At 38.2% G+C, this 140,158-nt stretch overlaps 4 protein-coding genes across 5 annotated transcripts in view; 2 read left to right on the forward strand and 2 right to left on the reverse strand.

The window, feature by feature from the left end:
* The window catches only part of LOC121386552 (transmembrane protein 145-like), a 39,296-nt gene extending 29,543 nt beyond the window's left edge, over nt 1–9,753 (forward strand). The window contains exons 10-13 of the mRNA XM_041517493.1: nt 975–1,095; nt 4,977–5,036; nt 5,824–5,988; nt 8,549–9,753. Coding sequence (XP_041373427.1) covers nt 975–1,095; nt 4,977–5,036; nt 5,824–5,988; nt 8,549–8,704 — 502 coding nt within the window. The 3' untranslated portion in view covers nt 8,705–9,753. The remainder of the gene's footprint in view (nt 1–974; nt 1,096–4,976; nt 5,037–5,823; nt 5,989–8,548) is intronic.
* Nucleotides 9,754–17,050: 7,297 nt separating this feature from the next.
* On the reverse strand, nt 17,051–75,357 carry LOC121386930 (transmembrane protein 145-like). Of its 2 annotated transcripts, none has more exons than XM_041517982.1 (13): nt 75,030–75,357; nt 69,832–69,906; nt 51,813–51,887; nt 45,983–46,198; nt 35,590–35,680; nt 33,897–33,968; nt 31,860–32,009; nt 29,438–29,610; nt 27,818–27,990; nt 26,115–26,235; nt 24,092–24,151; nt 21,440–21,625; nt 17,051–18,524 (listed from the first exon to the last, which is right to left on the reverse strand). In XM_041517982.1, exons 1-13 carry the CDS (start codon nt 75,129–75,131, stop codon nt 18,324–18,326), a joined length of 1,695 nt encoding a protein of 564 aa, XP_041373916.1. In that variant the 5' UTR covers nt 75,132–75,357; the 3' UTR covers nt 17,051–18,323. The 2 variants fall into 2 exon arrangements, with proteins under 2 accessions (XP_041373916.1, XP_041373915.1); XM_041517981.1 differs by lacking the exon at nt 45,983–46,198 and adding an exon at nt 45,661–45,888 and having other exon boundaries at nt 75,030–75,356.
* Nucleotides 75,358–81,313: 5,956 nt separating this feature from the next.
* LOC121386829 (40S ribosomal protein S25-like) lies at nt 81,314–90,143 on the reverse strand. The gene is made up of 4 exons (XM_041517844.1): nt 90,124–90,143; nt 89,186–89,281; nt 83,475–83,658; nt 81,314–81,421 (listed from the first exon to the last, which is right to left on the reverse strand). The coding sequence occupies exons 1-4, from the start codon at nt 90,124–90,126 to the stop codon at nt 81,348–81,350; spliced, it is 357 nt and encodes a 118-aa protein (XP_041373778.1). The 5' UTR covers nt 90,127–90,143; the 3' UTR covers nt 81,314–81,347.
* A 267-nt stretch (nt 90,144–90,410) lies between these two features.
* On the forward strand, nt 90,411–108,628 carry LOC121386444 (etoposide-induced protein 2.4 homolog). The gene is made up of 10 exons (XM_041517344.1): nt 90,411–90,526; nt 92,036–92,302; nt 93,300–93,360; nt 95,139–95,205; nt 97,877–98,001; nt 100,520–100,636; nt 101,947–102,058; nt 104,219–104,330; nt 105,273–105,347; nt 108,165–108,628. The coding sequence occupies exons 2-10, from the start codon at nt 92,106–92,108 to the stop codon at nt 108,421–108,423; spliced, it is 1,125 nt and encodes a 374-aa protein (XP_041373278.1). The 5' UTR covers nt 90,411–90,526; nt 92,036–92,105; the 3' UTR covers nt 108,424–108,628.
* Nucleotides 108,629–140,158: the final 31,530 nt, after the last annotated feature.

Consider the following 140,158-nt stretch of genomic DNA (forward strand, 5'->3'; position numbering starts at 1 on the left):
GTGCCTGTTGTGTTTAGTTGGGTGTTGTAGAGGACATATCATATTGCTTCAGCAGCTGTAGTACTCTGAGAGTGCCTGTTGTGTTTAGTTGGGTGTTGTAGAGGACGTATGATATTGCTTCAGCAGCTGTAGTACACTGAGATTGCCTGTTGTGTTTTGTGGGTGTCGTAGAGGACGTATGATATTGCTTCAGCAGCTGTAGTACTCTGAGAGTGCCTGTTGTGTTTAGTTGGGTGTTGTAGAGGACGTATGATATTGCTTCAGCAGCTGTAGTACACTGAGAGTGCCTGTTGTGTTTTGTGGGTGTCGTAGAGGACGTATGATATTGCTTCAGCAGCTGCAGTACTCTGAGAGTGCCTGTTGTGTTTTGTGGGTGTCGTAGAGGACGTATGATATTGCTTCAGCAGCTGTAGTACTCTGAGAGTGCCTGTTGTGTTTAGTTGGTGTTGTAGAGGACGTATAATATTGCTTCAGCAGCTGCAGTACTCTGAGAGTGCCTGTTGTGTTTTGTGTCGGCAGGTTCTACTTGACCCCTGTGATGATATTGATCTCCAATTGTTGTGTTTGTGTCTGCAGGTTCTACTTGCCCCTGTGATGATATTGATCTCCAATTGTTTTGTTTTGTGTCGACAGGTTCTACTTGACCCCTGTGATGATATTGATCTCCAGTTGTTGTGTTTTGCGTCGGCAGGTTCTACTTGACCCCTGTGATGATATTGATCTCCAATTGTTGTGTTTGTGTCTGCAGGTTCTACTTGACCCCTGTGATGATATTGATCTCCATTTGTGTTTTGTGTCGGCAGGTTCTACTTGACCCCTGTGATGATATTGATCTCCAGTTGTTGTGTTTTGCGTCGGCAGGTTCTACTTGACCCCTGTGATGATATTGATCTCCAGTTGTTGTGTTTTGCATTGGCAGGTTCTACTTGACCCCTGTGATGATATTGATATCCAGTTGTGTTTTGTGTCGGCAGGTTCTACTTGACCCCTGTGATGATATTGATCTCCAACCTGGCCCTCCCGCTGTGGATGAGAGAGAAAACCGTCAACGGCATCGAGCTCTTTATCGGCGCCATCGGACACGTCTTCTTCCTGGTCAGTATGTTAGACACTGAGTGTATACAATTAAAGGTGCACACCCATCAGACATGTCTTCTTCCTGGTCAGTATGTTAGACACTGAGTATATACAATTAAAGGCACACACCCATCGGACACGTCTTCTTCCTGGTCAGTATGTTAGACACTGAATGTATACAATTAAAGGCGCACACCCATCGGACACGTCTTCTTCCTGGTCAGTATGTTAGACACTGAGTATATACAATTAAAGGCGCACACCCATCGGACACATCTTCTTCCTGGCCAGTATGTTAGACACTGAGTGTATACAATTAAAGGTGCACGCCCTGTAGTTTTAACCCGTAAAAATGGACACTGTGTTTGGTTAATCTACAAACCTGTAACACGTACATCTCGATAAAGTCACAATACAGTGAAACCAGAAACTGTGTTGTTGAAACATGGAAATAGAGGATAATAAACAAGTTACCAGTTATTATAAAATTTATGTCCCGAGTGAAATACTTTTCACGATTGACATAAATTTGATAACCGGTAACATCGTTTTATATTCATTTGATGCCTTGTTTTATTGAGCATTATTGTTTATGCATAAAACATTATTTAAAATAAAATATGAACTTTTAATGTTATTATTAGTATGTTTCAAATTTAATTATAAGGATCGTTTGTTATTTCTTTTACTTTTATCTGGATATGAACAAAAAAATCATTCGCAAACTTATATGAGAACATTTTCAGTAAGTATGTTTAAATTTAATTATAAGTATTGTTTGTTATTTCTTTTACATTCATCTGCATATGAAAAAAAAAATCAATCACAAACTTATGTGAGAACGGCTTCGCCGATTCACACAATTTGTGAATGATTTTTTTTTTTCATACCCCGATGAATGTAAAAGAATTAAATAACAGACCTCACCTAATAATCGTGACGCATCATAACATTTTGTATCCAAATGAGGTCTTTTAATGATAAACTTGAAGTCATTAAATTTACCTTGCCAATATAGAAAATGTGAAGAAAAGCGTTTAGGGTACCAAGGTAAATAAGTGACATCATGTTAATGAGAATGGATCAAGCAGGTGAGAAGATCATAACCCCCGCCCCCACCCACCCAACAAATACTCCCCCCCCCCCCCAAAAAAAAACTAAACAAAAAAAACCCCACCTTTTCTGTTCAATCCATGCTTTTCTTAAAAAATAAGAAAGAAAGAAAAAACTATGTTTTTAATTTGAGAACTTTGATTTGACAAGACATTCTGTCTATCTATCTACATTGTGTATCTATCTTTCTATCTATCTACTGTAAAACGGGTATTATTCGCGGCAGTAAATTTTCGCGATATCAAAAATGCAGGCAGTTCGCGGTTTTTAATTTTCGCGGTGTCATGGTTTTTGTTTTTTTGTTTGTTTGTTTTTTAAATTACTAACACGTACAAAACTATACTTTGGTACATAACATTAAATCGATACTAGAGTGGTCAACAGAGGTATACGTAATATTATTCCTTTCTAAGCGACTCCGCTAAGTGCTGCAGCCACATGTGCAGCGGCGACCACACTGTGTATACAATTAATGAAATTAATCCAGGATGTGGTTCAATCAAATCTCCAGAAAGTGTGAAATAAAGACAAACACTTGTACTAGTAATCTTGTTTTAATGTTTAAACACCGGTTGTTAAAAACGTCTCCCTCTTTTGTTTTTGTCACTTGTCGATGACGTTTTTCTGGAAGTTTATAAAACCATTTGTGTCCCTTATTTTATTTGGCCAATTAAAAATGGCTCATTATACTAATTTCGAAATGTTTATTCATAGCTTAACAATACCAGTAAGAATGTCTGTTCCAAAAATCAACTACATTTAGCGTTATGGCAGGTTCAGTTTTGCAGTGGTTAAAAAAGCGCTGACAAACCTGAAACCGTTGGTTTACCTGACCCTTCAACATGTTTAACGATCGAAGAAGTTCAATCGACACAGACCGCCAATGATGCCGTTCATAAATTAAACACTTCTACAAATCGTAAACAAAAACACGGTGAATATAGACTGTATGATGCAGAACAGCATGCCAAAATTGCTAAACTGTTTGTTGTTGTGTTTTTTTGCTCATTTTTTTTGGTTCTAATGGATTTTATTATTTGCGTAAGTGTAATTTTCGCGGCTAAATTAAAAATGCGAAAATTACACATTCGCGAATAATACCCATTTTACAGTATCTCTCTCTCTCTGTCTCTCTGTCTGTCTCTTTCGCTCTGTCTGTCTCTCTCTCTGTCTGCATCTCTCTCTCTCTCTCTCTGCATCTCTCTCTCTCTCTCTCTCTCTCTCTCTCTCTCTCTGTCTCTCTCTCTCTGCATCTCTCTCTCTGCATCTCTCTGTCGCTGTCTCTGTCTCTGTCTCTCTCTCTCTCTCTCTGTCTCTCTGTCTCTCTCTCTGTCTCTCTCTCTCTCTCTCTCTCTCTCTCTCTCTCTCTCTCTCTCTCTCTCTCTCTCTCTCTCTCTCTCTCTCTCTCTCTCTCTCTCTCTCTCTCTCTCTCTAACTTATTTTTATCCAATAAAGGTCCACTGAGCAAAATCCCACCCCAGCTATATATTTTTTTTTTTGAGGGGTAGGTCCTCAGGGATTACAATTGAGTTAATTAAAGTCACAAACCCTAGTTTCAATCCATGAAAATGGACACTATAAATTTGGTTTGGATAAAGTTAAAATAGAATGTTGAAACTGGAAAATATATATACCCTTAAAAATATTGTAGAGCTCATCTCCATAACCATTACTTGTCAGAGGTACATGCATTTTTAAAATGTATTTCATATTGGTATTAGAAACACCAAAATGATCAGAAACACGTTGGATGTATGGAAATGGATATTCTAAATGATAAAACCTTAGTAATGTCTAACTTCAATTACGAAAAATGGCTGTATAGTATACTGATGGAAAAACGGCTGTATAGTATACTGATGGAAAATCGGCTGTATAGTATACTGATGGAAAAACGCCTGTATAGTATACTGATGGAAAAACGGCTGTATAGTATACTGATGGAAAAATGGCTGTATAGTATACTGATGGAAAAACGCCTGTATAGTATACTGATGGAAAAACGGCTGTATAGTATACTGATGGAAAAATGGCTGTATAGTATAAAGATGGAAAAATGGCTGTATAGTATACTGATGGAAAGAAATAAAGGATCACACAGACAGCAACAAGAAATAACGACTGCATCAGAAATCAATTCATATTATCAGAACTTGACCAGGAACATGTAGGCAGCACATTCAACACTACAGATATTCAATCCCACATTACAACTTGGTATGAAATGCAGACATTACTACGCTAGTTGTGAATTAAATTTGGTCTACAATTCGATGTGTTCCCTTATTTCTTTCCATCAATATATTTATAAAACATACAAAATGTACGGCGTGTTGCTTAAAAACTCGGATATTCCAGAAAATATGATTGAGAGGAGGAGCCAGGATGTAGCCCAGTGGTAAAGCGCTCGCTTGATGCACGGTCGGTTTAAAATTTATTTCTCGTTCCAGCCAATGCACCATGACTGGTATATCAAAGGCCATGGTACATAATGGAGAAATGTAGCAGGTTTCCTCTCTAAGACTGTCAACATTACCAAACGTTTTACATCCAGTAGCCGATGATGAATAAATCAATGTGCTCTAGTAGTGTTGTTAAACAAAACAAACTTTCATTTTGATTTTTCCGGAACAGAAAACCAATCACATGGGGCAAGATTCGAATATTATGGAAGGTATAATGTTGTTTTTTTCTCTCTGTCTTGGTGCTGTGTGGTTGAAATGTTTGTTGTGTGTTGCAGGTAAATCGATATGTTTTTCTAAGAAAGTTTTCTTGGTGTTTTGTAGGTGTTGACGAATCCAAACGTAGCTAACAGAAACTTTCCATTTCATGTGAAAACTAGTCAGGTGAGAAAGCTAACCAGTGATGGATTCTGTCTTTCTGTCTGTCTGTCTGTCTCACTGTCTGTCTATCTCACTGTCTGTCTGTCCATGTTTGTCTGTCTGTGTCTGTCTGTCTGTCTGTCTGTGTCTGTCCATGTCTGTCTGTCTGTCCATGTCTGTCTGTCTGTCTGTGTCTGTCTGTCCATGTCTGTCTGTCTGTCTATCTTTCCGTCTGGCCATGTCTGCCTGTGATGATTGACGGGGGGGGTATTTAGCTCAGTTGGTTGAGTACTCGCCTGAGGTATTTGCGTCGCAGGATCGAACCACCTCGGTGGATCCATTCAACTGACTGGTTTTTTGTTGTTGTTCCAACCAGTGCTCCACAACTGGACAAAGGCTATGGTTTGTGCTTTCCTGTCTGTGGGAAAGTGCATATAAAAAGAGATCCCTTGCTGCATTAGGAAAAATGTAGCGGGTTTCCTCTGATTGAATCAATGTGCTCTAGTGGTGTCATTAAACAAAACAAGCTCTCTCTCATTCATTTTTTCATTTGTTCGTTGTTCTGTGATTTGTTCTCAGATTTGTTTTTTGGAGAGCCCTGTGGTTCGTACGTTCGTTTGTTTGTTTGTTTGTTCGTTCATTCGTTCTGTGATTTGTTCTCAGATTTGTTTTCTGGAGAGCCCTGTGGTTCGTTCGTTCATTTGTTTGTTCATTTATTCTCAGATTTGTTTTCTGGAGAGCCCTGTGGTTCATTCATTCATTCGTTTGTTTGTTAATTCATTCGTTCATTTGTTCAGTGATTTGTTCTCAGATTGGTTTTCTCGTGACCCCGCCGGAACATGAGCAGCTGGGTGAGATCAAGTACAAGGTCGACCGCGGTCCCGACTTCACAGCTCTCTTCACCGTCTCACAGACTCACACCAAGCGCGCGGACAAACCTGTCGTCGTGGCGGACGTACCACCCACAGTTAAACAGGTATGCCTTGTTTTCTGTCTATTTATAACAGGGTTTGTAGCGGTCTTCTATTTCTCGTTCCAGCCAGTGCTCCACAACTGGTGTAACGAAGGCCGTGGTATGTGCTACCCTGTCATCCAGTAGCCAAAGGGGCGAGACATAGCCCAGTGGTAAAGCGGTCGCTTGATGCACGGTCGGTTTGGGATCGATCCCCGTTGGTGGGCCCATTGGCTATTTCTCGCTCCAGCTAGTGCACCACGACTGGTACATCAAAGGCCGTGGTATATGCTATCCTGTTTATGGGATGGTGCATATAAAAGATCTCTAGCTGCTGATCGAAAACAGTAGCCCATGAAGTGGCGACAGCGGGTTTCCTCTCTCAGTATCTGTGTGGTCCTTAACCATATCTCCGACGCCATATAACCGTAAATAAAATGGGTTGAGTGCGTCGTTAAATAAAACATTTCCTTCCTTCGTAGCGGTCTTTAAATTCTTTGAAAGTCTTTGAATTTGAAAATATAATTTTTAGGTCTTTAAAAGTCTTTGAATTGTAATAAAAGTCTTTAGATGTCTTTAAATTCTCACAAATCATAGCCAAAGCAATGATGCTATCTTTTACAATTGCATGCATTTGACAAAAAAATTCCAGTTACAAGCTAGGTTTAATCTAATCATGATGCATGTAAAAAAGCTCAATTTGCTGCCATGAACAGCAACGTAAACAAACTGATTTTGATATTTTTATGGCATTCTATTGTCTTTGACTGCTGTGTAAAAGTCTTTGAAAGTCTTTGAAATAGCAGGTAAAGGTCTTTGAAATTCTTTAAATTTGTTTCGTCTTTAAGGCTATGAACCCTGTCTAATATTCATACCTCTAGAATAGATCATTCAAAACACCAGTACATATTAAACAACCTTCCATTTCCTTTCATGTTTATGTCCCGAGTGAAATAATGTTCAGTTGTCATAAGCTTTAGCGAGTGACAATGAAAATTATTTCACGAGGGACATAAACATGATATGAAATGGTAGCGGGTTTAATATCCTATTTATTACCCATAATCATTGTTAATTTATATCACTCAACTCATTTGGTTGATGTTCCTGTGAGGTTGTATTGCGCTAATCAGTGACGTCACGCAGTGTTACATCTCACTAGAATGACAAGTACCAAGTTATTTTCAGTCATATGGATAATAAAATATATTTATCATACAATAGCTAACATATCCAGTGTAACCAGAGGCTCGCATAATACAATTTTTACTACTAATATATGATATTGACAACACCAAAACATATCCTGGTAATAACCTCAGTCGAAAAATGGAACATGTTAAAATGTAATTGAATTCACAAACGTTTTTAATTCCAATGAACTTCTTCAGGTGGACAATTTTTTTAAATAATCATAATGACATCATACTGGTACTTATTAAAAAAAATATATATATATATATATATATAGTTATTACCCTCATGTGTTTCGGTATTGTCAATATCAGGGTTTCTGCCAGAGGGTAAAACGGGTATGGCGCCATACCCAAAATATTTTGCAGATTTTTTTAACCTTTTGACAAAATTAGTAACTCTTGTCATTACTAAACTAACACAATTACATTCTGGAGGAGGCCCTCCATACCCCCTGTTGACTGTGGTTGCATTCATTTCCATAGCACTATACCCAAACAATTATTTCTGGTAGAAACACTGAATATCATATATTAGGAATAAAACTTGAATATATTATTTTTATTCCTAATATATGATATTGACAATACATGTGTGTGTGTGTGTGTGTGTGTGTGTGTGTGTGTGTGTGTGTGTGTGTGTATATTATATGAATTGTATGAATAATATATATATATATATATATATATATATAATTATTATAAATTTGGTTTCTTTGACGTTTAAACTTTACACACAAAAAAACATGCATTAGACCACATAAAAAAAACTGACCTGAGAAATGCCCCCAATCTCCAAATATATGTTATTTAAAAAAAACACCACTTCAAATAAAGTGTAAAACTCTCAAATTAACGTTTTCCCACCTATTATAGTTATTGCACAATCACCGACGAACTTCATCATGACGTCAATTTTCTATAGGACAAAGGATATACCACTTGCGCCTGTGTATTAACATCAACGCCATTTGTTTTGTTTTCTGTTCAATCATTATCATATAAATACAACAATCATGCAATGGAGTGAGTGAATAGCTTAAAGCATGCATTTGTCTGTCTATAAATAGCGGTAACAATTCGTTACATATCTTCTTCCAGCACTCCGCCATTCTACATAAAAAAATAAAAAATGAAAATAAAAATAAAAACCTCCATCCCTACCTGGAAAAATTTAAATGGGTGGATGCTAAACAAGTTTATTTTTATGTGGCCTTATTTGTTTGTTTGTTTGTTTGTTTTTTCCAGCCAACTGTGTTTATGTGGCCTTATTTGTTTGTTTTTTCCAGTGAACTGTGTTTATGTGGCCTTATTTGTTTGTTTGTTTGTTTTTTCCAGCCAACTGTGTTTATGTGGCCTTATTTGTTTGTTTGTTTGTTTGTTTTTTCCAGCCAGCTGTGTTAGATGGGGAACAAAGTGGCGATAGTTTGTCATGTGAAAACCGAGCTCGCGACAACACGAGTGAGTCTCACAGGCAGGAAAATGAGCCACGCACGCCCAATTACGCAGCCATGTTTCAAGTGACGGGCCGATCAAGAAACACATAAAACGAAAACCATAGACTGAATTCAACTTTAACTAATGATAGCGTTGCAGCAGACATAATATATTGAGTCCGTTTGTGGAAAAAAGAAAACTGATGAATTAGGATATAACCAAATTAAAAATGCTTAAAAACGTATATATATATATATATATATTACATACAGTGAAACATGTTTTAAACTGGATCGTCAGGGACCTAATATTCCCCACCACCTTCTCTCTCTCTCTCTCCACTCCCCCCCCCCTCCACCCCCCACCCTCTAATATTTATACGATTTAGACCGTTGTTTAGAGGGTCGCATTTTAGAATTTAAAAAATTCGGGACCATGAAAGATGGCCAGTTTTGACAAGATTCCAGATTGTTCAGGATGTGGTTTAGACAGGTTTAAACAGTATTAATTCAGTTTTAAAACCATACCAAATCTCATAACTAAAAAAAAACCAAACCCCCATCTTTCTTTCTATTTTTTTTTTTTTTTTTTTTTTTTTACATATTTCTTTATTACATAACTTGAACAAAATTGCCATCTGTTCTTTTTACAATGCCAAAAGCTTTCTGCTTTTTTTTTTTTTGTATGTACACAGAAGAAGAAAAATTGCCTAATTTCATATTTAATATTCCTTAAAATTTATTTTTATTTTAAACCATTTTGGTTTATTATGCATTTACGATTGTTTAGTCTCAGAATCTGGTTACACCAAAACGTTGGGCAACTGCACCCAGCATAAAGCATCCCAACTGCTCTTTTTTTTCTTCAGATTTAATATTTATTTTAAACCATTTTGGTTTATTATGCATTTACACTTGACTTACATGTACTTATTTACTTTTATTTACATTTTATTAGATTTTATTCTAATTTATATTGATATATTACCTCAGCATATAGCCATATACATTTTGTAACTACCAGTACTTTGGAAACCAGGCCCAGTGGTAGAGCGCTCGCTCGATGCACGGTCAGTGTGGGATCGATCCCCGTTGGTGGGCCCATTGAGCTATTTCTCGTTCCTGCCTGTGCACCACGACTGGTATATCAAAGGTTGTGGTGTGTACTACCCTGTCTGTCCCTTGTTGCTAATCGAAAAAAGTAGCCCATGAAGTGGCGATAGCGGGTTTCTCTCTCAATGTCTGTGTGGTCCTTAACCATATGTCCGACGCCATATAACCGTGGATACAATGTGTTGAGTGTGTCCGTTAATTGAAACATTTCCTTTCTTCCTGGAAAACCAGTTGTAAAACCTGTAGTGCCAATGTAAATAGTTTGTTTTGATACATATAATTGTATAACTGAAAGTTTCCATTCTTGTTACTTCGTTTTTCAAAGGGTGGGACGTAGCCCAGTGGTAAAGTGCTCGCTTGATGCGCGGTCGGTTTGGGATCGATCCCCGTCAGTGGGCCCATTGAGCTATTTCTCGTTCCTGCCAGTGTAACCACAACTGGTATCTCAAAAGCTGTGGTATGTCTGGGATGGTGCCAATGTATATAGTGATTACAAGATAACATCAGAGAAATGACAAAACCTCGTAACTACGGTACTTTTCAAAATTTTACAGGTGAGCAAAAAACCTGAATATTTTTCGTAAAATACGTTATTTTGTTATAGTCGTTGTTATGTGAACATATTAACATTAGTTAATAGTGATAACTACTTAATAGTGGGTGTACCATATGTGTCAGATCTACAAATGTACTTACATCTGAAATGTCGTTGAAAATATCAGTTAAGAGATTTTGATCTAGAATTTAACACAGGTTGAAGGAATGAGGCAAGATCTATACATGGATTAAATACACATACAATCAGGTGTAATTAACTGGTTGTATTTACATGTAATCCATGTAATGTGTGAACAAAATGCAATGCTGAGCGTCATGTCCACACTCTAGCTTCCCGCTTTGTAGATACGACGTTTTGTCATTTTGTTTCTTGGACCAGTTATAATACGACTATTTGTCACGTGACAGTCAACCACTTTCTAATAGGCCGATAGTTACGATCTTTTGACAAAAGCAGAATGTGAACATTCTAACTCTGGAAATTCCAAAAAGTGATTTTTCGCCAAAAGCGTAGTTTCGACCTTTTGTCATTTCAACGACGATAAATGTATACAATGTTATTCAACCAAAATATCATGACAGTGAACCAGTTTGTTTTTGAATTTTTTAGAAATTTATAATCCAAGGTTAGAAGGCGAGAGTAATATTTTTTATATAGAACACGGCATTAATATGAACTGTGTCCAGCCACCAGCACAATACACATGTACATGTATTGGAAGATAAATGAATGTAACTTCCATGTTGCATTGGGGAAAACACAATAGGTACTGTACTAAAATTCATTTCTGGAATTTGTGATTATTTTCCCGTTTTCATCCAGATATTGCAGGGACTTGTTTCATTTCCCTTATTTTATTATACATTTTTAACTGTTTCTACTGTTAATCTTGTTTTTAAAAAAGAAAAGAAAAAAAAAAGTATTAGTGTTTTATGCAATCAATTTGATGACCCCAATAAAGATTTATTTAACATGTATTTTGTTGGCTTGTTATATTAGATCTACTGGTAGACCAGTAGAGCTAATTTTAATCAGATTAGGTATAGACTAAGACAGCAAGCACCGTCTCGTTTTTGGGTTCATACAGGTTTGAAAAGTGCTTGAATTTGAGTGGTCAGAATAAAAAGCCCTGGAATTTTTAGAGTGACTGCGATTTTAAAGAGACATACCCTAGTTTTTAAACATGAAGGCACATTTTTTACTATTAGAGCAGTTTTTGATAACTGAAATCATACTTTATTTAGATTTTATTGTTTAGATTATCCATTTCCGTACATTCGAAGTGTTTTTGGTCATCCTAGTGTTTGCATTTCTCATATTTTTAAAAACGCACATGCATCTGAGAAGTAACAGATATGGAGTCGAATTTTAGTCTATTTTTAGAGGATATTTCACCATTTCAAAGTCACAGACTCATGTTTCATTCAGTTGTAACTTTATCCAAATGCGTTACAGGTTTGTAGATTAACTAAACTTAGTGTTAATTTTCACAGGTTGAAACTAGAGTATGTCCCTTTAACATATAGTACATATTATAAAGGAAAAAAAATATTTTGCCCAAGGTATCCCCCCTCCCCAGTTCGGTAGACATGGAGTGCAACATAATTTTATTTTTATCTACATTAAAGAAGAATAACCAAATAATGCATATATAAGTTATTTAATATAAAGATGTGCATACATACACACGTATATACAGTAATATAAAAATATGGACGGAAATTACAAAACATTTAAAGATGTGGTCTTGATTTTTTTTAAATAAATAACAGCAGGAAAGAAAAGAAAATGATTATCCTTCAGTTACAATATTAAAATTATAATTACAACTTTTACAGTATTTGATTGCTGGTAAGGTGTTAAAAACCTGAGTCAGTTATCAGGGTTTCAAACGAGAAAATACGGCCAGCTTTTTCTTTTATTTTAAAATAAATAGTAGGCCCTATGTTTAAGGCTTGTAAAAACGTCAATAACTTAAGATATACATGTATGTATATAAAAAAAAAAATCTTGTAACTTTGTAATTAAATTTAAAATAATGATTACACATTAAAAGATAGACATGCTCTAGTTTAAACAACGGTACATTAGATTAATATAAAACGTGGATACACAAACAATCATATGTTTCTTATACCTGTATTACCAGCAAATAACACTTCAGGGTCCCATTTTACGACATGATCTTAGCACTACAATCACCTTAAGTGCATAACTACATAATACACTTCACATGATCTTAGCATAAAGATTGCTTCGTAAAACAGTGCCATCCAAATACTGAGTACATTAACAATCGTACATTTTTTATAATGCCAGCAGATTAAACTTCGTATCACATACTAAGTACATAAACGATCATACACTTCTTATTATTACCAGCAAATAAAACTGCATATCAAATACTGTGTACATATTAAACAATCAAACATTTTGTAAACCGTCGGCAAATAAAAATTAATTTGTATAAAATATACAAATTGGTCAGAATTATATGACAGTACAGTACTTAAGGGATCATTCACAATTATCAAAATTTTCACAAAAGTACTCCCTTCCCCTCCTTGAAAAAAACCCCCAACAACCCCAAAACAATATTTTTTTTAAAATGTCAATAAAAATCTTGATTTTGCCTGGAATCATTTTAAAAACAGGTTTATTAAGTGTACAATATAAATAACTCACGACAACATCCCTACCCAGTGAACAGTCTATATATGTTCTTATAAAAAAAAAAATTATTAAAAATAAAATTGTGTGTGTGTTATTTCCTTGGAGAGGGAAAAACTCTATGGAGAGACAAAAAGGGGCATAAAAAATGTTTGTCAAAATATCGGTAATTGTGAATGTTCCTTTCATCACAAACATAAATGAAATATTTCTGGGGTACTATGTACAGAATCACATTGTATAACTTAGCACTAAGCAAAAGCCAAAAAAGTCAAATAAATGCATAAGAAGCAAGGGGCCATTCAACAATTATACAATCTTCTGGTATTGCAGAATTATTATTATTATTATTTAAAATTTTTTAAACTAGGCCATGTATAGTGTTTTGATGATGAGTGGAAGGGCTTTGACAACCGTGTTATGCAATAATAAAGGGAGGGGAGGAGTGCCAGATTTAAGGTGGGTGGAGGCATGCAGGGGCTTGGACCCCCACAAATTTAATAATTTTTTCACATTTAGATTACACAATCAGAGGAATCCCTTTGGGAACGCCATTGCCCCCCTCCCCCAATTGATTTTCTGGATCTGCCACCGAGGAGCAGCGGCAGATTTAAGGGGGGGGGGGGGACATGCAGGGACCTGGGCCCTCATAAACTTAGTAATTTTTTCACGTGTACATTACAGAATCTGAAGAATCAATTTGGAAACGTCATTGCCCCCCCCCCCCCCCCCCCCAAATTGATTTTCTGGATCTGCCACTGAGGGGTCATAGCAATGTTATAAAATGTTACATGGGGAGATGGGGTAAAAAGAAGCACCCTGATTTTGTATTATACATGTATAATTGCTGAATGACTCCCAGTTAACGATCAGGGGCCTAATTCACTAAACTCGCAACTTTGCGATCTCATAGTGCAATGCTAAAAGACTATCAAAGAGAATGCTTTGTTGTCTAGCAGAGCCTAAGTGACCTTTGTGAATTAGGCCCCAGATACTGAGTACCAACACAAGTTGAATTAAGTTCGTTAGAATATGATACATATTGTATATTGTGTAAAATAAATCGGAATAATAATAACTGAAGTAATAAGACGCTAGTAACCTATACCCTGTCCCAGTTTCCACTAAATAAAATAAAATAATACTAATGTTAAACAAAATATTAATGTTAAAGGCTGTTCATAATTGGGGGGGGGGGGGGGGGGACATTCATGAGTTAATTCCCTTTACATTTTTATTTTTCATAAATGTTGAGCATTCCAATTCCTGTTTTGAACGAAACTCTCTGGCAAACTTGAAAGTCAAAGGTTGTACCCACCACAGGCATGCTTGAACAGTTGTCTGATAGAATCATACTAAACCATTTACCATCCCATACCCATTTTAAATTTTAAAATATCAAACGAGCCTTTTTCAATGATTAATTCTAAAACTACCCTTATAAAATACTCTGAAAATGTATAATTAATTTTAAAAATTAATAAAATATGCCTGTTTTATATTTTACAATTAATTTATTAAAGCAAGTACATTAATTACATTTATTTTATTCCAATTAACTATTTTCGTTTTGTTTTAGCCCTGAAAATTACCAGTTAAAGAACCAGTCAAAATAGCAAAAAAATGGCTTACTGAACTTAGGGCTGGCCATGCCCAATTGCCTGGTTTAAATAAATACATTATTTTGTGGATTGTGGATATATAAAAATTGCACCCACCCACCCCACTGCGATAATAAATTCTGGAACCACCCTGCAGTGACATGAGCAAAATCATATTTGTGTTACAGCAGGTTATAACCACATGTAAATAAAATAATACTATACGATAAGGCGCATTGGAAATAGATATAAAAAATATACATTTGATATCAGTCTTTCGTTGAGGTGAAAGAGTCTTTGTGCTGTTATCACAGTAGTGCGATTTAGATGGTTCTTATAATCTTTCAGCAATGGTTTATTTATATTCTTCTAAAAACGTAGGGGAACCTGAAATATTAATGTTAATATCAACTATTAGACCGAACATACGTTTTGACCACAGGCATCCTAGTAAAGAACGTTCAGGTCTGTTTATCAACACACCGAAACACATTCCATAGTTTGCATGTGCATCACACAGTTGCCCCGTACACGAGCGTGGGGTGTCATTCTCGATTTTGACAATTTCCAGGAAGGTCAATTAATCATTGTCGAACATTATTTCTATCAATCTTTTTCATTCTGTTGATCATACAGTTGTTATTTTTTTGTTTTTAGTCATTTTTATTGTTTCAATTTGCGATTTACTGATAAAAAAACATCAACTTTCAAATTTCACTTCCGACACCAATCTTCCTTCAATATCTTTGGTGGTCATAAAACCTACTGTAATACTGAACTACCCATTGTAATGTTTACCCAGTTAATTCACTATTATCATATAACCATTCCCCACAGCTAATATACCTTACAATTTTGGCAATTGTAAATTCTTATTAGAGTTCCCCTACTTTTTTGGAAGAGTATATTTTGAGTCAGGGGAGATAATTGAACAACATTATTTATTTACAAGACAGGGGAGATAACTTATCACATTTCAGTCATCTCAAGTAAAATTGGAGATTCACTAACCACTAACTAACCCACTGTCCTGGACACACAACCCAGATAGCTGAGGTGTGTGCCCAGGACAGCGTGCTTGAACCTTAATTGGATATATGCATGAAAATAAGTTGAAATAAAATGAAAATTGGAGATAACTGAGCAATATATTATTTACAAGTCAGGGGAGATAACTTGTCACATTTCAGTCATCTCAAGTTAAATGGGAGAATACTGAGCAATATGTTATTTATTTACAAATTAGGGGAGATAACTTCCACATTTTTAAACATCTCAGGTAAAACAGGCATCAAAATAAGTATAGTGTGCGGTAATTAACATATGTACAGGATATCACAAAATATGGACCATATACATGTAACCCTTAGGTTACGACATACATATAAAAATTTATAATTAATTAATAATAATATAATAAATTTGATCATTTGCATAGCGATAAAACTCCACGCTCGTGTATGCTTGGAGCGCATTACATATCTATCAATGGATGATTAAAACAACACACAATATATAGAGAATAACTGGTTACTGTCTTAAGATATCGGCTTTATGCTGGTTATCAAGACAATCTCTAGTTATCTGTAGACGATATTACCCCATTTAAACATATGACGTCATATTAATGTGAGGTGGTGACGTGAGGTCATTAGACAAAGTTTTAAATTAATATATTGTTATTAAAACCTTCATTTTAAAAGCTATCACAGATCAAAATTTTCACCACCTCGGGTGTACTTTTTCTATCATACATGACCGCATATGATGCAGTCTTATAATAACATTTTATTATCAAGTTTGGACAGAAAACGTAGAGCTGTACACGCAAACTCTTTAACTCTCTGAAAAAATAAAAAAATATTTTTTCCCTGTTATGAGAGACCTCTGGGGAAATGAATATTTAATTTATAGAAATTATTAAATGAGCTTGTGTGTCGTACTGATTTTACGAAACAAGTGTCACAAATACATGAATCCTGACAGGAGTTTCGTAAAATCAGTACGACTCGCACGCACGTGTAATAATTTCTTTATTATCCATATTATTATTGATGTTTTCTTTATGAATAACAAGACCCAACTACCATTCTCCAAAACTAAATAACTCCTAAGCAATATAATTGTTTATCCAAGCTATATCATATATCGGAGTATTTATGACTTGTGGGTTCTTATTTTATATTACACAGTATTGCATATTATATCTGATTTCACAAATTACATACCCTATATAATACATTTATAACTCGACAGAAGTATGGTACATATTTTATATTATATTGCATATTATTGACATCTCAGTATTTCTAGTTATCTCTTTCTCTCTCTCTCTCTTTTTCTGTCCATCTGTCTCTCCCTCTCCTCACCCCCTTCTCTCTCTCCCTCTCCTCTCCCCACCCCTTCTCTCTCTCCCCACCCCCTCTCTCCCTCCCCACCCCCTTCTCTCTCTCTCTCCTCTCCCCACCCCCTTCTCTCTCTCTTCCCACCCCCTTCTCTCTCCCTCCTCTCCCCACCCCCTTCTCTCTCTCTCCATCTCTCTCTATCCATCTCTCTCTCTCTCTCTCTCTCTCTGTGTAGTGCTGCAGATTATAGGGTTCAGTTAGGGGCGTCACGATACACTGATGCATCACGATACTACTGTTGATGATACGATAGCCTTGCTTGTGTATCGATTCCTATTTTAATTCTGTATTCAGTTACCAACAACAATTTGTACTTTTATGTACTTACTGGCAAGTTATTTCCTTCACAAAAACCAACAGTGGACAGAGAATATGCCTGAACTGTGTTTAATCGGCTTGCTTATGTCAGTGATGTGGTATTTCTACATTAAAACTGTTTAATCAGTGGTTCACTTTTATCAAGTTTATTTCTTATTTTTAAATCACTTCACATAAGCTCCAACTTCTTATTTTACAGGAAAACATTATGAATCTGGTATTGTGATATGTATTGTATCATGAGCTATGTATCGCAACGCGTATCATATAGTGAGATAGGTGTATCGTGACACCACTAAAACTCTTGTCACAAATTAAAACTGTTAACACATTCAATTTAATTAAAAGTCTGAGGGACAAAATCTACAAACCGTGCTTCTGTCTGACGTGTGTTTAACTACATACATTTACAATGATTAAATACCTCTGCTTACAAGCTACTTTGTTCGGTTAACATTGCAAGTCACAGGATTTCAAACTTCATGGGAAACAGTTTATATTATTTATGTTGAAGAGTTATACTCGATATAATAATCCTGGGATTTTTTTTTTTCGGTTCCGTGATTTTACTGACATGGTAGGATTGTTACCGTGACATCCAGAGGCCTTCATGTTTGTTTACACTAAAATTAATTCAAGTGACATAACTCACGTAATTAAAATCTGGATGTGTTTTAAATCAACCAGTTTTGAAAATGTCCTACATTGAAACATATTCAAGGGACATAACTCATGTCATAACTTACACTGTTATTTCAGTCGGGAGGGTTTTAAATCAACTGGTTTTAGCTTTTGTAGACAAACAATGTATATTTCCTACACTGAAACATATTCAAGGGACATAACTCATGACATAACTTAAACTGTTAATTCAAGCAAACCATTCAATTTAATTAAAAGTTGGGACATTTTCAAATCAACCGGTTTTAGCTTTTGTAAACAAATAATGCATATTTTCTACACTGAAACATATTCAAGGTACATAACTCATGTTATAATTTAAACAGTTAATTCAGGCAAACCATTCAATTTAATTATTCTCGATGTTTTCAAATCCACTGGTTTTAGCTTCTTTTAGAATTACTCGTGGCTTGGAACAAAGCATCATAACTCGGAGGCACGGAGAGTTCCGACAATTCTTCTGCGACAGGTGGCGCTGTAGCAGTAATCGGCGGAAGTCTGCTGGGAACTCTGTTGGCCTCGTCAGGAATAAACTGTCTGGTGGCGCCACCTACAGGTGGAAGAAACCCATTGGAAATTGGAGTCTGAAAAATAAGCACAAGTTAATGTTACACTTTGTTTCATTTTAATGGAAGGAAGGAACCGTTTCATTTAACGACACACTCAACACATTTTATTTACAGTTATATGGCATCAGACATATAGTTAAGGACCACACAGATATTGAGAGAGGAAACCCGCTGTCGCCACTTCATGGACTACTCTTTTCGATTAGCAGCAAGAGATCTTTTATATGCACCATCCCACAGACAGGACTGTACATACCACAGTCTTTGTTACACCAGTTATGGAGCACTGGCTGGAACGAGAAATAGCCCAATGGGCCCACTGACATGGATCGAACCTAGATCGATCGCTCATCAGGCGTGTGCTGTACCACTGTTTCATTTTAACACACCACTAGAGCATATCGATTAATTGTCAGATAGTGGATGTCAAAAATATGACAATTCTGACACGTAGTCTAGCTATTTTTGCACAGATGACACCACTAGAGCACATTTATTAATTGTTGGCTATTGGGTTATTTAAATCTCTGTTATTTTCATCTCTCCTAAGTTCAAAGGCCATAACTGTGAAAATTAAATCTCTGTTATTTTCATCTCTCCTAACTTCAAACGGCCATAACTGTGAAAATTAAATGTCTGTTATTTTCATCTCTCCTAACTTCAAATGGCCATAACTGTGAAAATTAAATCTCTGTTATTTTCATCTCTCCTAACTTCAAACGGCCATAACTGTGAAAATTAAATCTCTGTTATTTTCATCTCTCCTAACTTCAAACGGCCATAACTGTGAAAATTAAATCTCTGTTATTTTCATCTCTCCTAACTTCAAACGGCCATAACTGTGAAAATTAAATCTCTGTTATTTTCATCTCTCCTAACTTCAAACGGCCATAACTGTGAAAATTAAATCTCTGTTATTTTCATCTCTCCTAACTTCAAATGGCCATAACTGTGAAAATTAAATCTGTCATTTTCATCTCTCCTAACTTCAAAGGCCATACTGTGAAAATTAAATATTTGTTATTTCATCTCTCCTAAGTTCAAAGGCCATAACTGTGGGGGAAAAAAACCCATACATAAAAATACATTTAAATCATTACATGCATACCAGTTCATTAAATGTTACCTAAAAATACAGTCATAAACAAGCATTGTTAATTTTGACATACAGCCTTAGAGAGGAAACCCGTTACATTTTTCCATTAGTAGCAAGAAATCTTTTATATGCACAGCCAGGACAGCACATACCATGGCCTTTGATATACCAGTCATGGTGCACTGTCTAGAATGAAAAATAGCCCAATGGGCCCACTGACGAGGATCAATCCTAGATCGACCGCGTATCAAACGGGCACTTTATCTCTGGACTACATCCCGCACTCGTGTACAGAAAAACCCCAGGTACTAAATAGTTATTAAAAGTTCAAATCAGCAATTTGTAGTGTCTATCTCTATCCCGGTGAACTAGACAATAGGTGCATGATTCAGGGCTTCTAGATTATGGTAGCCCCACTCCCGTGGCTTGTGATATTCAACGTTGCGCTAGTAAATAACTACTATTGCCATGCCCGATGGCTAGTGCTTTTTTTGGGGGGGGGTGTCAAATGCTGCATTTCAGTGTATTTTGTAAATGTGAATATCCTGCCCATTCCTTCCCTCAAATCTAAGGGTTTTTAAGCTCTAGCTATCTCCATTAGATGACAGATCCATCTACATCTATTCTTATTAGTAAAATTGTATTTACCTAAAGTAGGGCTAGTGAATTTTTAATCATGGCCAGTACATTTTTAAAATCACTGATCCCATGGCTAGTGGATTTTTGTAACAATTTTAGCAGCCCTGCATGATTCTTACAATCCATTTCATTCTTATATTCATATATTTCTAACTGATTGTGTAATTGGCAGTTGATCAGTTATAACTCATAGTTGATGAATATTCATATATTTCTAACTGATTGTGTATTTGGCAGTTGATCAGTTATAACTCATAGTTGATGAATATTCATATATTTCTAACTGATTGTGTAATTGGCAGTTGATTGGTTATAACTCATAGTTGATGAATATTCATATAATTCTAACCGATTGTGTAATTGGCAGCGGATCGGTTATAACTCATAGTTGATGAATATTCATATAATTCTAACCGATTGTGTAATTGGCAGTTGATCAGTTATAACTCATAGTTGATGAATATTCATATAATTTTAACCGATTGTGTAATTGGCAGCGGATCGGTTATAACTCATAGTTGATGAATATTCATATAATTCTAACCGACTGTATAACCACAGGTTCATCGGTTATAACTGATACCTGTAGTTTTAAACAATTCTCAACACTTATATTAACAGCTATTACAGTGGAGATATCATGGAGGTTTCACGATTGACCACATCATTCCTGTTACGGGTAGTGATATGTCACCACTTTTAATAAACAACTACTTCGGAGAATACAGCCATCTTGTAGTCACGGACTGTGTCGATCTGCGAAACTAGCTAAACGATTAGCGCTGTTGCCGAATGTTATTAATGTGCCCAATTTATGAAGCCTGTGTGTTATAAACGTGGGTGTTTAAGCATTGAAAACTGTGGTAGTTACATGCATGTAAGACATAAAGAGGCTTTGTAAATTCAGCTCATTACGCTTATTCGTAATAGTAATGGTGTGGTTTGTGCAATAACTCTATTAAACTACTCACGTCTACGTATTTTGGTGGTGGAGTGTTGCTGTTAATGAAAATATTAAACTACTGACGTCTACGTATTTTGGTGGTGGAGTGTTGCTGTTAATGAAAATATTAAACTACTGACGTCTACGTATTTTGGTGGTGGAGTGTTGCTGTTAATGAAAATATTAAACTACTGACGTCTACGTATTTTGGTGGTGGAGTGTTGCTGTTAATGAAAATATTAAACTACTCACGTCTACGTATTTTGGTGGTGGAGTGTTGTTGTTAAAGCCGTTACTGGTTTGTGATCTGGACTGGTCAGAGTATGTGTGTGACACCAGAAACAGATGAGAGAAGTCCGGTGCCGTCCCCGGGGAATACGAGTTTGACATATCGACCGGGTCGGCGGTATCAGCCTCTGTACCGTCCAGTGATCCAATCTGTAAGAAAAGGAAAAGAGATGATAAATTACTTTATTATCCACGTAGTTCAAGATATTCAGGGATATATAACCAGTATGACCCACATGTGTCATAATGTTTTTACATGCACAACAAATAACGTAATTTTGTGAAGCGATGTCATAACTTAATGCGGCTTCCCCAGTGTAAACGCTTATCAAAATGATGTCATTTCGGGAAATAATATTGTTTCATCGTCTCTTTTTAGTTACCTTTGAAACGTTTTGACATGGACCTAGCTTGTTATTCATGAAAATAATATTTTGGATAATGTGAATAATAAAGAAATTATTACACTTGCGTGTGAATTATACTGATTTTACGAAACTAGTGTCAGGATTCATATATTCATATATACAAAAAAATCCTGACACTTGTATCATAAAATCAGTATGACACATGAGCTTGTATAATAATCTCTATGTCCACTGGATCAGTGTTATTGGCCTCTGTATCGTCCAGTGATTCAATCTGTCCAAGAGGATAAGTTACTTTATTATCCACATGGTTCAACATAACCGAGTTAATAATAATCATACGAAGCACACGTGTAATAACAAGTGTTATTATCCACGTGGTTCAACATAACCGAGTTAATAATAATCATACGAAGCACACGTGTAATAACAAGTGTTATTATCCACGTGGTTCAACATAACCGAGTTAATAATAATCATACGAAGCACACGTGTAATAACAAGTGTTATATCCACGTGGTTCAACATAACCGAGTTAATAATAATCATACGAAGCACACGTGTAATAACAAGTGTTATTATCCACGTGGTTCAACATAACCGACACGTTAATAATAATCATACGAAGCACACGTGTAATAACAAGTGTTATTATCCACGTGGTTCAACATAACCGAGTTAATAATAATCATACGAAGCACACGTGTAATAACAAGTGTTATTATCCACGTGGTTCAACATAACCGAGTTAATAATAATCATACGAAGCACACGTGTAATAACAAGTGTTATTATCCACGTGGTTCAACATAACCGAGTTAATAATAATCATACGAAGCACACGTGTAATAACAAGTGTTATTATCCACGTGGTTCAACATAACTGAGATAATAATAATCATACGAAGCACACGTGTAATAACAAGTGTTATTATCCACGTGGTTCAACATAACCGAGTTAATAATAATCATACGAAGCACACGTGTAATAACAAGTGTTATTATCCACGTGGTTCAACATAACCGAGTTAATAATAATCATATGAAGCACACTTGTAATAACAAGTGTAATGACATCATTTTGGGAAGCGACGTAATGTTATGACGTTGCGTCTCCAGTCCTAGCTCCAACTGTGCATGTGAAATATGACCTCGTCTCCTTTTAGTTATGGTCAAAAGATTTTGAGACGACTCTTATTATTCATAAATAAAAAAAATAATAATATGAATAATAAAGAAATTATTACACTTGCGTATGAGTCATATTGATTTTACAACATGAGTGTCTTGCTCGCTCTCACTCAGGTAATATACCAAAATCCCGACACTCATTTCGTAAAATAAGTACAACACACAGGCTTGTTTAACAAACTAAAAATACCGGTAATATACAGATGAAAACCGTAAGGGAAGACAAAAATAGTAACAGTAAATATTAGTGATGTCCCAGACTACTGTTAATTTGATATTTGAATATTAAACAAAAACAATTTAATTATATGGAAAATTAATATTTTAAATTAATATTAAACCCAAATCAGAATCTGGGAAAAATTAATATTTAAAAATAAAACCCAACCCAGAATGCTGAAAAATTAATATTTAATATTAAACAAACTGAGAATATAGGAGAATTAATATTTTAATATTAAACCCAATACAGAATATTGGAAAATTAATATTTAAAAATTAAACCCAACCCAGAATGCTGGAAAATTAATATTTACTAGTAAACAAACTGAGAATACAGGAAAATTAATATTTAATATTAAACAAACCGAGAATACAGGAGAATTAATATTTAATATTAAACAAACCGAGAATACAGGAGAATTAATATTTAATATTAAACAAACCGAGAATACAGGGGCCCATTCACTAAACATCATAAATTTATGTCTGCTATTAGTAGCAGCTATAACGATAGTGTGTTTACACGTGTTTGGCCTCTACGTGTATTTCACACAGAAAATTGCATCATTACGGAAGATGAAGCATTTTAAGAACAAAAGAAAATGATATATGTGTACTTCTAACTATATTTGTTAAACAATAATAGTAATAAGAATTGTGGTTTAGTCGTAGATTTACGTTTACGTGCAAAACTAGGCTTACGATGTTTTGTGAAATTGGGCCTAGGACAATTAATATTTTAACATTAAACCCGACCCAAAATAATCGTACATTAACATTTTAGCATGACACAAACCGAGAGAAGGTGAGACGAAGATAAAATGTAAGTTTTCACCTGTGTTGTTCTAACGTGGTACGGGAAGTTGGTGTTCGCTGCTGCTGGCCTAGTCAGAACCTGAAAGAAAAAGATTTTAAAAATGTATAATTAAAGGGACAGACCCTAGTTTTTAAACACTAAGGCATATTTTTACTATTAGAGCCGTTTATGATCACTGAAATCAAACATTACTTATATTTTATTATTTAAATGATCCATTTCCATATAGAACCGAAGTGTTTCTGGTCATCCTGTTTTATTTAATATCACAAAATGCATATTTCATATTTTTAAAAACACACATGCGTCTGAGAAGTAGCGGTTATTAATTATAGTTCAAGTCTATATTTTAAGGATATTTTCCGGTTTTAACGTCACGGACTCTTGTTTCACTCTGTTGTAACTTTATCCAAGTGTGTTACAGGTTTGTAGATTAACTAAAACTTAGTGTCCATTTTCACAAGTTGAAACTTGGGTCATAACTAAAACTTAGTGTCCATTTTTACGAGTTGGAACTAGGATCTGCACCTTTAAACCTGTGATATCATAGTACCTAATATTTCAAGGCTAGTTCTGGATCAGCAGAAAATTTTGCCAAATTACATTTTAAACTTCCAAATTTTATAGATACCCAGTTATTATGTAACAAAATATCAATTAATACTAGAAATTCTTTTTCGCCAAATTAAAATACAATTCACCAATTGTTTTTCAAAATTCGCCAATATGGCGAGTGTCAGAGCTAGACCGGTATTTAACAACTTTCTATTGATAATTCTATTTCAGTTCACATCATTCAGGGTCCGTGTTTATAAAACGTTAGTCTAGACTACAATCTTTACAGGCACGGCAGAAGCAAGTAGACATGGGGGCGGGGGGCTGACAGATTGGGGGGCTGACTGAGATTGAGGGCACAAAGAAAAGTTGTTACGGTGGTTCGGGGGTATGCTCCCCTGTAAATTTATAAAAACTAGATGATCTGAAATGCAATTTCCTGCATTCTGCAAGTTAAATTTATCTCTGCCTTAAGATATATGCCAATAATATTTTTTATTCAGAATTATTGGGGGGGGGGGGGGGGGAGGCTAGAGCTCTTCGGAAAAGCTCCTCAATAATGGTAAAATGTTTACATTTGGTGTACATGCATTAGCTGCCAGTATATAAAGCTCTCAAAGTAAGTAGACATGGGGGGGGCTGACTGAGATTGAGGGCCTGACTGAGACTGAGGGCGCAAAGCAAAGTTTTTAAGGGGTTTCAGGGGTATGCGCCCCTGTAAATTAAAAATATATATAGATGTAACCAGTGTTGCGTGTTCGGTTAATAGCGGACAAAATCGCACAAACATTTTTCAGAATAGTCTGATGAATGTCTCTTTAAATTTAACGTCATAAAATATGTATGGTCTCACTAAACATTTTTCAGAATAGTCTTGTTGTATGTCTCTTTAAATTTAATGTCATAAAATATGTATGGTCTCACTAAACATTTTTCAGAATAATCTTGTTGTATGTCTCTTTAAATTTAACATCATAAAATATGTATGGTCTCACTAAACATTTTTCAGAATAGTCTTGTATGTCTCTTTAAATTTAACGTCATAAAATATGTATAGTCTCACTAAACATTTTTCAGAATAGTCTTGTTGTATGTCTCTTTAAATTTAACATCATAAAATATGTATGGTCTCACTAAACATTTTTTGCTCGCTAACATTTCCTTATTTACAATATATCACTGCTACAATGTCTGTAATGCTTGAAACTGAAAGCAACAAAGGAAGGAAATGTTTTATTTAACGACGCACTCAACATATTTTATTTATGGTTATATGGTGTCGGACATATATGGTTAAGGACCACACAGATAGTGAGAGAGGAAACCTGCTGTCGCCACTTCATATAGACTACTCTTTTTGATTAGCAGCAAGGGATCTTTTATATGCACCATCCCATAGACAGGACAGCACATACCACGGCCCTTGAGGTACCAGTCGTGGTGCACTGGCTTGAGCGAGAAATGAAACGAAAAGGAGGAAACTCACAAGGAAGAAGACATGTCCGGCGAGACCGATGAACAACTCGACACCGTTCACCGTCTTTTCACGCATCCACTGCGGCAGTGCGAGGTTCGATATCAAAATTATTAGAGGTGTCGCAAAAAACCTGAAAAACACACACACACACAAAAATATACATTAAATCATCAAATGCATACCAGTTCATGAAATACAATCTGTCTAAAGAGATGGAAAATTAAAATAAAACCCAGATAGAAGGCAAGACGTCTAGGAGACGGACACTCCAAAATCAAACCAACCCACTGGACAGAATGGACTCATCAGCCCTGTAAAGCAACCTAAGAGAAGGGACTCTGAAATCAAACCAACCCACTGGACAGAATGGACTCATCAGCCCTGTAAAGCAACCTAAGAGAAGGGACTCCAAAATCAAACCAACCCACTGGACAGAATGGACTCATCAGCCCTGTAAAGCAACCTAAGAGAAGGGACTCTGAAATCAAACCAACCCACTGGACAGAATGGACTCATCAGCTCTGTAAAGCAACCTAAGAGAAGGGACTCTGAAATCAAATCAATGCTGACTTGCAGGATGGCTCTAAGGGTCAAAGGCTAAGAGAGATAACTCTACAAAAATCACAGCTGAAGTCGGAATGCCCTAGCCGAAGTGGCGCGAACTAGAAATAGGAGGCTTACGCAACAACCTTCAAATGATGATCACAGAAGAAGATTACATGCATACCAGTGCATTAAATGTTACCTAAAAATACAGTTAAGAACAAGCATTCTGATAGTACTACCGGGCCCAACAAATTTTCATATCTGCTAAATTCAGGGGCCATAACTCTGGGACAAATGGGTAAATCGCCATGAAAGTCAAATATAATCTGTAACAGTACTTGATAAAGCTACATGTACACACAAAATTTCAGCTCAATATATGTGTATCTCAAGGCACATCTCAAAACAAATCCGGAAAACAAATTTCCGTATCTCAAGGGCCATAACTCTGTGAAAAGTGGGTAAATCATCATGAAAGTTAAACTTGATCTGTAACAGAACATGATAAAGCTATTCACAAAATGTCAGCTCAATATCTTGTGGTACTGTAAAAAAACAAAACATCTGGAAAACTATATGTGGGACAGACGGATGGACAGACACAGACAGAAGGACGGAGATGAAACCTATAGTCTCTCCAGTTAGACCTGTAGGGGACTAATAATACTGGGATATTATTATATGCTAAACTATAGGCATAATAATCACTGCACATAATATTCTGTACACCACATCAGCCCTCAAATAAATGAAAATTAAATGGGCAATGACAAACAATTTTGCGGAACCCCTTTTTGGTCTTGTAAATCACATCTTAAATTTAATGCATAAAAGGAAAACGATAATGGAAAACTAGACATGCACCATAATCTTTGATATACTGATCTAAGGGCAATGATTGGGACAGAAAAACAGCCTATATATGGGACTTATTAGAGGCTGTTAAATAATGCTGCTGTTTTAAAGCCTAGAATGACAGACAAGTTTTCATTAGTATGAGATTTCTGTACACGCTGATATTTAATTGTATTTTCTTCAAAACAAATTTTTATGACATTATTTTGTGCATTGGCTGACCCCTCTTCTCATGATGGTATTTAGAGACTTGAAATCTCGGCTAATACACATCGATATATGTGATAAAAATATTAAATTACAATACTTACCATATAGTATAGAAAATGGTAAACGGGATGTAGAATTTTGCTTTTGATGGGTACTTCTTGAGGGTGAAAAACACCGCCAGCAGGAACCACAGCCAGCCAAAGAGATGGAGGGCAATTAAACCATAGCCTGCGGGACTCTGGTAAATGTACAACACTTGACCCGGATCAAACAGCTGAAATATATCAGAATATACTGTTTGGTAGGGGTTGGGGTAGAGGGAGAGGGAGAGGGAGAGAGAGCGGGAGGGGGAGGGGGAGAGGGAGGGGGAGAGGAGAGGGAGGGGGAGAGGGAGAGGGATGGGGATTGGGGGTTGGAAGGGAGAAAAGAGAGACCAAAACAGAGAGAGAGAGAAGGAGGGGATGGGGAGAGACGGAGAGAGAGAGATGGAGAAAAGGGAGAAAGAGAAGAGAAGAGGAGACAGGAGAGAGTGAAATGAGGGGGGGAAACGGGGAGAGAGAGAGAGAGAGGAGAGAGGGAGAGAGAGAGAGAGAGAGAGAGAGGGATAGGGAGAGGATGAGGATGGAGAGAGAGAGGGATGGCGGAGGGAGAGAGAGATGGAGGAGAGAACGGAGGGAGAGACAGAAACAGAAAAGATTGAAGAGAGAGAGAAGACAGTGAGAGAGACAGAAAGACATAGATCAGAGAGACCGAGGGGGGGGGCTGAAACAGAGAAGATCGAGAGAGAAACAGACACACAGAAAACTGACATAAGGAGACAAAAATATATATATAGAGACAGCGACAGAGAGAGAGAGAGAGAGAAAAAGAGAAGATCGATCGAAACGAGAGAGAGAGAGAGAGAGAAGAGAGAGAGAGAGAGAGAGAGAGAGGACACACAGAGACATTAAGAGATGGAGGAGAGAGAGGAGAGACAGAAACAGAAAAGATTGACAGAGAGAGACAGTGAGAGAGACAGAAAGACAGAGACAGAGACTGAAACAGAGAAGATCGAGAGAGAAACAGACACACAGAAACTGACATAAGGAGACAATATATATATATATATATATATATATAGAGAGAGAGAGAGAGAGAGAGAGAGAGAGAGAGAGAGAGAGAGAGAGAGAGAGAGAGAAGATCGACGAGAGAGAGAGAAGATCGAGAGAATATCGGAGAGAGAGAGAGAGAGAGAGAGAGAGAGGAGAGAGAGAGAGAGAGAGAGAGAGAGAGATGGAGGAGAGAGAGGAGAGACAGAAACAGAAAAGATTGACAGAGAGACAGTGAGAGAGACAGAAAGACAGAGACAGAGACTGAAACAGAGAAGATCGAGAGAGAAACAGACACACAGAAACTGACATAAGGAGACAATATATATATATATATATATATATATACAGACAGAGAGAGAGAGAGAGAGAGAGAGAGAGAGAGAGAGAGAGAGAGAGAGAGAGAGAGAGAGAGAAACAGAGAAGATCGAGAGAGAGAGAGAGAGAGAGAGAGAGAGAGAGAGAGAGAGAGAGAGAGAGAGAGAGAGAGAGAGAGAAAACAAGACACACAGAAACTGACATACGGAGACAATATTTTCGACATAATATATGCTAGTAAAGACGGCTATACTGTCGTGATATGGTAATATGGACATTGAGCCGTGCCGACCAAGTCGTGTAATGTAAACTGACCACAGCCTCCCAGATGAGGAGGACGATGTAGACGATGGTGTAGATGCAGGTGAACACTGTGAAGATGACAGTCTCCAGCGACTTGAGTTTGCCGCGCGTGATCGTGTAGCCACTCCCCATCAGGATGAGCATCAGCTGGAAGATCAGGTCCGCAGCCGACGAGAACACGCGAGCTGATCGGAGGAAAATAAAATAATTTAATAATTAAAAAATATATAAGAAATTTAACAATTAAAAATATAAGAAATTTAATAATTAAACAGACTGTTTAGAGTTTGTCGTGCGTGATCGTGAACCTGCTCCCCATCAGGATGAGCATCAGCTGGAAGATCAGGTCTGCAGCCGACAAGGTAAGAGTTCCTTATTTTCCCCATAACAATTTGAAAAAAATATTTGTTAGAATTATTTTAAGGTTAGGGTTTGAGTTTGCGATAGTTGTATACAATACCTTTTAAAACAATTTGTTCTATAAAACCAACATAATGTTTATATTTCGTAATTCAGTATTGCTATATGTTTTGCCTTTGAAAAATTAGACATTTTGACTATTCTGTGTAAAATTTCCTCCATAAGGTTGCTTTTGATGGTGCTTTTGGAAGAAATATAGCACAGAAGACAGAATGAGGCATTATGGGACTAAAATCTTCATTTTATTTCGTAGATGTTCGGTTCATTCCATCAAAATACACCCTATGAGATTTATAAGTATTAAGATACAGTCTCACTTGTTTATCCACTGCATGGTCGAGTGGTTGGAGTGCTCGACTACAGTCCCAATGGTCTGGAGTTCGAATCCAGGCCTAGCACTATATCGTTTGTAGTGTTTAATGCAATACCCAGTTAATATGGCTAATTCAATACTCTAAATGTGGGGGAAATACGAAACTCTTTCCCAAACGCATAACTCATCCCGAGCTGTTGTATTTCCAGCAGGCCATATTTTTTTCTTCCACGTTACTTTTGGCCTGTTAAGCCCCGGTCACACTGTCAAGGATCAGAACGCCTGGTTAGCCACGCATATGATCCGGCATCATTCTTGACAATCCGTAGACGTCTGTAGTTGTCCGTATTAAATTCCTGATCAATCGTAGTAGTACTTTTATGTCCGTGAAAATGTTTAACATGTCCAAAAAGTCATCACGGATCGAACAACCATAGTACATCCTTAATGATCCATAGAAGAACATAATACTAGTAAATCCGTTCTAATCCATAATAAACCATACTTAAACAGTACTTATCCGTACTTAATCGTAGTAATCCTCAGGCTCAATCCCCGTTCACACTATCAAGGATCAGGATGCCGGGTTAGCCACGGATATGATCCAGCATCATTCGTGACAATCCGTTGTGGTCCGTACTAAACTGTAGCGATCCGTAGCGACCCATAGCACTCCCCGTTGTCAACTAACCCCTGTCCTTAATAATCCTTGGTTTATCCATCGAAAACTGTAATTAAACCGTGGTGCATCTGTAGGGGACCGTAGATAGACTACTATCCAGGGTCATCCGTGAGGTTTTCATCCGTCGTGGATCCGGCCAGACGATTCTTGGCAGTGTGACCGAGGCTTTATGTTAAAACAAATTTACATCTGGGCATATTTTACTTCCTATTCAAGCCCTGTATTGTAAAAACATTAAATACTATGGTCGACAACAGTCACTCTTCGCACCCTTGTTTTGGCTTCGTACACAATTAATCAAACATATCCAATGGTAATTTTTTTGATATGATATATCTGACAAAAAAATGCTTTTTATTTCTTTCATCTTTTAAAACTGAAAATTAATACTTTGTCCAGAATTATGAAAAATGAAACCATACAGACAGTGCTGTAAACAAATATGAACTTTATTATAAAACATTTAAGGTTAACGTGTAATTTTGGTTGTTAAAAAGGCTCATCTAGTCACAAAACTTTTACAACTGGCAGCAAACTCTGAACAGTCCTCTTAAAATCTGTATAGTTGTATATTTCTTTCAACACTGTAGAATCTGCCCATAACTTTAAAAAGTTAGTTATTTGTTTAATAACATCACTAGAGCACAACAATTTATTAATCATCGGTTACTGGATGTCAAATATTTGGTAATTTTGACATATAGTTTTAGAGAGGAAACCCGCTACATTTTTCCATTAGTAGCAAGGGATCTTTTATATGCACCATCCCACAGACAGGATAGCACATACCACGGCCTTTGATATACCAGTCATGGTGCACTGGCTGGAACGAGAAATAGCCCAATGGGCCCACCGACGGGAATCGATCCCAAACCGACTGCGCATGAAGCGAGCACTCTACCACTGGGCTACATCCTGTCCTCAATCTGCCCATAATGTCCATCGTTGAATTTTCATTTCAAAAGCTGAGTTATTATTAGGAAAGGAAATGAAGATTAATTTGACAAGTCAACACATACCTGCTACTTTCGTCCGCCGCTCTGACCTTCCTGTCTGTGAGTATTTGCCGAATGCGACACACAAGAGAAAGATGTGGAACGTCCACAGTGTCACTGTCGTCAGATACATCTTGTATGTTGTGTGGAACAACTGGCGATCACGCAGAGCAGCTGAAATTTAAAAAAAAAAGGTGACCTTGACGTGTATATAACAAACACAAGACATCAGCATTAAGCCTCACGTGATTTACTTTATTATATTTATTCTCTATTATTAGTTAAAAATAACACTGCTATTTGTAATTATAATTAAAAATTACACTGCTGCACTAATAATATCCTCGCGGGACGGGTTTTGAAGCAAATAAGCAACGATCTCGCATAGTGTAGAAACAACAATGTTTTTCTGGTTATTATTGACAGAGACATATAACCTAATGTATATATATAATAATAATATATCATTAAAATATAAACATTAAATTCATTGATGATGATGATCACAGAGCTTGGTGCATGTACATTTAAGTTTCAAGCACACTGTCCTGGGCACACACCTCAGCTATCTGGGCTGCCTGTCCAGGACAGTGGGTTATTTGTTAGTTGGTTAGTGGTTCCCTTTGAGAAGATGGTGTAGTGGCCTTGCACCTACCCATTGAGCCTTTAAGAACTCGCTCTGGGTTGGAGCCGGTACCAGGCTGTGAATCCAGTACCTACCAGCCTGTAGTCCGATGGCTTAACCACTGCGCCATCGAGGCCGGTGTGCATGTACAGACATTTCCTTTTGGTTTCCACGCTAATGCTGATGCATAGCTTCTATACTCTTCAGTGGACTTGGTTTGAGTTTGGAGTTTTCCTTCTCCTAGGAGTGTTTCCTTACTAGGATTCTGAGCCTCTCCAGCCCAGTTTTGATTTTGGAGTTTGCTTCTCTTAGACAGTTGTCTTTCTTGAGTCACGTCCTCTGTCTGTCCGGTCCATATTAGTCTAGTCGCTACCCTTTGACCAGTCCAGCTTGGGTGACCCTACCAGGAGCTGATGCTCCAGCTGGCATAGCTCTCCGAGTCATTGAGACATGCAAGCTACCTCACCATGTCAAGGAATGTACCATGAGATAGATTACATTCAATATATAGTGAGATTTTTAGTTTTAGTTTTAGTTTACTTGTGTATACTGTAATATTCTAACCTTTTTGATGCGGTATATATTTTGAAGCGGAACATCCAGATAACTTCTGAATGACCAGTATATATAACACAAGATTGGCAAACTGAGGTCAAAATTAAGCATTAGCTCCTCCCTTTCTCTTTTGATGAACCGTTCCAAAATGCATCAAAATTAAATGCAAGAAATTGCACAATCTTTTACTTTTTGACTTAATCCTACAGGACATTAAACATTCATCAGGACCAGAAATGCTGCATTAATGATACATTAAAAAAAATGAAATACTTTTAGAAATTCATAAACATTTAAATTATTTTTCTACCAAAACTTATTTAAAGGTAATAACCCAAACAAAAATTGCAAGCTTAATAAATAGCTGGTAACAACCTTGCGGCAAGGTAGTAACTACCGCGTTTCGAGCTAGTATTTGGAACCTTTTTACAACCTTGTAATTGTTTAATAAATAGTGCTCACAAAAAGTAGGGGATACAGATTTTAAAACCGATTTATATAAACTGCAAGAGAGGGTACAATAATATTTATTAAATATTGTTTAACATATTTTGATCGACTATTGCATGTCAAACATATTATAATTTTGAGATAGTCTTAGAGAGGAAACAAGCTACATTTTTTCATTAGTAGCAAGGGATCTTATATATATGCACCATCCCATAGAGAAGATAGCACATACCACAGCCTTTGATATACCAGTCGTAGTGTATTGACTGGAACGAGAAATAGCCCAATATGGGCCCACTAACGGGGATGATCCCACACTGACGGCAATCGATCCAAGACAGACCGTGCATCAAGCGAGTGCTTTACCACTGGGCTACATTGTACCCCCGTAACATATTTTATTCAATAATGTAAACTTGTGTTAACTGTACCTGCACATACAATGGTCAGGCCAAAGATTATGAGATGTATCAGCAAGAAGGTGATATCGGTTGGCAAAATATCTGAAATACAAAATATAGTTACAGGTATTAATAAAGGAGAGGAAGGACATGGGTTTTTTAACGACGCACTCAACACATTTTATTTACGGTTATGTTGCGTCGGACATATGGTTAAGGACCACACAGATATTGAGAGAGGAAACCCGCTGTCACCACTTTCTAGGCTACTCTTTTCAATTAGCAGCAAGGGATCTTTTATATGCACCATACCACAGACAGGATAGTACATACCACGGCCCATGTTACACCAGTTGTGGAGCACTGGCTGGAACAAGAAATAGCCCAATGGGTCCACCGATGGGGATCGACCTTAGACCAACTGCGCATCAAGCGAACGTTTTACCACTGGGCTACGTCCCGCCCCCACACACAGGATAGCACATACCACAGCATTTGATATACCAGTTGTGGTGCACTGGCTAGAACGAGAAATAGCCCAATGGAAATACAAAATATGATTACATGTATTAATTAGACAGAAATAATGCAACCTGCTTTAGTAACACAGGACTTTTATATGCACCATCCCACAGACAGGATAGCACATACCACTGCCTTTGATATACCAGTTGTGGTGCACTGGCTAGAACGAGAAATAGCCCAATGGAAATACAAAATATACATTACAGTAGCAAGGAATCTTTTATATATGCACCATCTCACATCATCATTCTATATCAACTTCCGTTTTTACTTCATGAATGAGGAAGGTTATATGGAGTCAGACATATTGTTACGGACCACACAGATATTGAGAGAAGAATCCCACTGTCGCCACTTCATGGGCTACTCTTTTTGATTAGCAGCAAGGGATCTTTTATATGCACCATCCCACAGACAGGAAAACACATACCATGGCCTTTGATATACCAATCGTGGTACACTGGTTGGGCGAGAAATAACACAATGGGCCCACTGACGGGGATTGATCCCAGACCGACCGCACATCAAGTGAGCGCTGTACCATTGGGATACGATATTCCTCTCTCTTCGAACTGTTAAGTTTATAAGTACCAAAACATTCTTGTCTCTTCGAACTGTTAAGTTTATAAGTACCAAAAGATTCTTGTCTCTTCGAACTGTTAAGTTTATAAGTACCAAAACATTCTTGTCTCTTCGAACTGTTAAGTTTATAAGTACCAAAACATTCTTGTCTCTTCGAACTGTTAAGTTTATAAGTACCAAAACATTCTTGTCTCTTCGAACTGTTAAGTTTATAAGTACCAAAACATTCTTGTCTCTTCGAACTGTTACGTTTTTATAAGTACCAAAACATTCTTGTCTCTTCGAACTGTTAAGTTTATAAGTACCAAAACATTCTTGTCTCTTCGAACTGTTACGTTTTTATAAGTACCAAAACATTCTTGTCTCTTCGAACTGTTAAGTTTATAAGTACCAAAACATTCTTGCCTCTTCGAACTGTTAAGTTTATAAGTACCAAAACATTCTTGCCTCTTCGAACTGTTAAGTTTATAAGTACCAAAACATTCTTGTCTCTTCGAACTGTTTAGAAACATGTTCTCTGCACCAAAACAAGAGTTTTGAATACACACTGGGTGTCAAAAGTTTATAAGTACCAAGTTGGAGCAAGTTATATGACACAGATCGAATAAATACTTACAGAATTCGTCCGCTGAAAACTCGTGATAGAGCATATCGCCCGCTGGACCATTTGTCATGTGCATAGAATAGTGCAGCTTCATCCCTTGTGGCTGAAAAAAAGACAAACACTTCTATTGTTAACTTTTAAAAAGTTTGTTTTTGTTTAACGACTATTGGATGCCAAACATTTGGTAATTCTGACACTTAGTCATCAGAGGAAACCTGCTACATTTTTCTTAATGCAGCAAGGGATCTTTTATATGCACTTTCCAAACAGACAGGAAAGCATATACCACGGCCTTTGATAAGCTGAATGCATGGATGCACCGAGGTATTTCGGTCCTGCGACACAAACACTTCAAGTGAACACTCAATCCACTGAACTAAATCCCACCCCCTGACTGGAAACAAGACAAACACTTCAATTAATAACTTTAAATCACATACATGTTTATCAAAAGTAATTCAAGAGGAGCAGAGCTAATGCTGGCACTCACCAAGTTTTCCAATTGTGAATTTTCAAAACAAAAACTTTTATTTTCATTTGGAAAATAAATTTCATGTAACATAATTAATTGTTATTTTATTGGAAAATAACTTGGTTTTTGACACTTTTGAAGCTTAGATAGATGATTTGACAACTTTTCTTTAAAGCCATTTAAGATATTCGACATTTTACCAGCCTTCATGGTACAGCGGTTAATTAAGTCATTGTGCCTCCATTTTTACTAGGTAGTAGTTATTTAATTATTAGAGGGTGGGATGTAGCCCAGTGGGAAAATGCTCGCTTGATGCATAGTCGGTCTAGGATCGATCCCCGTCAGTGGGCCTATTGGGCTATTTCTCGCTCTAGCCAGTGCACCACGACTGGTATATCAAAGGCCGAGGTATGTGCTATCCTGTCTGTGGGATGGTGCATATAAAAGATCCCTTGCTTCTAATGGTAAAAAAGTAGCGGGTTTCATCTCTATGACTGTGTCAAAATGACCAAATGTTTGACATCCAATAGCCGATGATTAATTAATCAATGTGTTCTAGTGGTGTTGTTAAACAAAACAAACTTTTTATTTTTTTATTTAATAATTACTACTCTTCATTGAAAACGCACCAATCAATTTTCAATGCTCATTGGTGGATCTAAGGAGGGTTCCCAGGGGCTCGGCCCCCTTCCCCTAAATTATGTTTTTCACTTTTTAAAATGTTTAAGTTTGAGAATCGGAGAAATCCATTCAGGATTCACCACTCATGCTATTGCATGTTGTGGTTGCTGTGAAAACCACAATAACCCTAACATTTGTATACAACCTTTGGGTTATTAAAGTTTTATTATATTTTTGTTTAACGACACCACTAGAGCACATTAGCTCTTGGATGTCAACCATTTGGTAATTCTGACATATACATGTACATGTAGTCTTAGAGAGGAAACCAGCTATATGCTTATATTTAAATTAATCTTCTGCACATATTAAACTGTAGCATGCATGCATCCAAATCAACTTTATCATGAAAATACACATGTAATTGTTAAAGTCACAGACTATAGTTTTTAACCCATGAAATTGGACACTATAAGTTTAATTAATGTACAAATCTAGCCGTAACACATCTATATAAAGTTACAATGAAAAAGGATTTCCCTACGGGACGGACGAGTGTCCATTTTTACGGGTTAAAACTAGGATCGTTATGTAATAACAACAAACTCAATATACTGCAGAAATTACAACATATCAGAACAACTACATTTACAATGTTTCACAGACAATATGGCAGGCCATTACAGTCATGTGAAAATTACAGTATACAAGACTTATACATTATTACATTACACACATCAGACATCTGAACATTTTGGCCAGAATAAGAGTTAATGGTTTTTATTATATAACATGCAGTGAAATATCTTAAAATATCAGTAATATAAAAGTGTTATCAGTTACTCAGTGACGATAACACATTTTAGAGTGAAAATTTCACTATTTCACTCTAAAATGTGTTATCGTCACTGTAGAAAGTGTTATCTTCACTGTAAGAAAGCCGGAACTATTTTGCTGCTGGCATTTTAAAAATAAAGGTAAATTGCATAAAGTTATATAATAAATAGAAAATTTCATGGGTTTTTTTAACATCTTGTGACATCTGATTGCAAACTTCACTCAATGAGATATAAATCCTATTTGAAAAAACCATGAAATATCCTCGATGTAGTTACAGATTAGGTAGTCATAGGTGACCACAAGCATTTAAATTCATCTTCTGCACCTATTCATTGAACTACCAATGGCCGTGGTATGTGCTATCCTGTCTGTGGGATGGGGCATATAAAAGATCCCTTGCTGCTAATTAAAAGAGTGTAGTGCGGGACGTAGCCCAGTGGTGAAGTGTTCGCTTAATGCGCCGTCAGTCTGGGATCGACCCCCGTCGGTGGACTCATTTAGCTATATCTCGTTCCAGCCAGTGCTCCACAACTGGTGTAACTAAAGGCCATTGATCTATTTCTTGCTCTAGCCAGTTCACCAAAGACTGTGGTATGCGCTATCCTGTCTGTGGGATGGTGCATATAAAAGATCCCTTGCTGCTAATCGAAAATAGTAGCCCATGCAGTGGCAAGCACTGTACCACTGGACTACGTCCTGCATCTATACTATATACTAATTTAGTGTTCTGTTACATCTATCTGTTTGTATTGTGGATCCATCTCTATACGGACTGTATTTACAATACCTGTGTCTGTCTTACACATGCAGGGACCGGCCTCGGTGGCGTCGTGGTTAGGCCATCGGTCTACAGGCTGGTAGTCGAGGCATGGGATTTTTAATCCAGATACCGACTCCAAACCCTGAGTGAGTGCTCCACAAGGCTCAATGGGTAGGCGTAAACCACTTGCACCGACCAGTGATCCATAACTGGTTCAACAAATTCCATGGTTTGTGCTATCCTGCCTGTGGGAAGCGCAAATAAAAGATCCCTTGCTGCCTGTCGTAAAAGAGTAGCCTATGTGGCGACAGCGGATTTCCTCGAAAAAACAGTGTCAGAATGACCATATGTTTGACGTCCAATAGCCGATGATAAGATAAAAAATCAATGTGCTCTAGTGGCGTCGTTAAATAAAACAAACTTTTCTTTATACATGCAGGTATAAAGAAATCGTGTACAGAAAATCAGGCTTTGATTGACGTCTGTAAAGCATGACTGATTTCAAATGGATTTATTTCTGTCAATATCATGAGATGTCTATTTGATCAATATCTTTCCATGGTTTACTGACTCCCAACAATTAATTATTTCACAGTTCTACAGGAAGATGCATAAGGTCACTACACACCAACGTGTCTCTCACTATACATCTTGAAAAAAGTTAAGTAAGCAACACTGGCTACGTTGGCCATATGGTTTAAAAACGTGTGCTGGCCCCATATCGATGACATAAAAACCGGGCTACAAGCCTATGCCTAGGCCCTATTGGCAACCTAGGGAGACACCACAGAATCGTAGAGGTCTAAAATTAACAAGCTACTCTCGATTCACTAATATCAAAACTGCTCCATTCAAATTCCATAGCACCACCACCACCCCCACCCCTCCCCCCACCTTTCCTGTCATGGACGACAGGCGTGCGCTACAACAGCTTGTTCTGAATGTGCACGTAAAACCCTATGACCTGACCTGACCATATCTATGACATAAAAACCAGGCTACAAGCAGGGGCCTAATTCACAAATATCTCTTAGGCTCTGCTAGACAACAAAGTATCCTCTTTGGAAGTCTTTTAGCATTGCACTGCGATATCGCAAAGTTGCGAGAGTTTAGTGAATTAGGCCCCTGGTGCTTATAAAACTTTCTAATAAGAGTATGAGACACTAATGTCATGACAACACCATATAAATTGTACCTGTGTGTGACGTCATTAGAGATTGTAAGGAAGGAAGGAAGGAAGGAAATGTTTTATTTAACGATGCACTCAACACATTTTAATTATGGTTATAATATGGCATCAGACATATGGTTAAGGGCCACACAGATATTGAGAGGAAACCCGCTGTCGCCACTTCATGGTCTACTCTTTTCGATTAGCAGCACGGGATCTTTTATATGCACCATCCCATAGACAGGATAGCACATACCACGGCCTTTGATGTACCAGTCGTGGTGCACTGGCTAGAGCGTGAAATAGTGCAATGGGCCCACCGATGGGGATCGATCCCAAACTGACCCTTCATTATAAGCACGCAGGCTCACATTCTCACAGTCTAAAGTTTGCTTTGTTTAACTACACCACTAGAACACACTGAATTATTAATCATCGGCTATTAGATGTCAAACGTTTTGGTGATTTTCTACATATAGCCTTAAAGAGGAAACCTGCTACATTTTTCCATTAGTTAAAGTTTGTTTTGTTTAATGATACCACTAGAGCACATTGATCAATCAATTATCAGCTACTGGAAGTCAAACGTGTGGTGATTTTGACATATACTCTTAATTAGAGAGGAAACCCGCTACATTTTCCATTAGTAGTAAGGATATCTTTTATATGCACCATCCCACAGACAGAATAGCACTTACCACGGCCTTTGACATTTCCAGTCTTAATGCAATGGCTGGAACAAGAAATAGCCCAATAGGCCCATCGATGGGGATCGATCCCAGACCGACCGCACATGAAGCGAGCACCCTTCCACTGGGCTACATCCCGCCTCTCTGCATATTAACAAGTTGTGGGTGACCAATTTCTCTTATACACGCTTTGAGTGTCAGAACCACAAGTAAACATTCACTTCTAACCATGTACATATATATACATATATATATATATATATATACAATGTATATATCTGTTTGTGGCATTACTAAAATATTACTGATTACATTCGGTCACGGTCACATGACAGCGAGTATAACTTTTTATCACATAGTGCTTTAACTTTTTTCAAGGTGTATATAACGATCCATTAATTAACACCTGCCTTGAGAGACAGCGAAGAGAGCTAATTAATTAAGGTTTGCTTATCAATCACTAACAACCAACCATTAACCCCTGTTCTTAGACAGCACAGATAGCTCATTATAAGACCAAAAACACACAAAAGTTGGGTCTGGAGTATGGGTGGGTGGGTGTCTGGGTCTGGGTCTGGGTCTGGGTCTGGGTGGGTGCCTGGGTCTGGGTCTGGGTGGGTGTCTGGGTCTGGGTGGGTGTCTGGGTCTGAGTCTGGGTCTGGGTGGGTGTCTGGGTCTGGGTCTGGGTCTGGGTGGGTGTCTGGATCTGGGTGGGTGTCTGGGTCTGGGTGGGTGTCTGGGTCTGGGTGGGTGTCTGGGTCTGGGTCTGGGTCTGGGTGGGTGTCTGGGTCTGGGTGGGTGTCTGGGTCTGGGTGGGTGTTTGGGTCTGGGTCTGGGTCTGGGTGGGTGTCTGGGTCTGGGTCTGGGTCTGGGTCTGGGTGGGTGTCTGGGTATGGGTCTGGGTCTGGGTGGGTGTCTGGGTCTGAGTCTGGGTCTGGGTGGGTGCCTGGGTGGGTGTCTGGGTCTGGGTGGGTGTCTGGGTGGGTGTCTGGGTCTGGGTCTGGGTGGGTGTCTGGGTCTGGGTCTGGGTCTGGGTGGGTGTCTGGGTCTGGGTGGGTGTCTGGGTCTGGGTCTGGGTGGGTGTTTGGGTCTGGGTCTGGGTCTGGGTGGGTGTCTGGGTGGGTGTCTGGGTCTGGGTGGGTGTCTGGGTCTGGGTCTGGGTCTGGGTGGGGGTCTGGGTCTGGGTCTGGGTCTGGGTCTGGGTCTGGGTGGGTGTCTGGGTATGGGTCTGGGTCTGGGTGGGTGTCTGGGTCTGAGTCTGGGTCTGGGTGGGTGCCTGGGTGGGTGTCTGGGTCTGGGTGGGTGTCTGGGTCTGGGTGGGTGTCTGGGTCTGGGTCTGGGTGGGTGTCTGGGTCTGGGTGGGTGTCTGGGTCTGGGTCTGGGTCTGGGTGGGTGTCTGGGTCTGGGTGGGTGTCTGGGTCTGGGTCTGGGTGGGTGTTTGGGTCTGGGTCTGGGTCTGGGTCTGGGTCTGGGTGGGTGTCTGGGTGAGTGTCTGGGTCTGGGTGGGTGTCTGGGTCTGGGTCTGGGTCTGGGCCTGGGTCTGGGTCTGGGTCTGGGTGGGGGTCTGGGTCTGGGTCTGGGTCTGGGTGGGTGTCTGGGCCTGAGTCTGGGTCTGGGGGTCTGGGTCTGGGTCTGGGGGTCTGGGTCTGGGTCTGGGCCTGGGTCTGGGTGGGTGTCTGGGCCTGGGTCTGGGTCTGGGTGGGTGTCTGGGTGGGTGTCTGGGTCTGGGTGGGTGTCTGGGTCTGGGTCTGGGTCTGGGCCTGGGTCTGGGCCTGGGTCTGGGTCTGGGTCTGGGTCTGGGTCTGGGTCTGGGTGGGTGTCTGGGCCTGAGTCTGGGTCTGGGGGTCTGGGTCTGGGTCTGGGGGTCTGGGTCTGGGTCTGGGTGGGGGTCTGGGTCTGGGTCTGGGTCTGGGTCTGGGTGGGTGTCTGGGCCTGGGTCTGGATCTGGGGGTCTGGGTCTGGGCCTGGGTCTGGGTGGGTGTCTGGGTCTGGGTCTGGGTCTGGGTGGGTGTCTGGGTCTGGGTCTGGGTCTGGGTCTGGGCCTGGGCCTGGGTCTGGATCTGTGTCTGGGTCTGGGTCTGGGTGGGTGTCTGGGTCTGGGTGGGTGTCTGGGTCTGGGTCTGGGTCTGGGTGGGTGTCTGGGTCTGGGTGGGTGTCTGGGTCTGGGTCTGGGTCTGGGTCTGGGTCTGGGTGGGTGTCTGGGTCTGGGTCTGGGTCTGGGGTCTGGGTCTGGGTCTGGGTGGGTGTCTGGGTCTGGGTCTGGGTGGGTGTCTGGGTCTGGGTCTGGGTGGGGGTCTGGGTCTGGGTCTGGGTGGGGGTCTGGGTCTGGGGTCTGAGTCTGGGTCTGGGTATGGGTCTGGGACTGGGGGTCTGGGTGGGTGTCTGGGTCTGGGTCTGGGTCTGGGTCTGGGACTGAGGGTCTGGGGTCTGGGGTCTGGGTCTGGGGTCTGGGTCTGGGTCTGGGTCTGGGTCTGGGTCTGGGTCTGGGTCTGGGTCTGGGGGTCTGGGGTCTGGGTCTGGGACTGGGTTTGGGGTCTGGGGGTCTGGGGTCTGGGTCTGGGGGTCTGAGGTCTTTGGTCTGGGGTCTGGGGTCTGGGATCTGGGGGTCTGGGGTCTGGGGATCTGGGGATCTGGGGATCTGGGGGTCTGGGGTCTGGGTCTGGGGTCTGGGGTCTGAGGGTCTGGGTCCTGGGGTCTAGGTCTGGGTCCTGGGGTCTAGGTCTGGGTGTGGGTCCGAGACCCAGACCCAGACCCTCAGACACCCGGACCCACCCAAACCCAGACCCCGGATCAGAACCCGGACCCGGACCCGGACCCAGCTTTGGTGTGTTATGGGCCAAAGGTGATCACCAACAACCAACTATTAACCAGTGTCCTGAATAGACAGCACAGATAGTAAGATGCACCCACAACAGCATGATTAAATTTTAATTGGATATAAGAATCAAAATTAAATGAATTAATGAAACAAGTTAATTTTAGTAGCATGTGTTAGGTATGTTTATATGTCAAAAGGAAAAGCAATGAATTTGCGTGTAACTATATAACAAAAATAATGTTACAACTCATAACAACTCATGAAATAGTCAAGATAAAACTATTGTTGCACATGCAATTCAGCCTTACATGTAAGTCTCATGTATTTAGGAGATAACCATATGGAGTTTTTGGAGTGTTATTGTCAATTTGATCAAATAGACAATAATTACACCTGCAAATCTAAAAACTTAATACGGTTATGTCCATTGTAAACGGAATAATTTTTCTATAGAACTAACTGTATATTTGGTATTTCTTGAAAAAAATACCTGGCTACAATCTAACTGTAGACCCTTGAACCGTCAACTTTGCCTGTTCCAATTGCTAATGAAGTCACTTTCTAATGACATGATTAGTTTTCAGGGTGTTATTTTCATTTGATCCCGGAAAAAGAATGTAATTAACAAATCACAATACAGAACACACTCGCCATCAGTTTACAATACAGTTATTAGTAACAATTAATTCAGGTGAAACTGCATACCATGGCTGTTACAACCTTTAGTCTTTACCCCTGTATCATAAATAACATTTACTCTATACAATTTGTTCAACTGATTGTTTGTTTTCCTCATTTCAACCAGTGCACAACAACTAGTCAACTAGTCAAAGGCTGTGGCATGTGATTTCCTGTCTGCATATTAAAGATCCCTTGCCCTAATTGAAAAATGTAGCGGGTTTCCTCTGATGACTACAAGTCAGAATTACCAAATGTTTGACATCCAATAGCTAATGATTAATTAATCAATGTGCTCTAGTGGTGTAGTAATATATCAAGAAACATTTCTTTTATGGACACAGAAATGTTTTGTAAAACAATGTTATGAGAGTTGGCATATGATTTTATACAAGTTCAGCATTATTTGATGTGTATAGAGGTTATTACCAGAGTGTTTTTCAGTATCGTCAATATCATATATTAGGAATAAAAATTGTATTAGTTAATACATTATTTTATTCCTAATATTAATTAAAAGTCACTCTTGAATCTGATCATGTTTTCTCGTTCCAACCCGTGCACCACAACTGGTATATCAAAGGCATATGTATGTGCTTTCCTGTCTGTGGGAAAGTGCATATAAAAGATCCCTTGCTGCATTAGGAAAAATGGAGCGGGCTTCCTCTGATGATTATGAGTCAGAATTATCAAATGTTTGACATCCAACAGCCGATGATTAATTCATCAATGTGCTCTAGTGGTGTCGTTAAACAAAAACAAACTTTAACTGATCAGAAAGCATATTGTGATTTGTCAGTGGTAATTTGTTCCGTGTTAATTTCGAGCCATGCATGTTAAATTATTGTTCTGATATGCGTGCCCAGATATCAGCAAAAAACTTGGTCTGTATTTTGCTTTACGGGTTTCACAATGGGCAAGTTTTGTTTGGTTTGCTTATCGACACCACTAGAGCACACTGATTAATCACAGACTACTGGATGTCAAACATTTGGCAATTCTGACAGGCGTAGAGGAAAACCTACATTTTTTTCATTACCAACAAGCAGGACAGCAATACCACAGCCTCTGATATACCTGTCATGGGGTACTGATTGGGACGGGAAAAACCCTCAGAGAATGGGTCCACAGAGGTGGTTCGATCCTGTGACTCAGGAACTTCAGGTAATTTGTGCTCTATACTGACTATAAGCTAGATTTTATGGCTCAACTTTTTTTTTCAAAGCAAGAACTGAATTTTATTTTTTGTTGTTGAAATATTAAGTTTCACCCCTCCCCAAAGCACCCTTGGTCTCATAGGAACAGCACTGTTAGTGTCTATATTTGCTATATACCAAGATGTTTTTTCAAAGCAAGAGCTGTAAACCAATTTTTATCACAGGTCAAAGGGAATTCAGTTCCCCCACCCCCCACCCCACCCCGCAAAAAAACAAAAAAACCCACCCACTCTGTTAAGTGACTATATTCACTATATCCCAAGATTTGTTTTTTTAAAACAACAGCTGTAAACTAAAAACATTTATATGCCAAACACTGTTAGTGTCTTCAGTTTCACCCCCACCCCGAAACTACCCCTGGTCTCATAGGAACAGCACGGTTAGTGTCTACATTCACCATATCCCAAGATTTTGTCTTTAAAGCAATAGTTTTAAACCAATTTTTTTTTAAATGTAAAAAAGGAATTCAGTTTCACCACCACCACCACCCCCAAACCACCCCTGGTCTCATAGGAAGAGCATGGTTAGTGTCTACATTCACTATACACAAAGACAGGAAAGTAGAAATCAGAATGTCAGTCAGTTAATATGCAGTTACGTACAAGCAATATATACCACACAAAAGTGGGAGCACCAAATACCAAGAACCGAATTTACAAAGCCTGTTTTAGACTCACACACGTGTAACTACAAACATTTACAATGCTTAAACACCTGTGATAAAGATAAACAGGCTTCGTACGTAAAATTCGGCCCTGAAATTTTAAGCCAGTACAGTCACAGACAGGAAGGAGGATATTAGAAGAGCGAGGAATACCGTTAGTGGGTAACATCTTGACGCCGCAATAAACCACCAGCGTTCCCGCGACGACCTAAATGTCCGACTGCCCGTGCAGTTCCAGAACAGTTCTCCCTTTCCCGTCGAGTCGGTCTTGTTAAACGTACGACAGCCGGAGTAACGGGACGAGGGGTAACTTTTGCTATCATTGAGGGAGATCACCTGATGGTTATTAATATTTAGTACGGCGTATTTCTCACCACACGACTGGAAAAGAAAAGTAAAAAAAAAAAAAAAAAAAAAAAAAAATCGTTACTGGTTAGTATGAGAAGAGTTGAGCGTACAATAACAACAAACAAACCTGGGTCGGTAGTGAGCTGCATCTGGATACTGCGATGTACCACCATCGTTCACGCATCGAGCGGAATGAGCGGGCTTCGGTACAGTTGTATACCGACTCCCCGTTAAGCACCCCTATCTTACAGCCCGAGTACATTGAGGGGCGTGTATAACTTGTGTTTAGCGAGATCACTTGGTTTTTCTGAATACTCAACACGGAAAACTTTTCCAAGCAACTCTGAAAGTAATGATAAAGTTAGCAAAGAGAACACAGTATACAAACAAACGACAGAGATATATAGACGTGTGTAACTCGTGTTTAGCGAGATCACTTGGTTTTTCTGAATACTCAACACGGAAAACTTTTCCAAGCAACTCTGAAAGTAATGATAAAGTTAGCAAAGAGAACACAGTATACAAACAAACGACAGAGATATATAGACGTGTGTAACTCGTGTTTAGCGAGATCACTTGGTTTTTCTGAATACTCAACACGGAAAACTTTTCCAAGCAACTCTGAAAGTAATGATAAAGTTAGCAAAGAGAACACAGTATACAACAAACGACAGAGATATATAGACGTGTGTAACTCGTGTTTAGCGAGATCACTTGGTTTTTCTGAATACTCAACACGGAAAACTTTTCCAAGCAACTCTGAAAGTAATGATAAAGTTAGCAAAGAGAACACAGTATACAAACAATTAAAAGACAAAGTAAATTGGACGTATAAACTGGCTGGTAATTTGTGTTTGATAAACTGGATGTAAACTGGGTGCTGTTTTACGAAGCGATCTTAGCGCTAAGATCGCCGTAACTGCGTAAGGTAATTATGCACTTAAGGTCACCTTAGCGCTAAGATCGCCGTAACTGCGTAAGGTAGTTATGCACTTAAGGTCACCTTAGCGCTAAGATCGCCGTAACTACGTACGGTAGTTATGCACTTAAGGTCACCTTAGCGCTAAGATCGCCGTAACTGCGTAAGGTAGTTATGCACTTAAGGTCACCTTAGCGCTAAGATCGCCGTAACTGCGTAAGGTAGTTATGCACTTAAGGTCACCTTAGCGCTAAGATCACCGTAACTGCGTACGGTAGTTATGCACTTAAGGTCACCTTAGCGCTACGATCGTCGTAACTGCGTACGGTAGTTATGCACTTAAGGTCACCTTAGCGCTAAGGTCGCCGTAACTGCGTACGGTAGTTATGCACTTAAGGTCACCTTAGCGCTAAGATCGCCGTAACTGCGTAAGGTAGTTATGCACTTAAGGTCACCTTAGCGCTAAGATCGCCGTAACTGCGTACGGTAGTTATGCACTTAAGGTCACCTTAGCGTACGGTAGTTATGCACTTAAGGTCACCTTAGCGCTAAGATCGCCGTAACTGCGTACGGTAGTTATGCACTTACGGTTACCTTAGCGCTAAGATCGCTTCGTAAAACGGGGCCCAGGTTAATAATTTGTGTTTGATAATTTCACTTGTTTTTTCTGAATACTCAGCACAGAATTCCAAGCAGCTCTGAAAGTAATATGATACGGTTAGCAAACAGAAACAAGTACGTAAACGACTGAAAACGACGACGGACGACTGAAAAAAAAAGGGTTAAACGCAGACACTGAAGATCACTTTGGGTTTTTTAATACTCAACATGGGAAAATGTTTCCAAGCAGCTCTGAAAGTAACAATGAGGTTAGCAAACAGAATATAATATACAAACAAACGACAGAGATATATAGACATGTGTAACTCATGTTTAGCGACATTACTTGGCTTTTCTGAATACTCAAAAGCTAGGGGAAAACTTTTCCAAGCAACTCTGAAAGTAACGATGAGGTTAGCAAATAGAATATAGAACTGACATAAATGACAAGTTCAAATAGGCAACAACTGGGAATTTGTGAATCATGATATTGCTCGGTTTTTCTGTAAACTGAAAACCTTTCTGAGCAACTCTGAAAGTAACGATGAGGTTAGCATTTAGCCAGCCATATATTCCTAGTTGATGTCCAATTGACTTTGTCATTTGTACCGGCCTCGGTGGTGTCATGGTTAGGCCATCGGTCTACAGGCTGGTAGGTACTGGGTTCGGATCCCAGTCGAGGCATGGGATTTTTAATCCAGATACCAACTCCAAACCCTTAGTAAGTGCTCCGCAAGGCTCAATGGGTAGGTGTAAGCCACTTGCACTGACCAGTGATCCATAACTGGTTCAACAAAGGCCATGGTTTGTGCTATCCTGCCTGTGGGAAGCGCAAATAAAAGATCCCTTGCTGCCTGTCGTAAAAGAGTAACCTATGTGGTGACAGCGGGTTTCCGCAAAAAAAAAAAGTGTCAGAATGACCATATGTTTGACGTCCAATAGCCGATGATAAGACAAAAAATCAATGTGCTCTAGTGGCGTCGTTAAATAAAACAAACTTTACTTTTTGTCATTTGTTTGCAATCGTATCATTACTTTCAGAGTTGCTCCCAAATGTTTTTCATATTGAGTATTAAAAAAAAACCCAAGTGATATCACTAAACAAAAGTTACATGTGGCCATCGGGAAACATTTTGTTTCCAAAATCTTCATTAGCAATATCTGTAGTCAAAATTGAAAATTTAGTTGTAACTACAGTTTAATGTTTTAAAATTGTGTAGCAATATCTAAAACTTGCGTAACAAATCGCGACGCGATACTGAACAAGAAGTTCCCTGGCTATATATATATATATATATGTCCAGTTTACTTTATTGCTTGTTTGCTTACTTTTTTCTATTTACTAACTTTATCATTACTTTCAGGGTGCAGGACTTAACCCAGGGGTAAAGCTAGTGCATGCCTGATGTGCAGTCAGTCTAGGATCAATCCCCATCGGTGGACCCATTGGACTATTTCTGTACATGAGACATTGTGTTAGATGACATCATAATTACTTGCTTTTTCTGTGAACTCTGCATGTGAAAACATTTTTAAGCAACCCTGAAAGTAACAATAAGGTTGGCAAATAGAACAAGAGTACCGGTGAGGTACATGATACGCCCATCAGGAGTTAGATCGAAAACCATATCTATATTCTTACATGTGAGGTTTGACGGTCCTGTATGCAAGATATGATCTGGATTTACTGTTATGTGCAGCAGACCGTGAAAAGTAGGTCACAGTGACCTAGTAATAGCATGCAACACACCACCATCTCAAGCTGTTCCTACATGTGAGGTCTGATGGTCCTGTATACATCTATCTGTATGCAAGATATAGTCCGGACAAGGATTTACTGTTATGTGCAGTAGACCGTGAAAAGTAGGTCACAGTCACCTAGTAATAGTATGCAACACACCACAATCCCAAGTTGTTCCTACATGTGAGGTTTGATGGTCCTGTATGCATGTCTATGCAAGACATGGTCTGGACAAGGATTTACTGTTATGTGCAGTAGACCGTAAAAAGTAGGTCACATTGACCTAGTAATAGTACACCACCATCCGAAGTTGTTCCCACAAGCGAGGTTTGATGGTCCTGTATGCATCTGTATGCAAGATATGGTCTGGACATGGATTTACTGTTATGTGCAGTAGACTGTGAAAGGTAGGTCACAGTGACCTAGTAACAGTGTATGCGACACACCGTCATCCCAAGTTGTTCCTACATGTGAGGTTTGATAGTCCTGTATGCATCTGTATGCAAGATATGGTCCGGACAAGAAAAAGTTAACAGACGGACGGACGGACGGATGGATGGATGGACGGACGGACAACACCATACCATAATTACTATGATAATACGACCCATAGAATATATGCAGTACACAAATAATATAGTAAACTAGGCATATATATATATAGCTGACTAGTAATTTGTTTTTCATAATATCATGTCATTTTTCTGTATACTGAAAACGTTTTCGGAGCAAACTCTGAAAGTAAAGATACGGTTAGCAAATGGAACACTGTATGCAAACAAAGGACAAGTCATAAAGGCATCAACTGGAAATTTATGACTAGCTGGTAATTTGTGATTGATGATCATATCTCACTTGATTTTTCTGAATACTGAAAACAGAAACATTTTCGAGCAACCCTGAAAGTAATGATAATGAAGGTTAGCAAATAGAATACGGTACGCAAACAAACATTAATGTCAACTGGACATCATAACTGGTCTCAATGGCACAGTGGTTAAGCCATCGGACTACACAGTGTTCGAGATTAACGGTATCCCGATGTCTCGGGGATACCAAAATTTAATTTTCGATACCAGACTTCAAGAACCCAGTATCCCACTGGGATGCCATATAATACTAAATTCTCAGGTGGGATACCAGATTTTGAAATGTTAGTATCCATTTGGGATACTGGCCAAGAAATTTAATCTCAAACACTGCTACAGACTGGTAGGTACAGGGTTCGCAGCCTGGTACCAGCTCCAATTCAGAGCGAGTTCTTAAGGGTTCAATGGTTAGGTGTAAGACCACTACACCCTCTTCTCTCTCACTAACCACTAACAACTAACCCACTGTCCTTGACAGACAGCCCAGATGGCTGAGGTGTGTGCCTAGGACAGCGTGCTTGAACATTAATTGGGTATAAGCACGAAGATAAGTTGAAATGAATGAAATGGACATCATATGTAGCTGGCTGGTAATAATTTGTGATTGATGATATTACACGTTTTTTCTGTTAACTCTGCAATGAAAACATCTCGGAGCAGCATAAAAATAACAATATGGTTCTAAGCATAGTGTGCAAACTCTGAAAGTAATGATATTTACAGTTATCATCCACTAAAAGCGTTTGTAGGAGATAGCGCTGACACTATAATTTGTGATATCTCCTGCTATATTCTCCGCAGGAGATATTGCTTCTTATAATATTGATTGGTCAAATTTTAATCACAAGACATTGTTTTGTTATGCCACTGTGTATGTTTCAGGGCTAAACCTATCATTAGTGACGTCACGCCACTGTCATTCTGCTAGTTAACGAGTCTACCGCTGCCAAATATAGTGACATTCAACCCACACTACTTTCATTGTTTACAACTGTCGTAAATCAAAAGAATGATAATGGATGATAAAAAGAATACCCCCCTCATGTCTTGTGATATCATAATTTATCAGCACTCGTTAATAAAAGTATAAAATCCTCGGCAAGCCTCGGTTTTCATACTTTTGTCAACTCGTGCTGATAAATTATGATATCACAAGACACTCTATTTATTTAGAAAAAATTATATGACTTGGTTTTTCTCAACACTGAAAATGTCTAAAACAACTCTGAAAGTAATGAGATTAGCAAAAACTATATATATATAAACAAAATTACATATTACTTGTGGAAAGTATATTGATAAACAAAATTATATCAACTGGTTTTTCTATATATTATTGACACAAAAAACGTGGAAAGTATATTGATAAACAATTATATCAACTGGTTTTTCTATATATTATTGACACAAAAAATGTGGAAAGTGCACATGTATATTGATAAACAAAATTATATCAATTGGTTTTTTTATATATTATTGACACAAAAAATGTGGAAAGTATATTGATAAACAAAATTATATCAACTGGTTTTTCTATATATTATTGATACAAAAAACGTGGAAAGTATATTGATAAACAAAATTATATCAATTGGTTTTTCTACCTATACTGTTAAAAATAAGTAGGGGATATTCCATTTCAAATATCAATGATTAAAGAATGAAATGAAGATATAAAACTCAAAATAAATGCATAATGTGTGTTAATGTTGCTTGTAAGAAACTGCATTTCAGGACATCTATTTTTCAAAAATGTTACGGATGAGCATACCCCCGAAGTCCCTTGTTAATGACTTATAAAAAGACTCAGTCTATATAGGATATTTACCTTGGTTGAGGGATACACCGATGGCCACTGACTGTCTGTGTCATAATACAATAGTATGTCCTGTGTACTGTACGCCTGAAATAACAAAAATAATACATCACAGGTTATAGTAATATATCTCATATATACCCAGGCCTGTGTACTGTACGTCTGAAATAACAAATATATATCACTGGTTATAGTAATAATATATCATACATGTATATACCCAGACCCGTGTACTGGATGCCTGAAATAACAAAAATAATACATCACTGGTTATAGTAATATAACTCATATATACCCAGGCCTGTGTACTATACATCTGAAATAACAAATATATATCACTGGTTATAGTAAATAATATATCACATATGCCCAGACCTGTATATTCCGTAGCATGTATAAGTATGAAATAACAAATATATATCACTGGTTGTAGCAATAATATATCATATATACCCAGACCTGTATATTCTATACCATGTATATATGTGAAATTATTTTCAAATAACAGAAATATCACTGATTATAGAAATATATCTCATAAATTGAGACCTGTATATTCTGTACCACATATAAACCTGAAATAACAGAAATTTATCATGATTATAATAATATATAATCACACAAATTAAGACGTGTATATTCTGTACCATGTGTAAGTGTGAAATAACAGAAATATCACTGGTTACAGTAATATATAATCACATAAATCCACACCTGTGTATTCCATTCAATGTCATGTGCAAACATAAGCATATGAGACAAGGGGAGTGTTGGAGCAAAACCTCAAATTCTGACAAAAACGAGAGATAGTCGGGCAATAATGACAGAGATATTCGAGCAATAATGATGACACAGATATTTGGGCAATAATGACAGAGATATTCCTGCAATAATGAGAGAGATATGTGAGCAAAAATGACAGAGATATTTGGGCAATAATGACTGAGATATTCGGGCAAAATGGACAGATATTTGGGCAATGATAAGAAAGATATTCAGGCAATAATGAGAGATATTCTGGCAATAATGAGATAGATATTCGGGCCAAATGTGCTAACCTGAGACCTTTTTACCATCTATTTCCATCATTCCACCCTCAAAATTAGTTGTAATCCATGTAAAAATGTGTAGTGATTCGTTTGCAACCCTATATAGCTGTTTGGTAGCAATGCTAATATGAATAAATGTTGTTATCCAGATTCTAGTATTTTTGTTTAATTCGGATAAAAGCCAGCCTGGCCCCCTACAAAAATTGGGAAAGCCCATATGCCTACATGTATGTGTACAAAAGCCTATAATAAAAATAGATCGCTGCAAAAAGTCTGGTTTCAAACGGTATCCATCCATTTCTGAGGATATTCTTGTCCAGTTTAGAGGGGTTTAACCATATATAAGAATTGATTTTCATTTTCTGATAATCTTTCAATCACAAATTTGTATAAAATTGCATAATGTACAAGTAGCTAGGTCCACTAACAAAAATGAAAGAAATAAATGTTTTATTTAACGACGCATTCAACACATTTTATTTACGGTTATATGGCGTCAGACATATGGTTATAAGGACCACACATATATTGAGAAAGGAAACCCGCTGTCGCCACTTCATGGGCTACTCTTTCCGATTAGCAGCAAGGGATCTTTTATATGCATCATCCCACAGACAGGATAGTACATACCACAGCCTTTGTTGCACCAATTGTGGAGCACTGGCTGCAACGAGAAATAGCCCAATGGGTCCACCGACGAGGTTCGATCCTAGACCGACTGCGCATTAAGCGAACACTTTATCACTGGGCTACATCCGCCCCCCCCCCCCCCCCCCGGTCCACTAATGAGTTTTCATCCTACAACTCAATCACCTGAAGCGAGCATTCTACAGACTGGGGGGTGGGACCGATTTAGCTCAGTTGGTTGAGTGTTCGCTTGAGGTGCTTGCGTCAAAGGATCGAATCACCTCGTTGGATCCATTCAACTGACTGGGGTTTGTTTTTTCTTATTCCAACCAGTGCACCACAACTGGACAAAGGCTGTGGTATGTGATATCCTGTCTGTGGGATGCTGTAGCTGGTGTCCTTTGTAAGAATACATGTCAGAATTACTAAACATCTTACATCCAATAGCTGACGATTTATGTATCAGTGTGCTCTAGTGGTGTTGTTAAACAAAACAAACTAACTTTTTAACGCCAAAGTTGATGTCGTCCTGCTACTGCAGATGAAAAAGTAATACTTAGTCCTTCCTACAGGGAACATACTATGGAATTTACTACAAATTATTTATTTCTAAGCCGATTGTTTTCTAAACTGCACACAAAAATATTTCAGGTGGGGTTTTTTGTTGTTTTTTTAAAAACACTTTTACTATATAAATTGCAAGCTTATTAAATAGCTGGTAACAACCTTGTGACAACCGCGTAACTACCACGTTTCGAGCTAGTATTTGGAACCTTTTTACAACCATGCGACTAGATTGTTGCAAGCTTTTCTTACATGCTTGCAACTAGGTTGTAGCAAGCTTGCCACACACTTGTGACTACCTTGCAGCAAGCTTGCGCAAGCATTCAGCAAGCTTGCAAAATGAAAATATGCTTGCGGGAAGCTAGCGAGTTGAAGATATGCATGCAGCAAACTTGCAGCAAGCATGCAGCTAGCTTGCGCAAGCATGCAGCAATTATTTAAGCTTGCAAAATGAAAATATGCTTGCGGGAAGTTTGCAGAATTACTGACTACCTTACACGAGCTAAATGTTAGCTTGCATTGCTTGTACAACCTTGTAACAAGGTTGTAACTACCTTGCGACAACCTTGCCGCAATCATGCATTTTTGTTTGTTCTTACGTCAAACCAAACTGAAATTATTTACAAAAGACATTTTTGTATATGTAATCTAAACAATAAAATGCAAGTAATGTTTAATTTCTGTGATCAAAAACGACTCTAAATAGTGAAAAATATATTGTAGTGTTTAAAGGGACAATTTTGAGTTTACAACCATTGTAAAAAAAAAATCTGACAAATAGAGCCCTTTCGATGATGTAACATACAAATTAAATACATTTTCTTATTTACAATATCAGTGTCTGTATTTACAAGGTGTTTGTTGTTGTCCTAATGCTTGTAGTACGTTGCCCAAACCGGATTTTATTTCCCAATAATTTTGTACGTATGGAAAAAAATATATATCACAAATTAAAGTAAAAACTGGGTGCTACAAACATTAGCATATGACCACAAACACATTAGGGTGTGTCACTTTAAAATTGAAATTCAGTTCATTTGTACATGTATATTCCAGCTATTTTCTTTAAGACACAACAAAGCAAACTAATGCATGGCCTTATAGATATTTGTTATCACAAATTATGACTAAGGATATACAGTGAAACCTCTCAAAACCAGACCCTCTGTAAACTGGAATTCCCTCAAAACCAGACCCTCTGTAAACCGGAATTCCCTCACAACCGGACCCTCTGTAAACTGGAATTCCCTCAAAACCAGACCCTCTGTAAACCGGAATTCTCTCAAAACCAGACCCTATGTAAACCAGAATTCCCTCACAACCGGACCCTCTGTAAACTGGAATTCCCTCAAAACCAGACCCTCTGTAAACCGGAATTCTCTCAAAACCAGACCCTATGTAAACCAGAATTCCCTCACAACCGGACCCTCTGTAAACTGGAATTCCCTCAAAACCAGACCCTCTGTAAACCGGAATTCTCTCAAAACCAGACCCTATGTAAACCAGAATTCCCTCACAACCGGACCCTCTGTAAACTGGAATTCCCTCAAGACCAGACCCTCTGTAAACCGGAATTCTCTCAAAACCAGACCCTATGTAAACCAGAATTCCCTCACAACCGGACCCTCTGTAAACTGGAATTCCCTCAAAACCAGACCCTCTGTAAACCAGAATTCCCTCACAACCGGACCCTCTGTAAACCAGAATTCCCTCACAATCGGACCCTCTGTAAACCGGAATTCCTTCAAAACCGGACATATTTCACTGCCCATTTTTAAATATTTGTATAGAAGAGAACCTCTCTAAACTGGATACCTCTTAAAACTGGACTTTTTACTTAGTCTCGAGGGTGTCTGGTATAGAGGGGTTTCACTGTGTGTACATATATTCATGATTTGTCAGACATGTATAAGAGCACAAGTTTAAAGCTGACTTACTGAATCATATGATTATATTCTTCCCGTTCAAAGCTGTTGAATGGGCCACTGAATTAGGTTTGTTTACACCACGGTTTCCAGGATCTACTGTTATCAATAGCTATTCATACTACTCTACATATCGACATGCATATCCAACTAATGTATTCAACAGAATGAACAAACACTAATTTGAAAAAAAAAATTCTAGATGTCGGTCCACGTTGTAAAAAATATCACCACTCTGCTACTCGCCAAATTCGCCAATTTTAGGAACAATTGATGAATTTTATTTTCATTTGACGGAAAAAAAATTAATGTAATAATTGGTGTTTTGTTAGAAAATAACTCTGGGTTTAGTTGGGTTTTTTTTTTGTTTAGATAATTGGGTGAAATGATTTGCTCAGCCAGAGGTAGCCCTGTGGTGAACATAGCTTGAGCGTCCTCTACCGTTATTCTACATGGGCATATATATAGGAAGGTGACAGTGGTGGGGATCGCACGTGCGTGCACATGCACGCACACACGCACGCACGCACGCACACACACACACAGATATATATATATATATATATATATATATATATATATATATAAAAATATATAAAAACCATCGCTGCTGCTCATGAACACCTCCCCCCCACCCACCCCCCCCCCCCCCCCCCCCAACTACCTAAGCCATTGTTCTATTACATATGAGAATAACGCTAGAGATGACTGTGTGTAATACTTCGGCAATCATTGTCGACCAAATTAGAGCCATGCAGAGATACTGTGTCTGAAATACATGTATGCATTTGTTTCCTATTTAAATCTAATGCCACAGACCTTTAGTTCGATTATTCGCCGTGTTGAGCGTGCATGATACAATCACTAAACAGTAGCGCGACAGTACATTTCACGTCCCCACATACTTTTTTCCATGACAGCACAACAGTGATGGAGTTTCACATAGGGATGTCGGGTTTCATCGTCTAGTGTCGATATCGGTTACCAACATGTATAAGTTTAGTGTCATGACTCGACTCGGGAATAATCGAACTAAAGCTCTGTGGCATCAGATTCAGGAAAACAAACTCATATTTCAGACACAGTAGCTGGCTACCATTTAGTGGTCGAAGTTAAAACAATAGAATCATGAGCTAAATAGTAAATGAGATAATGTGAATTTCTATTTCATGGGATGAGACATAGCCCAGTGGTAAAGCTTTCGCTTGATGCGCGGTCAGTCTATGATCAATCCCCATTGCTGGACCCATTGGGCTATTTTTTGCTACATCCAGTGCACCACGACTGATACATCAAAGGCTGTGGTATGTGCTGTCCTGTCTGTGGGATGGTGCATATAAAAGATCCCTTGCTGCTAACTGAAAAGAGTAGCCCATGAAGTGGCGACAGCAGGTTTCCTTTCTCAATATCTGTGTGGTACTTAACCATATGTCTGAAGTCATGTATAAATAAAATGTGTTGAGTGCGTCGTTAAATAAAATATTTCTTTCTTTCTATCTATACTGTGGAGTGCTTGTCACATCTTACAGGCTAGCTGATATTTCAAGCCATGCTATATACATCTTGCTACATGTATGTATGACCGGTACATCTTGCAAACAGATTTCTCAAATTACATCCTGATTTATAAATAATTAATTTATATTCAAAGAGAACAATGAAATGTGGAAGATTTATAAATATATTATCAGCTCAATGTAAACGTAAGGGGACTTTCAAATGCTGACAGGTTTCTTCCTGTGTTGTGTGTATTAGTCACAGGCGTTGGAAGGTGCCAAAAAGTGTGGGGGGGGGGGGGCACAAACACACATGTATAAATATATAAAAACCATTGCTGTTGCCTCCCCTACCCTCCCCCCACTTCCTACTCCAGTGTTAGTTATCAATATAATGGTATTTAACGTCAAATAGGGTTATTATTAAATTAAGAGCTAGTTTGAGGGTATATACTAGAAACAAAATACACCACAAAGGAAGGAAATGTTTTATTTAACGACGCACACAACTCATTTTATTTACGGTTATATATAGCGTCAGGTATAACGGTTAAGGACCACACAGATATTGAGGGAGGAAACCCACTGTCACCACTAAAATTCATGGGCTACTCTTTTCGATTAGCAATAAGGGATCTTTTATATGCACCATCCCATAGACAGGATAGCACATACCATGACCTTTGATATACCAGTCGCTGTGCACTGGCTGAAACAAGAAATAGCCCAATGGACCCACCAAAGAAGCCCGATCCCAAACCAACTGCGCATCGAGCGAGCACTTTACCATTGGGCTATGTCCCGCACTTCTATTAATATAACTCCATGCAAAAGCTGGTTATAAGTCAGTCCAGTGGGCAAGAAATAAATTTATTATAGCTAGTAATACATTTATTATAGCCAGTAATAATACATTTATTATAGCCAGTAATAATACATTTATTATAGCCAGTAATACATTTATTATAGCCAGTAATAATACATTTATTATAGCCAGTAATACATTTATTATAGCCAGTAATAATACATTTATTATAGCCAGTAATAATACATTTATTATAGCCAGTAATACATTTATTATAGCCAGTAATACATTTATTATAGCCAGTAATAATACATTTATTATAGCCAGTAATAATACATTTATTATAGCCAGTAATAATACATTTATTATAGCCAGTAATAATACATTTATTATAGCCAGTAATACATTTATTATAGCCAGTAATACATTTATTATAGCCAGTAATAATACATTTATTATAGCCAGTAATAATACATTTATTATAGCCAGTAATACATTTATTATAGCCAGTAATAATACATTTATTATAGCCAGTAATAATACATTTATTATAGCCAGTAATAATACATTTATTATAGCCAGTAATAATACATTTATTATAGCCAGTAATACATTTATTATAGCCAGTAATACATTTATTATAGCCAGTAATAATACATTTATTATAGCCAGTAATAATACATTTATTAAGGCCAGTAATAATACATTTATTATAGCCAGTAATAATACATTTATTATAGCCAGTAATACATTTATTATAGCCAGTAATAATACATTTATTATAGCCAGTAATAATACATTTATTATAGCCAGTAATAATACATTTATTATAGCCAGTAATAATACATTTATTATAGCCAGTAATAATACATTTATTATAGCCAGTAATAATACATTTATTATAGCCTGTAATACATTTATTATAGCCAGTAATACATTTATTATAGCCAGTAATAATACATTTATTATAGCCTGTAATGCATGTATTATAGCCAGTAATACATTTATTATAGCCAGTAATAATACATTTATTATAGCCAGTAATACATTTATTATAGCCAGTAATACATTTATTATAGCCAGTAATAATAATATATATATATATTAACTGGCCTTGCCAGCCACCATGTTTTAGTCAAGTTTCACCCCTGATTTTAACAAGGCACTGAGTCAAACATACATGGGAATTTTGACATATAGTCTCAGAGAGGAAACCATCTACCTTTTCTTTTATATGCACCATCCCACAGATAGGGTAGCACATACCACAGCCTTTGATATATATCATGGTGCACTGGCTGCAACGAGAAATATCCCAATGGGCCCACCGACAGCGATCGATCCCAAACCGACCGCGCATCAAGCGAGCACTTCACCACTGGGCTACGCGCCCCGCACTTCTGTTAATATAACCCCGTCAGAGAACATTTTGTTTCCAAAATCTTGACTACCGATATTTCTAGTCAACTAAAAATTGATTAGCAACTACTGTTTAATGTTTTAAAATTGTGTAACGATTTCTGAAACTTGCATAGCGAATAGCGACGCGATACTGAACAAAATGTTCTCTGCCCATGCAAAAGCTGGTTATAAGTCAGTCCAGTGGGCAAGAAATACATTTATTATAGCCAGTAATACATTTATTATAGCCAGTAATACATTTATTATAGCCAGTAATACATTTATTATAGCCAGTAATAATACATTTATTATAGCCTGTAATACATTTATTATAGCCTGTAATACATTTATTATAGCCTGTAATCCATTTATTATAGCCGGTAATCCATTTATTATAGCCTGTAATACATTTATTATAGCCTGTAAGCATGTATTATAGCCTGATTTTAACAAGGCATCGAGTCAAACATACATGTACAATGTCGTGTAGAATTGTTCTACATGTTGCTAGCTGCATTCAGTCTATAAATATTTTATTTAAACCTACCTGGTATTCATTGATTTGCAGAACTTGACAAATTACGGAATTAGGTAGGAGACTTTGTCACGACAAGGAGCGAGACGTAGCCCAGTGGTAAAGCGCTCACTCGATGAGCGGTCGGTTTGGGATCGATTCACGTCGGTGGACCCATTGGGCTATTTCTCACTCCATGACTGGTACATCAAAGGCCATGGCATGTGTTATCCTACATCTGTGGGATGGTGTATATAAAAGATCCCTTGCTGCTAATCAAAAAGTAGCCCATAAAGTGGCAACAGCAGGTCTTTCCTCTCAATATCTGTGTGGTCCTCCTTAACCATATGTCTGACACCATATAACCGTAAATAAAATGTGCTGAGTGCGTCGTTAAATAAAACATTTCCTTCCTTCTTTCTTTCAATTATTATTATATGTCCCAAGTGTATTTAACAAGTCTTTGCATGTGAGGATTTTTTATTATTACATACACTATGATTGACTAAATTCAAATTGTTAGTCTTTCAAAGAAAAGAAAAACAAGAAAAAAGAAAAAAACTAGCCTTTTGGAAGAATCCAATCGATATTAAGTTAATTATTATTTTCAATATTTTAAGCACAAAAATGTAACATTATAAGCCCCCTCCACTCTCCCCCCCCTCCCCAAATCTAATTGTACTAATTAACAGTCTCTGCCTAAAATATTATATCACATCTGTTAAAGGGACATTCCTGAGTTTGCTCCATTGTAAGATGTTTCCGAATAATAAAATATTTCTACGATTAAACTAACATATTAAATATATTTTCTTATTTAGAATATCAGTGCCTGTATATTCAATGTGTTACTGGTCATCTTAATATTTGGAAGAATTCCAGACTGGATTTTGTCTTCAAATAATTTCATACGTACCCAAAAAATATTTTAGGAAATAAAATGAAAATTAACCTAGTACAAATATTAGAACAATCAGAAGGACGTTTAATGTACAGCCACTTATATTTTATGCAGAAAAATATATTTGATATGTAATTACAATTGTTAAAAAGTCGCTGTTAGTCGATAACATCTTAAAAATTGCAGCAAACTCAGGAATGTCCCTTTAAGTTAATTGTGATTTTCAATATTTTAAGCCCCTCTACTCCCCCCCCCCACCCCCAAAAAAATAATTCTAATTTTAATACTTAAAAGTCTCTGTCAGCCCTATAAATATATATTTATTTTAACTTTAATTGAGATAAAACCTAAAATATTATATCACATCTGTTGACTACATGTGGTATATTTCCTCCATTTGAATCAATTCTTTCTTTCAATTATCATTACAAGTCCCAAGTGTATTTAACAAGTCTGTGCATGTAAGGGTTTTCTACTATTATATACTGTGCATGACTAAATTCAAATTGTTAAGTCTTTCAACAAAAAAAAAACCCAGAAAAAAATCCCACCTAGCCCTGTGGTGGTCACCGATTACTGACTGAAATCACTGAACTGTGAAGGTTTATCAATTGTCACTTGATCACGACACACAGACCTCCACTTGAACTAATTCCTGGTTTGAATCAACAGACCGCAGAAATGTATCGATCAAATCGACATCTCATGATATTGACAGAAATAGATCAATTGTAAAACTATCACGATTCGTAAACATCCAGCGAGTGGTTGTTGTACACGAACATGACACAGCGCTAAATCAGCATACTGCAAGGTAAATAATTAAAAAAAAAAAAAGAAAAACAATTAATCTTTGTTTTGTTTAACGACACCACTGGAGCACATCTATTAATTAATAATTGGCTATTGGATGTCAAACATTTTTTGGGTAATTCTGACTCATAGTCAATTAAGAAAGAAAGGAAGGAAATATTTTATTCAACAACATGCTCTACTCATTTTATTTACCGATGCACTCCAACTCATTTTATTTACCCATGCACTCCAACTCATTTTATTTACGGTTATATGGCGTCAGACATATGGTTAAGGACCTGATGTTATATAACATATAAGACTTTCTGCCAGAAAATAAGTTGAGGGTATATGAAGGAAATATTTTATTTACCGATGCACTCCAACTCATTTTATTTACGGTTATAGGGCGTCAGACATATGGTTAAGGACCTGATGTCATATAACATATAAGACTTTCTGCCAGAAAATAAGTTGAGGGTATATATTAGAAACAAAATAGACCACAAAGGAAGGAAATATTTTATTTACCGATGCACTCCAACTCATTTTATTTACGGTTATAGGGCGTCAGACATATGGTTAAGGACCTGATGTCATATAACATATAAGACTTTCTGCCAGAAAATAAGTTGAGGGTATATATTAGAAACAAAATAGACCACAAAGGAAGGAAATATTTTATTTACCGATGCACTCCAACTCATTTTATTTACGGTTATAGGGCGTCAGACATATGGTTAAGGACCTGATGTCATATAACATATAAGACTTTCTGCCAGAAAATAAGTTGAGGGTATATATTAGAAACAAAATAGACCACAAAGGAAGGAAATATTTTATTTACCGATGCACTCCAACTCATTTTATTTACGGTTATAGGGCGTCAGACATATGGTTAAGGACCTGATGTCATATAACATATAAGACTTTCTGCCAGAAAATAAGTTGAGGGTATATATTAGAAACAAAATAGACCACAAAGGAAGGAAATATTTTATTTACCGATGCACTCCAACTCATTTTATTTACGGTTATAGGGCGTCAGACATATGGTTAAGGACCTGATGTCATATAACATATAAGACTTTCTGCCAGAAAATAAGTTGAGGGTATATATTAGAAACAAAATAGACCACAAAGGAAGGAAATATTTTATTTACCGATGCACTCCAACTCATTTTATTTACGGTTATAGGGCGTCAGACATATGGTTAAGGACCTGATGTCATATAACATATAAGACTTTCTGCCAGAAAATAAGTTGAGGGTATATATTAGAAACAAAATAGACCACAAAGGAAGGAAATATTTTATTTACCGATGCACTCCAACTCATTTTATTTACGGTTATAGGGCGTCAGACATATGGTTAAGGACCTGATGTCATATAACATATAAGACTTTCTGCCAGAAAATAAGTTGAGGGTATATATTAGAAACAAAATAGACCACAAAGGAAGGAAATATTTTATTTACCGATGCACTCCAACTCATTTTATTTACGGTTATAGGGCGTCAGACATATGGTTAAGGACCTGATGTCATATAACATATAAGACTTTCTGCCAGAAAATAAGTTGAGGGTATATATTAGAAACAAAATAGACCACAAAGGAAGGAAATATTTTATTTACCGATGCACTCCAACTCATTTTATTTACGGTTATAGGGCGTCAGACATATGGTTAAGGACCTGATGTCACCGTGTTCTCCAACCCCAGTAAGCGGCTTGTACACCCGCCAAGCTGAGAATTTGCGCTGCCAAGCTGAAGATTTTCGCAGACAGGTCCGCCAAGCTGATAAAAAATGCCACCAAGTCGAAAATCAATCCACTATGACGAAAAAAACTTCCGTCAGTTCTATTCACCTATCGCTATATTTAGCCTGTACTTGGACTTGGAGTATATAATAATAATATTCTAATTCAACACATTTGTAAGAACTAATCTGATTGGATCCCTGTTAAAAATTTCAGGTGGTAAAATCACCGATATACTGGTCGCAAATTTTCTGGCAGAAATACGTCATTGGTTAAGCGAGGAACAGGGTTGTTTTGTAATGACGTCATAAAGACAATTTCTGTAGCGTTCATATTACGTACAGAAGTCATTAAATACTGAGAAGTTAGAATTCGCTCCTCGCCAACCGCTCTAAGAACAACGATGAACGCCAATCAAAATGTCCACGTGTCGAACAAAATTAAAACTGGGCCTCCCCAATATCCAGCAGTGATAAAACGGGAGTCGTTAATACAAGCGGCACAATCTCAGCGGTGCAACGTAGATTGCCTCTCAACAACTTGGCTCATCTAATCCAATCAGCGAGCGGTAATTTTTGACAGACAGCCGCCCGTCACTTCATCATTGGCAATTTGCATATTATGATTTTTAGTAAATCTTAGTCCTTGCGAGTAATTGACAAGGGTCCGGGCAAATTTCATGCAGGGGAATTGTCTATTGCTGGCTGTTGGCATGTTGAAAACCATAAATCGAGAATAATATTTTATGCAATGAAAGACGGCAAAATACTATCCCCAGATGCCAGGAAATCGCATCTATATGAGCTTTTATTTTCAAAATTTTCCGGGTGAAATTCGCCCATTGGCCACACACATTTATGCCTATGATCATCTAGGCCCTACTACTTCAGCGTGACCGGTGCGGCAGATCATGAGATAGATTATGGTTAACTTTATTTAAATCAACTATTAAATGCCAGAAAAGAAGCACCTTTTGTGACTTAAGATTTACAAAATTTTCCGGTGCGAGAGGGGGCGAACCCCTCTCGAGCTCAACCCCCCCCCCCATCTCCACGTTTGTAAGGCCCAAGGCCTCACATGTCCGCCAACCTGGTCGCATAAAAGTTGGAGAACACTGATGTCATATAACATATAAGACTTTCTGCCAGAAAATAATTTGAGGGTATATATTAGAAACAAAATAGACCACAAAGGAAGGAAATATTTTATTTACCGATGCACTCAACTCATTTTATTTACGGTTATAGGGTGTTAGACATATGGTTATAAAGGACCATACAGATATTGAGAGAGGAAACCTGTTGTCGCCACTTCGGGGACTACTCTTTTCGATTAGCAGCAAGGGATCGTTTATATGCACCATCCTACAGACAGGATAGTACATACCATGGCCTTTGTTAACTAGTTGTGGAGCACTGGCTGGAACGAGAAATAGTCCAATGGATCCACCGACGGTTCATCAGAGGAAACCTGCTACATTTTTTCTAATGCAGCAAGGGATCTTTTATATGCACTTTAACACAGACAGAAAAACACATATGGTGGCCTGACCAATTGTGGTGCACTGGTTGGAACGAGAATTTTTTTTTTAGCCGACAGATGTATATGTAGTAGTATTGGTATAAAACGCTCCTACTGGCAGTAGCTAGTGGGAATTTCCCGATCAGCTCAGTTGGTAGAGCGCTGCAGCTGGACTCTCGTACTGAAAGTCTGTGGTTTGAATCCCATCAGTGGAGGTTGATTTTTCTGTTACATATAGAAATATGGAAAGTATCTCACTGGTCTTGCGGGGCTAGTACCAATTAACATTTACAAGTACTAGTGTGCTATAATTAAAAAAGTTAACATTTGTTTTGTTTAACGACACCACTGGAGCACATCGATTAATTAATCATCGGCTATTGGATATCAAACATTTGTTTTGTTTAACGACACCACTGGAGCACATTGATTAATTAATCATCGGCTATTGGATATCAAATATTTGGTAATTCCGACCCGTAGTCATCATGCAGAGGAAACCTGCCAAATTTTTTCCAATGTAGCAAGGGATCTTTTATATGCAATTTCCCACAGACAGGAAAACACATACCACGGCCTTTGTTCAGTTGTGGTGAACTGGTTGGAACGAGAAAAAACCCAATCAGCTGAATGGATCCACCGAGGTGATTCGATCCTGCGACGAAAGCATCTCAAGTGAGCACTCAACCAACTGAACTAAATCCCGCCCCCTTGCTATAATTAGTTCGACAGCATGCAGAGTTAAAATTTCTTTTGTTTAACAACACCACCAGAGCACACTTGATTTATTAATCATTGGTTATAGGTAATTTTGACATTTAGTCTTAGAGAGGAACTCAGCTACCAGTACATTTTTCCATTAGTGGTAAGGGATCTTTTATATGCACCATCCCACAAACAGGACAGCACATACCACAGCTTTTGATATGACAGTCGTGAATGAGAAATATATTATAAAGCCACATGGATCCACCTATTTACTAGTTTGCTAGAATATCTACTTGTGTGACAGCATACAAAGTTAAAGTTTTTTTGTTTAACAACACCACTAGAGCACATTGATTTATTAATCATAGGCTATTCTATGTCAAACATTTGGTAATTTTTACTTAAATGTAGTCATACAGAGGAAACCTACAACATTTTTCTATCAGTAGCAAGGGATCTTTTATATACACAGACAGGATAACACATACCATGAACCACACATCAGGCGACTGCTTTACCACTGGGCTACCTCCTGCCTTGTGAAAGCATACGATTATACAGGTCCATATAGGAACTGGAGGCGGGGGACATTTTATTCCTACTCTATTATATATAAATAAGGGTAAAATCTGGCTTGTACCCCACAAAAGGCGGGACTTAGCCCAGTGGTAAAGCATTCGCTTGATGCACGGTCGGTCTGGGATCGATCCCCATCGGTGTGCCCATTGGGCTATTTCTCGCTCCAGCCAGAGCACCACAACTGGTATATCAAAGGCTGTGGTATGTGTTATCCTGTCTGTGCCTGTCTGTGGGATGGTGCATATAAAATATCCTTTGCTGCGCTAATCAAAGAGTACCCATGAAGTGGCGATAGTGGGTTTCCTCTGTCAATATCTGTGTGGTCCTACCATATGTCTGACGCCATATAACAGTAAATAAAATGTGTTGAGTGTGTCTTTAAATAAAGCATTTCCTTCCTTCCTTCCTTGTACCCCACAAAGGATTGTGCAGGGTTCCAAATAGGAAGTAAAATAATTACTGCCCAATGCATTTCCTTCTTTATTTCACTTGTATGTAACAGCCACCTGTTCAACGTGGCCATATATGTTTGTTTGTTTGTTTGTTTTATTTAACGACGCCGCTAGAGCACATTGATTTTTTATCTTATCATCGGCTATTGGACGTCAAACATATGGTCATTCTGACACTGTTTTTAGAGGAAACCCGCTGTCGCCACATAGGCTACTCTTTTTACGACAGACAGCAAGGGATCTTTTATTTGCGCTTCCCACAGGCAGGATAGCACAAACCATGGCCTTTGTTGAACCAGTTATGGATCACTGGTCGGTGCAAGTGGTTTACACCTACCCATTGAGCCTTGCGGAGCACTCACTCAGGGTTTGGAGTCGGTATCTCGATTAAAAATCCCATGCCTCGACTGGGATCCGAACCCAGTACCTACCAGCCTGTAGACCGATGGCCTGCCACGACGCCACCGAGGCCGGTGGCCATATATGTAACACATGTTGTTCAAGAATTCAAGAACAGATTCAAAATGGGATTTTAAAACCAGATACCCACTCTAAATCCTGAGTGAGTGCTCCACAAGGCTCAATGGGTAGGTGTAAACCACTTGCACCGACCAGTGATCCATAACTGGTTCAACAAAGGCCATGGTTTGTGCTATCCTGCTTGTGGGAAGTGCAAATAAAAGATCCCTTGCTGCCTGTCGTAAAAGTAGTAGCCTATTTGACGACAGCGGGTTTCCACTAAAAAACAGTGTCAGAATGACCATATCTTTGATGTCCAATAGCTGATAAGATAAAAAATCAATGTGCTCTAGTGGCGTCGTTAAATAAAACAAACTTTACTCTCTTTTTTTCCTTGCCAGTGATCCATCAATCTCCAGTGTAAGCAAAATATGATAAGATTTCTTTATCTGCAACTTTTGTTTGCATTATAGAGTGACATTAATTTAATTTAAAATAGATGAAACAAGAGTAATGTGGTGTTGTGGTTAAGCCATCGGACACAAAGCTGGTAGGTACTGGGTTCACAGCCCTGTACCGGCTATTGCAAATCATGTTTTTATTAAATTTTGCTTTAACATTTAAAAAATACACCTTTAACTATATGCCCATAAATAATTATAGGAAATAATTGTATCTACTAGTAGAACATACATTTTTATTTGAGAATCCTTATCACAAACAGATGCTCATATATAACTGCTAATATAGCACCTTTAAGTGGTTGCAAGATTGTGTAAATTTTTAATGTACTTATAATGAATTTATATTCACTAAATATGCTGGTCATAATTAATAATTTATGCTGTAATTCAAAATAATCAGTTAACCTACAGTTTTAAATTAAAAGTTTGCAAATGAAATTGACATATATCATCAAAATGCATTAGTCTGTTCCAATAAAGTCACAAATCTCCTGTTTACTAACATCTTTTATTTCAATTTCAAGAGTAAACACTACCTTGTACATCAATGAGAGCCCAAACAAGTAAATGCTAAATTAGGTAGAGTACCATTAAATAGGTATTTACAAAATATTTACTTGTCACTTTAATATGAAAGAAATAATTGACGAAAATAATTTTTATTCTATTTCCCACACTTCTTTAGTAGTATATATATATATATATACCAGTATATACATTGAGGTGATTTGATCCTCGAAACAGAAACCTTGGGCCCCACAACACATTCACGTAGTTTGTTTTTAACCCACTACATTTAATATTTTTATTTGTTTACAGGCTGCTATTTCGATCCCTTGCAAAACCTACTTACATGCGTACCCAGAGAATAACAAGGAATTATAGATTATCTGCCACAACTGAATTATGAATGCTTTAAACCTGAGCCTTTGGCGAGGTTTTTACTTTGTTACATTTATTCACAAGGGATAAATAATTTGTAGCTCCTCATATATATATATATATATATATATATATATATATATATATTTGGGAATTTGATATATACTGGGTGTGTTCTTGATACGCTGCTTATATATCAGTTTTGTTAGTAAACATTAACATTATCTGCAATAGGAATTGATTTTGTCTATTAGAACCTATAGTTGAAGGCATATTGTTACAGACCACTGACCTATTTAATGGTCTAATAAAGTATTACCTGAACAAATATAATTAAATTTGTCCCTAAATGTACTTTATTCAACCATCTTCATAACCACCATACTCCACTTATTAATGGCATTTTGTAAAAATAATTGAATTATGGCAATGGTCCATAATTCAAAAACTAAAATTGTCGAGAGGAATGACATGGATTTCACTCCATCATGGTTCAGTTAAGATGATGCGATAGCCAGATTTGGTTTCCAACAATTAATGTAATTTTTATTTATTATCCATTTTTAGAGAAATGGGGTCGTTAAATCCGTAACAGTATGCCTTTAACCTGACAATCATTTGTCTGTGACACGTAAACTAGCTACAAGCGCACAGGCTGTAAATAACTTTTAGTCGAAAAAGATGTTAAAATTTGCTTGAAACCTGTTTTTTGAGGATATGTAAGAAATAGAATAATACATTTGTGTCTGTTAGATACCATTTATCTTACAACTCGTTGTTTAAAAACGTATCAAACTTGCTTTCTCTCATTAGATACATTTTACAAATAGTATATAACAGCCACTCATGTATTATGTCTACATCCAACTCACTTTCGCTCGTTAGATACATTTTAAAACACCTCGTTGTAAGATAAATAGTATGTAACGGCCACTCATGTATTATTGTCTATATCCAACTCACTTTCGCTCATTAGATACATCTTAAAACAATTCACTGTAAGATAAATGGTATCTAATGGCCACTCATGTAGTATTCTTTATAATACAAGGCTTGAAGCTCACGAATAAATTTTCTATTTAAATTTTTCATCAATAAAACTGTAAATATGTTTTACGTAAACTTACCACAGGATAAACAAAGTTGTACACCAAAGAGCCTTTTTCTGACAAGAAACAAAACCGGCCGAGAAACTTCCAGTCCTGAAAAAAACAAAAAACATATTAAAATTAAAATATACTGTAACACAGTTAAAAGTACCATATTTTGTTATTTTTTCATTCACAATGAAACCCTTCTTAAACGGACATCCATGGGATCAAAACGTTTAAAGTTTTTTTGTTTAACGACACCACTAGAGCACATTAATTAATTAGACATGAGTGGATGTCAAACATTTGGTAATTCTGACATATAGTCTTATAGAGAGGAAACCTGCTACATTTTTCCATTAGTAGCAAGGGATCTTTTTATATGCACCATCCCACAGACAGGGTAGCGTGTACGACACTCTTGATATACCAGCTGTAGTGCACTGGCTGGAGCAAGAAATAGCCCAGTGGGTCCACTAATGGGAATCGATCCCAGACCGACCGTACATAAGCCAAATGCTTTACCACTAGGCTATGTCCTGCCCCGTATCCTGGAAAGTACCATATTTTGTTATAGGGGCAGGACGTAGTCCAGTGGTAAAGTGCTCACCCAATGCGCAGTTTGTCTGTGATCAATTCCTGTTGGCATGGGCCCCATTGTGCTATTTTTTGTTTCATCCAGTGCACCATGACTGGTATGACAAAGGCCATGGTATGTGCTATCTATCTGTGGGATTGTGCATATAAAAGATCCCTTGCTAATAATGGAAAAATGTAGAGGATATGTCCTCTCTAAGACTGTATGTCAAAATTACCAAATGTTTGATATTCAATAGCCGATGATTAATAAATCAATGTGTTCTAGTGATGTCGTTAAACAAAACAAACTTTAACTAATACAGCCTAAATATCATGGCTTTTCCACCCCCGGGGATGAATTGATGCCACAGTATTTTGTAGTAAATTCCTCAATTATGACAGGAGTACAACAATAAGTACATGTACATGTATGTCATAAATATGCTAATTAAGTCATAGTATATACATGTATACAGCATACTATTACAAACTTTACACAAAGGACTGAGGCAGTGACAGTAAATATATTAATAGCCGTCACATCCACAACATAATTAAATTAGTGGTGCACTGTGCACAGTCATGCTATGTAAGATTTAAGGTAACATAAGAGTTTTAAAAAACAGGAAAAAAGCACAATTTGTGTTTATTTTCTTAAAGGGAAACAAACGGAAGTCTTGCTAAGGCTGAAAACTTAGGATTAGTCCCTTTAAGTATATTATATATAGTACAATGTGTAACCATACTAGAACCAGTCTCGGTGGTGTCATGGTTAGCAATCGGACATAAGGCTGGTAGGTACTAGGTTCGCAGCCTGGTACCGGATCTCACCATCAGAGTGAGTTTTAATGACTCAATGGGTACATGTAGGTGTAAGAACTCTACATCCTCTTCTCTCTAACTAACCACTAACCACAGATAGCCCAGATAGCTCAGATGTGTGCCCAGGACAGCGTGCTTGAACCGTAATTGGTTATAAGCACAAAAATATAAATTGAAATGAATGAATGAAGGAAATGTTTTATTTAACGACGCACTCAACACATTTTATTTATGGTTATATTGCGCCGGACATATGGTTAAGGACCGCACAGATATTGACGGAGGAAACCCACTGTCCCCACTTCATGAGCTACTCTTTTTGAGTAGCAGCAAGGGATCTTTTATATGCACCATCCCACAGACAGGATAGTACATACCACGACCTTTGTTACACCAGTTGTGGAGCACTGGCTGGAACGAGAAATAGCCCAATGGGTCCACCAACGGGGGTTGATCCTAGACTGACCGTGCATCAAGCGAACGCTTTACCACTAGGCTACATCCCGCTCCCATGAACGAATGAATGAACCATACTAGCTGATGTGCCGTTCCAGTCCATTCCTCTTAATTAGCTTTGTTTTATCCAGGTAAACTTGATATCAGGTACTCCAGGTAAACTTGATATCAGGTACTCCAGGTAAACTTGATATCAGGTAATTATGAGGAAATTAATTACCTGCACTCTAAGTGACAGTACGACCAGGTACAGAAACCTGTACAGTGTATTGGATTTCAGTTACTAATAATTAATCACATCCTGCGTACATTAACTTGAGTGGCAACAAAAACAAAAAAATTATGGTGAATACATGTACATTCAAATCAATACTTGGATGTGCCAAAACATTTTTATATTTAGAGCTAATCGATGACAAGGGTGGATCTTAACTAGGAACTAGTTTAGGAGGCGGGCTCAGCTTGGGGGGGATCTTTTTATTGGGGGGGGGGGTAATAGGAAAATGAAACATGGATCAATATGTCAGAATTAAGAGCATCTCAAGGGGAACAAAAATTAAGGAGGAAAAAAGGGGCACTTGAATATTTATATTTTTATGGTGGGTGGGTTCCATGCCCCCCCCCCCCCTCTCTTCCCATGGATCCACCTTTGGGATCAAGAATCAAAGACTACATGGACCAATACCTGAAAAAAGGCACATGTCAGTAAAAGATTGATGTTTGTGATTTGTGTTGATACAAAAGCGTATACTATTTTGTTTACAACATGACAGAAGGAAGGAAGGAAATGTTTTATTTAACGACATAATCAACACGTTTTATTTATGGTTATAGGTCGTCGGACATATGGTTATAAGGACCACACATATACTGAGAGAGGAAACCTGCTGTCGCCAATTCATGGGCTACTCTTTTTGATTAGCAGCAAGTGATCTTTTATATGCACCATCCCATAGACAGGATGGCACATACCATGGCCTTTGATGTACCAGTCGTTGTGCACCGGCTGCAGCAAGAAGTAGCCCAATATGGGCACATTGACGGGGATCGATCCCAAACCGACCGTGCATTAAGTGAGCTCTTTATCACAGAAAGAACATATATGACATGGATTTAGCCCGGATGTTTTGGCAGGGTATACCAATGTCTGATGGGATTGGGGAAATTGGCACAACTTAATCATAACTGGAATATTTTTTTAAGGCCACTGAATGTTGCAATACACCACTGTTAAAGTGACGGTCCTCAGTTTTCAGCCATTTGTAAGATGTTTGCGATAACAGAGCCATATATTGGTGACTACTATTTCATACTAAATACATTTTCTTGTTTAGAATACCAGTGTCTGTATATCGAATATGTTTGCGGTTATATACTAATGTTTGGAGCGAGAAATAGCCCAATGGGCCCACTGTCAGGGATCGATCCCAAACCGACTGTGCATCAAGCGAGCGCTTTACCACTGGGCTACGTCTCGCCCCTCGTCTATTGGATGTCAAACTTTTTGTATTTTTGACATACATGTATACATATTATTATACCGTAGTCCAAGACTCTTAGAGAGAAAACCTGCTGCATTTTTTCAATAGTATATGGCTGGAATCTTTCATATGCACCTTCCGGGACAGGACAGCACATATCATGGTCTTTAATATACCAGTTGTGGTGTACTGGTTGGAACAAGAAATAGCCCAACGGGCACACCAACAGGATTGATCCTAGATTGAACATGCACATATCAAGCGAGCGCTTTACCACTGGGCTACATTCCTCCCTTTGTAGGAGTGTAGGAGTGCAAGACGTAGCCCAGTGGTAAAGCGCTCGCTTGATGCTCAGTCGATCCCCTTCAGTGGGCCCATTGGGCCATTTCTCGCTACAGCCAATGTGCCACGACTGGTACATCAAAGGCCATGGTATGTGCTATCCTGTCTATGGGATGGTGCATATAAAAGATCCCTTGCTGCCAATCGGAAAGCGTAGCCCACGAAGTGGCGACAGCAGGTTTCCTCCTTCAATATCTGTGTGGTCCTTAACCATATGCCTGACGCCATATAACCATAAATAAAATGTGTTGAGTGTGTTTGGGGCAAGTGTGTCTTGATTAAATTCCCCTTCATTCTGGGAGTCTGATCCATATCTCCTATAGTATAGATTTCTCTCCCAGTGACAGATCCAGAACATCCATTCGGGGGAGGGGTGGGGAGGCAATGACATGTCCCTGAAGGGATTCCTCAGATTCTTCAACATAAAAAATGAAAATATAAAATAAAAATCAAGGGCACACCCAGGAAACTTTTTAGGAAGGGGACCAAGAGCAAAACGGCACACAGAGCAACTCCTTGAAAGGGGCACTTCAATGAAAATTGTAAATAAATTCTTCAAAAAGGGGTACTTTCATGTTTTAATGGTAGGGACAGATCCCCCTGGTCTCCTCCCTTGGGTCTGCCCTTGAAAATATAACATTAACTCCTCAAATCTTGTGAGTCACCCAACAGGCTAGTGGGTGTTGATACTGATTTTAACCGTTTCGGGCGAACGGGCGAGTGCAATTCTGCAGACCTGCAACCACTGGCGTAAGAAATGGGGGGGGGGGGGGGGGGCAAGGGGGCATGTGCCCCCCACTTTTCTGATATTTTTCTTTATAATAGTGTAAAAGTGTGTAAATATAAAAGTGTGCTCCCCCCTCACACACTTTTTGGCACCTTCTTACGCTCATGCCTGCAACACCCCACCCATCCACTTCACATATTAAAGTGAAAGTGCCTAGTCTTTAAACACTAAGGCATATTTTTCACTATTAGAGTAAGTTTTGGTAACTGAAATTTGAATAAGTTTTTGATAGTCAATTTCCCTACATCCAGTGTTTCTGGTCATCCTGGTGTTTTTAATATCACAAAAAGCATTTTTTCATATTTTTAAAAACGCACGTGCGTCTGAAAGTAACAGTTATGGAGTAGAGTTTTAGTCTATTTTTTTATGGTATTTCAAGGTCACAGACTCTTGTTTCAATATGTTGTAACTTTATCTAAATTTGTTACAGGTTTGTAGCTGAACTAAACTTAGTGTCCATTTTTACGGGTACAAAATGGGGCCTGCGCCTTTAATTGTGTATACGGGTCTGGTCTAATTCGTCAAGATTAACTTGCACTAGTTCATCTACAGTCCGGTTTTTAACATTTTGACATAAACATCACAATAATAAATATCGTGCCGGAGACGTTTATCTTGAACTAAACTTGCACATGCATTCGAGGTTAATCTTGATGAACTAGGGTGAGGGTCTGGCCCACACTTTGGTCCCTACCCTTACCCCGACCCCCCAAAATTCGACCCCATTAATTAAGCACGATCGATTTACCACGAGCCGGACCACTTACCTGGTCAGTATCCAGATATCCTTCTACCCACTTCGCCGAACCGCCTGAAACGAAAACTGACAACACGACGACGAAACAAAATGAAATCGCCGACACTTCCATTGTTTCGTAGGTTTTGATTTAGTTGCTTGTTCCAGTCATAAATATGTCCAGTTTCCGTCCCTTTCGATTCCAACACCAACTCGCTGGCGATCGGGATATGCTATAAAATATGAAAGCAGGTCGAGTATCTTGGTGTTGGCCTGCGTTAAAAGTTCACCCCAGTCACCATTGCATTTGCTTACGTCACGTGACTAAGCCCTACTATGGTAACAGCAACAACTAAACAGGTGCGCGCTACGCTACTTGTTCTGGGTTAATAAAACCTCGTGTATGTTGTGTACTACAAATGTTGTCGCATTCCCCGACATCGGTGGCGCAGTGGTTAAGCCATCGCACTACAGGCTGGTAGGTACAAGGTTCGCAGCTCGGTACCGGCTACAACACAAGAACGAGTTCTTAAGGGCTCAATGGGTAGGTTTAAAGCCACTACGTCCTCTTCTCTCTCACTAACCACTAACCAACTGTCCTGGACAGACAGCCCAGATGGCTGAGTTGTGTGCCCAGGACAGCGTGCTTGAACCTTAATTGGATATATAAGCACGAACGTATGAAGGTGCCAAAAATGTGTGTGTGTGTGTAGGGGGGGGGGGGGGGGGGGGGCACAGATAAATGTATACGGGTTTTATTATCAGATAAAGTCCCAACTTTAGGTTTGTATTTTCAAAAATAACAAGTCACTATTTTCAAGGGATCATAATATGTCCGTGCTAGTAGAGCACTTTTCTTCCAAAAAGGAAATGTTTTATTAAACGACGCACTCAACACGTTTTATTTACGGTTATATGGCGTCGGTCTTCCAAAAATGTAATAAATGACCGTATCAAAACTAGGTTACCTGCTCATTTTGTCAGTACCTTAACATGATTGTAAATTAATCACAAATTGATAATGAAACATAGGTACATCATCAAAACTTTTATCACTAACTAAATTTGAAAGGTTTTCTACAAGTTGTTTGTTTTTCTAATGGCTTTAAATAATAAATAATGAATTTAAAGTGACACTTTTTAAGCAACGTGCAAAATGAATACTTTTAAAAGAAACATCTTGAAGTAGTTTCGATGCAGTAGAAAATGTTCACCGTCGTTTAAAGTATTTCGTTTGAAACGAGATGTTGCATCAATACTTTATGAAATAAAATAACATTTGGAGCCCACATGCATGATTTTATTCTCTGTTACGGTACTGACTTAAATGTTACGGTACAAACACCACTACTGAAATGTTCTCATTCTTAAAGGAAATAAAGAAGAAATTTGGAAAATGAAATTGCAATACTATGCAAATTAATTCCTGAACCAAACAACAGCAAAATAAGAAAAAAATAAAAAATAAATAAATAAATGTATTTTTTAACACTATTCCTCCCGCCCCCCCCCCCCCCCCTCCCCCATCCGCTGTAAACCGGTCTACCCGTACAATACATGTTCAATATAGGGCGATCTGCAAAAATATTTCCCTCACATACCGTATGTACGTGTATTCAAAATTAACTAGTGGGTGGAGACTAGGCCCAGTGGTAAACCTCATGCGCGATCGGCCTAGGATCAATTCCCGTCGGTGTGCCATCATGTCTGTATGGTCATGGCGACAGCGGGTTTCCTCTTTCATTATCGGTATGGTCCTTAACCATATGTCCCGACGCCATATAACCGTATTTATATTGTGTTAAGTGTGTCGTTAAATAAAACATTCCACCCATTCTTCAAAGTTAACCAAGTTAATGTATGATTGAAAGGGTCAAAAATACGTATTACAATACACCCTACAATCACGGGCGTTGGAAGGTGCCAAAAAGTTTGTGTGTGTGTTCCGACAAACATATATATATATATATATATATATATATATATATATATATATATATATATATAAAACATCGCTGCTGCTACAATGTGGTGGCACATGCCCCCCCCCCCCCCCCCCCCCCCGCGTCCTACGCCTGTGTACAATTACCGATACACTCGATAATTTCCGAACTTAGGCTAAGTTCGAAACCCCGATCTGTTAGAATAGATTCGACAGTTTTTCTTATATAATTGTGTTGAAATATGTGAACAAGAAAGAAAGAAAGAAATGTTTTATTTAACGACGGATTCAACATATTTTATTTACGGTTATATGGCGTCAGACATATGGTTAAGGACCACACAGATATTGAAGGAGGAAACCCGCTGTCGCCACTTCATGGGCTACTTTTTTCGATTGGCAGCAAGGGATCTTTTATATGCACGATCCCATAGACAGGATAGCACATACCACGACCTTTGATGTTCCAGTCGTGGTGCACTGGCTGTAGCGAGAAATAGCCCAATGGGCCCACTGACGGGGATCTATCCCAAACCGACCGCGCATCAAGCGAGCGCTTTAAAATACCACTGGGCTACGTCTCTCCCCAAATATGTGAACAAAGTATGAGCGAGTCGGACATTATTATACGCCCATTATTTATATAACTAGCCCAGTGGTAAAACACTCGCCCGATGCGTGGTCTGTCTGGGATCGATCCCTGTCGGTGGGCCTATTTCTCGTTCCAGCCATTGCACCACGACTGATAAATCAGACCGTGATATGTGCTGTCCTGTCTGTGGGAAACAAGATCGTAGGCAATTTTTTTTTTTTTTAATTTTGGGGGTGGGGGGGGGGGGGGGGGGGGGAGAGGGGCAATGGTGTCGTTAAAGAAAACAAACTACAGAGCACATCGATCGACCAGTTCCTGGATACCAAACATTTGGTCCTTTTAATACGTAGTCTCCTGTGTATAACCCCCCCCCCCCCCCCCCCCCCAAAAAAAAAAAACCCAGCAAGATATTTTTATATACAGTGCGCTTTCCATGGGAACATATACCACAGCCTTTTATATAGCAGTTGTCACAGAGGAAAACCCAATGGTAATTTTCGTTGAAGCAATTTTTTTTTTATCAAATAAACAATACCGGATATAATTATTTCCAAACTCAAAACATAAAATGACAAAACCTTCGGGCGGGATTTAGCTGTCGGTCGAGTGCTCGCATGTGGTGCTTTCGTTGCAGAATCGAACCACCTCGGTGGATCCGTTCAACTGATTGGGTTTTTCTCGTTGCAACTAGTGCACCACAACTGGTCAAAGACCGTGGTATGTGCTTTCCTCTCTGTGGGAAAGTGCATATAAAAGATCCCTTTCTGTATTAACAAAATGTAGCGGGTTTCCTCTATTGACTAAGAGTCAGAATTAAATGTCCGACATCCAATAGCAGATGATTAACATGTCAATGTGCTCTAGTGGTGTCGATAAACAAAACAAACTTCTGTAAACAAGACTTTTTTAAAATTATTAATAGAGCAGTTTTTGGCAATTCAAATTAAACATTACTTAATAATATATATTTTATTGTTTAAATTATTGATTTCCATACATCCCGTAAGCATATGAGTTATGGAGCAAAACCTCAAATTCGGGGAAAATGTGCTAATCCCGAGACCTTTTTACCACATATTTTCATCATTATACCCTCAAAGTTAGTTGTAATCCACGTAATAATGCATAGCGATTAGTTTGCAGACCTATAGCGGTTTGGTAGTAATGCCAATATGATTAAATTATATTTTCCAGATTCGGGCATTTTCATGTAATTCGGGCAAAAGCAATCTGCCTGCCTTTCCCCATCCTACAAAAATGGGAACCGATACGCCTATGGTACATCTAAAGTGTTTCTGGTCATCCTGGTGTTTGTAATACCGCGAAACGCATTTACTGCTTCTTCTAACAAAGACTAGGCCCACCGGTGAGGTACATGATCAGGAGTTTGATGGGAAATCATAGATTCTAATTATGACGAAGTAATTGTATGCGACACACTACCAGTGGCGGATCCAGAAAATCCATTGGGGGGATGACATGAGGCGGAATGTCAATGGAACTTTTGGGGAGGTTGGGAAGGGATTGTAAAAAAAAAGAGAAAAAAGTTAATATATAATAAAATTATAACTGTCGCAAAATTTAGGGGGGGGGGGGGGGGGGGGGGCTTGCCCCGCCTCTGAGCACCATCTCAAGTTGTTCTTACATGCGAGGTTTGATGGTCCTGTATGCAAGATATTATCTGGACAAATATTTACTTTTGTGTGCAGAAGACCACACTGACCTGGTAATAATACGGGACACACCGCCATCCTACATGTTGTTCCTATATGTGAAGTTTGCAAGATGCAAGATATGGTCCAGACAAGAAAAAGTTAACAAGCGGATGGAAAGAAGGAAGGAAATGTTTTATTTAACGACGCACTCAACATTTTATTAACGGTTATACGGCGTCAAACATATGGTTAAGGACCACACAGACAGAGAGAAAACGTGCAGTCGCCACTACATGGGCTACTCTTTTCGATTAGCTGCAAGGGATCTTTTATATGCACCATTCCAGACAGGGGAGTACATACCACGGCCTTTGATATACCAGTCAACCTACAGGGATCGATCCCAGATGGACCGCGCATCAAGCGGGCGCCATACCACTGGGCTACGTTCCGCCCAAAAGGCGGACGGACGGACGCCGTACCATAATACGACCCACCACAGACGGACATGTAAAAACAAACGCAGGCCCACCTCCGAGAGGTTTTACGGTTGTGGAGACAAAACTGGCGGTTCAAAGACGGGGAGAAAACCGTCTCCCCATCCCCACACCCACCAAATCATGCTGAAGAAAACATCTGTATTGTCAAAACAGGCCTCTTGAAAATTGAAAATCTGTACGACCCATTTATCAGTTACGCAGAAATATATCCATGTAACCCCATTTCCTTCTTGCACAACTGTATATCCATGTATCTCATTCCTTTTTGCACAAGCTGTATATCCATGTAACTCATTTCCTTTTTGCATAACTGTATATCCATGTAACCCCCATTTCCTTTTTGCATAACTATATATCCATGTAACCCCCCCCCCCATTTCCTTTTTGCACAAGCTGTATATCCACGTAACCCATTTCCTTTTTGCACAAGCTGTATATCCATGTAAGCAGTTTCCTTTTTGCACAAGCTGTATATCCATGTAACCCGTTTCCTTTTTGCATTATATAAGCTGTATATCCATGTAACTCATTTCCTTTTTGCTTAACTGTACATCAATGTAACCAATTTCCTTTTTGCATAAGCTGTATATCCATGTAACCCATTTCCCTTTTGCACAACTATATCCATGTAACCAATTTCCTTTTTGCACAAGCTGTATATCCACGTAACCCATTTCTTTTTTGCACAAGCTGTATATCCATGTAACCCATTTCTTTTTTGCACAAGCTGTATATCCACGTAACCCATTTCTTTTTTGCACAAGCTGTATATCAATGTAACCAATTTCCTTTTTGCATAAGCTGTATATCCATGTAACCCATTTCCCTTTTGCATAACTATATCCATGCAACAAATTTCCTTTTTGCACAAGCTGTATATCCACGTAACCCGTTTCTTTTTTGCACAAGCTGTATATCCATGTAACCCATTTCCTTTTTGCACAAGCTGTATATCCATGTAACCCATTTCCTTTTTGCACAAGCTGCTGTATATCTATGTAACCCATTTCCTTTTTGCACAAGCTGTATATCCATGCAACACATTTCCTTTTTGCATTATATAAGCTGTATATCCATGTAACTCATTTCCTTAACTGTATAACAATGTAACCAATTTCCTTTTTGCACAACTGTATATCATGTAACCCATTTCCCTTTTGCATAACTATATCGATGTAACAAATTTCCTTTTTACATCAGCTGTAAATGGTGCTCGAAATTTTACACAAACAAAAAATAGGTTAAGCAAAATTAAGATTTGCGTCAGCAACACACGAAACGATTGTTTTCGCAATTTTCAGAAACCTGCAAAACAAGCACGCCTGAAAACTTAACACCATATATTACCAGCATTCTACTCAATATACAGCCTGCTACACCCACCCGCCCCTCCCCAGGCCTGTAGCCACGATTTTGAGACGGGGGTGGGGGATGGGTATCGTTTAGGCTTTTGGCGAAGCACGAAGCACCAGTTGCTTTGGGAGGTCCAGGATCATATTGAAAAAAAAAAAAAGTCACTGGTGGGGAAAGGGGTTTTGATCGACCCCCCATTGGCTATGGGCCTGCTCCCACCTCAAAAAGGGACCCCTGGTAATATGGTTATTTTAAAACACAAAGAACCAGCTGTGTTGTTAAGAGTCTTTATTTAAACAGTCACGTTTTACGCCTCCTCCCCTTTAGTCGCCCGTGTGTAGATGAGCTGTGAGTGATGCTTGGAAATCAGTCGGATCTGACCTGAAACACAAAATACAATCAACAAATAATACAAAATTATAGAATGTTATAGGAAGGAAACATTATTTACGGTTATATGGCGTCGGACATATGGTTGGAGACCACACAGATATTGAAAGGAAATCTGCTAAACCCAACCTCCTCATATATAAAAATAATAATAATAAAGTACACAGTGAAAATTGTCTTAACCGGATCAAGGGCCCGTTCCACGAAGCGATCTTAGCACTAAGATCATCTTAAGGGCATACGGTAGCGATGCACATACGATGATTTTGGGGCTAAGATCGTTTCGTGGTACGGGGCCAGTACATCAGTTAAATAATTTAGAAACATCAAATATTGATATAACACTGAGATTAAAAAATTTTTTAGTATGTAATTTTAGTTGTTAAAATGCTACATTGGTCAGAAAAGCTCAAATTTAAGAACTTTAGCTTGCCTACAGCACTTTCAACTTTTACAAGAAAGCATTAAAAAAGAAAAGCTAAAAAAGAAAAGCAAAAAAAAAAAATGGCTTTAAAGTATAGCAATATTTTGTTATCAACTGGCAAAACAAAAATAAAAGCCATCGTTAAAAGCTCCTGGGCCCCGTTCCACGAAGCGATCTTAGCTCTAAGATTACCACAAGTGCATAGCTACCTCATACACGCAAGTTGATCTTAAGTCTTAAAATCGCTTTGTGGAACGGGGCACTTGATATTGCAGGGCTCGAAATTAAGAATTTGTCTCCCACAGCAATTTAAAAACGTAATTGCTGTGGGTGAAACAGCCAACAAATGGCAATTTAAAGCCGTTTATACTACTGTTATACACCGACAGCTAATGTACACCAGGTGTAAACATTTTGCCATTATTGAGCTGCTTTACTGATGGTACGTTTGTGCCATCGGTGATGCTCCCGACATACAATTTTTTTTTATCTCAGCAAACTAATTAAAATTAGCTCTGCTATTACATGTGGATCTAACAGCAGCCCATTGGAGCTCATGTCCACTGACCTTTCATTTGAATGTCGGTACCAGTGCCACCATTGTGTCCCAGCCCTAGAAATGTGTCAGAAGAGCAACTAAAGTTTCAGATATATCCAGAAAGTTTTACCATGGTTCCATGTCTGATGGGATTGGGAAACTTAGTGTGAGTAAATCATTTTTGGAATATGTTTTCAGGCCACTTAATGATGCAGTACACTGATAAGTTAATTTATTAGAACAGACATAATTAAATACAGTAGAATCTTGTTGGGTCAAACCCAGAAGGGTTGATTACACCGCAACGCTCGAACCAGAAATGAAGTCCTTAGTTACACTAACCGAATATTTAGGTCGAACTAACCGATGGGTCAAACACTTTCTCGAGCACCAACGAGGTTCGAGCCAACGGGATTCAACTGTATATATATTTGGAATTTTTAGTACAGAAAATATGAATTTTCAGAGCCACTTTTTGCGGGGAAGGTGCCCCCATGTTCGGACCCACAGTACGCCTAGATAAACCTCTGCATTTGTAACGTTTTACAGTCTTAGAAAAATGGCCGATTATGATGACCGATTAAAACAATGTCATAAAGTATACTACCAAATTATGACTTATGACATCATGAAATCATCACCGCACAATGAAGCTGAATATAACAGAAATAATAGCTTTTCCCCTGAATTTTTATGGTCTGCAGGATAAATATAACTAGTTAATGACATAGGATATCAACTTTATCCTGTTCAGCACAAACGAGAAATTCTGATCACAAAATTTCCCATTCATACTATCACAGAATAAAGCTGATATTAACTAGCTATTCTCTATTTACATGCATGTCCAACAAAGTAGTCAGGGCTAGACAAACTATCTATTAAACTGCAGACGTTATTTTCTAACAAAATAATTATTACAAAATTATTTTGCCAAATTAAGAAATACAAATTAATTGTTCTTTAATTTTGTAATTAGCAAGTGCTAAAGTTAGTCTTGACAGCACATCTAAATGCCTTTGAGATATCTATCTATCTATCGTGGGAAACTGGAGGGGTCAGTGCCTTTGACCAAAGCACACCTTTAGCGTGAAGTTCGCGAAGACCAGCCTTGGCGAGTGACCCGCGGATCTTCAATCTTTCCGACACGACGGAGGGCGTGATCAGTTTGTAGCTGGGAACCTCCTTGTAGAGTTTCTCGTACGTTCCCTTGTCGAACAGAATCAAGTTGTTGAGTTTGTCTCGGACCTTTCCCTTCGACCACTTCTGTAAAATTAAAAACAAGACAAAAACATTTAGTTCAAATCATTAACATTTTTCACGAGCGAGAAAACCACATCTATACTGAGAAAACAGCAGGTTAAAATGGAGCCATAACCACGTGGATCGAACTTCGAATTTGTCTCCCACAGCCATTTTAAAAAGAATTGCCAAAGGTGAAACTGCCTACCGATGGCAATTGTGAGCCTTCCTATGATAGTTTTTTTTAAAAAGGAAGGAAATGTTTTATTTATCAACACACTCAAACACATTTTATTTACGATTATATAGCATTGGACATATGGTTATGGACCACACAGATATTGAGAAAGGAAACCCAATGTCGCCACTTCATGGGCAGCAAGTGTCATTTTATATGCACCAACCCACAGACAGGGTAGTACATACCACGGCCTTTGTTACACCAGTTGTGCAGCACTGGCTGGAACGAGAAATAAGACGGTTTTTGAAATAAAAACATGACTGAAAGGTTATTTTGCTGTATGTAGACATTGCAAATGTGAAATATTGGCAGATAATGTACACCAGGTGTATACATTTTGCAATTGTTGAGGAGCCTTACAGACTTTTTGTGGTTAATTTCGAGGCCTGAACCAGCTGAATTGCATGTCACAGGCATCGAAATAAGCATTGTGTCTGGTAATCCATTTACAGGTTACCACAAAATATAGCCTGGTAACCTATAGGTTAACAACTATATGAAAGTTAGAATTGAATTCCTATTACTACTACTTTTAACGCCCTTGTATGTGTGCCAGATGATTATTGTAGTACAGATGTATTTATGATTCATTCTGTATGTCATCGCTGTTCTTAATGTATTACATATAATTCTTTACAAGTATGTGACTCATATTTAATAACTGAACAATTGAACAAATAAATTGATTAAAATTAAAATGTTCTGTTTCCTATTTTCTCGTATTTTATCATACAACAATGAAAGATAATAATAATTCTGAAATTGTATCGGTACGCGCGAACATCGGTACGAGAAATGAAATCCGGAAGTAAATTTATCTAGTGGGCACTGCTTAAACGCGGAACCCGAAACCGATATGTATTAACCTGCTCATATACCACTGGTCAGGTCTCTGGATAGCTAATGGCCTGACCCGCGACAGAAGCTTAAACGTGGATTGCCGAAACTGCTTGCAATTGCACAAGTGCGCACAAACATGTGCAATTTCGTACAAGAAAACGAAACGCGGAAGTAAATTCATCTAGTGGACGCTGCTTAAACGCGGCGTAACTAACTGCTTGCAATTGCACAAGTACGCGCGAATATCAATGCAATTCCTTACGAGAAAATTAAACGCAGAAGACCGGAATGCATTGTCTGGTTTACGTTGTCGAGAACGAAACACCGTTCTTGACTTTTCTTACATGTGGTAACCTCCCAGTAACCTGAACGACCGTTCGACTTATTTTGATGCCTGATGTCATGTGACAATCATAGTAGGGAACATTCTGTTCAGTATCGCGATTCACTACTTCAGAGATTGTCAGTTTTAAAACAGTAAACAATAATTTGTAAACAATTTTCAAAGAACTAGAAATAACGCTAAGGCCAAGTAAAAAAAATTGTTTGGTTCCTGTTACATGCCAAAAACAAATAGGGTAGGTAGGTAGGGAAAACTCCCCCCCCCCCACCCCCCATTTTCCTGAATAGTATAGCAGATTAATATATTAAAAGCTCTTTCTTTGTGTTACAGTGCAACTGACAATACATACTCTAATGAGAATCATTAATTATTTTCTATAAAAAAAAACCATGTCGTAACCTAGTCAAACCACAATCGGTATTAATGTAAACACCACCCAAGTCTAATACTACACGGTAAGGTTATAAACTACGATAACACTAAAATAACACTATAATTTGTTCATTGGAAAAAAGTTTTAATATCAAAGGTCTGATCCACAACATGGTTACACCTCCTCACAACTACAGCAACAACACTGATCTTCCCGGCCTATTTCATTGCCAGTATTGCAGTAACAAAATGTACATCATGAACACAACGAAGATGTCAATAAAAAATTAACAAAATAAGTTAACAAAAAGATCTCCATACTAACTATCCTCATAGCAGAGATATCAAAAGAAAACAACTATTTTCAGGAAAACAGTTTCCCTTTTGGTCGTCCATAAGGACACTGCACAGTATCTTTGCACTGTTGACAAAGAGGTAAAACAGGTTTGTATTTTTGCTTTTAAAGGTCTGATCCACAACATGGTTACACCCCCTCACAACTACAGCACTGCAGACGCTATTAAATGTGAAAAGAGTTGTCATTTCTTAAGGTTTTGGGTACTACCAGTTCATTTCAAATGCCATGGATATCATCATATTTAATAATAAATACAGGGGTTATTTGTCAAAAAATGCAAAATATTGATAGAGTTGATGTCTAGATATATATATTAATAGGCAGCACCTGACAATAATTCACTTCCCTCTTCATGAATTGTTAACCAGTTACAAACAATAAATGCTTTGAGACACCAAATGGTATAATTTGACATTCTAATTTGCATATATATTAATACAACATATGCATTTGAAAGCTTGTTCCAGAATAGTTAATTATCGATATATACTCTTCAAAAGAAGAAACGCAAAACCACATTGTCGTAATATTTGGAGAATTGATTTAATTATTGAATGGTGAGTCCGATAATTACCAAATGTTGCAGGATTGTTCACAATTCACTCTAGTCCATTGTGAGTAAGTGATAGGACACACCACCAAGGTCAAGGTCATCTGGAGTCAATACAGGGTGTGGCCTCCGCGTGTGTTGACAACTGCCTGGCACCGCCTGCCCATTGAAGCAACCAGAGTACGGATGACGTCCCGGGGGATGGTGGCCCACTCGGCCTGCAAGGCTGCTGCCAGCTCGGGCAGGGTCTGGGGCTGTGGTTGTCGCTGTCGGAGGCGTCGGTCCAACTCGTCCCATAGATGCTCAATTGGGTTCAAATCCGGTGATATCGATGGCAAAGGAAGGACATTAATGTTGTTGTTCTGTAGGAAAGCCGGTGTGAGACGTGCTGTGTGAGGCCTGGCGTTGTCATGTTGGAACACTGCGTTGGCGTTGGCCATAACTGGAACGATGTGTGGCCGGAGGATCTGGTCAATGTAGCCCTGTGCATTCAGGTTGCCCTGCACGTGGACCAGGTCAGTTCTGCCAGTGTGTGAGATGGCTGCCCACACCATGGCACTATCCCCGCCGAATCTGTCCACTTCCTGCACGCAGTTTGCCGCATAACGTTCACCACGACGCCTATACACGCGACATCTTCCATCATGACGTCGGAGCAGAAATCGGGACTCGGCACTGAACCACACCTGTCTCCATCGCAGTTGAGGCCATTGTCGATGAATCTGGCACCACTGCAGTCGGAGTCGACGGTGTTGTGGTGTTAAGATGACACCTCGAACTGGACGTCTGGCACGAATTCCTACCTCACGTAGGCGGTTCCGTACGGTCTGGTCGGATATCCTGCGCAAACCTGGTATTGCTGCGGCTGTGGAGGTGGCAGTAGTCAATCGTTCCCGAAGGTGGCGTACCCGGATGTAGCGGTCCTGCCCGGGGGTAGTGACCCGTGGTCGACCGGATCTAGGGAGGTCACGTGTTGATCCATGTTGCTGGTAACGGTCCCACAGTCTGGAGATGGTGCTTGGGGACACATGGAATGCCCTGGCAACGGCCGTTCTGGATTCGCCTGCGTCTAGTCACCCGATGGCATTGTTTCTCTGCGGTTCACTGAGACGTGGCATGTCCTGGATTGTCAACTGTCGGCCAGATACAGAGGCCAGGCAAGCGAACACCCTGCACTTTTATACTGTCGGTGTTCATGTTGCACGTGCAGACAACGCACGTGCAGTGGTGACATGGTTTGCACGTGGCTGCGTTTTTGCGAATATTCACATTTTGGAACTTTATTGTACAGTAGCTGCGTTTTATCGAATGTAACCGTGGGAATGTGTTTGGGACATGCAATGACCTTATATTCACAAAGCATGAACCGGTAGGAAACATAAACTCGGAGTTATAACCCATTTGTACCCTTTTGCGTTTCTTTTTTTGAAGAGTATATATTATTAGAAATGAAGGCTTACATTGGAATAAATTTTGGTTTAAAAACAATTTTCATATCTGTAGATATTTTTTTGGAAAATTATTAAAATGTGGTTAATTTAAGTTCTATTTTATTAGCCAGGCTAAATGTATCCACTTTGTATAAAAATTGGCAACTGCTAATTAAGCGGTGTACAGGGTAAGCCCTGAAAGATAAATCAATGAAATAGTCATTCTTTGACTGTTATGTCATAGCAACATCTAGCTATAAATTCATTTTTACATCATGTTTCTATTCTAATGGTATCACTGGATACTAAAAGTTTATTTTTACTGTATTTTTGTGTGTTCTTATGCATGTTGTGTGTAATTTGGTTTCCACGTTACACAGTTAATCTGATTTACAAATGTTTAAATTCAAACAAATGAGTGTTTATATATGTTTTATCCATGGCATGATCATAGCTTATGATATTAATCTATTGAAAGTGTATTTTTTACTGTATTTTCATGTTTTGTGTGTTTACCATAATTCTTATGCACGTTGTGTGTAATTTGGTTTCCATGTTACACGGTTAATCTGATTAAAAAAAACATGCTGGTTTAAATTCAAAACAAATAAGTGTTCATTATTTTTTTATCCATGCCATGATCATATCTTGTATGATATTAATACACTAGAAAAAAAACCCAATTCACATATGTACAATACTTTGCACACAAAATTAAACTTTTTTTTTTTTTTTTTTAAAGCGGTAATTTAAATTTGATGAAAAAACCCCATTAAAATATAGTTATGAGGTTAGAGCTTGATATCACTGTTGTTTTTATACCAAGTAACATGCAAAATGTTCTAAACATGTCACTTTTTCTCAAAATATGCTGTTTTTGGAGAGAAAAAATGGTTTCCGCGTTACACTGTTAATTCTTGGTCGGACTTGTTATTTGACCTACTTAAATCTGGCAGAATCTTTTTTTTTCCAATTCATCACATGCAATAGAGCATAAATGTCAAGTAAACTTGCTTATTAGGACTTTTAAAGCATAAAAAAAAATTGGTACTGATGTCACAGTACTGGTACCCAGTTTCTGAGAACGACCCATATATATATATATATATATATATATACATACACATATATATATATATATATATATATATATATACATACAGAAGAATAAAAATGCAGGATTAAAAAAACATTATATGGTATCCCGGTGGGATACTGGGTTATTGAAGACTGGTATCCCAGGGATATCAGGATATCGTTAATCTCGAACACTTGTTTCATGGATAAACAGTCTGAGACACACCTTCTTCTTGGCTTTGCCACTGGGCTACATCACCCCCCCCCCCCTCCCCAATGGGATAGAACCCACCCCCTGAAGCCTAACACACTTTTCATGGACAAGCAATTTGACACACACCTTCTTCTTGGCTTTTCCACCGCCACTGCCTCCATCCTTCTTCGGTTTAGCTGGTCCTTTTTTAGACCCACCCTTGGGATCTGGCTTCTTAGCTCCCTGTGAAAAATCAATGTGACAAAAAATAATGCATGTACGTATATTTCAATCAATTTGGAAAAAAAAGTGGATATTTTATTGAAATTAATATATTAAAAAAGAAAAACTTATAGTTCGTCCTACAGAAAACACTCCTTTTCATGTTATGAAATTTACTACAAATTTAAGAAATTATAGTCAATGTCCCTAACTGCGTTATGCTTCAAACTCTGTTCAGTTTGTTTTGTTGTGCATGGATCACATAATCAACATCCGATTTTTTGTTGTCTGCTTGCTGTTCATTTGTGAGTTCTTTTTTCACAGTTCTATAACATTTTCATTAACAATAAAGTTCAGACAAGTAGGTATCTAAATATAAAAGTTTAAAAACCCTAAAACCATTGATTTTACCAAGTCGTTTTTGTTTATTCCTCAAAGTTGCCGATATCGGGTCCACATGACTCGTAGAAATTGATTTAAAATGGAGGAAGATGAATTAACATTTGGTGCATGTCGTTAGGTGAACGCAGTTTTTACTTTCTTCTTACGTCAAACCAAACTGAAATTATTTATAAACAAACAACTTTATAGAATGATGGGACGGATTATAATTATTTCTCTATTTATGCTACAAATAATGAAATATCGGAAGTTTGGCCGACCACGTGTTTTTTAATTTCATAAATTTGCAACCCACTTTTTATGTTCATTCTAACATCTACATACGTGTTAAATAACGCTTTGATAGATTAACCAATGCCTAAATAACTAAAGAAATTAAATAATTTGAAATTAATACACTGAATCATCTTTAAAAATAAAATAGCTTTATTTTTAGAGAGAGCATTGCACATTTCACCCACCATCTTGGGATATTTTGGATAAAAGAGGGCGCTGCGTTACGCGCATGTGCCGATTTTCAACTGGTTTTCATTCTTTACATTGTTGGTACCGTAGAAGTTGCCGTAGCATTCTACAAAAACTTGTTATGCGTCGCTGATAATATAATTAAAAAAGTGTAACGTAATGCGAAGTAATAAATACTTTTAGAAATTGCATGCTAATATTTGTAAAATACACATAACTTGTGCTTTTTATGCAGAATATTCCCATTATATATCTGTGTTTGTTTAAATGAATGTTTCTTACTATTTGTTTAAGATATAAGCGCTATGCGCGGAATATTTGCGCAGGTTTTTTTTGTTTTGTTTTCATTATAGTTTACTTCCTGGATTTGTTTGATCACAGCTGATAGTTAAGCGACTGGTACTTGCAAAGTTTTCTTTTCACAATCAATACCACATCGATTTCTAACTTTGATTAAACAGTTCTTTTGAAGTAGTTATATGTAATTGAAGGGAATCAAACGTCCATAAAACACAAATGTGGTGAACTTTTAAGACTGAAAACCAATTCTTATAGGCCTAATTGATTGATTGATTGAGTCCAACACAGTATTGATTTAAAGGCAAGACGACTTACAGTCCTTCCCACACTGAACACCTTTTTACACACTGGAATTTACTACAAGTTATTTATTTCTGAGTGGATCCTGTCTGTGGGATGGTACATATAAAAAATCCAGCATTTCAATGAGAATCAATGGTTAGGGTAGTTTTAGGTATACCGTATTATAGGGTTAGGTATACCGTATTATAGGGTTAGGTATACCGTATTATAGGGTTAGGTATACCGTATAGGGTTAGGGTAGAAAATCCTGGCGATCTCGCCCCAGTCTGAAAAAGTGAAATATATCTAAACACATTAACATTGTATAGCAGTAACGATGTATAGCAACCTCGTCGGTTCAGTACAGACTTTAGTATTTAGTATATATCAAATAATCGTTAAAATGTAACTTAAACAAGAAAAATCCTGGTGATCTCGCCCCGGCTTGCAAGTGAAATCGTCAGAAATGTAAACTACCAATGTATTACCTTTTACAACAAGAAAATCAAAACATGACTACTGCACATGTATTTACTTAATGAAGTAAACATTAAACTGCTTGTAACTTGAATATTGTTGAGTTATAATGTACTGGCGACTTCGCTAAACAGACATGCAACATGGAAGTAAATATGGCGATCTCGCCACAGCGTGTCCCAACACAAAAATAGTAGTATAAGTGGTATAACCCTGTAGTTTTGGCACAAAAACATGCTGATAATGACAGTAGATATATACTATACTATATGTTGTAATATATGTCTTCTAGCAAGTCTAATATGTATGATAACTTCGCCTAACGATGAAAATAAGTCCTGGCGAACTCGCCCGGGGCGACTTCACCAGGGCGAGATTGACACGGGGTGAGATCGCCATACTTCTATTTTTAGAGCCTTTGATATAGAGGGGTACGGGTCAAACTCTTTCCAAAGACTGCTAATCAAAAAGAGTAACCCATGAAGTGACGACAGCAGGTTTCCTCTCTATATCTGTGTGGTCCTTAACCATGTCTGATGCCATATAACCTTAAATAAAATGTGTTGAGTGCATTATTAAATAAAACATTTCCTTCCTTCCTTTTATTTCTGAGTGGATTCATTTCTAAATTGCACACACAAATTCTATTTCTTTTTGTCATTTCCAAAACAGTAAAATACTTTTTTCTTATGTAACGTTAAACCAAACTGAAATTATTTTCAAAAAACTATTTTATAGCAGGATGGAACGGACTATAGACAACCTTGTTAAAAACCCAAACTTAACCATAATAAATATTTGTTAAATTCTTTTCATTTTATTTAATTTTAATATTTTTTTTTTTCAAAGTGGGTTTTGTGTTAATCCCGACACTACATTACATGCTGGAGAGCGATGCTACGACCTTGCTGCCACCATAATGACGGATACTTTGAAGAATATTGTCTCCATGGCAACCTGGGGGTTTCGTGATTCCATAGTCGGGACACTTACCACATGGAAGCTGGACAAACCACGCGAACAGTCGGACAGTAGGCGGCCAGTGTCTGAGGCGGAGACGACTCTCGCAAGGAGACGAGCAGAGAGATTGAGACACAAGGAGGATAAGAAAAAAAGGTGGCGTATATGGAGAGATACATCTATAGAGATTATTACCCTCATGTGTTTTGTCAGCTGCATTCGAAAAACTCAATTCAGTAGCACCTTACCCCTCAAAAAAAAATGTCTGGCAAAAACCCTGACTTACATAAAAATAAGTTTTCGACTTTGTCATGGGCGGGATATAGCCCAGTGGTAAAGCTTCACTTGCTGTGCAGTCAGAGTGGGATCGATCCCCGTCGGTGGGCCCATTGGGCTATTTCTCAATCCAGCCAGTGCACTACGACATATACCAAAGGCCGTGGCCCTGATACAAACCTTTGTTAATGTAATTAAATGGGCAAAAAAAAAGAACAGTGACTGTTGATGAGGCAATTCGATCCAACCCTCATCCCCCACAAAACACAGTACCTGTACCTTTCAACGGTGATATATTCTTTTAATCTAGCCTCGTGCAAAAGCTGGCTATAAATCAGTCCAGTGGGCAAGAAATACATTTATTATAGCCAGTAATAATTTATATATGGGGCGGGACATAGCCCAGTGGTAAAATGCTCACTTGATGTGCGGTCGGTGTGGGATCAAAAATTGTAAATTGCAAACATTTTGTAATTATATATATATATATTTTTTATTTTTTATTTTTTATTACCCCAGAAACCATTTGGTAATGTCAGGGTTAGTGGCGCTAAAGTCATTACTTACAGTATGAGTCTATAATATAACTACATATAGGCCTATATGTCAGGGATCTGTCCAGACATTCTCTGGTTCCCAAAAAGGTCCCCCTCCCAAAAGAAATATTCTATTAATTTAATACAGTGATGGGTAAATATTAAACTAATAATAATAGTTACGTTTTTAATTGTAATGCATAATTTATAATGCTGGTATTTTTTCATTAAGGGGGGATTTCACACCCAACAGCCGATATATTGTTTGTGCTGGAATGTCAATAAACATTCTCAAAATATAACTGAATTGATTTAATTTGTATGAATTTTGTATTCTACAGTGAACCAAATGTAAGAAACCGGATATTTTTGTGTTGTGCTTGGAATGGAGGTGTCTGCTGGGTAAGATTAATGACGTTTTAAATAGTTCAGAAAGCCTTGAGATATTGAGCTGAAATTTTTTGTATAGCTTTATCATGTACTGTTTCAGATCAAGTTTGACTTTCACGACGATTTACCTAATTTTGATAGAATTATGGCCCTTAAACATAGGAGATACAGAGCTTCTAGATTAAGGTAGCCCCATGCCCGACGGCTAGTGATATTCAATGTTGGGCTAGTAAATAACTACTATTGCCATGCAGTTAAGTCTATTTTGTAAATATGAATATCCTGCCCCCCAAGCCCACCCCAATATTAGTGTTTTTAAGCTCTGTCTCTCTCTTTAGGTGACATATCCAATTTTTACTATTATTTAGTAAAAAAGTAAAGTACGGCTAGTGAACTTTTAATTGTGGCTAGTAAATTTTTTAAATCACTGATCCCATGGCTAGTGGATTTTATAAAAATTCTAGAAGCCCAGAGATATGATTTTTTTTTCTGAACTTCTTTTTGGGATTTCTTTTGCAATGCCTGAAGATATTGATATGGAATTGTGTATATACATGTACCTGTATCATGTACTATTACTGATGAAGTTTACTTTTTATGGTGATTTACCCACTTTTCACAGAAGTATGGCCCTTGAATTTAGGAGATACGACAAATTGTTGGGTTTGGTAGGGGACATGTATGTATTTAAGGCCTCCACAAGTCCAAAAAATATTGGACTCGAGTACTCTCCTCAAACTCGACCCAGACCCGAGTACCCAACATTTATACTTAGTAACACTGAAACTAAGGAATAAAGTAAAATAGCATTATGCATCTTAATTCCAACGCGGAACATGGATGCCAAATCATTTGTATGTATTGCATTGCACACTTTCTCATAGCACTGTGATGTAACCGGCTGCAAGCATATGACAAAATGATGTAAAAATATAATTAAATGAGAATGCTCTTCCTTGCACGGTGCTTGAACCATAATTGTATATAGGAATGTTAATCCTATCCTATCCTATCCTATTCCTTGCACGGGTACGCGAGTCCTGTGAATGGATTCAAGTGTTGCTAGACTGCCCTTACCTGAGTACTCATGGAGACAAAAGAATTGCTCACCGAGTTGGATATGAAGGGGATTATGAGTTGGGCTTCTAGAGTATGGTAGCCTCACTCCCATGGCTAGTGAATTTCAGTGTTGGGCTAGTAAATTACTATTGCCATGCCCGATGACTAGTGGAAATAAAGAGGTAGAATGCTGCATTTAAGTCTATTTTGTAAATATGAATATCCTACCACCACCACAACCACCACCACCCAATGTTAGTGTTTTTAAGCTCTATCTCCCTCCTTAGGTTACATATTATTTGATTAGTACTATTGATTGGTAAAATTGTATTAACTTAAAATAAAGTAAAGTAGGGCTAGTGAATTTGTAATCGTGGCTAGTAAATTTTTAAAATCCCTGATCCCATGGCTAGTGGATATAACTTATTGTAATAATTTTTTTTTTAAATCTTGCGATTTTAGGTTAAATTGTGTGAATTTAATAAATCTCCTGCTTTTTGACAAAATCTCCTGTTTTTTCAACACACACCTCTTTCTCTTGACTAAAGGTTGACAGGTCTGAGTGGATTTTATAAAAATTATAAAGGCCCTGTAAGTAACCACAATAGAGCAACTTTGGGAATCTTACTTGGGGAAACTGTTGGGTCGTAATTGGGAAAATGTTTGGTATTGGATTGGTAATTTACCTTATGGTATATTATACCCTGACTGCTTGTTGTTTCTGTTTTCAGCTGAGTATCCTGGTGTTTAACTACTTCCTACTTCCCTGCATATACTGCTTTACTGAACTGCTTGTCGGTAAGTTGACAAAGTCGGGCATACATAATAGACGGGACTTAGCCCAGTGGTAAAGCGCTCACTCAATCTCCATCTCCATCGGTGGACCCATTGGGTTATTTCTCGTTCCAGCCAAGGCGCTACGACTGCTATATCAAAGGCCGTGGTATGTGGACCCATTGGGACGTAACACAGTGGTAAAGCGCTCACTCAATCTCCATCTCCATCAGTGGACCCATTGGGTTATGTCTCGTTCCAGCCAAGGCGCTACGACTGCTATATCAAAGGCCGTGGTATGTGCTATCCTGTCTGTCGGATGGTGCATATAAAAGATCACCAGCTACTAATGGGAAAATAAAGCAGGTTTCCTCTCAAAGATTATATATCAGTTTGCTTTACTGAACTGCTTGTCGGTAGGTTGACAAAGTCATTCATACATGAGGGGCGGGATGTAGTCCAGTGGTACAGAGCTCACTTGATGCGTGGTCAGTCTAGGATCGATCTCCATCAGTGGACCCATTGGGTTATTTCTCATTTTAGCCAGTGCACCATGACTGGTATATCAAAGGTTGTGATATGTGCTATCCTGTCTATCGCATGGTGCATATAAAAGATGACTAGCTACTAATGGAAAATGTAGCAGGTTTCCTCTCTAAGTCTGTGTCAAAGTTACCAAATGTTTGACATCCAGTAGCCTATGATTAATAAATCAATGTGCTCTAGTGATGTCGTTAAACAAAACAAACTTGAACTTTTCTTCTGGTTACCTTTGACTGTTTAAATGTATTTTAAATATACACTTAATATATAATATATACTGTAGTAGCCATGTATATTGTATGTATATCAAAGGCCCTGGTATGTGCTTCTCTGTCTGTGGGAAAGTGCATATAAAAGATCCCTTGCTGCCAATGAAAATTGTAGCAGATTTCCTCTGAAAATTACTGAATGTTTGACATCCAATAGCCGATGATTAATAAATCAGTGCACTCTAGTGGTGTCGTTAAACAAAACAAACTTCTTCTTCCTCTCTTAGATTTCTCGTTCCAGTCTGTCACACCATGACTGGTATATCAAAGGCTGTGGTATGTGCTATCCTGTCTGTAGGATGGTGCATATCAAAGATCCCTTGCTACTAATGGAAAAAATATATCAGGTCTCCTCTGTGACTGTGTCAAAACAACCATATGTTGGACATCCAATACCCAATGATTAATAAATCAATGTGCTATAGTGGTGTCGTTAAATAAAAAAACTCCCCCCCCCCCCCCCCCTATTAGACTACATTGTACATGTTAAAATTACAAAATGTTTAACATCTAATAGCCGATGATTAATAAATCAATGTACTCTAGTGGTGTCATTAAACAAAACAAACTTCTTCTTCCTCGCTAAAACTACATTGTACATTTTAAAATTACAAAATGTTTGACATCCAATAGCCGACAATTAATAAACCGATGTGCTCTAGTGGTGTCGTTAAACAAAAGAAACAAACACATCTGTTTCAGGTGGAGAGAACTCTCACAGTTTCATCTGGTCCTGGCTAGGTCTGTTTCTCAATCAATGTGCTCTAGTGGTGTCGGTAATCAAAACAAACTTTAACTTTGATAATGTCTTGGATCTGTTTCAGGTGGAGAGGATTCGCACAGTTTCATCTGGTCCTCGCTTGGTCTCTTTCTCAATCAATGTGCTCTAGTGGTGTCGGTAAACAAAACAGACTTTAACTTTGATAATGTCTTGGATCTGTTTTAGGTGGAGAGAACTCTCACAGTTTTATCTGGTCCTCGCTTGGTCTCTTTCTCAATCAATGTGCTCTAGTGGTGTCGGTAAACAAAACAAACTTTAACTTTGATAATGTCTTGGATCTGTTTCAGGTGGAGAGGATTCGCAGTTTCATCTGGTCCTCACTTGGTCTCTTTCTCAATCAATGTGCTCTAGTGGTGTCGGTAAACAAAACAAACTTTAACTTTGATAATGTCTTGGATCTGTTTCAGGTGGAGAGGATTCGCACATTTTCATCTGGTCCTCGCTTGGTCTCTTTCTCAATCAATGTGCTCTAGTGGTGTCGTTAAACAAAAGAAACAAACACATCTGTTTCAGGTGGAGAGAACTCTCACAGTTTCATCTGGTCCTCGCTTGGTCTGTTTCTCAATCAATGTGCTCTAGTGGTGTCGGTAATCAAAACAAACTAACTTTGATAATGTCTTAGATCTGTTTCAGGTGGAGAGGATTCGCACAGTTTCATCTGGTCCTCGCTTGGTCTGTTTCTCAATCAATGTGCTCTAGTGGTGTCGGTAAACAAAACAGACTTTAACTTTGATAATGTCTTGGATCTGTTTTAGGTGGAGAGAACTCTCACAGTTTTATCTGGTCCTCGCTTGGTCTCTTTCTCAATCAATGTGCTCTAGTGGTGTCGTTAAGCAAAAGAAAAAACACATCTCTTTCAGGTGGAGAGAACTCTCAGTTTCATCTGGTTCTGGCTAGGTCTGTTTCTCAATCAATGTGCTCTAGTGGTGTCGGTAAACAAAACAAACATTAACTTTGATAATGTCTTGGATCTGTTTTAGGTGGAGAGAACTCTCACAGTTTTATCTGGTCCTCGCTTGGTCTCTTTCTCAATCAATGTGCTCTAGTGGTGTCGGTAAACAAAACAAACTTTAACTTTGATAATGTCTTGGATCTGTTTCAGGTGGAGAGGATTCGCACAGTTTCATCTGGTCCTGGCTTGGTCCGTTTCTCTCCTGGACGTTCTCAGCACTCTGGGTTCTTCCTTTGTTCATGCTGTCTAAACTCATCAACTGCTTCTGGTTTCAGGTACGTTACTTATCTATTCTTCTATCTATACGTATACATGTATCATAAAGGTATTACATGTATGTAGCTCTCTTCATCGTATCGTGATATGAGGTCCACAGTACGATGCATCATTTATGGCAGTCGTATCAACTGCTTCTCGTTCCAGGTACATAATCTATTCTGCTACCTATACATATACATGTATCATGAAGGTATAAATGTAGCTCTCTTCATTAGATGTATAACAGTAGAGTATCGTGTCATCATACAAGATCCACAATATGATGTATCGATTTATGGCAGTCATAACAACTGCTTCTGGAAATGTTTTATTTAACGACGCACTCAACACATTTCATTACATATGGCGTCAGACATATGGTTAAGTACCACACAGATACTGATAGAGGAAACCCGCTGTCGCCACTTCATGAGCTACTCTTTTCAGTCAGCAACAAGGAATCTTTTATATGCACCATCCCACAGACAGGATAGTACATACCACGGCCTTTGTTACACCAGTTGTGGAGCACTGGCTGGAACGAGAAATAGCCCAATGGGTCCACCGACGGGGATCGATCCTAGAGTGACCACGCATCAAGCAAATGCTTTACCACTGGGCTACTTTCCGCCAGTAACTGTTTCTGGTTTCAGGTATGTAGTTTATGCTGCTGCCTATACATAAATCATAAATGTAGCTCTCTTCATTAGAGTTGTGACAACATGACAATAAAGTAGTGTGTCCAGGACTCGCTTGTCCATTCCTAAATTAACCAGTTGCTAATTTTCATACACAGGGGCTACAACAGTTAATCTTTGACTAATACAATATTCCTTAACCTTCCTACTACTGGATTAATTTTTGACAAAAACCATGTTGAGTGGGTACAAACTTATAATTTTTACTCGCATATATTCACTTAAATGTTTTATAAATACATAAAATAAGTTCATGTGTGAATCGGTAAGTATTATTTTCGTGGGTTTTTCTAATTTTTATGATATTTTAGATCAGTTAATGTTGATTAAAATTAGGCAAACAATCTTAAAAAGTCAGCTGTCCAGTATATATGCCCAGTATTCCCAATAATTATTTTTCTGACCAGAATTGTTTTTTAAAAACGATCTCCGATTCATATCCTAATACTTGTTGATTTTTGTTATTGGTAAAACGATAACAGTGTTATCAAACTAACTGTCACAATCAGCTATTGATTCCCCAAATGACTGCAATATTTCGCCACAGGGTACAATACTGCGAGTGAAACACTCGCCTATGCGAGTTAAATTCTGTTATGGCGATTTAATTTTGCAAAACACTTGCCTTTTGGCGAGTAGATTATTTTGTCAGAATGAAGCTGTCACTTAAATTTTTTTTAGTTTACTGTATCAGTCAGATGACACATACATGTATATTGATGATCGAAACTGTAAACATACACTTCCGCGTTTCGCACTGTGTTTGCAAATCATGATGCGTAGCCGAATTTGGTCAGAGTATTCCGATATCACACTTCGGCCGATTTGATTATCGAGGTGTTCTGAATGCTTTATTAACCACAGTTGGAAAAGCTTGTGATACATCAGGGTTTTTCCCGATTGTAAATGAGCTTTTACAAAGCTTTAGACCAATCGCTTCATAGCCAGTTTGTTTGCACATAATGTTAAGCTAAATGTTACATTGCAGGAATATGTTAAATAAATAAAAAGTGCTCAAGAATTTGTTTTCGTTTACTGTATTGATGGTAACGATAGCATACCGTCAACAAAAATATATAAATAAAATACATCCTAGTTTCGGTCAGTACACTTGTCGGAATCGCGGAAGCCAATTAAAAAATTATCCATACTAATACATGTACTTGATATGTTGCCTGGCGAGTAACAATCTCGAGTTGACTAGTGGCTTTTTTCATTCACTAGCCAGTTGGCGAGCAAATATAAAGTGTTGCTTTGTACCCTGCACCATTGTTGTAGAAAAAATACTTTTTGAAAACAACTTTTTGAACTCTAAATTGCCAGGTATTTTCCATTGTAAAATGAAAACTAAAGCTGCCATACTCTCACTTGATGTATTTCCTGTGTTCTGTTATTATTTCTTGTCAGTGCTGTATGCAAAATGGCGGGAAATATGAATTGAGGAATGCGCTGTATAAAGTGCTTGTGTACAGTATGTTGACTGGCATGACGTCAGGTAAAATATCTCGCCGGCAGTAGTCAGAAGGTTAAAGAAAACAAACTTTAAACTATATAACTATTAGCTAACCACATTTTAATAATTAAAAAATAATTGCTCGACATATCTATACAATATATTTGATCCTTAAGTTTACGACTTTTAATTTTAGGATATCACGATTCACCAAATAGCAAGATTTGCAGTGTGCTTGAATGTGAATTTGTCTAACCGACACACGAACATACACGTGTATTGATGGTTCTCGGGAAGTATTGTGCCAGTTTGTACTGTGATTTCTTGTTGACATTACATAACACACATTCATACAATTTTGTTCTGTTTCTTTTCTTTCTTCAGGACATAGCCGATGTGGCATATCAGACTCGGAGAGGAAGCCCCCGGTTGTCGAGCCTGAGTTTTTTTATAGCCGACATCGTCTTTAGTCTACTCCTAGAGGCTCTCTTCCTCATGCAGGTGAGATATTCACATCTCGGTTGCTTTCATAACAAAGCATATTCCATATTTTAATACAGTGTTTGTACAGATCGAGGTGTAACAAATAAGCTTTCAGAAACGGAAGACTGTGTATTACTAGAAAGAGGCTACATGATGATAAAGGGTAATCAGTGATTGGTTAGTAGAGGAAAACTGATGATTCTTGCTCTCGCTCTCTCTCTGTGTGTGTGTCTCTCTCTCTCTTTCTCTCTCTCTCTCTCACTCTCTCTCTCGCTCGCTCGCTCTCCCAGTCTCTCTCTCTCTCTCTCTCTCTCTCTCTCTCTCTCTCTCTCTCTCTCTGTGTGTGGTCCACTTGCACCGACCAGTGTCTCTCGCTCTCTCTCTCTCTCTCTCTCTCTGTGTGTGTGTCTCTCGCTCTCTCTGTCTCGCTCTCACTCTCTTTGTTTTTCTGTCTCTCTCTGTGTGTGTGTGTCTCTCTGTCTCTCTCTCTTTGTCTTTCTGTCTTTCTGTCTCTCTCTCTTTGTCTCTCTGTCTGTGTCTGTGTGTGTCGCTCTGTCTCTGTCTCTTTGTCTCTCTGTCTCTCTCTCTGTGTGTGTGTCTCTCTGTCTCTGTCTCTCTCTGTCTTTTTGTCTCTCTGTGTGTGTCTCTCTCTCTGTGTCTCTCTCTTTGTCTTTCTGTCTCTCTCTCTTTGTCTTTCTGTCTCTCTTTGTTTCTCTGTCTGTGTCTGTGTGTGTCGCTCTGTCTCTGTCTCTTTGTCTCTGTCTCTTTGTCTCTCTGTCTCTCTGTGTGTGTCTCTCTCTGTCTTTCTGTCTCTCTCTGTGTCTCTCTCTGTGTCTCTCTCTTTGTCTTTCTGTCTCTCTCTCTTTGTCTTTATGTCTCTCTGTCTCTCTCTGTGTGTGTGTCTGTCTCTCTGTCTGTCTCTCTCTCTCTCTCTCTCTCTCTCCCTCTTTGTCTTTCTGTCTCTCTGTCTCTCTCTGTGTGTGTCTCTGTGTGTGTAGGTCTCTCTTAATGTCCTTTTCCAGGCTGAAATGTCATGGGATTTTGAATTGGATAATACAAAATGAACATTGGTTGGTATTTATTGGTCTTTAAATTTGAAATAACAAAGAAAGAGGAGATAACACATCACAACCTTGTAATTTTTATGTTGATGCTTTCCTTAAGAATCCTAAAACAGGTAAAAAACATTTATCCTATATTTTGAAAATAAACACAAAAATTATGTTATACTTAGTAATATATATGAAATAAATGACCTTTTTTTAAATTGTAATTATAATAACATATACCAAACAACTGTTTCTCATTTTACATAACTTCTGTTGCAGGGATTGGCTGTTAGCTTTCTGCCCATATATGGAGTGGGCCAGTTCATCAGTTTGGTACACCTCACTATGCTTTATTCCCTATATTCATTTGAGTACAAGTGGATCAACATGGGTAGGTGTATAGAGAGAATAACCGGTTACTGCCTTAAGGTATCGACTTCATAGTGCGAAGGTTAGATTGACGAATGCTGTAGGTGAAGGCAGAGCCTCACAGCATTCGCCATTCGACCTAAGCATGATAAAGCCGATATCTTAAGACAGTAACCAGTTATTTCTTTTATCCTGCAATCCTACGGAATAGTTGGAAAATCATTTATTTAATTTTTGTGTATGCAAATTGAGTATCAGCAACCTAGAAAGGCTTTTGCAGTATGACGTCATACAAGATACATGACGTCATTCTTTGTACATTCTGTCACATTTGAAGAGTGTTTCTAAACCCTTAATTCATAAATAAATATACAAGTCTTGTATAGAGGTTCAAAAACTAAAAGTTATTTGTATTTACTGTACTAAAACAGATGATTTAAGAGTATGTTTATTGAAAATCTATAGTCTGAAATACTCGAGTCGAGTTGGGCTTATGTCACGTGATCAATTTTTTTGGTCACTGACCGAAAATATAGAGATTTATCTAGTCATCATATCTTGCTAAAGTATATAGTGATTGTGGGATAAATAAGTTTTAACATTACATGCATTGTTAACTACCAATACTGGTAATAGTGAGAAGACGAGACCTATCCTGATTTGCAGTTGGTGTGGGATTGTCCCCTGTCAGTGGCTATTTCTTGTTCCAGCCAGTGCACCATGACTGGTACAGCGCCCTCAATAGTTTAAGAAGTAGCAGGCTACAACAGTGATGATAGCAGGGGGCAAAGCGGGGGTCTGGGGGCCCTCAGTCACGTGTGACAACACCCGAAACAGTAACGCTGCTTGATAAAATTTTTGATGTGAACTACCGGTAATCGCATTTCAAGACAAATAAACAACTATTTTGGCACCTTGTTTGGATCCCTTTTGTAGGAGACTTTATTAAAGAAGAGAAAGCACTTTTTTTTTACCATCAACAAAAAGTAGGCGGCGGCAAAAGCTGTTTCAGGCGGCGATTTGCCGCCGGAGACCGGGTACTTTTGAGGGCTCTGCTGGTATATCAAAGGCCATAGTATGTGCTATATCCTATAGATTGGATGGTGCATGTGAAAAAAAGATCCCTTGCTACTAATGGAAAAATGTTGTGGGTGTTCCTGTTTGTTTTGTTTAACAACACCACTGGAGCACATTGATTAATTAATCATCGGCTATTGGATGTCAAACATCTGGTAATTCTGACTCGCAGTCATCAGAGGAAACCCGATACATTTTTTCATTAGCAGCAAGGGTTCTTTTATAATGTTTACTATGCACTTTCCCACAGACAGACAAGCACATACCACAGCATTTGACCAGTTGTGGTGCACTGGTTTGAACGAGAAAACCCCCAATCAGTTGAATATTTCCATGTAGCGGTCATATGGTATGTTTTTGCGGAAAATAAACTTGTGGAGTAAATAGAAAGCAAAAACAACATATATGAAGTTTATTTATAACATACATGTACCTTTTTTTTTTTTTTATATATATTTTTTTATTTAATGCATAACTACACTTTCTTGAATCTATTAATCAATCCTCCTTTCGTTTAAAAATCAGACATGATAGAAAGTAATAGAAAGGAGTTAACTCCCCATTTACAAGTTCCGGTCCATATTGCACATACACAGAATCCACTCAGAAATAAAAGAAGGAATGAAATGTTTTATTTAACGATGCACTCAACACATTTTATTTACGGTTATAGGGCATAAGACATATGGTTAAAGACCACACAGATATATAGAGAGAAGAAACCTGCTGTCACCACTTCATGGGCTGCTCTTTTCGATTAGCAGCAAACATATCTTTTATATGCACCATCCCACAGACAGGATAGTACATACCACAGCCTTTGTTACACCAGTCGTGGAGCACTGGCTGGAACGAGAAATAGCCCAATGGGGCCACCGACGGGGATCGATCCTAAACCGACAGCGCATCAAGGCGAGTGCTTTACCATTAGGCTACGTCACGCCCCCTCCATACACACACACGTGTGATACATGATAAATTTATTACACATTTTGAAAATGTCTTGATCACTATAATAGTAAGATTGAATAGGTATGTAATAAATTTTTGTAGTTATTGAATATCTTTTATTTAACTATTAACGAGATGTTTTAAATGGTTTTAGGTCTCGGTGTTCATCAACGATTGTCTCTGATAGAGAAAAACTGGCCCTACTTCATGGGCTTTGGCTTTCCTTTAGTTCTTGTGACCAGTCTACCATCCTCCATTGTGATAAGGTAAGTCAAACATTGATTTTCCAACCAGTGAGCCACAACTGGTTAAATGCCGTGGTATGTGCTATCCTGTTTGCGGAAAAAAGTGCATATGAAAGATCCCTTGCTGCTAATGAAAAAATTTAGCATGTTTCCTCTGAAGAGTCAGAATAATCAAATGTTTGACATCCAATATCTGATCATTGTTTAATCAGTGTGCTCTAGTGGTGTCAGTGAACAAAGTTTTAACTCTTTAGACCAAGTCTGAGAATTGAAAATATGCACTACCCAAAGAAATTTAGTAACACATTATGTCTGCATAAATGATGTCGTAAATTGTTTTTTTTTTCACATTCCAACCAGTGCACCACAACTGGTTAAAGGCAGTGGTATGTGCTATCCTTTTTGCCATAAAAAGTGAATATGAAAGATCCCTTTGCTACTAATGAAAATGTTTAGCATGTTTCCTCTTAAGAGTCAGAATAATCAAATGTTTGACATCCAATATCTGATCATTGTTTAATCAGTGTGCTCTAGTGGTGTCAGTGAACAAAGTTTTAACTCTTTAGACCAAGTCTGAGAATTGAAAATATGCACTACCCAAAGAAATTTAGTAACTCATTATGTCTGCATAAATGATGTCGTAAATTGGGGTTTTTTCATGTTCCAACCAGTGTGCCACAACTGGTCAAAGGTCGTGGTATGTGCTTTCCTGTTTGTGGGAAAGTGCATATAAAAGATCCCTTGCTGCATTAAGAAAATATGTAGCGGTTTTCCTCTGATAACTACATGGCAGAATTACTAAATGTTTGTAAACCTCGGCCCTCACAAAAAACATTTTGGCCCTCGGGTTGGAATTGCCGTATCTATACCTCACAACGGTGATAGATTCTTTTAATCAATGGATTTTTTTAAAGGGCAGTACACTGAGTAATATTTAAAACATATATATTTTTTTGTTTTCAGTGGATGTATCTTCTCCATTCTATTTCCTCTGTTTATTATCAGTGCTAATGAAGCAAGGGAACCGACGGCAACTTTGTGAGTAACAACAAGACTTCATTCATTTAAAAATGTCAATGTCTGCCTAATATATATAGATGATCCTACAGTTTTACTGTTTGGTCACTTATTGGTATCCTACCAGGGGAAGTGTCGAACATGGTATTACATGTTTGAACAGGTTTTTTGTTTTGTTTTGTTCTTATGTTGCATAAAAAAATTGGAAGGGGGATCCTGAATCCGCGTCTGACAAGATATAGATAGCAGCAGGGGTACTATGAGGAAAGGTTTATAGTCACAGAAAACTAAAAACACCTCACAAGAAGTATATACATACATACATACAGAGAGCGAGAGCGAGAGCGAGAGCGAGAGCGAGAGAGAGAGAGAGAGAGAGAGAGAGAGAGAGAGAGAGAGAGAGAGAGAGAGAGAGAGAGAGATGTAGTGTGTGTAAGTGAGGGGAGAGAGAAAGTGAGGGAGGAAGAGAGAAAGTGAGGGAGAGAGACAGACAGACAGAGAGACAGAGACAGAGAGAGAGAGACAGAGAGACAGAGAAAGACAGACAGATAAAGAGAGAGACAGAGAGAGACAGAGAGAGAGAGGTAGGTTTCATCTCCGTCTTTCCGTCTGTCCCACATAGTTTTCCAGACTTTGTATTAGCTTTATTGTGTACAGAATGAGTCAGTGAATGTTTAACGACACCCCAGCACAAAAACACACAGCGGCTATTGAGTGGATGTCATGTACAGATGCAGATCGAGTTTGACTTCCATGGGAATTCAAGGGCCGTAACTCTGTCAAAAAAGAAATTTGTCCATGTTCGACAGTTATGTCCTTTGAATTTTCGAGATTGGTAGGGGACATGTATTGCTTTAGTAGTATTTTCAGAATGATGTACCCAAGTGAGTGTAAACCCATGTCAAATGTGCAAATGAAAACTTTAACTTCTTGACATGTATAATCCTGTCAAAAGACGAAATATGGGTGTTATTTTTCTGATGGCATCAACTTTTGCGTGAACTCCTAGCTTGAACATTAGCTCCATTTCTCACAAACTGTAAGTCCTATACGAATGAAACTTGGTTTATAGTTGACACATATTTTACCTTTCATTAGTATTTACAACAGAAGAGGCAGGATTTCCGTCAATATGTATTGTCCTGTTTATGGGGAAAGTGTATTTAAAAGATCCCTTTCTGCTTTTTAGTAGAAGCCCAGTGGTAAAGGGCTTGTCCGATGTACGGTCGGTCTGGGATCGATTCCAGTCGGTGGCCCCATTGGGCTATTTCCCATTCCAGCCAGTGCACCACGACTGGTATATCAAAGGCCGTAGTATGCACTACAGTGTTCGAGATTAAATATTTTGGGCATTATCGGAGTTGGATACTAACATTTCAAACTCTGGTATCCCACCTAAGAATTTAGTATCCCACTTAAATGAAATTTATAAATAACATCGTAACAAACTTGGACGACATTGTTCTCATTCCCAGTCTATTGCTACGCTGCAATCGAAATCGCGAATTCATTAAATTTGCAATCAAACGGAATCGGCAAAAAGATTTGCTGCATCTATTTTTGAGTAATACTGACATAAATTAATATTTAGCAGTAATCTGTAAGTGTTTCTGACATTACTAATGATAAACGTACATGTATAAATTTTCTGCAGATGTGGAATTAATATCTCAAATAAAATTTAAACGCAGGAAACATCCAACAAAAATAATAGCGACTTAGCCGTTCCCAGTCTATTGCTACGCCGCTATTGTTCCAGTGTAGAATTAGATTGGGTACGAATTGGGGGAGATACTGTTATGACATAGCATTAGACTGGGTACAAGCTCAAAAATACTGTTACTTAACTTCACCAGCAAAAAATAAAAACGCAGAATTAAAATAACCCAACAACATTATATGGTATCCCGGTGGGATACTAGATTATTGAAGTCTGGTATCCAAAATTAAATTCTAGTATCCCGGGATATCGGGATACCGTTAATCTCGAACACTGTACTACCCTGTCTGGGATGGTGCATATAAAACATTCCTTGATGCTAATCGAAAAGAGTAGCCCATGAAGTGATGCCATATATAACTGTAAATAAAAACGTTTCTTTCTTTCCTATTAGTAGTAGTGGGTTTCACCCCCCTCTTTCTCTGTCTCCTCCTACCCCTCTCTTTCTCTCTCCCTTTCATATCTTTCTCCGTCTCTCACTCCCTCCATCTCTCCCTCCCTTTCTCTCCTTCCATCTTTCCATCCCTTTCTCTCCTTTCATGTATGTCTGTCTTTTTTTGTGTATGTGTGTGTCTCTCTCTTGTTCCCTTCTCTTTCTCCATCTCTCCCTCCATCCTTTTCTCTCCTCTCTGATGTATGTCTGTCTCTCTGCCTCTCTCTCTCTCTCTCCTCTTTCTCTCTGTCTGTCTCTCTCTCTTCTCTTTCTCTATGTCCTCTTTCTGTGTGTCTCTCTCTCTCTCCTCTCGCTCTGTCTCTCTCTCTGTCTCTCTGTGTTTCTCTCTCGCCTCTTTCTCACTGTCTCTGTCTCCTCTTTCTCTGTGTGTGTCTCTCTCTCTCCTCTGTCTCCTATCTCTCTCCGTCTCCCTGTGTGTCTCTCTCCTCTGTCTCTCCTCTTTCTATCTATCTGTCTGTCTCTCCTCTTTCTCTACTCTCTCTCTGTCTGTGTGTGTCTCTCTCTCTCCTCTTTCTCTCTGTCTCTGTCTCTCTCAACAAAATGTCAAAACAACCATTTGTTAGACAACAAATGTATCATATCTTATATCACATATCTTAAAATGTGTCGAGAAGTCTTAAACATTCTTTTCTTTTCTTAATAAATATGTATATTCTGTTTTCAGTGATATTGCATTGCCGATCTTCGCTCCTGTGATAACACTGTCCAACAAACTCTTTTACACGCTGTCAGGAAAGAAAATGTTCCTAGCACGTCATCCTCGAGCTCACCTGCCCGGTGAAGACACGCTTCACTTAGTCGAGTTATTTATGTTTTGTTTACCACTGTGTAGGACCGACACCAGATATTCCTACTGTCTAGCTCCAAAGTTGAGTTTTCGTCTTTACAAGTACATGTGTAACTTCATTTCTCACAAGTCTTAGACAGATTCATTTTTTTATATATATATAATCCCACTTCCCCCTTTCCTTTCTCTCCTTTGACTTTCATCTCATTTTCTCCTTTGAAGTCCATCAGGGCTTCTAGAATTTTTTTTAAATCCACTAGCCATGGGATCAGTGATTTAAAAAATGTACTACCCACAATTAAAAATTCACTAGCCCTACTTTACTTTAAGTTAAAGGTAGAGTAAACTCAAACAACAGATTTATGTGTTGGAAAGATGCATACCCAGACCACCAACACATACTGACACTTTTACAAATGAAAAATGCGTAATTTTAGAGTTAATAAAAAAACATGATTATTCCTGCTAACTTGGGGCAGCCATTTTGTTTCGTTTTTGTGATGTCCGGTGGTATAGCTTGGGGCGAAGTGACGTCAGCTCCGTCCATCTGCTCTGTGCACAGTGTAAACAAACGCTCTAATTTACGACAAAGCGCTTCGCTTTCATCAACCTGACTTGTAAAACAACATAAATGACTTGATAGTATAATAAACTATTTAACTAAATATATTTCAGTTTGCATCAATAGAACGAAATGGAGTTATAGTATTTTTTTCTTTTTTAAAATATCCAAAGAAAAAAAAGCATATTATTAGGCCTATTGGTATGCTATGTTCGAGCAAAAACGACCACTCACGATACCCAAGTGATAATTTTCTTTTCTTTGGGACTACGTAATTGGTCAGTTTTGTGATTTTAGATGGGAAAGTCTACTTAAGCAAGGGTTTTACAGAATTACTTACAGTAATAACGCAGGGCGGCTGGTAATGTCCATTATGAATAGAGGGGTATCCGTGCGGTATTAACACAATACCCTGTGATCTTAATAAAAGAGGCACATCTTTTTAGTGTGTCTAGATACAGTGTCTGGGGACCGTCTAAATATACACCTGCCAATTAGGAACCACAGGTACAGGCCACGGAAAGAAAAGACCAATTAACCAAAAAAACACTCCGATTATTATTTCAGTACATGGGTTAATTTATGTACAAAACATGACACAGTTATTTTAACACTTTAACAATGGTGGTTTATTTTGTATTGAAAAATAATATATAATTGTTACGGGCTTACTAGGATGGCTATTATTATAGAACATTGCGATGCATCCGCAAAAATCAGGTACGTTTTGTTTCTTCAGTTCGAAGACTAATTCCTGACGTGACGCGTTAGGTATTACGTAACCACCAGCTCGCCAGAGGGCGTATTCACTAGGATGGTACAAAATGGCTGCGCCTGTTATATATAATAGCCGTCACATTTAACCATTTTATTAATTAACTATAAGATTATACTTGTTGATATTAAGCAATAATGTGCATTATATATCGTTGAATATGCATACCAGGTCAAATGCCTTGATTGTCCCTTCCTTTAATACAATTTTACTATATTTAATAGTAATAATCAGATATGTCACCTAAGGAGGGAGATTGAGCTTAACACACTAACATTGGGATTGGAGTACGGTCAGGATATTGATATTTACAAAATAGACTTAACTGCAACATTTCATGATTTGGCAATGGGTTTTTTCATTAGCCGTCAGGCATGGCAATAGTAGTTATTTACTAGCCCTACATTGAATATCACTAGCCATGGGAGTGGGGCTACCATAATCTAGAGGCCCTGCTTCCATCTAATTTTCTCGCCTTTGACTTCCCAGTCTGGCAGCTCTTGCTATCTTTCATCTTTCGCTGTCCACCTCCACATCCCAGTCCTTGTCTCTCCAAATGCGACATGTGTTTGTCTCTTGTAGCTATCTGTGCCACACACCTATTTCCCCATCAGCTTTAGCTGTGGGCTTAAGCTTAGTGTGACCACTTTGGGGAGAGTTCAGTAGTTACTTCTGGCATTGTTAAAAGGCACTTGTAACCACCTACTATACACCCCTACTACCCGCGGTCGTTAGTTAGTGCCGTAGGTCAGACCAGCTTTGTTAGCAGCAGAGGACGAGGATGTCAGGTGGGTGCAGGGAAATACACAGAGACTGCACCTGTGGAGGATGTTGAGAGAGGTAGGCGATGGTGTGGACAGCTCAGAAGACAGAGATGGAGGAAACTGACAGATGGAGTTGAAACAGATTGAAATTGTGGGAGTTTGCTGCATTGTAAGATGTTTCCTACTAATAAAATATTTGTACGATTAAACTTACATATTAAAGATATTTTCTTGTTTAGAATATCAGTGTCTGTATATTCAGTGTGTTTCTGGTTATCTTAATATTTGTAAGAAACCCAAACTGGATTTTGTTTTCAAATAATTTCGTACATACGAAAAAATTATATTTTAGGAAATAAAATGAAATTTAACCTAGAACAAATATTAGAACGATCAGAAACACATTCATTATACAGCCACTAATAGTTTATGCAGAAAAATATATTTGATATGTAATTAGAATCGTTGAAAAGTCTCTGTTAGTCAAGAACATCTTAAAAATTGCAGCAACCTCCCTTTAAGATAATGAGAATAAAAGGCAGAAGGTGATAGATGAGAAAGATGAATGAATGTGTGAGCCGGCTTTGACGGGATTTGAACCACTGTTGTCAGCTTGATTGTCCAGCAGTAGACTGATGAAACTTGGTGTATAGTTGCATCTACATGATAGCATCGGTACATCGATCTAGACCTGAAAACAGAGAATGATCAATTCATTCATGACAAATCAAACATCGATCAATTGTCGTAAAGTTGAGAAAGAAGTTGTTTTGTTTGAGCACCTTGTTATATTAATTATCGGCTATTGGATGTCAAACACTTGGTAATTCTGAAATTGTAGTCATCGGAGGAAACCTGCTACATTGTTCCATTAGCAGCAAGGTATCTTTTATATGCACTTTCCCGCAAACAGGAAAACACATACCACAGCCTTTGACTAGTTGTGGTGCACCAGTTGGAATGAGAGAAACCCCATTCATCCGAATGGATCCACCTAGGTGGTTTGATCATGCGGTGCAATCACCTCAGGCGAGCACTCAACCGACTGAACCAAATCCCACCCCATGTTGTAAAGAGTGCCAAATGTAGCTCAGTAGTAAAGTGTGTGTTGTGCAATAGTTCCAAGACCTCGTTGATTTGCATGAGATGTTATGACCTAGTTAATTTGCATGTAAAGGAGTATAATTCATGTGGATTACTTTGAACCACCAGATATTCTGTCATTATATATTTTACTTAGGATGATTGTAAACATTTTGTATATATTTATGTTGTAAAGATACGAAGTAGGTTGTAATAGTTTTAGTTTTAAAAGCCAACTTACAAAGTTGTGTATTGTGATCCAAGAATAAAACATGATAATTTATTTCTTTGGTCGAATTGTTCTTCTTTTCGTGGGGCGGGACTTATTCCAATGGTAAAGCATTTGCTTGATGCGTGGTCGGTCTGGGATCAATCCCCGTCGGTGAGCCCATTGGGCTATTTCTCGCTCCAACCAGTGCACCACGACTGGAATATCAAAGGCTGTGGTATTTGCTATCCTGTCTGTGGGATGGTGCATATAAAAGTTCCCTTGCTCCTAATCGAAAGAGTAGCCCATCAAGTGGCGACAGCAGGTTTCCTTACCATATGTTCGACCCTATATTATAACCGTAAATAAAATGTTTTGAGCGTGTCGTTAATTAAAAAAATTTCTTCCTTCCTTCTTCTTTTCATAGGTGGTCCTTCTTTTCTTGGGGTGGAACATAGCAGTGGTAAAGTTTTCCCATTAGTAGCGAGGGATAGCACATAACCATATGCATTTGATATACCAGATGGAACAATAAAATAATTAAAACAACGAAAAAAAAAAACTGATATAACAAATTAAATATATATACTCGCGGAAAAAAGTTCCTGTGCACCAAATGATTGCATATAGAATATAATTTACTTGAAATCTGGTTATAAAAATTTCAGTAACTGAACGTGTAATCACTCCCGTCGATATTCCAGCGGTGTCCTGTCAATTGTACGAACTATTCATACTTTGTGATCACACGTTGCATTACTAGCATTCTTGGTCATGTCCTCCTGTTTGACGTCATTTTTCTTATCATTGGACTTTAAAACTATTGTATGGATTCTCACCACTCAGAAAAATATTTTTGTTGGTATCTGATCGTCGTCAGTGTGATGCCTCGCCTCCCAGAAAATGGACTCCTTCGAACGATGGGTATGATTGAGGTTATAACGGCACAAACGCTGTTGCTAGTAATTTTGGTTTTCATTGGTGTTCATCAGAACACTATGCAATATCTGCGGAGATGTTCTCGACAGTTTAGGGGTACTAGGGATCTTCCATATTTAGGGAGTCGACACGTAACGCCACGTCAGCAAATCGTCAGTATTAAGCGGGTGCACATATGGAATCATTTGGAAATGATACGTTTAACATCCTAATGCATCTCTAAGTTAAGGCCAATCAGTGGAAGAACTGAACGCAACCGATTAGGTGATAACAAAGTACGACCATGACCGTACATCAGTACGTTGTTCTGTTACATCATCACCGACGGCGCACCAAGCATTGTGTAGACAGTACTTCAGGTTCAGAAGGCAGGAGAGGATCACCGTACTTTTAACAGATAAATAGTACATCTATGTAAATCACAATGATGCACAGGAACTTTTTTCCGTGAGTATATATATATGTTTATTCTGGTAACAAAAATGGTGAAACGTAAAAAAAATTATATTGGCAAAATATTAAAATATAATTTTATTGTCAAAACCTTTCATACTTTTATTCCAAAATGCTTAACTTGCAGAATGAGTGACATTAACGAGCACATTCCATTCACATCTCATTATATCAAATTACTTTAACATTCTGTAATTAAATTTTATGCATTGATTGTTGTATGGTTATAGCAATTTGCTGACACTTCATGTTATGGAAATTTGTTTTGTTTAACAACGCCACTAGAGCACATTGATTAATTAATCATTGGCTATTGGATATCAAACATTTGCTAATTCAAACTTGTAGTCATCAGAGGAAACCCGCTACATTTTTCCTAATGCAGCAAAGGATCTTTTATATGTACTGTACCACAGACAGGATAGCACATACTACAGCCTTTGACCAGTTGTGATTATTCGTTCCAGCCAGTGCACCACGATTGGTATATCAAAGGCCGTGGTATGTACTACCCAGTCTGTGGGATGGTGCATATAAAAGATCTCTTGCTGTTAATCGAAAAGAGTAGCCCATGAAGTGGCGACAATGGGTTTCCTCCCTCAATATCTTTGTGGTTCTTAACCATATGTCTGATGCCATATAACCGTAAATAAAATGTGTTGAGTGCGCCGTTAAATAAAACATTGCACATACCACAGCCATTGTACAGTTGTGGTGCACTGGCCAGCCCATCTGAACCCAGCCCATCTGAAAAAATGGTGAACCTTATTATTTTTTTCCAATGTATTTTTTTAATTAATGTGTAGATGAAAAAACAACCAAACAAACAAAAACAAGGCAAAAAAACAACCAAACCAACCAGAAAACAACCCACCACCACCACTTTACAAAACCTACCATATCTGTTTTTTAATTAATATGTAGTTGAAAAAACAACCAAACAAACAACAAAAACAATGGACCCCCCCCCCCCCCCCCCCCCCCCCCCAAAACCAAACCAAACCAACCAGAAAACAACCCACCACCACTTTACACAACCTACATGTACCTTACCTATTTTTATTTACAGCACATTTATATATATAAAAGTAAATTTCAATTGTATAAATATGGCAAAAATCTGTTGGCTAGCTCTGGGCGAGCATAAAATTGTACCAAAATTATATTTAAAATTTTTTTATGGAAACTTAGTTGTTTTCTAACAAAATATCAATTATTTTGTCAAATTAAAATAAAATTTTCCATTGTTTTCTAACATTCGCAACTGGCAAATGGTAAGCCTTTTTTTTTTTTTTTTTTTTTTTGTATAGGTGTATTAAATCTACCGGGTACTAAAATATATAAGAAAATTTGCACTAATTAAAGTTAATAAAAGTAAAGTCAAACTTAGTAAAGATCCTCCTGCAAAGACAATAATGAAAGTACTGATTTATCACTGTTTTACCGGCCTCTGCGGTGTCGTGGTTAAGCCATCGGACATAAGGCTAGTAGGTACAGGGTTCGCAGCCCGGTACCGGCTCCTACCCAGAGCGAGTTTGAATGACTCTATGGGTAGGTGTAAGACCATTACACCCTCTTCTCTCTTACTAACCACTGACTACTAACAACTAACCCACTGTCCTGGACAGACAGCCCGGTACCGGCTCCCACCCAGACCAAGTTTTAACGACTCTATGGGTAGGTGTAAGACCACTACACCCTCTTCTCTCTTACTAACCACTGACTACTAACAACTAACCCACTGTCCTGGACAGACAGCCCGGTACCGGCTCCCACCCAGACCAAGTTTTAATGACTCTATGGGTAGGTGTGAGACCACTACACCCTATTCTCTCTTACTAACCACTGACTACTAACAACTAACCCACTGTCCTGGACAGACAGCCCGGTACCGGCTCCCACCTAGACCAAGTTTTAACGACTCTATGGGTAGGTGTGAGACCACTACACCCTCTTCTCACTTACTAACCACTGACTACTAACAACTAACCCACTGTCCTGGACAGACAGCCCGGTACCGGCTCCTACCCAGAGCGAGTTTTAAAGACTCTATGGGTAGGTGTGAGACCACTACACCCTCTTCTCTCTTACTAACCACCGACTACTAACAACTAACCCATTGTCCTGGACAGACAGCCCGGTACCGGCTCCTACCCAGAGCGAGTTTTAACGACTCTATGGGTAGGTGTGAGACCACTACACCCTCTTCTCTCTTACTAACCACTGACTACTAACAACTAACCCACTGTCCTGGACAGACAGCCCGGTACCGGCTCCTACCCAGAGCGAGTTTTAACGACTCTATGGGTAGGTGTAAGACCACTACACCCTCTTCTCTCTTACTAACCACTGACTACTAACAACTAACCCACTGTCCTGGACAGACAGCCCGGTACCGGCTCCCACCCAGACCAAGTTTTAACGACTCTATGGGTAGGTGTGAGACCACTACACCCTATTCTCTCTTACTAACCACTGACTACTAACAACTAACCCACTGTCCTGGACAGACAGCCCGGTACCGGCTCCCACCTAGACCAAGTTTTAAAGACTCTATGGGTAGGTGTGAGACCACTACACCCTCTTCTCTCTTACTAAGCACTGACTACTAACAACTAACCCACTGTCCTGGACAGACAGCCCGGTACCGGCTCCCACCCAGACCAAGTTTTAACGACTCTATGGGTAGGTGTGAGACCACTACACCCTATTCTCTCTTACTAACCACTGACTACTAACAACTAACCCACTGTCCTGGACAGACAGCCCGGTACCGGCTCCCACCTAGACCAAGTTTTAAAGACTCTATGGGTAGGTGTGAGACCACTACACCCTCTTGTCTCTTACTAACCACTGACTACTAACAACTAACCCATTGTCCTGGACAGACAGCCCGGTACCGGCTCCCACCTAGACCAAGTTTTAATGACTCTATGGGTAGGTGTGAGACCACTACACCCTCTTCTCTCTTACTAACCACTGACTACTAACAACTAACCCATTGTCCTGGACAGACAGCCCGGTACCGGCTCCTACCCAGAGCGAGTTTTAACGACTCTATGGGTAGGTGTGAGACCACTACACCCTCTTCTCTCTTACTAACCACTGACTACTAACAACTAACCCACTGTCCTGGACAGACAGCCCGGTACCGGCTCCCACCTAGACCAAGTTTTAACGACTCTATGGGTAGGTGTGAGACCACTACACCCTATTCTCTCTTACTAACCACTGACTACTAACAACTAACCCACTGTCCTGGACAGACAGCCCGGTACCGGCTCCTACCCAGAGCAAGTTTTAACGACTCTATGGGTAGGTGTAAGACCACTACACCCTCTTCTCTCTTACTAACCACTGACAACTAACAACTAACCCACTGTCCTGGACAGACAGCCCGGTACCGGCTCCTACCCAGAGCGAGTTTTAACGACTCTATGGGTAGGTGTAAGACCACTACACCCTCTTCTCTCTTACTAACCACTGACAACTAACAACTAACCCACTGTCCTGGACAGACAGCCCGGTACCGGCTCCTACCCAGAGCGAGTTTTAACGACTCTATGGGTAGGTGTGAGACCACTACACCCTCTTCTCTCTTACTAACCACTGACTACTAACAACTAACCCACTGTCCTGGACAGACAGCCCGGTACCGGCTCCCACCTAGACCAAGTTTTAACGACTCTATGGGTAGGTGTGAGACCACTACACCCTCTTCTCTCTTACTAACCACTGACTACTAACAACTAACCCACTGTCCTGGACAGACAGCCCGGTACCGGCTCCCACCTAGACCAAGTTTTAACGACTCTATGGGTAGGTGTGAGACCACTACACCCTATTCTCTCTTACTAACCACTGACTACTAACAACTAACCCACTGTCCTGGACAGACAGCCCGGTACCGGCTCCCACCTAGACCAAGTTTTAACGACTCTATGGGTAGGTGTGAGACCACTACACCCTATTCTCTCTTACTAACCACTGACTACTAACAACTAACCCACTGTCCTGGACAGACAGCCCGGTACCGGCTCCTACCCAGAGCGAGTTTTAACGACTCTATGGGTAGGTGTGAGACCACTACACCCTCTTCTCTCTTACTAACCACTGACTACTAACAATTGACCCATTGTCCAGAGCCCCCTTCCACGAAGGAATTGTAGCTAAGGTTAATTGTAGTGATTTAAGGTGAGTTTAAAGTTTTACAACTGGCACCGTAAATTTTACAGCCGTTCCACAAAGCAACCTTGCGGTAGTCGTAAGTGCCCCTTTAATGATTAATATATTCTTTGCAAAGAAGTACGAATTAATTAAGTAATAAATTGGTTACCGACTTTTAGAAAAATCTTGAATGTATTCATTGGCATTGGACATCCATGAAGTAACTTTGTCAGTTTATGTGCTAAGCGAAAATTGCCGAATGCATAAGACATGAGAATTATCTCCCGTATTTTCATGTGAAAGTCGTATGGCCTAGAATGTTTTTCATGGAACGTCGAGTTTCATAAAAAGGTATTTGGTATGTGCTAGATCTATTTTACAAAAAAAGTAAATAAGTTAGTATCATTCTTAGAAAATGATCAAATCATCATCTAACTGCTATTTGACATCTACGTTAGTGGCCTACAGCTGTCTCGTACCTTTTCACAGTAATTTACGATAGTAATCTACGCCGCGTAGTGGAACGGGCTGGCGATCGTAGACAAAAATTAAGGTCGCGATGGTAGGTATTTACGGCGATAGTAGTGTAGGGCTAAGATAGCTTCGTGAAACGGGGCCCTGGACAGATAGCCCAGATAGCTGTGGTGTGTGTCCAGAACAGCGTGCTTGAACCTTAATTGGATCTTCTGCAGCAAAGGTAAAACAAACGACTTGTTGCAGCTAATCGTTGCCTTTGTTGTCAATTTTGGGGGGAAAATAAAGTACTAGGATGGTATGGCATTTGCTTTCATAAAAACATGATACACGTGTGCAAGTTATAGCCTACAATAAAACAAATGTGCGCTGTAGATTCCAGAAATTAACTTTATTACCCGTATGGGCAGAGTGAAGTCTAGAAAGAAAAAAAAAGTTTCATATGGACAAAAAAATTATGCAATTTTATTTCATCTAGTACCAATGTGTCAAGTAACCTTGTACTTGAAACATGTATGGGGTGCCTATGAAAAAAAGTACTCAAATTTTGTGCAGTCATAGACGCCACCTACTACCTCTGAAACGAGCAGCTTCACGCCCAATTTGTTTCTGATTTACTTTTAAGGGAGAGGGGTGGTGTATATGTCGATTGATACGCTCCATGTATCAGTTTTAGCCACATGTTACTATTGTTGTCTATGGGATTTGATTTGGTGTTATACACCCTTAAAGGCACCTATTCGGTACAACTAATACAAATTTCATATAAAAAAAACCCTTTATTCTGAAATTTTATATAAACTTTGCAGATAAAATTGCAAAATGCACACAGGACTAAGAAACAAATCATTAATATGATGTAGACTCACTTGGACATAGTTTCACATAAATATCTGAACATATTTTGTTCATTGTCTAGGGAATGTGGAGCGGGGTATTGCACAATGTTGTGAATGAACACTCTTGGGCTATTCCCTACTCGGATGCTGGAACAGCTGCGTGTTGTGAATGAACACTCTTGGGCTATTCCCTACTCGGATGCTGGAACAGCTGCGTGCTGCGTGTTGTGAATGAACACTCTTGCGCTATTCCCTACTCGGATGCTGGGACAGCTACGTGTTGTGAATGAACACTCTTGGGCTATTCCCTACTCGGATGCTGGGACAGCTGCGTGTTGTGAATGAACACTCTTGGGCTATTCCCTACTCGGATGCTGGGACAGCTGCGTGTTGTGAATGAACTCTTGGGCTATTCCCTACTCGGATGCTGGGACAGCTGCGTGTTGTGAATGAACACTCTTGGGCTATTCCCTACTCGGATGCTGGGACAGCTGCGTGTTGTGAATGAACACTCTTGCGCTATTCCCTACTCGGATGCTGGGACAGCTGCGTGTTGTGAATGAACACTTGCACTATTCCCTACTCGGATGCTGGGACAGCTGCGTGTTGTGAATGAACACTCTTGCGCTATCCCCTACTCGGATGCTGGGACAGCTGCGTGTTGTGAATGAACACTTGCGCTATTCCCTACTCGGATGCTGGGACAGCTGCGTGTTGTGAATGAACACTTGCGCTATTCCCTACTCGGATGCTGGGACAGCTGCGTGTTGTGAATGAACACTCTTGGGATATTCCCTACTCGGATGCTGGGACAGCTGCGTGTTGTGAATGAACACTCTTGCGCTATTCCCTACTCGGATGCTGGGACAGCTGCGTGTTGTGAATGAACACTTGCGCTATTCCCTACTCGGATGCTGGGACAGCTGCGTGTTGTGAATGAACACTTGCGCTATTCCCTACTCGGATGCTGGGACAGCTGCGTGTTGTGAATGAACACTTGCGCTATTCCCTACTCGGATGCTGGGACAGCTGCGTGTTGTGAATGAACACTCTTGGGCTATTCCCTACTCGGATGCTGGGACAGCTGCGTGTTGTGAATGAACACTTGCGCTATTCCCTACTCGGATGCTGGGACAGCTGCGTGTTGTGAATGAACACTCTTGCGCTATTCCCTACTCGGATGCTGGGACAGCTGCGTGTTGTGAATGAACACTCTTGGGCTATTCCCTACTCGGATGCTGGGACAGCTGCGTGTTGTGAATGAACACTCTTGGGCTATTCCCTACTCGGATGCTGGGACAGCTGCGTGTTCACATGGACCTGTAGTGGAGAAGGATGTTGATGCCAGCAAATGGTTGATTAAAGGGAGTGAGGCACACATGGCTCTACGAACAATTGTTTTGAAGAAGAATCTTCTACACAAAGTGCCATATTTTCTCAATTTCAGGTTAGCGAAGTTGAAACTAGACATAACTACAGTAAAATTTGATTTCATGTTGATTGCAATGGAACAACAAAAAAGTTGAGTTGTACCTTTTGGGGGTTATGCTGCATTAACAACGAATGTTTTGATAATATATTTGTTTCCTCGGGACCATTGGCATCAGAAAAATATTGACAAAAAGTCAAACTCGATGTGACTTCTTATGGTTTATCATATATTTAAAAAAAAAAAGTACTAACATATTTCCAGATGGAAGCACTTGGTAATATTTGTAAAAAAAATGGGATGTACCTCTGTGGTTTAAGCATATGTCTGAGATGTGGGAGGTTAAAGGATTGATATTCCTTGGTAGACGCACTGAACTAGGGGTTTCCTCCATTGCAACCAGTAACATACAACTGTAGAGCCAGTGATTTTCGGACGGAATTCACGGAATTCCCATTATGAAACGGAATTACGAATTTCCGCGAAATTAAAAAAATTAATACCATTTTACTATTGCCACACACTGTAAAACTGACGACTGGCCCGTGTGCAGTACTATTGGCAAACGCGTAGTGTCGTATTTACCGGTGCTACATTCAGCCAGACCGAGCGGAAAAACGTAAAACAAATGGCCACGTTGAGAACTAAATACTTCGCGAACGTTAGCGAAACGTTTGCTGGCTGAACTTGGGACTGGTTCACTGCTTAGTCTGTTGCGCCTGCGCAGACGGGACATTTTATAAAAAAATTTCATCCAAGAGTAAGTTCAGTCAGCGGTTTGTCGCTAACGTTTGACATGAAAGACTGATTTTTACGCTTTGTTAACACTAAGCCCCGTTGAATAAAACAGTGCACTCAGTTGTTGGACAAATATGCTTTATGTAGTTGTTATAACTAACCTTTGCTCCGATTTTTCACTACTAATATGAAGGCCTACTTTGATTTAACAACAAATAGCGATGTATGTCAACACCAGTCAATTTTCGGACCCTTGTTTTGGTTTCGTACAAAGTAAATAAAAGAGACCCAACGGTATTTTTTTATTATGATATATTTGACAAAAGGTACTCTCTTTTTTTTTTTTCATCTTTTAAAACTTAAAAATTTAATATTTTGTCAAGAATTATGAAAAAGTAAAAAGTAAACAGCGTTGTCTGCCTGTTATGTTAATTTGTCACAGCTTGTGTTATTTAAATTGTTAATTAGGCCTACACGTTGTATTCTGAAACGGAAATGAAACGGAATTTACAAAAACATGAAACGGAAATAGTTTTTTTTTTGAAACGGAAAACCACTGGGTCTACAACTGGTATATGCTGAAAAAGTGTAAATAGAGAATAACTAGTTAATGACTTCGGCTATCGGCTTTATCCTGTGACGGTAAGAATGGGAATTCCGCGAGTCTCTGCCAAGAGGAATTTCTCATTCGGCCTGAACAGGATAAAGCTGATAACCGACGTCATTAACTAGTTATTCTCTGTATCCTGCATACCATACAAATCAAGTGGAAAAGCTGTTATTTCAGCCACATTGTACGATGACATACAGGTCAAATGAACGATTCTGTAATGTATCGGTAGCTATGCGCGTGACATCAAAAGTCATATTCTGCTGCTAAACGTATATGACTTTGTTTTATCCGTCATCATATTCTGTCAATACAAACGGTGGTTGTAGGAAAAATAAAAGCTACCTTGCTGTTTATAAACAAAAGAGCAGCCATGTGGCAGCAGCAGGTTTCATCTGAGACTTGAGAGAAATTACAGTGTTTGATGTACACTAGCAAATGATTATTAAACAATATGTTCTAGTGGCATCATTAAAACAACTTTATCTTTACCTTTGAGAGACTTTGGTGTTTGCTGTGATAAAACATGCCCATTTCAAGAACATCTTATAATATCACCTGTATCTAATGTACAGAAACTAACAGAGGGGATTGGCTATCGAAACTGATGTCAACATCTTATAAGATCACCTGTATCTAATGAACAGAAACTTACAAAACGGGGATTGGCTATCGAAACTGATGTCAACATCTTATAAGATCACCTGTATCTAATGAACAGAAACTTACAAAACGGGGATTGGCTATCGAAACTGATGTCAACATCTTATAAGATCATCTGTACGGTATCGGTAGGTTTATCATTAATAATGTCAGAATCACTTATAAATTACTGCTAAATATGAATTTATGTTAGTATTATTCAAAAATAGATTCCGTTTGATTGCAAATTTCACGAATTCCGCGATTGCGATTGCGACGTTGCAATAGACTGGGAACGAGAACAGTGTCGTCCAAGTTTGTTACGATGTTATTTATGAATTTCATTTAAGTGGGATACTAAATTCTCAGGTGGGATACCAGATTTTGAAATGTTAGTATCAAACTGGGATACTGCCCCAGATTTTTAATCTCGAACACTGTCACAGACCAGCAAGTGGGTTTTTTTTTTTTTGTCAAAGAAAATAATAAATTAAGATCCCATCCACAACAAACAATTTTGTAGAATCCTTGGTGGAGAATGGACTTAATTAGCTTACAAAAGTGGTAACACATTATTTGTTTTATATGGTATAACATTGACCACATTTGGTCAGAAGTGTTTTGATTCAGGCAGGCAGGTTTTTTGTTTTTTAGGCAGCCTGGTAGGAAAAAAGAGAGTTTGTTTTGATATTAAATATTGCTAACAAGTAGTGGCAGTCTCAATAATAATTCAGTTTTTCAAGGGTAGTCTTGAATGTCATTGGTGTTACACATTGTCATTGGTGTTTCGCAAGAATATTTTAGCTGTTATTTCTCAAGAAATTTTATTTTTGAAATTTAAAGGCACTCTGTCACGGATGGTTGACCTAATTAATGACCTAACAAAGTATTATCTGAAAATATATACATTAGATTTGTCGCTAAAAGTACTTTATTTAACCATCTACATAAATAACATAACCCACTTATTACTGATATTTTGTAAAAATAATTGAATTATGTCAACGGTCCATAATTCAGGACACAATAACGGCTATTTGGAGTGAAGAGGTGTGACGTATTATTTTTGTAGTCACGTGATGCCCCCCCCCCCTCCCGAATAACCGCAGTGTCAAAACGATATACCAAACTTGTGTAACGAGAACGCTTGACCGTCCTCTGCGACGTAGGGTAAACAGAAAAAACCCACAATGAAAATAAGTTAATAAAAATTAATAAAAACATGTACTGAATGATAATAAGCTTATATATTAATTTATTTTATTAACAGAAGCATGTTACACGTCGACAATCCCGACTAGTTAGGCCTTTGCATCTATAGGTAAATTTATCGTTAGTCGTACGCAAAAAACTCTAAACATCTAGATCACAAACACCTTCATTTTCCACCTTATTAAATTCATTAATATGCAAAATATGCCATAACAGCTGACTTGGAATAGGAATTGTTACATTTTAAAAAAAAAATCTGAACTAGACGGTGTTTATATACGATGTGACTATATATACAACGGCCGTGTATATAGCCACCGCGACCGAGAGCTGGCTATATTCACAGCAAAAATGTATCTATAGAAGGCGATAAATAAGTATTTGATTGATCCATATTACCGAACCTTCTGGAACAGGAGGACTACATACTAAGTACTGTACGAACAGTACGTTTTCTGAACAGGGGAGTGGGGGAGGGGGGGGGGGGAGTATATGAATCTAGCGGACCCTTTTGTGAACGGTTTCCATAGACACATGAATAGCGTAATATTGCCCCTACAGTACTGACAAAAAATTAATAATAAATTTAAAAAAAAATAAAAAAAAAAAAAAAAAAAAAATAATAATAATAACAATAATAAATAAATAAATAAACACAAATTACAAATTATCATCTGCTGAGGTAGATTCTCTGAAGAAAAAAAACTAACTGCGGACAGTACACATACTATCAACAGGGCTTGAACTTAATAATTTTAAACCGATTGTAATACTGCGGACAGTACACATACTGTCAACAGGGCTTGAACTTAATAATTTTAAACCGATTGTAATACTGCGGACAGTACACATACTATCAACAGGGCTTGAACTTAATCATTTTAAACCGATTGTAATACTGCGGACAGTACACATACTATCAACAGGGCTTGAACGTAATGATTTTAAACCGATTGTAATACTGCGGACAGTACACATACTATCAACAGGGCTTGAACTTAATAATTTTAAACCTATCAACAGGGCTTGAACTTAATAATTTTAAACTGATTGTAATACTGCGGACAGTACACATACTATCAACAGGGCTTGAACTTAATGATTTTAAACCGATTGTAATACTGCGGACAGTACACATACTATCAACAGGGCTTGAACTTAATGATTTTAAACCAATTGTAATACTGCGGACAGTACACATACTATCAACAGGGCTTGAACAGGGCTTGAACTTAATAATTTTAAACCGATTGTAATACTGCGGACAGTACACATACTATCAACAGGGCTTGAACTTAATAATTTTAAACCGATTGTAATACTGCGGACAGTACACATACTATCAACAGGGCTTGAACTTAATAATTTTAAACCGATTGTAATACTGCGGACAGTACACATACTATCAACAGGGCTTGAACTTAATGATTTTAAACCGATTGTAATACTGCGGACAGTACACATACTATCAACAGGGCTTGAACAGGGCTTGAACTTAGTAATTTTAAACCGATTGTAATACTGCGGACAGTACACATACTATCAACAGGGCTTGAACTTAATGATTTTAAACCGATTGTAATACTGCGGACAGTACACATACTATCAACAGGGCTTGAACTTAATGATTTTAAACCGATTGTAATACTGCGGACAGTACACATACTATCAACAGGGCTTGAACTTAATGATTTTAAACCGATTGTAATACTGCGGACAGTACACATACTATCAACATGGCGTGAACTTAATAATTTTAAACCGATTGTAATTTTGAGGCTCCTTACGTACATTTTAAAAAAAAGTTAATTTTACCACAAATAAATACACTGTATGACTGAAAGGTTATTTTGCTGTATTATTTAGTCATATTTCAAATGCGCAAAATTGCAAGGGGCAATAAACTTAAAATACATATTTTTTTATACCAGTAACGCTGAGACGACTCCCGGATTCCCTTCTAAATTTATGTAATATATCAAGAGAGAAAAATGTTAACGTTAGTTTCGTTGATGTACTCGATCGTGCTAATTAAACCTGAAATTGGGTGGATTTTGACCTTTGACCCGTTCTTAAGTGGATTCGGTACAGGGGTTGACACTTAAGAATCACTGATCCTTAGGCAGGGTATCCTAAAGAATATTTTGGCATCAGTTTCGTTGATGTACTCAACCATGCTAATTAAACTTCTAATTGGTGCTAATTAGGTGCGTTCTTAAGTGGACTAAGTACAGGAGCTGACACTTAAGAATGGTAAATCTTAATTAGTACATCAACAGAGAACATTTTGGTGTAAGTTTGATTGGTGTACTCAACCATGCTAATTAAACTTAAAATTTTGGGTATTTTGAGGGGCGGCCCCTCGGATTGGTACAGGAGATGACACTTAAGAATGGCCGTTTGGGGGTCCCACAGCCCACACCTATATATTCCAGGTTTAAAACCTTTTGTACTCGCAATGCTAATTAAACCTCTCTGGGCTCCCGGTTTAATACGCAATACCATTACGACGTCCCAGGCTATGACAGCTACGCCTCGCCAATCGGCGAATTACTGGGTCAGCCCTACACAACGTATTACTTCCTAGCAACTATACTAGGCTACATTCAGTTATTGTTAACAACGTCATCGGTGAGCCGTAAGGGACATTTTCAGATGATATCAATACCACAATGGGTTCAACAAGCGAGGAGCACACGAACTGAAATCTATATACTGGTTTTGTTTGTTTGGTTGGGGTTTCTTTTTTTTGTCATTGGTTTCCCACGTGACCATTAAGCGTACAAGAGAGGAGGGAAGGGGTGGGGTGGAAGGCAACCCCCCACCACCAACACACATACACACACACACACACACACGTACACACACACATACACACACAGACACACACACTAACACACACACACACACATACACACACACTAACACACACACACACACAGACACACACATACACACACAGACACACACACTAACACACACACACACACACACACACACTAACACACACACACACAGACACACACCAACACACACAGACACACACACACACATACATATACACAGACACGCACACACACACACACAAAGACACGCACAAACCCACACAAACACACACACACACACAGACGCACACACACATACACACAAACACAGAGACACACACAGACACACACACACACACATACACGCACAAACATACATACACACACACAAACATACATACACACACACACAGGAGGGAAGGAGTGGGGTGGAAGTTCAAGAGGCAACCCCCCCCCCCACCAATACACAAACACACACACACGCGCGCACACACACACAGACACACACACATACACACACAAACACATACAAACACACACACACATACACACACAAACACACAGACACACATACACACACACACACACAAAGACACACATACACACAGACACACACAAACACAGACACACGCACATACACACAAACGTACACACACACATACACACACAAACACACACAAACACATACAAACACACACACACATACACACAAACACACACACAAAGACACACATACACACACACACAGACACACACAAACACAGACACATGCACATACACACACACGTACACACACACAGACACACAAACACACACATACATACAGACACACACAGACAGACAGACACACACACACACACACACAGACAGACACACACACAGACACACATAAACACAGACACACACGGACACACACACACACAAACACACATACATACACACACAGGAGGGAAGGAGTGGGGTGTAAGTTTAAGAGGCAACCCCCCCCCCCCCACCAATACGCACACACAGACACATACACACAGACATACACACAGACACGCACAGACACACGCACATACACACAAAAACACACACGTACACACACACAGACACACACGTACACACACACAGACACACACATACATACAGACACACACACACAAACACAGACAGACAGACACAGACACACACACATACAGACAGACACACACACAAACACACACACATACATACAGACATACGCACATACACACAGACACACATAAACACACACACCAACACACACACACACAGACACATACATACACAGATACAGTCACACACACAGACACACACATAAACACACACACACGTACACAGACATATTCATACAGACACACACACACACACACACACAACACACACAGACAGACACACACACACACACACACACATAAACACACACAAACACAGACACATAAACACAGACACACACAGACACACACACACACACACTCACTCACACACAGACACACACATAAATACAGACACAAACACAGACACACACACACACAGAGACACACACACAGACATGCACAAACACACACACACACAGACACACACACACACACACACACAGACACAGACAAATACACAGATAGAGACACGCGTGGCCGCGCGCGCGCGCGCACACACACCCAATAGCCTATGATTAATAAATCAATGTTGGTGTCGTTAAACAAAACATAGAATCGATTTTATGACGCGCTTATCTTTTATGTTCTCTCCCATCCCACTGATTGCCTTTATCTAAACGTAGAATCGATTTTATGACGCGCTTATGTTTTATGTTCTCTCCCATCCCACTGATTGCCTTTATCTAAACGTAGAATCGATTTTATGACGCGCTTATGTTTTATGTTCTCTCCCATCGCACTGATTGCCTTTATCTAAACGTAGAATCGATTTTATGACGCGCTTATGTTTTATGTTCTCTCCCATCCCACTGATTGCCTTTATCTAAACATAGAATCGATTTTATGACGCGCCTTTATCTAAACATAGAATCGATTTTATGATGCGCCTTTATCTAAACATAGAATCGATTTTATGACGCGCTTATGTTTTATGTTCTCTCCCATCCCAATGATTGCCTTTATCTAAAGAAAGGAAGGACGGAAATGTTTTATTTAACGATACACTCAACACATTTTATTATCTAAAGAAAGGGTAAAGCGCATGCCTTGGTGTGAAGTCGGTCTGGGATCGATCACCGTCCGTGGGCTGATTGTGCTATTTCCCGTTCTTGTGCAGCACAACTGGTATATCAAATGCCGAGGAATGCTATCCTGTTTGTGGGATCCCTTGCTAGAAATGGAAAAACAGGTAGCGGGTTTCCTCTCTAAGAATTACCGAAAGTTTCACATTCAATAGCCGATGATTAATTAATAAATAAATAAATATGATCTAGTGGTGTCATTAAACAAAACAAGCTTTAGCATTATCTAAACGAGAATGGCACTGGCGCGTGTGCAGGGAAGAGTTTTGTAGTTCGAAACTCCTTACTCAAACTTTTTTTCTCTCATATATATTTTCCGGAGTAGCATAACTTGACCCCCTATCAGACACCATAGTCTACCTCCCCCCCCCCCCCCCATTAAAAATTCCTGCACACGCGCCCGTGATCATTCAAAGTGTTGATACTGTGCAGTGCATCGTTCACACGAAGAAAAAGTAAAGTTAGTTCTGTTTAACGACACCACTGGAGCACATTGATTAATTAATCATCGGCTATTTGATGTTAAACATTTGTGTAATTCTGACTCGTAGTCATCAGAGCAGTCAACACACGAACAAGGGTCCGAATGTAGTTCATGGGACTCTCGTCTCTCACATGTACAAAGGCCGTGGTATGTACTACCCTGTCTGTGGGATGGTGCATATAAAAGATCCCTTACTGCTAATCGGAAAGAGTAGCCCATGAAGTGGCGACAGCGGGTTTTCTCTCTCAATATCTGTGTGGTCCTTAACCATATGTCCGACGCCATATAACCGTATACGGTAAATAAAATGTGTTGAGTGCGTCGTTAAATAAAACATGTCTTTCATGTCTTTTCTGACATGTACAGTCCTGTATGTAAGAAAGTGCACATGTAGAGAATAACTGCATGGTTACCGTCTTAAAGTAACAGGCCCTAGTTATATCCAGTGTGTTTCTGGTCGTCTTAATATTTGTGAGAAGCCTAAACTGGATTTTGTCTTCACGAAAAAAAAAAAAAAAATTCCTTAGGAAATAAAATGAAATTTAAGCTAGTACAACTACTAGAACGATTAGAAACACGTTTAATATACAGCCACTAATATTTTAAGCAGACAAAAATATATTTGATATGTACTTCTAGTCGTTAAAAAGTCTCTGTTAGTCGATAACATCTTCAAAATTACAGCAAACTCAGAACTGTCCCTTTAAAAATAAACCAGGTATGGAAGTCCAGGTAGGACTACGGTTCCTAAAGAAATGTAGGCCCAATAGGACCCACGGACCTGCGTTCCTTTCACACCAGATCTCTGCGCGTCTTCTACATATAAGACCACTATTCTATAAGCGTACGGGCCTCCGTTTTTTAAGGGGATGGCGTGGGGGTCAGGCTAGTTTTTGCCCGAATTTAAACGAAAATACTCGAATCTAGATAACAACATTTATTCATATTAGTATTACTGCCAATTAGCTATAGGGGGTTGCAAACGAATCACTACACACTTTTACGTGGATTACAACTAATTTTGATGACAGAATGATTGCAATACATGGTAAAAAGACCTCAAGTTAACACATTTTGCTCGAATATCTGTATCGTTTTTGCCCTAATTTGACGATTTTCTCCAACACTAGGGGTGAAATTGGCACCCTGTCTCGTACGCTTATGCCACTATGTTATCTGAAGAAGAAATATTAAAAAATATATAAATCTGTTCTTCACACATCTGGCTTGAACTAAACTCTGAAGACATTTCCATTCCTCTTCTGTTCTAGATTCCAAAACGTCTTACAAGGAGTTCCATCCAGATTTAATTTTGAATTTTTCTAAAACATTTTCATTTCTACATACAAAGTTTTAAAATATACATACCTTGATTAAGTAATGCGAATCGATTACTTAAAAACAAAACACAACCGTCAACCGCCCCCCCCCCCCCCCCCCACCACCACCAACAACCCCAAAACAAACACAACAAACAAACAAAAACCAAACAAAAAAACAAACAAAAAACAAACCTACATGAAAAATCTGGTTTTGTGTCTGTTTGTTTGTTTGTTTTCCTTGATTTTGGTGTTGTTATTATTATTTTGGTTACTATTATAATTATTTTGTTTTGTTTTATTTTATTTGTGTTTTTGTTTTGTTGGGGTTTTTTGTTGGGGTTTTTGTGGGCTTTTTTGTGGGATTTAGTTTTTAGGTGGGTAGGGGTGTTTCGGGGTTGTGTTTTAAATACCCCTGCATCGTTGCATTGTTCTCATGAGAAATATATTTTTATTTTATTTACTCCATGACGCAAGTGGTGGTATCAGTAACAGGTTACTAGGAAGTGTCACACTTCACCAGTCTGTAATTATATGTAAGTCCCGGCTCTCTGATTTGCTAGATCCCACTTTAAGACGCTGTACGATACAAGTATGATATTTATACCACGGAACAATCAGAGCGCCGCTAGGCGTGTCACAAGTAGATTCAAGTTCTTCACAGATCATGGCGATCTCTTTACTTATCGTTTTCATTTGTGTTGCCTGCTATAAAGGTAAGACATGTGCTGTAGTTTCTTGTTTTTTGCCTTTCTTGTGTTGTTTCAACTTGTTTTCGTGCTTATATCCAATTAAGGTTCAAGCACACTGTCTTGGGCATACGTCTCAGCCATCTGGGCTGTCTGTGGTTTAGTGGTTTAGTGATTAGTGAGGGTGTAGTGGTCTTACACCTACCCACTGAGTCATTAAAACTCACTCTGGGTGGGAGCCGATACCGGGCTGCGAACCCACTACCTACCAGCCTTATAGTCCAGGTGTAGATGGAGGGGGGTGTCACCTGAAAGGGGAATTTATGGGACTAGTATTTTTGTGTAGCCGACACCTTCCTGTAGTATGATCTGCCTGTTGATCGCACCAACTCTGGGGCAAAATACTAGTTTGACCCCTTTTCTTGATGTTACCTGGCCTATTTTACGACTTTTGTTTTCGCTATCGATGTGAAGGTTTATAGGCATTTATTCCACCTCTAAATAAGTTATGTTAATAGCCTTGGTATCATTAGATAGCTGGATACAATAGCTTTCCAACGAATATAAACATTTAATCAACAATGCATGGTGTATATACAAATACACTCGAAAAGAAACTCTACCCCTCAATGTTTTGGCATTTTTTTAGGAAAAAATCACATTTCGAATGATATAATTATAAAAGTTTGTAGTCTTTGTCAATAATTTTATGTTTATTATCAAGGCCAGTATGTTAGCAATAAAATGCATATATAGTGTGGAAATATATTTGATTTTAGAATGCTATTAACATCAAAAACTAATGTATACCCCCATCTCAGAATTGGGTTATTTGGACACTGTGAAGTATGTAGCCATATATTTTCATTAAAACCAAAGCAAAGATTTGAAAAAGTGGTCTCAGATACACTGCAGATATACAGCTATCAAAACCAGGGGAGGTTACACAATTGCTTATTGGGGTGGCGGGGGGTGGGGGTGGTTAGAGATAAAAAAAAAGTCCCAATATATCACCCCAGAAAGGTGTCACAAAGGGACTAACATGGAGAGGTCCTAACACTGTTCTGTTTCAGCGACATGAATAAATAAGTATAATTTTAGCTGCAAATGTTTTAGTGGCAAACATTGGCATTTGTAACTCAGTTCAGTTTTCGTTAAATCACTCATGGCTCAGTATGTTGAATCGGATGTATTCAGCATCATCCGCGTAGTCCATTATATCATCTTGTTAATCTTCTGTATCTAGTACAGCATCATCAGAGTCCTCGCCTTCATAACAGAGAAGTGACATAATGTCATCCGGGAATGGCGTTTTTGTCCACTGAATAGACATGTCGTCTGTCCGACTATACAACGTTGGGATTAGAGCATCGAAATTTGCAACAGACGATAATCTCCATATGTGTCACACACACATAGTTGGCTCTCTGGATGTGTAAGGCCAAGCTCTCCTTGCAGTGTGGTAGCAGAGACAGGTCAACTATTCGTCCGTCTTTGTTGTATTTTCCCCAGAATATTTGCTGTCGTGATGTGCTGACACTCTCGATGAGCTTTCTACCATATAACTTGCAAACATAGTCTTCCAATATGCCCAGTTTTCTGTCATCCACATTCCGGTCATGAGTGTAGTCCAATCAAAATGTTGTTGAGATCCTTCCTTCTGATCATGAAGAAGCCGATATCAAAATATCCCTTCATGTTCAACATGCACTCACAACCATTCCTGGTCCCATCATTATCCGATCACCATCTGGAGACACTGACATATCAATTATTCTACTGGCACTGTTTCAGGATGCTAAATATGGCATATACCTGGATAATTGTCATGGCAACAGCAGAAAGATATATAATATACCCAGCTGTCCTGTCAAGAAGGCTTTGATTGGACTACACTTATTCACAGGCAATGATTATGTGTCTGCCTTTTTTTTTAAAAGGAAACAAGATGTGCTTCACATTCCTACAAAAGGATACCAAGTACATTGAAGCTTTTGCCGAGCTTGAAAGTGACTGGAATGTGGATGACAGAATACTGGGCATATTGAAAGACTATATTTGCAAGTTATATGGTAGAAAGCGCATCGAGAGTGTCAGCACATCACGACAGCAAATATTCTGGGGAAAATACAATAAAGACGGACAAATAGTTGACCTGTCTCTGTTACCACCCTGCAAGGAGAGCTTGGCCTTACACATCCAGAGAGCCAACTAACTGTATGTGCCATATGTGGAGGTTATCGTCTGTTGCAAATTTCGATGCCCCAAAACCAACATTGTATGCATGGTTGGACAAATGACATGTCTATTCAGTGGACAAAAACTATGACTGGACCACATTTAATCAACAGTGGTCGATCTACAAAATTAAATAGTTGGTGTTTTGGGTTAAAAAGACGAGACTGGGTTCATATTTTTTAATATATCAAACAAGAATCAACTTGCATTAATACAGAGAAAATGCTTTCATTATTTACAAATATCTTCTGCTTACACTCTTTCTTTCCTTTTGTCTAATTCTTATGAAAGTATATATTTATATACTGTTTATTTTATTTTATCTACATTTTATTTATTTATTCTGTTGAAAATAATTTTCTCTTCTCCTCTTCTTCTTTTTGTTGTTGTTTTTGTTTTTCTGGAATTCCAATGGTATGTTATAAATCCTACTGTATTACTTGCTCCCAATATACATCTCACAATATATTTACAAAAATTAAGCTTAATATCTAATGACATAATTGTACATCACTGTGTGTTTTTATACTAACAATTATTATTTTTCAAATTGTTGTGCAAAATATTGTTTTTTCAACATGTCTTTATTAGTTAAATGTATAAATATAGCTTTTGATCACTTATTTTGTAAGGTGGTGAATTAGGAGTCCCCAATCCTAACACTACCAATGTATTTTGGGGCAATAAAATAAATATATATATATTTAATTTGTAGTTTTAGTCTGTTAGTCAAGCAAGCTCAGGACAGTACCTTTGTTTCATATCAAAGAGAGGGGCGAGACGTAGCCCAGTGGTAAAGCGTTCGCTTGATGCGCAATTGGTCTAGGATCGATCCCTGTCGGTGGACCCATTGGGCTATTTCTCGTTCCAGCCAGTGCTCCACAACGTGTGTAACACAGGTCGTGATATGTATTATCCTGTCTGTGGGATGGTGCATATAAAAGATCCCTTGCTGCTAACAGAAAAGAGTAGCCCATAAAGTGGCGACAGTGGTTTTCCTCTCTCAATACCTGTATGGTCCTTAACCATATATCTGACGACATATAACCGTAAATATAATGTGTTGAGTATTTCGTTAAATAAAACATTTCCTTCTTCTTTTCATAACAAAGATTTACAATACTTCAGTTAACTATTTTATGTGTCTTGATGTGGGACCTAGCCCAGTGGTAAAACACTCGCATGATGCAAGGTTGGTCTGGGATCAATCTCCGTCGGTGGGTCCATTTGGGCTATTTCTCGTTCCAGCAAGTGCACCACGACTGGTATATCAAAGGTGTGCTATCCTGTCTGTGGGATGGTGCATATAAAAAGAATTCCTGACTACTAATGTAAATGTACCAGGTTTTCTCTCTAAGACTGTCAAAAGTACCAAATGTTTGACATCCAACAGCCGATGATTAATATAAGTGCATGCTAGAGTACGTGGTTAAAGGCATACTGTCACGGATTTAAGAACCTTATATCTCAAAACAATAATAATAAATGAAAATTACATTAATTTTTGAAAAACAAATCAGGCTATTTTATTTCCTCAACTGAACCATGATGGAGTGAAATCCATGTCAACCCTCTTGGCAATATTAATTTTTTAATTATGGACCATTGCCAAAATTCAGTTATTTTCACAAAATATCATTAATAAGTGTGGTATGGTGCTTACGTAGATGGTTGAATAAAGTACATTTAGGGACAAATCAAATACATTTTTTTTGCAGATAATACTTTGTTAGGCAATTTAATAGGTCAATGGCCTGTGACAATACGCCTTTAAACAAAACAAACTTTTTTGTCTTGCTGTGTTTTCATTTCAGCTGCGCCAGAACAAGTGATGAAACCGGTCGTAAAACCGGAGTTGATACAGCTCACACACAATGATGCATTAATATTTCGCTGTACTTTTGACAAATCTACCGCGGACGTGTTTTATAAGATCTACTGGTACGTTGAAAATAGGTACTTGTTATCATCGGAGCCACACAAATGGGATGACCGTGAGAAAAATAATGTACTTCATGAGACCACGATAAAAGACCATGGGTGGGATAGAGTTGGCTTCGACGTGAGTACCACAAATCTGTTACTGTAATATTTCTAATGTGTATCCTGTGTGTGTGTGTGTGTGTGTGTGTGTGTGTGTGTGAGAGAGAGAGAGAGAGAGAGAGAGAGAGAGAGAGAGAGAGAGAGAGAGAGAGAGAGAGTGGGAGGGCAGTGATAAAAAAAATCGGGAAAACAAAGAAGAATATTACAAAATTTCAAAGGACGTTCTTCATCCAGCAAAATGGAAGCTACAATGGGGTAAAGAACACTTCACGATATTAGATGTAAAATTTTCGCTTAACTTGGATGAAATGATTTTGACCCAAAAGTGGTTAACGAGAAAACTTAGTTATGGGCAGAGTTGTTGTTGTGAAAACTCTAATTATTTCCAAAATAACATATTTATTAATTTCGTTACAAAATCAATCACTGAAATTGCTAAAATAAATAAATAAAATCATTTTCAATTTTATATGGCAAAATAAATCAGATAAATTTTTTAGTGCAAGATTACAAGAGTGAAATGTTAGACGTTATAAATTTTGCAACAGCTCTGATATTGACTTGAATAAGAAGATTATTTCTATCACATTCCAGTTGGACAACTTTCTTTCAATCTGTAACAGGCTTAGCATCAAAACAATTAATAATATATGGGGATAATTGTATTCAAATTAAGAAAAGGAACATACATAATTTGTTTTGGAAACATGTTTTAAATATCTGCCTAATACTTCAACATAAACTCGCCTTTAAAGTAACATTCCTGAGTTTGCTGCCATTTTTAAGATGTTATTGACTAACAGAGACTTTTTAACGATTGTAATTATATATCAAATATATTTTTCTGTATAAAATATTAGTGGCTGTATATTAAACGTGTTTCTGATCGTTCTAATATTTACACTAGGTTAAATTTCATTTTATTTCCTAAAATATTTTTTTTTGTAGATACGAAATTATTTATAGACAAAATCCAGTTTGGGCTTCTTACAAATATTAAGGTGACCAGAAATACATTGAATATACAGACACTGATATTTTAAACAAGAACACATATTTAATATTTACGTTTAATCGTACAACTATTTTATTAGTCAGAAACATCTTACAATGCAACAAACTCAGGAATGTCCCTTTAATAGTGATGATTTATTAAGTTCTAATATTTGGTATAGTAATAAATATTAATATACCAAAAAAATAAATAAATAAATATATAATTATAAACACTATATTGAAAAAGGCATATTATAAATGCAAGATTTATTAGATGACGAAGGATGATACGTGAACTTTGATACCTTTAAAGCAAAATATAACATAAGGTTAAACTATTTAGAATCTTTTATGTGTGATAAAATAAATATAAATAACCAAACATTCAATTTAGGCAAAAATCAAATATTTCCATCAAATAAGAGATTCTTCTTATAGGACTATGTGAGAACTAAAACGTTTTTATAAAGTACTAAATAAATTGTCTAGTGTTCCTACATCACAAATGAAATATTCAGTAGAAGAGTGTGATTTTACCTCTTCATTATAACGGGCAAAATATTATAGTTTACCATTTTGCTCTTTGAAAGACCCATGCAACACTGTTGTGGTTTCAGTACCAGATTTTACATAGAATGATAACAACAAATAACTGTTTACATAAAATGAAATTGATTGATTCTAGTAGGGTATGTGTAACTTTTGTTCACACGAGCCAGAAACACTGCAGCATATATTTTGTGACTATCTTAAAGTCGTTGAACTATGGAGTATTATAGAAGAATGGTTACTACAAAAACGAGATTATATCCAGTTGAATAGGAACAGTTTTATTTGGAATTATAAATAGTAAAACCCAGAGAAGATTTTGTTATACAAGATTCAGAGATCGCGACACAATTCTAAAACGTATCGCGTAATTTATTAAATGTTGAAGGTCGTCCTTAACAACACTGAACATGTTAAATATATACTCAACCAAAAGAGAAAGTATGCATGTTGAAATCTTGAATATTTTTTTAGTGTGCCATTTCACCATAATCGAAAACCACTTTCCGTAGTGACACACTATACCACACATTGCACGTGCATATCGTTTTGGGTTGCCGCATGTCATGTGACGGAATGACGTCAGGACCGAAAACATGATTTTTACGCTGTGGGCCAGTTGTTGGACATGCACACACCCGATATTTCACTAGGGTATTCTCATGAGTGCACACCTTCAAAAAACCAATAAATAGAGCCTATTAAACAATTAAATAAAAATTTAATATTACATTTTTTCCAAGTCTATCTTCTAAAGTTTTTAATTAAAAAGACAACTAAAAATTTAACATTTAAAATTTGAAAGTCTATCTTCTTGTAGTTTTATCTAAGAGTTCTGAAATTTGGTACTATAAGATAACATATAAATAGTTCTATACTTTGTAAAAATGTTGGGTTTGGGAACCAGATTGTTCATGTATACCACTGAGTAATTAAGATTTTATATTACTTGTCTTCAAGCTGAGTCTAATAAACTGTACAAAGACTTTCAGAGAACCCTATTTCCAAATAAAAGAAATCAGTATGTAAACTCTGAACAGATGCCAAATAAAATTCCTCTAGTGGCCATAATTGTTTTTTACAAGAATATTCTAAGGTGCTCTTTATAAATTAATGGATTATCTTTTACTGTCATGACAAAATTGAGCGGAGCTCTCTTGGCCGATTACTTTTAAGTAGCCTAATTATTCTGTAACTATGGGCACATCAAAACGACTTACCAGTAACTAGTTTGTTTTATTCTGGTCGGCTATTCTATAGTATTTATTGGAATTTGATAGATAAATAAATACATTTTATACTGTAAAATAGGATAAATAAATACATTTTATACTGTAGTTGATTTATTTGTTGAACGTTGATGTCACATACAAGCAAAGTTCAGCAAGGTTGTTTTTAAAATGGCGACAAACCAGAGAATACCGATTATGACTTACCACATTATGTACATCAAGCATGCCTCTACCTGAATTTATTTGTCCTTTGTGGCTACTAAATAAAATTGCAATAAATAAATAATATAAAAGTTATTTAAAAATTGTCTGTTCTTATTTAATATACATTTAAAAAATTGCTACACAAAATTAGTAATCGCTAATTAATTTTCAGATTGATTAACGACTGTCAGTAATCAAAATTTTGAAAACAAAATGTTCCCTGTAAAATACATTTATAAATTGGTAAATTGTTAACATAAAATATTGCATAATAATACAAATCAAAATTACAAAAGAATACATTAAATGAAACTGGTATCAAAACTTTTATTGCAGATATGTTACAAATAGAAAAATACATATATTACAAAAACTGTTTACATACAGAATTTGACGACAATTGGAAACCATGGTTAAAAGTTCTAGAACGTCACAACTGAGACACTTAGTACTTTTGTTATATTATTATTAGTTGAAAGTTCTAGAACGTCACAACTGAGACACTTAGTATTTTTGTTATATTATTATTTTTATATTATTATTTTATACATGACGCCAGTTTGGAAGTATGTCTATCATTTTATTTTAATTTTTTTCCTTTCAATCTTCTTTTAACTTCCACTTTTGTCACTGCTCCTTTTTTATATATCAATATATATATTATTTGTAGATTAAAATTTTGTAATAATTGTTTACTATGTTCTTTTTAAGGTAGTGAATTCAGGAACCTATAACCCTGACACTATTATAGCATATTTCTTGGGCAATAAACTATTTATTAAAACACAAAGAAAAGAGGAAGGGAGAGATACAGGGAGAGAGAATAAGAAACAAAAAAGAAAAAAGAAAGAAAGAAAGAACGACAGAATAGTTTAATTGTCTGACTCCATGGCTGTTTGGGCGACTAATAGGAATTGCTATATAGATTTGTACCTTTTACATATAGAGCTATTTTCGTTTGTTTAAACATTTGGATTTTCAAATAAAAGTATTAAGAATTGTAATTTTTATTCGAATCAATGAGTGAAAACGGCCCAGAACCAATGCATTTTCAATAACACGGTTTTACCTTGAAAATATGTTCATTTTTTTAAATTTTCACATCTGGTGACTTACAGTCATGTCTTCATTTAAAGATGTGCAATCGGTTTGGGATCGATTCCCGTGAGTGGACCCATTGGACTATTTCTCACTCCATCCAGTGTACCACGACTGGTACACCAAAGGCCGTGGTATGTGCTATCCAGTTTATGGGATAGTGAATATAGAAGATCCATTGCTGTTAATCGAAAAGAGTAGCCCATGAAGTTGTAACAGCGGGTTTCCTCTCTCAATATCTGTGTGGTCCTTAACCATATGTTTGACACCATATAACCGTAAATAAAATGTGTTGAGTGCGTCGTTAAATAAAACATTTCCTTCCTTCCTTCATTTAAGGTTTACTGTAGTGTCAGATCAAGTTACAATAACACAGAACAGTCAGCAGAGAGCTTGCCCATTTTCAGCGATGCAAAATATGTAGGAATAAAGGTAAGTATGTCCACATTTTCAATTATCACGATTGGGTGTAGATTAACAATTATTAAAATTTAATTCCGCATGTGGATTATATCGTATTAAATTTTGTAGCTCTAAAATATTCAACATTTTGAAATATGGTTGTAACGTTAGCATATTTCTCTTTTCAGCCAGTGCACCACGACAGGTATATCAAAGGTTGTGGCATATGATATCCTGTCTTTGGAATGGTGCATATAAATGATCCCTATAGATCCTTTTTGGAAAAATTTAGCGGGTTTTCTGTTTAAGACTATATGTCAGAATTACCATTTGTTTGACATCCAATATCCATTGAACATCAAAGTGCTTTAGTGGTGTCATATTAAACAAAACAAACTTTTAACTTTATTATTATTGTTATTATTATTGTTATTATTATTATTATTTCTATTATTATTTCAGCTGTACAATACAACAGTCCATTTGCACAATGAGCCAATAAAGATATTCTTTAAGCTGACTGCTCCCTTTGGGTGCCTAGTCGGTATAGAATGTTCACTGTATATTCAGCTTTTGGAAACAGAATCCAATCCTGACGAAAATTGCGCACGACAGAATCTTGTAGCATCTGAATGTGGTATTAAAGTGAAGAAAGGCG

This window comes from Gigantopelta aegis, chromosome 12 (genome assembly GCF_016097555.1).
Source record: "Gigantopelta aegis isolate Gae_Host chromosome 12, Gae_host_genome, whole genome shotgun sequence".
NCBI classification, from domain to species: Eukaryota; Metazoa; Mollusca; class Gastropoda; order Neomphalida; family Peltospiridae; genus Gigantopelta; species Gigantopelta aegis.

What these genes read in the sequence shown, in the direction of transcription:
- LOC121386829 (XM_041517844.1), bottom strand. An exon ending in GTGGAAAAGCCAAGAAGAAG is followed by an intron (nt 83,659 to 89,185) that starts GTGTGTGTCAAA and finishes TTAATTTTACAG; the next exon opens with AAGTGGTCGAAGGGAAAGGT. An exon ending in TCGCGAACTTCACGCTAAAG is followed by an intron (nt 81,422 to 83,474) that starts GTGTGCTTTGGT and finishes TTTGTGTTTCAG; the next exon opens with GTCAGATCCGACTGATTTCC.
- LOC121386444 (XM_041517344.1), top strand. Translation starts at nt 92,106, where the DNA reads ATGACGGATACTTTGAAGAATATTGTCTCCATGGCAACCTGGGGGTTT. An exon ending in TCAACTGCTTCTGGTTTCAG is followed by an intron (nt 98,002 to 100,519) that starts GTACGTTACTTA and finishes TTCTTTCTTCAG; the next exon opens with GACATAGCCGATGTGGCATA. An exon ending in GTACAAGTGGATCAACATGG is followed by an intron (nt 102,059 to 104,218) that starts GTAGGTGTATAG and finishes AAATGGTTTTAG; the next exon opens with GTCTCGGTGTTCATCAACGA.
- LOC121386930 (XM_041517981.1), bottom strand. Translation starts at nt 75,131, where the DNA reads ATGGAAGTGTCGGCGATTTCATTTTGTTTCGTCGTCGTGTTGTCAGTT. An exon ending in CGGTGTATCCCTCAACCAAG is followed by an intron (nt 45,889 to 51,812) that starts GTAAATATCCTA and finishes TTTCTTTTCCAG; the next exon opens with TCGTGTGGTGAGAAATACGC. An exon ending in CCTGACCATTGTATGTGCAG is followed by an intron (nt 32,010 to 33,896) that starts GTACAGTTAACA and finishes TTTAAATTTCAG; the next exon opens with CTGCTCTGCGTGATCGCCAG.